Genomic DNA, 144,179 nt, shown 5'->3' with positions numbered 1-144,179 from the left:
CTCTTGGTTTCCACTCAGGTCATGATCTCAGGGTCGTGAGATGCAGCTGGGTGGGGCTCTGTGCTCAGCACGGAGTCTGCTTGTCCCTCTCCCTCTGCACCCCTCTCTGTCTGTCGCTCTCTCTCTCAAATAAATAAATAAATAAATAAAATCTTTGAAATAAAAAATAAAAAAAATGACCAATTAGGTAAAGGCTAAATGAGTCATTCTCATGTACATTATTTTATACTGTTCTAAAAATGCTTTTAAGAAAAATTTTTAAAAGTTGGTCCAAATGTTTTGAGTTTTTTAAATGTAATTTAATTTAATTATTATTATTTTTGAAGCAGGCTCCACGCCCAACGTGGGGCTTGAACTCACGACCTTGAGATTAAGGGTAGCATGCTCTACTGACTGAGCCAGCCAGGCGCCCCTTGAATGTTTTTGCTAAGCATGTATTTACTTCCTATCTCTTGCTTTTCCCTTCTTCTGTGTTTGCTCTTTTTGAAAATGGAATGTTCAAAACAAAAGACATGTGCTGCCTTTAAAATCAGGAAAATGAAAGAATGTGGCCAAATCAGCCATAATCTCTTCAGTAATAACCATCATTTATCGTTGTGATGTCTTCCTTTTTAATGTATTTCTCCTAAGCATTCATATTATGTGTCTATATATCTTTCAAATACATTTTTAAAACAAGGCTAGGAATCTTAGGGGAATGAAAGCTGCAATATAAAATACTTGCATGGTAATTCACATAATGGGGATATTTTCCCAAGCTGCTAGTTATTCTTAGAAACCATTTCTTCTGCCTCCTTGATTAAAAGGAAGCACAGAAGCCATCTGTTGTTAGCCAAACAGCTGTAACTGGAAACTGATAGCCCTGTGGGTGGAGCGTGGGAGGTTAGAAGCCCTGATTCCTGATTTCCTAACTGGTATCCGCAGTGTCTTAAATATATGCGGGACGGTGGCTCAGAACACGGGGCCCTCTACTGGGCTATGCGCAAAATCCCGTCCAGGGAATTTTCTGGAAGGAAACAGGCCATGGCCAGTGTAAGGGAAAAATTCTGAGACCCAAAGAAAACAATTAGTTATTCGTTTGATTCTGTACACATTTTGAAAACTGCTTCGCGGATACAATATTTAGATCATAAAGTTAGCTCATTTCCCCTCTCTCCTTTTTGTGAGCAACACCTGACATGTATTGATGTGTTGTTTATTTTTTAAAGTTAATAACTAAAATGGTACACTTTTATCATCACCCTGGAAAGCAAAACTATGTGATTTTCCAATATTCATAATTTTATTGTCTTCAGAATCTTAATTACCATTTTTTTAATATTAAAATTCATATCCACCTGGGGGTGGTGGAAAAAAATACATGTTTTGTGACTCAGCACTTTTTTCCCCCCCGGAATCCCTTATCTCCAGCCACACACTGGAGCAGAGGATGTCACAAAACCAGTGGCTTAGGTGCTTTGAAACCCTTTGATAAGACTCTCTAGGCATTATAAATATTGCTATAGGCTTATCCGTTGCTTCTCCTGTAACCTAGTTAGTTAAGATATTAACAAAAGAGAAGAATATGAAAGAGAATACATTCTCGATCTCAATGTAATGAGATTACTTCCACATCCATTAAAACAAAGGCACTAACTTGGAAAGGTGCCATTATTCTATTGCCAAGTGAATAAAAGTAAGTCGCAAAGCAATAAGCATTCACTGATCTCATTTTTCTTTTTTCTTTTTTTGCTTTTATTTATTTATTTATTTTTAAAGATTTTATTTATTTATTTGACAGAGAGAGAGACAGCGAGAGAGGGAACACAAGCAGAGGGAGTGGGAGAGGGAGAAGCAGGCTTCCCGCGGAGCAGGGAGCCCGATGCGGGGCTCAATCCCAGGACCCTGGGATCATGACCTGAGCTGAAGGCAGACGCCTAACGACTGAGCAACCCAGGCGCCCCGATCTCATTTTTCTTAAAAAAATTATGTTGGTATAAGAATAGCAAAATGCTCAGAAGCATACACAATTATATTTTTAGGAGGCCTAATTTAGCGATTTTTCTTTCTTTCATGACATCCGATTTGTCAGTTATAAAAATATTCACCTTTGTTTTAATTTAATACTTCCAATGTGTGTTTTTTTTCTTTAGGTTTGTCTGGGTTGTTTTGTTTTGTTTTGTTTTGTTTTGTTTTTAGCCTTTAAAGCTTCTATCCCAGCGGAATTTATCTTGGTATGAGGTGTAAGATCTCGAGTTTTCATTTTTTCCCCCCAACTAACTACTAGATACCCTAGAAGTGTTTGAGATTCACTGGAACTTGTCAGAAAAATAGCATAGAGGGAAAATAGTGAAAACTTTTAAGCGAAGAAAAATTTCAGAACCCTTTGAATATCTGCTGTTTTACAAGCAGTGAGATGTAGAAGAAGAAATGCCACAGAACAGGCAATTAAACTAATCACCACCCAAAATAGAACCACATCAGGACGTTACTTGAATAGGGAAATGCCACAGCACCTGGAGATACATGCTATTTAGGCATCAGAATCTCCAAGTTGGTAAGGCAGAAAAAGGCTTTCATTGCCTTCGTCTCGAGTCTGTTAAGAGTCATTTAAAATAATTAATAGTCCAAGTAAGTTTTGCTCTCTCTCTGGCTTTGAGCCAACAGAATGTAAGGCAGCTAACTGTGATATGTGTTTCCTTTACCCATTTGTGAGGTAAAACTGTTGGGTAAAAAAAATTATTGCTGGACATACACCACTCGCAAAAATGAACTCAAAATGGATTAAAGACTTATATTTAAGACCCGAAACCATAAAACTCTCATAAGAAAACACCAGGAAAAACTCCTTGACATTAGTCAGCAGTGATTTCCTGGATATGACACTAAAAACACAAACAACACAAGGAGAAATAAGCAAGTGGAACTACATCAAATTAAAAAGCTTTTGCACAGCAACGGAGACCACCACCAACATGAAAAGGCAACCTATGGAATGAGAGAACATATTTGCAAATCGTGTATTTGATGAGGGGTTAACATTTAAAACATATAACTCAAAAGGGAAAAATGAACAATCCAATTTAAATGTGGGCAGAGGATCTGAATAGACATTTTTCCAGAGAAGACATACAATGGCCAACAGGTACGTGAAAAGATGCTCAACATCACTCATCATCTGGGACGTGCAGATCAAAACCACAATGAGCTATCACCTCCCACCTGTTAGAGTGGCTATTAGCAAAAAAAGATGAGAAAGAACAAGTGTTGGCAAGACTGTGGAGACAAGGGAACCCTCGTGCACTGTGGGTGGGAATGCAAGCTGGTGCAGCCACTGTGGAAAACAGAATGGAGGCTCCTCAAAAAGTTAAAAATAGAACTAGCATATGATCCAGCAATTGCACTACTGGGTATTTATCTTAAGGAAATGAAAGCACTAACTAAAAAAGATTTATGCATCCCATGCTTATTGCAGCATTATTTATAATACATAGAAGCAACCTAAGTATCCATCAATGGATGAATAAAGAAAAAAAAATACACACACACACACACAATGGAGTATTACTCAGCCATAAAAAAGAAGGAAATCCTGCCATTTGCAACAACATGGATGGATCTTGAGGGCATTATGCTAAGTGAAATAAGTCAGACAAAGAAAGACAAATACTGTTGTGATATCACTTAATGTGGAATCTAAAAAAGAAAGAGAAACGGAGTAGAGTGTTGATTACCAGGGGTAGAGAGGCAGGGGAAATGGGGAGACATTGGTCAAAGGGTACAAACTTCCAGTCATAAGATTAACAGTTGGAGGAGCTAAGGTACAGTGTAGTGATTCAAGCTAATGATACTGTATCACATATTTGAATGGAGCCTAGAGAGTAGATCGTAAACGTTTTCACCACAAAAAAAGAAATGGTAACTCTGATGGGATGGAGGTGGTAGTTAATACTATGGTGATAATCATTTTGCAATTTATAAATGTATTAAATCAACACATCCTACACCTTAAATTTACACAATGTCATGTGTCGATTATATCTCAATATAGCTGGAGAAAATAAATTAAAAGATAAAAAAATATTGCTGAACAGGTTTGACTCACTATGAAAATTAAACTATTATCAGACACTAGCTACATCTACTCATGTATGGCATTAATATACTAATTAGGAATCATTTTCATATGTACGATAATGAAAACAATCCTTTCTTATTAAGTCGGTTTCATGGTTTTGGGAAATCTTCAGTATTGGACTAATAGGATAATGACTACCAACCTTGGTTCTTAATGAGGTTTTATTCTATGAGGCTGATCAACTTTTATATGATTAGTTGCCTCTCTTGTCAATTGCCTGTTTCAATTTCTTGTTCATTTTTCTATATAGTTGTCCAACTATTTTCTTTTTTTAAGGATTTTATTTATTTATTTTAGAGAGAGAGAGACAGAGAGAGGGTGCCAGCATGAGCAAGGGAAGGAACAGAGGGGGAGGGGGAAGGAGAAGCTCAAGCAGACTGTGTGCTGAGCACGGAGCCCGACGTGGGGCTAGATCTCACAACCCTGAGATCATGACCGGAGTAGAAACCAAGTGTTGGCTGCTTGACTGACTGAGCCACCCAGGCGCCCCTGTCCATCTATTTTCTTTTTTTAAAAATATTAAAAAAAATTTTTTTAAAGATTTTATTTATTTATTTATTTGACAGAGAGAGATCATGAGCAGGGGGAGTGACAGGCAGAGGGAGAGGGAGAAGCAGGTTCCCCATTGAGCAGGGAGCCCGATACGGGGCTCGATCCCAGGACCCTGGGACCATGACCTGAGCCGAAGGCAGACGCTTAACAACTGAGCCACCCAGGCGCCCATTAAATATTTTTTAAGAAAGATTTTATTTATTTATTTACTTCAGAGAGAGAGAGAGAGAGAGCTGAAAGGAAAAGTGAGAGGGTGAAGAAAATAGCACCCTATTTTCTTAGTGACATTTTATATTCTGGATATTTTCTAATCCTTTGTTCATTATAGGTATAGAAAATACCTCTTCCCAGTCTGTGGCTTTTCACTATTTGATGATGTTTGGATGAATAGATTTTATTTTGTTTGGTTTTAATAGTTTTGATTTGAGACTATCTGATGCTTATAGAAAGGTTGCAAGTTCAATAAAAATGACTTTTCTCTGAACCCCTTGAAAGTATGCTGCCAATGTGATGCCCCATCATCCTTGACTACTTCAGTATTTTCTACAAACGAGGACCTTCTCCTACATAACCATAGGACAGCCAGCAAAATTAGGAAATTAACAGTCCTACTATCTAATCCTCAGACCCCATCAGGTTTCACCTATTGTTCCAACAGTGCCCATTATAGCAAACAAATCCAGTTTAGGATCATGTTTAGCATCGAGTTTTCATGTCTCTTTAGTGTTGTTCAATCAAGACTAGTTCTCTAGTCTGTCTTTGTCCTTCATAACCTTTTGAAGATCATAGGGCAGTTATTTTGTAGAATGTCCCTCAATCTGGATTTGTCTGATGTTTCCTCAAGGTTAGGTTCAGGTTATGTATCTTTGTCAGGGATAGCACAGAAATGATGCTGTGTTCTGAATGCATCTAATCAGGTGGCACATAAGGTCAATTTGTCCTGTTACCAATAATATTCATTGTAATTGCTTGATTAAAGTGGATCTGGCAGGCTTCTCCACTGTAAAGCTACTCATTTCCCTGTTGTAATTAATACATAATTTATAGAGAGTCACTTTGAGATCATGCAGATATCCTCTTCCTCATCAAATATTTAATTTATTCATGTATTTATATCAGTATGGACTCATGATGCCCTATTTTATTCTATGGGTTTATAAGTTACTATTATTATTTATTTTTATTTTTAAAAATTTCAATATTGTTTTTATTATACAAATTAGGATAAAGATGGGGAAGAATGAAGTAATACAAAAAGAAGACAGCAAATCTGAATAATCATACAAATGGTTACATATAATATGTTAGTTACCCCCAGAACATGAATAATGAAATTCTCATAAGTTAAATATTCATGTGATGTGATTTTACGGTACTTTTTTAAGATGTTGACCTAGCATTTTTTTAGTGCACTGGGGGATCAATGTCAGAAGTTGAGCATTATCCTTCCTAGGTGAAATAATAGAAATAATAAGAAATCCTTGAATGCTAACTATGTATCAGGTGCTGTTCTAAGTGATTTACACATATTAACTCATCTACATTTTATAGATGGGGAAACTGAGGCACGGAGGAAGGGAATAACTTAGCCAGGGCTGTGGAACTAGTATGTGGCAGACTCAAGATTCTAGCCCAGGCAATATGGCTTCTGCCACCATGTGCTTGCTTGTTTTTCTCCGTTGCTTCCAAAAGATTCCTACCTCCCCCACTTTATTCTCACCACCCTCTGGTTACTACTTTGTAGCCATGATCTAAACCAGAGATAGACGTACATCAAATGTGAGCTGTGAATTTTTTAAAATTAAACTTATTATGAGATCATTATAGAGTCACCTGCAATTGCAAAAAATAATACAGAGAGATTCTTTATCCAGTTTCCTCCAATAGTACACCTTCCAAAACTTTGGTACGATATCACAACCAGGGAATTGACATTGATATAATTCACAGGATCTCTCCTGCTGCCCTTTTATAACCACATCTGCTACCTTTTCACCCTCCATCCCCTCCTCCCTGTCCCTAACCCCTGACATTAATCTGTTCTCTATATCTATCATTTTGTCATTTTCGAAACTGTTATACAAATGGAATCCTACAGTATATGACCATTTGGGTTTGGCTCTTTTCATCCAGCATAATTCCCTGGAGATTTATTCAAGTTGTGTGTTCCTTTTGGAACATTTTGTTCCTTTTTATTGCTCTGTAGTATTCCATAATATGGATGTACCACAGTTTGTTTAGCCATTCACTTGTCAAAGGACATCTAAATTGTTTCACGTTTTCACTGTTACTAATAAAGCTTCTATGAACATTTGTGTGCAATTTTTTCGTGTGAACATAAGTTTTAGTTTCTCTGGAATAAATGCCGAAGAGTATAATTGTTGGGTCATGTAGTAATTACACGTTTAGTTTATAAGAAACTGCCCTAATGTTTTTCAGAGCGTTTGTACCATTTTACATTCCCACCTGCAATGTATGAGTTATCCAGTTTCTCTGCATACTTGCTAGCATTTGGTATTACTATTTTTTATTTTAGCCATTCTGTTAGGAGTGTGTGGTGATAGCTCATTCTGCTTTTAATATTCATTTCCCTAATGGATAATGGCGTTGAACAACTTCTCAGGTATTTATTTGCCACTTCATACCCCATTCAGTGAACTGTCTTTTCATACCTTTTGCCCAATTTCTAATGGGATTGTTTTTTTACTGTTGAGTTGTTTTTTGTTTTTTGTTTTTTGTAGGCTCCATGCCCAGTGTGGAGCCCAACACAGGGCTCGAACTCATGACCCTGAGACTAAGACCTGAGCTGAGATTAAGAGTCAGACACTTGGGGCACCTGGGTGGCTCAGTTGGTGAGGCATCTGACTCTTGATTTTGGCTCAGGTCATGATCTCAGGTTGGTAAGATCGAGCCCTGCAATGGGCTCATGCTCAGTGTGGAGTCAGCTTGTCCCTCTCCCTCTCCCTCTGCTCTTTCTCTCGCTTGCTTGCAGTCTCACACACACTCTCTTTCTCTCTCTCTTTAAAATAAATTTTAAAAATCTTAAAAAAAAAAAAGAGTTGGACACTTAACTGAGCCACCCAGGTGCCCATTTATTGTTGAGTTTTGAGAGTTCTTTATATATTCTAGCATGTTATTTGATCGTGTTTTTAATCCACTCTGCCAATCTCTCTTAATTGATGAATTTAGATCATTTATATGTAAGGTCATTATAGATATATTACAGTTTAAGTCTGCCATCTTAATACGTTTTTTGCATATTCTCTGTTTCTTATTTCTTTCTCTTACTTTCCTGTGGGTGATTTGAACATGTTTTAGAATTCCAACTTGATTTATTTATAGTGGGTTTTTTTTAAAGATTTTTATTTATTTATTTGACAGAGAGAGACACAGCGAGAGAGGGAACACAAGCAGGGGGAGAGGGAGAGGGAGAAGCAGACTCCCCGTTGAGCAGGGAGCCCAATGCAGGGCTCGATCCCAGGACCCTGGGATCATGACCTGAGCCGAAAGCAGAAGCTTAATGACTGAGCCACCCAGGCGCCCCTTATTTATAGTGTTTTGAGTATATCTCTTTGTATAGATTTCTTACTGGTTGCTCTAGGTAACCAGTAGATATGTAACTTATCTATCGGTATCAGCATTTACTACTTTGAATGAAGTATAGAAACCTTATTTCTTTTACCCTTCCCACTTTTTATTTTTTATTATTTATTTTATTTTATTTATTTATTTGAGAGAGAGTGAGCACAGAGGGAGAGAGAGAAGCAGACTTGCCACTGAGCAGAGAGCCTGATGCGGGGCTTGATCCCAGGACCCTGAGATCATGACTTGAGCAGAAGGCAGATGCTTAACCAACTGAGCTACCCAGGTGCCCTCCCTATAAATTATATTTATATAAAAATAAAAAAATTATATTTTTAAATATAATTGTCTTTTTTATAAGATTTTATTTACTTATTTGACAGAGAGGCACAGCAAGAGAGGGAACACAAGCATGGGGAGTGAGAGAGGGAGAAGCAGGCTTCCCGCGGAGCAAGGAGCTCAATGTGGGGCTCGATCCCAGGACCCTGGGATCATGACCTGAGCCGAAGGCAGACGCTTAATGACTGAGCCACCCAGGTGCCCCTAAATATAATTGTCTTAAATATTTTCTCTACATACATTGAGCTCCACATCAGATATTATCTACAAGAAATTCACCATAAGCACAATAACATAGGTAGTTGAAAGTAAAAAGATAGAAAAAGATATGCCATGAAAACATTAATTTTTTTAAAAGGAGTGGCTATATTAATATCAGATTTAAAAAAAACCTTAGTAAAAGTGAAGAGGGATATTGCATAATGATAAAAGGAAGACATAACCATCCTAAATATGCAAGTACCAAACAAAAGAGCCTCAAAGTACATAGAACAAAAACTGATGCCCACCAGTCAGAATGGCTAGTTTCAAAACCACAAGAAATAACTAGTGCTGTACATTGTTGGTGGGAATGTGAATTAATGCAGCCACTATGGAGAGCAGTATGGAGGTTTCTTTAAAAATTAAAAATAGAAATACCATATGAGCCAGTAATCCCACTACTGGGTATTTACCCAAAGAAAACAAAAACAGTAATTCAAAAAGATACATGTACCCCTATGTTCATTGCAGCATTATTTACAATAGCCAAGATATGGAAGCAACCCAAGTGTTGGTCCATAGATGAATGGATAAAGCAGATGTGATATATATACACACAATGGAATATTACTCAACCATAAAAAAGAATGATATCTTGCCATTCACAACAAGATGGATGGGCCCAAAGGGTATTATGTTAGGTGAAATATGTCAGAGAAAACCAAATACCATATGATTTCATTTATATGTGGAACCCAAAAAACAAAACAAAAGGAACAAACGACAGCAACAAATAGAAACAGACTCATAAATACAAAGAACAAATTGGTGATTCCCAGAGGGGAGGAGGACTGGGGTGATGACTGAAAGGTGAAGGGGATTAAGAGGTACAAACTTCCAGTTATAAAATAATAAGTCATAGGGTCGAAAAGTATAGCATAGAGAATATAGTCAGTAATATTGTAATAACACTGTATGCTGACAGATGGTAGCTACACTTTTTGTGCTGAGCACTGCATAATGTATAGAATTGTCAAATCACTATATTGTACACCTGAAACTAATGTAACATTGTATGTCAACTATACTTCAATAATAATTAAAAAAAAAAAACAATGGAGCTGAAAGGAGAAATAAACAAATACATTGTTATAGTTGAGGACGTCAACACCCACTCTTACCAATTGATAAAACTACTAGACAAAAACTTAGCAAGTATATGGAAGATGTGACCCACCCAACAGCTGCAGAATGCACATTCTTTTCAAGTGCCCAGCGAAGGTGGGGCACTTACACTGCCTCCAAGTAGGTGGGTGCAGGTGCAGTGGAAACTCATCTTCTCCCCAGCAGGAAATTTGTCCCCAGCAAAATTAGGGCACAGACACACACCACCTCCTTATCTCTGTGTGGGATTGTGAGCTCACCTGCCTGCTGGGTCCTGTTGACACCAGAGGTGAAGGAAATGTGGAATCCTGATTAGACCCCTCTCTCATCTGTTCAGATGGGTGGGGACTGAGACTCAGTTCACTTCCTCCTGCTTCAGGGTGGGGTGGAGCATTAGCTCCACGTTCCCCTGATGAAATGATGAAATCTGGCTTTTGCGGGGGGGGGGGGGGGGGCGGTGATGGGTGATGTGGATTTTCCATTGTGTTTGGCTGGTGCAGGGCTGGTATTGTCCAAAAAGTTTTCTGTTGTTGGTCCACCTGTTTTCCAGGACCTCTGGCTAAGGGGAACAGGCTTTCCTTGTAGCTTTTCATTTGTTATTTCTCCTCGGTGCCTGTTGGGAGTTGGGAATTGGAGGCTTCTGGAGACCCTGTCCAGGATCCACAGGTGGCAATCAGAAGCTGAGGAAATGCACTGCTGTGTTATTTCTCAAGTCCTGGAGCCCCCTAGGAAGTCTGTCTTCTTTCCACCTTTCAGAGTCATCTTATGTTTGTTACAGGGGTTTTTAGTTGTAAGAGGGAGGGCGTGGAAGGAATGGGGCTACTTCAACTTGGTGGGAACTAGAGGTCATATTATTATTTATTTTGGTGCTTAAATGGTCCAAATGTGACCCCGTGAGGGCCCCTTGGAGCTGTCTCCCGTATTATTCTGATATGTCTCCATCATTCCTGAGCATTCCCTTACTTTCTGGCACAAGATGTTGCAAGCTCATCTTCTACTTTCCTTGCTCATCCCTAGAATAAGCAATTTCTCCAAAGAGCCCTGTATCCTTTTGTGGAGAGTGGCATTTAGAAGCCACTAACGAGGGGGGCCAGCAGATACCCCCTTCATCCCCCTGGGGCTCCAACACGGCTTTTCCAGATATAAGATGTGCAAAGGCCAAGGTTAGGGGCGCCTCCTATCACAGTAAATACTCCTCTTGCGGCACCTGAAGCCCCCACCGGCTCTCCATCTCCATTCGCCCTGGCATTGCTCGCTAAGGAGGTATGGCTTTGGCTCTGGGGGTGAGCTTGCGCTTGGCCAACCCCAGACTTAGCTGGAGGGTTCTGGAAAGATCTAAGGGCTGAAGGAATGAACGCCTTAGTTTGCTGAGGGGGGAGGGGGTACGGGGTTAGGTGACATGATGAGCAAGGAGGCTGCTTGGTCTAGAGACTGGGGCATTCCTGTTTCGCCCAGTGGGGAGCTGGCGTTCAAGTGACTGCGGATGTTGGGCCCCGAGGGTCTGACCTGGAACAGCCAGGCACACCCCCCCCCCCACCCCGCCGTGGGGTGCTCCGCCCTGGAGCTTTGTCGCCCCCTCCACCGCTCTGCCATCCCTCTCTCCCCGCCTCTAGGGTCTCCTTGGGCGCCTCGGGCGGCTGTTCACGTCCCACCCCAGTCCCTCCTTTCTAGGTGTTCCCCAGCCCTGCGCCCCCCGCCCCCCCCCCCCCGCTTCGTGTCAGCGTGTGCCTGGGAGGCACGTTTGAGGCACTTGTGCCCTTGGTGGCAGGGGCGGAGCTTGTCGGGGGCTGCAGGGAGCTGCGAGGACGGAGAGTTAACCCTCGTCCCCCAGTTAATACGCAAGACGCTATTGACTGCTTACTGAGCACCAGCGGCCACCCACGCAATACAAGTCCTGTCCTTTAAAACCTCATGAAGTCTCATATATTTGCCCTTCTTTTCTTTCTTTTCTTAAAAGACTTATTGAGGTATAATTGATACACAAAATATTGCACATATTCAACTTACACATCTTGATGAGTTGGGACATATGCATTGACTCGCGATGCCCTCCCTGCAAGCAAGATGTTAAACTTACCCATCGCCCCCCAAAATTTCCTTGTGTTCTTTTGCGTGTGTGTCTGTGTGTTTTTCTTTTGGTTGAAGAACATTCAACATGAGATCCCTCCTCTTAATGTATTTTAAAGTGTACAATTCCTTATTGTCGGCTACGTATGGCATATAGTTAGCTATGTAGAGACGCTATGTTGTAGGGCAGATCTCTAGAACTTATTCTTCTTTGCATAACTGAAATTTTATACCCATAAAGCAACACCTCCCCATTTCCTCCTCCTTACCAGCCGCAGCCCCTGGCCACTACCCTTCTACTCTCTGCTTCTATGAGCTGGACTATTTTAGGTACCTCATATAAGTGTAGTCATGCAGTCTTTGTCTCTCTGTGACTTGTTTCTTTCACTTAGCATAATGTCCTCTAGGTTCATCTGTGTGGTGGAAAATAGGGTTTTCTTCTTTCCAAAGGCTGTGTAATATTCCATTGTATGTATATACCACATTTTTAATTCTTTTTTTTAAAGATTTTATTTATTTATTTGACAGAGAGAGAGAGAGAGCACAAGCAGGGGGAGCAGCAGAGAGAGAGGGAGAAGCAGGCTCTCCGCTGAGCAGGGAGCCCGATGTGGGGCTCCATCCCAGGACCCCGGGATCATGACCAGAGCCAAAGGCAGACACTTAACTGACTGAGCCATGCAGGCGCCCCAAAACTACCCACTGATACCACATTTTCTTTATGCACTCATCTGTCCATGGACATTTAGGTTGTATCCATAACTTGGCTATTGTGACTAATGCTGCAATGAACATGGGAGTGCAGAAATGTCTTCAAGATCCTGATTTCCATTCTTTTGGATAAATACCCAGAAGTGGGATTGCTGGATCATATGGTAGTTCTATTTTTAATTTTTTGAAGAACCTCCATACTGGTTTCCAGAATGGCTACACCAATTTACATTCCTACCAACAGTGCACAAAGGTTCCAACTTCTCCACATCCTCACTAATACTTGTTATTTTTTTTATAACAGTCATCCTGACAAGTGTGAAGTGATATCTTTTTTTTTTTTTTTGAAAGCGCAAACGCAGTCCCCCACTACCACAAATTATGCAGTCGAGTTTCCCACATTTGGGGAAATCGCAGGGGTCAGCACATCCGGAGTGCAATGGATAAGCGTCGCCCTGGGAAAACCACCTTTGTGATCATAGTATCTCCCCTGCCAGGTAAGTATGTGTGTGAAGTGATATCTTATTGCAGTTTTGATTTGCATTTCCCTGATGATTAGTGATGTTGAGCATCTTTTCATGCACCCGTTGGCCATTTGTATGTCTTTAGACAAATGTCTGTTCAAGTCCTGCCCATTTTTACATTGGGTTATTTGGATTTTTTGCTATTGAATTGTAGGAAATTCTTTTATTTTTTTTGAAATTCTTTTATTTTTTAAGATTTTGTTCATTTATTTGAGAGGGAGCAAGAGCGAGTGAGCGAGAGACACACACACACGAGCACGAGCTGGGGGGGCGGCAAGGGGCAGAGAGGGAGAAGCAGACTCCCTGATGAGCCCAACATGGGACTCGATCCCAGGACCCTGAGATCATGACCTGAGACAAAAGCAGGCGCTTAACTGACTGAGTCACCCAGGTGCCCCCCTTTCTTTAAATTCTTATAGATTTTGGATATGAACCCCTTATCAAATAGATGGTTTGCAAATATTTTCGCCCATTCCATAGGCTGCCTTTTCACTCTGCTGATTGTTTCCTTTGCTGTGCAGAAGCCTTTTAGTCTTGCCTGTGCTTTTGGTATCAAATCTAGGAAATCGTTACCAACACCAATGTCAAGGAGCCTCTCCTCTACATCTTCTTTGAGGAATTCTACAGTTCCACGTCTTCCGTTTAAGTCTTTAATCCATTTTGAGTTGGTTTTCATGGATGGTGTAAGATAGGGGCCTAATTCCATTCTTTTGCATGTGGCATTTGTTTTGAAATGAAGAGACCAGCTCAAGGATTTGGCCAAAGTCCTGCAGCTCCTGGGGAATCCCGGATCAGGAGAGGGTGCCCCAAAGATGCAGCAAGTGGTTCTCCTGGGTTGGATGGGGAGAGAATGGGGGAGGACAGAAAGGAGCAAAGCATAGGCTGGGGTCACCCAGGCCCCTTTGCTCCCAGTGAGGTCAACGTGGCTCCACATTGTCCATCTCTGGGCCTTCCTGGGCAGCCCATGACAAAAACCCTAAGGAACCTGGGGCTGCCAGGGCTGGGGGTTCACAAGGGACTGACTCCATTGGAGATTGCCATACCCCTTCCTGGACATCTGCCTGGGGAGCACATTCCGAAGAACAGACTTAACTCACATAGTTACTGCTTTTCTGCATTCCTTTTTTTTTTTAAACATTTTTACAAAATATGTATGAATCCTTGAACTCGGGACGCCTGGGTGGCTCAGTCGTTAAGCGTCTGCCTTCCGCTAAGGTCATGATCCCAGGGTCCTGGGATCGAGCCCCGCATCGGGCTCCCTGCTCCACGGGAAGCCTGCTTCTCCCTCTCCCTCTGTCCCTTCCCCCCGTTCATGCTCTCTCTCTCTCTGGCTCACTCTCTCTCAAATAAATAAATAAATAAATAAATAAATAAATAAATAAATAATCTTTAAGAAAAATCTCTGAACTTAAAGTATTTCTGCAAGTATTTAAACTTCATGTAAATGATGTCAGTGCATGCGTTCTTACGCAGTGTGCCTTATTCTTCTCAACATATTTCCTGGAGATTACGCCTTTCTTGGTTTTAGTACAAATGACACCCCACAGGTTGTATTATTCATTTTTTTAAAGATTTTATTTATTTATTTGAGAGAGAGAGAGCATAAGTGTGGGGGGAGGGGCAGAGGGAGAAGCAGACTCCCCACTGAGCAGGGAACCCAACTCGGGGCTCAATCCCAGGACCCCAAGACCATGACCTGAGCCCAAGGCAGACGCTTAACTTACTGAGCCACCCGGGTGCCCCTGTATTATTCATTTTTTAATTGCAGTATTGATTTTTTTTAAGATTTTTAAAAAAGATTTTATTTATTTATTTGGCAGAGAGAGACACAGCAAGAGAGGGAACACAAGCAGGGGGAGTGGGAGAGGGAGAAGCAGGCTTCCCGCGGAGCAGGGAGCCTGATGTGGGGCTCGATTCCAGGACCCTGAGATCATGACCTGAGCCGAAGGCAGACACTTAACGACTGAGCCACTCAGGCGCTCCTAAATAAAGTCTTTTAAGAAAATAAATTCTTTTTTACCCTAAGTTTATAAAGGTATTCCCCTACAACTTCTACTTTAATTTTTAAAGTTTTGGGTTTCACATTTATGTTTCAATCCCTCTACAACTGATTTGCGTGTAAAGTGTGAAGTAAGGATCTATTCATATGTTGCCCCCTCATATGGATACCTGATTATCCCAGCTGTTAATTAAGATATCCATTCTTTCGCCACCAATCTGCTGTCTGGCTCTGTCCTAAGTCAAATGGCTCTCGACAGTTCTGTTTCTGGGCACGGTCCTTTATTTGGGATGTTTGTGCTTCCTTTCAACACTATCACACTGCCTTGGTTATTGCATGTTTATAATCTTGAAATCTGTTGGGCAATTTCCCCATCTCATTCTTTTTTTAAGAGTGTCTGAGGCCGGGCGCCTGGGTGGCTCAGTCATTAAGCATCTGCCTTCGGCTCAGGTCATGATCCCAGGGTCCTGGGATCGAGCCCCGCATCGGGCTCCCTGCTCCTTGGGAGCCTGCTTCTCCCTCTGCCTCTCTCTCTGTGTCTCTCATGAATAAATAAATAAAATCTTAAAAAAAAAAAAAAGAGTGTCTGAGGCCAGTACACTTCCATGTAAATTTTAAAATCTGCTTGTGACGTTTCTCGGGAAACTTTTTTTGTTTTTCATGTTGTTATTTAAATTCCAGTTAGTTAATGGATAGTGTAATATTAGTTTCAGGGGTGGAATTTAGTGATTCATCATTTACGTACAGTGTTCATTCCAACAAATGCCCTCCTTTTTTTTTTTTTTTAAAGATTTTATTTATTTATTTGACAGAGAGAGACACAGCGAGAGAGGGAACACAAGCAGGGGGAGTGGGGGAGGGAGAAGCAGGCTTCCCGCGGAGCAGGGAGCCCAATGCGGGGCTCGATCCCAGGACCCTGGGATCATGACCTGAGCCGAAGGCAGATGCTTAACGACTGAGCCACCCAGGCGCCCCAACAAATGCCCTCCTTAATCCCCATCACCCATTTCCCCCATACCCTGCCCACCTCCCCTCCAGCAACCCTCAATGTGCTCTCTATCCTTACGAGTCTGTTTCCTGGTTTGCCTCTCTTTTTTTCCCCTCTATATTCATCTGTTTTGTTTCTTAAATTCCACATGTGAGTGAAATCATATGGTGTCTGTCTTTCTCTGACAGACTTCTTTCACTTAACATTCTACTCTAGCTCCATCCACGTCACTGCAAATGGCAAGATTTCATTCTTTTTGATGGCTGAATAATATTCCATTATATATACATATACATACCACTTCTTCGTTATCCATTCATCATTCTATTTACCCGAAGGATACAAAAACTATGGAAAGAGCCTGAAATGTCCTCAGGCAAACTTTTTAAGGTTTTGCCTGAAAGTGCATTGAATATAAGATTAATTTGGTGACTCAGCATCTTATTGATTGATGTTGAGTCTTCCTGTGGATGAATGTGGTGTTACTCTTCATTTATTTTGGTCTCCTTTTCTGTCTTTCCATAAAATGTCATAATTTGGCCATAAAAGTTGATTCTGGAGACAGCTGCATGAGTCAAGATCTTGACTCTGCTCAGGTGTTTGACTGTGGGAGAGTTACTTAAACTTTCAGTGCTATAGCACGCTCATCTGCAAATCAGGGATAACAACATTACTTATGTCATGGGACTGCATTAAGGATTAGATATGTAGGGGCGCCTGGGTGGCTCAGTTGGTTAAGCAACTGCCTTCGGCTCAGGTCATGATCCTGGAGTCCCGGGATGGAGTCCCGCGTCAGGCTCCCTGCTCAGCAGGGAGTCTGCTTCTCCCTCTGACCCTCCCCCCTCTCATGCTCGTTCTATCTCATTCTCTCTCTCAAATAAATAAATAAAATCTTAAACAAACAAACAAACAAAAAGGATTAAATATGTATATAATGGACTTGGTATCGTGCAGGGTACACAGTAACCGCTACAATTATTTTTATGATTCTTCCCAGATTTATTTATAGGTTCTTGTATTTTTGGCAGCTATTGAAGATGCTGTATATATTTTTATTTTATTTTTTAAAGAGTTTATTTATTTATTTGACAGAGAGAGAAAGAGAGAGCAAGCATAAGCAGCGGGAGCAGCAGAGGGAGAGAAGCAGGCTCCTCACCGAGCAGGGAGCCCGATATGGGGCTCGATCCCAGGACCCTGGGATCATGACCTGAGCCAAAGGCAGACGTTTAACCGACTGAGCCACCCAGGCACCCCGCTATATACATTTTTTAAAAATTTTTTAAGGATTTTTATTTATTAAGAGAGAGAGAGAATGATAGAGAGAGAGCATGAGAGGGAGGAGGGTCAGAGGGAGAAGCAGGCTCCCTGCTGAGCAGGGAGCCCGATGCGGGACTCGATCCCGGGACTCCAGGATCATGACCTGAGCCGAAGGCAGTCGCTCAACCAACTGAGCCACCCAGGCGCCCGCTATATACATTTTTAATAGACTTTATTTTTTTAACGAAGTTTTAGGTTCACAGTAAAACTGAGGAGAAAGCACAGAGAATTCCCATATACCCTCCTGTCCCTGCCCCCCCCCAACACACAGAGCCTCTCTCACTGTCAACATGCCCCCACTGGAGTGGTATATGTTCCAATCAATGAACCTACATGGACACATCATTATCACCCCAAGTCCATGGTTTATATTAGGGCTCACTATTGACGTTGTACATTCTATGGGTTTAGAGAAATGTATAATGACATATATCCACCACTGAATTGAATAACTGTCTTTCAGAACGGCTGTCCCATTTTGCATTCCCACCAGCAAAGAATGAAAGTTCCCATTGTTCCACATCCTCGCCAGCATTTGGTGTTGTCAGTGTTCTGGATTTTCAGCATTCTAATAGGTGTGCAGTGGGATCTCGTTGTATTCATTTGCAATTCTCTCATGACGCGTGATGTGGAGCATCGTTTCATACACTGATTGGCTATGCATGTCTTCACTGGTGAGCTGTCTGTTCAGATCTTTTGCCCATGTTTTAATCAGGATGTTCCTTTTCTTACTGTTGAGATTGTATTCTTTGGATAGCAGTCCTTTATCAGATATGTTTTTTGCAAATATTTTCTCCCAGTCTGTTGGGGAAAGTCATGGAAGAGACACGACTGCCAGTCGACCCGTCTGCAGGGCCTGGGCAGTTGGAGGCTCCTTACCCCCTCCCCCTGTCCTTGGAATGTGGGCTCTGCTTACCTTTCCTTCTCCCAGAGCCTGCTCCAAGGACACAGCCTTGAGATAATGATTGAGATTGTTGAGACTACCTGCAATGGCATATATGACTGAACCTGCTTAAGGCCTCTTTATAAACTTTTAAGATTTAGTGGGTGGGGGTACCTGAGTGGTTCAGTCGGTTAAGCGTCTGTCTACAGCCCCGGGTCCTGGGATCGAGCCCTGTGTAGGGCTCTCTGCTCAGCGGGGAGTCTGCTTCACCCTCTCTGCCCCTCCCCACCACTTCTGTTCTCTCTCTCTCTCAAATAAATAAATAAAATCTTACAAAAAAAGATTTGGTGAGTGGGTGCAGGGATCTACTCATCTGCTGCCGCCCAAGACAAGCCTGATATGTAAGCTCCCTTTGCTTATTAAACCTGCCACTTACCAGTCTGGAGTGGCCTACCTCTTTCTTCCGTCTCTCCCTGCCCTACCCCTTTGGGGGCCAGTTTCAGATTACACCTGGAAACCCCCCAAGGAGCTTATAAACCAACAGCTGGTGAGCCATCCAGGAAACCAAAGAAATGGGCCTTGGGAATGGGACATCCATGGGGGAAATCCTGAGTTGGCCATTGACCTCTAAGTGAGGAGGGGCGGCCCATATGTCAGATGCTGTAGACCACTGCGTGAATACAGGGTCACCCCGAAAATGCTGACTGCTTTAAGGGATTTGTCTGAGGAACTGTGCAGAGCACACAGCAGCAAAGAAGGGAAATGCATGGTTGCCACAGTGGGCTGGCCTCTCCTGTGGGCAGTTCTGCTGGCCACCGATGCCCAGCTAAAGGCGGAAGCTCAGGTTAGAGAGTTAGAAGAGCTGAGGTTAGAGAAGGATGTATGGTTGTGTGCAACTCTACTACCTTCAGGGCTGGCAGACCAGGTGGGGGAACAGAATAATGAGTCCGAAGTCTTTTTTTTTTTTTTTTAAGTAATCTTTACACTCAACATGGGGCTCGAACTCACAACCCCAAGATCGAGAGTCGCATGCTCCACCGACTGAGCCAGCCAGGTGGCCCAAGTGAGAGGTCTTTTTTTTTTTTTTTAAAGATTTTATTTATTTATTTGACAGAGAGAGACAACGAGAGAGGGAACAGAAGCAGGGGGAGTGGGAGAGGGAGTAGCAGGCTTCCCGCAGAGCAGGGAGCCCTATGCGGGACTCGATCCCAGGACCCTGGGATCATGACCTGAGCTGAAGGCAGACGGTAATGACTGAGCCCCTCAGGCACCCCCCAAGTGAGAGGTCTTTTTGCGTGCTGTTTGGCAAAGGTAGGAGAGCCTAACATACCTCAGATAATGATCTGGGTACTTGCAACAAAGCCTGATGAGGATGCTGAGAAGTGGACTCTCTGAGGAAGTTAGGAAAGAGAAGAGGAGGATGTAGGGGTGATTGATGCAGAAAATGCATGAAATGCCAGGTGCCTTTTGACCCCTCATACTAAGGAAAATTTTAAATAGCAATTACCCCAACAGTCCTAGGAGAAAACTTGCATTCTTTCTCTGTCCCAGGAAGTTGTAAATCGTATCATGTCTTTGAAACATAAACACCCCAGGAGATAACAAAAACATTGACCATAGAGACCAAAGGAAAAAAAAGGCGGGGGGGGGGGGGGAGGCTTTTTAAAATACAGATTGCTGCAGGAGTTCCCTTGCCCCAAATCTAGTCCACAGCTTCCATAAGATCACAAATATCAATAAAAAGCTTTAGCTGTGTGAGCAGGTACCCGATTCATGGTTAGAGTTTTGGGGTGAAAGCTGAATAGGTAGAAAGTTGCAGAAGGTCTGCGGAAAAGGAATATAGAGAAAGGAATTTCATGTGTAGTCAAGCTAAGAGATTAGAATGGACTTATGTAAATTAAAAAGAAAAATAAGGAGAATTTTAATATCAAAATACACTGGTGCCAGATTAGAATTTGATTTTCTCTCTGTTAAGAGGACAGAGTTTAGATTATTGGCCTGTTCTTAATAATAAATTGTAGGGGCACCAGGTGGCTCAGCTGGTTAAGCATCTGACTCTTGGTTTCAGCTCAGGTCATGATCTCAGGGTCATGGGATCAAGCCCCACGTGGGGCTCTGTGCTCAGTGTCAAGTCTGCTTGAAATTCTTTCCCTCAGCAGCCCCCGCTTGCGTGCTCTCTCCAAAATAGTATAAATAAATAAAATCATTAAAAAAAAGAAACTGTAAACAACAGGTTTTTCTTTACCTTTAATGTAATCTGCCTAAACAACGAAGATTCTGTTTTGTCTTTATCAGTTCTTTGATTACTTAAAAAACTGAGTCATCTCTTTTCAAAGAGCTAAGTTTTTCACAGCTATGCAACTTTTTGTATATGTTACATTTCATGGGAAGCATGTCAAAAAAGAATGCTGAACCTTTTTTTAAGGATATATTTGTATGAAATTCCTAAAATTGGATATGTCCTAATATAATGTTATCAGTCATAATTTTAAATGTATGTCACAGAAATACCCAAATTCCTTTGTCAATTGTGTTGTCGTGAATTCTCATCAGATCTTTGACCTTGGCCATGTTAAGTCTTTTGTCACTTGCGATAGTTATTGTTTACTCTGATGTTTTGGCAGAAAGCATTTTTGCAAAAATGCTTCATCTTTAAGGAGTTCATGGAAAAGACTTTGACAAGTTTCTGATAACTGGACTCAATGTGCCTTCATGTGGGAAGGATAATAATGAAGCTTCCAAGTGCTTCCCCAAGGTTACCTGCACAGCCCACAATATGTCGTGAGATGGTCGCTCGAAACCTGTCCTTGTTCTTTTCCCCTACATCAGTAAAATGGGCCCATTACATTGATGATAATAATGTTAGCATGTGAAGATTTGCTTCTGCTGCAGGACACCCTGAAGGCTTTGCTGGAATATCTCTGAGGGAGAGGATGGGCAGTGAACCCACAGAAAATTCAAGGCGCAGACGCTGCTGTAAGATTTTGGGTGTCGTCTGGTCAAGTAAGACTCATGTTGTCCCCAAAGCTATGATTGATAAGGTGCAAGTCTTTGTAGGGATTTGGGGGTCTGGGAATATTTTCATTCCACACCTGGCATGGTGCCCCCGTCCTTTATGCCTGCTGGTGAAGAAAGGGCACACGTGGGACTGGGGATCAGAGCAGTAAGCCACCTTTGAGAAGGCAAAAATGCCAGTGAAAGAGATTAAAGTTCTGGGCATCTCGCAAGCAGGGCGACCATTTGAATTAGATGTGTCTGTGACTCCAGAAGGTTTGGGTCAAGCACTATGGCGTAGACAGAAGCAGGGGAGAGTACCCCTAGGATTTTGGCCCCAGCTCTGGAAGGGGGCAGAAATGCCATATAACCCACAGAGCAGCAGCTCCTAACGGGGTACACAGTGCTCCTGCAGGGAGAGCCCCTCACACAGCCACCAGGGCAGCAGCCAATGGGTTGGGCTTGGAGCGGTTTGGCTGGCGAGCACTCCTGAGTTCTGCCCATTAACTCTTTGCCCTGACAGTTGGGCTCTTCTAAAAGGATTAATTCTATGGCTTGGACAATAGAAAGCCAAGGGGTAAATAATCATAAATAAGCCCTTGTGGGGTCAGGATGTATGTGAAAAGACATCTGAGTTTGCTGACAAGAGCCTAAAACAGCCCTCCTTTTTTCATGGCTCAGCTCAGAAGGCACGGACACCCCACTGGCAGTGAGAAAGCTGGGGCCCTAAGTGTGGGTATGAACCCTGCCTACTGACCCTGCAGTGGATACGGCAGATCGGGAGCATAGAAAGAGTGGCCGCCACAGTGCCCGAGTAGGATGGCATATTGCCAAGGATGCTAGATTGCCCTTGAAGTACGGTGACTTGGTTAATGCAGCAATATGTCCCGTGTGCTCTAAACAGCATTCAAGGCAACTGCCAAAAGAATCTGAGGCCATCGACTGGAGTTCCCAACAAGTGAGGGATTGGCAAACTGATGATATTGGCCCCCCCACCTCTGAGTAAGGGCTCTAAATATGCCTTGGTTTGTGTGGACACTGCAACTGGCCCAACCCACGTTTTCCCCTGTTGCCAGGCAAACCAGACTACTGCCATTAGGGGATTAAAAAAACAAAAACAAAAAAACAACTATGTAAAGATACCATCATTTACTAAACAGTGATCGGGGGTCCTATTTCAAATGTCATGACATGCAAGACTGGGCATAGAACATGACATTGAGGACGCCTGGGTGGCTCAGTGGGTTCAACGTCCAACTCTTGATTTCAGCTCAGGGTCGTGAGATGGAGCCCCACATTGGGCTCTGCACTGGGCGTGGAGCCTGCTTAAGATTCTCTCTCTCCCTTTCCCTCTGCCCCTCCCCCTTCACATGCACCTGATTCTTCTCTAAAAAAACAAAAAGAACATGACATCTCTCCTGTAACCAACAAACAGCAGGGTCGGTAGAAAGGAAGAGTGAAATATTAAAACAATAGATTAAATTATTAACAGGTAAAACTACCTTGACCAGGTGGATTAAAGTACTGACACAAGCTTTAATACATTTAAATGACCAACCATTAGGACCTGTTGCCCCATATGCCAGACTGGGGACCCCTGACGAAGCACCCAACACCGTAAAGTCTCAGAGAACAGCCATTATCTCAACTCTCACCATGGATCAACGTGCTGTGCTATGGAGAACACTAAGTCCCATCAAACCTGGGAAAGGCATTATCTACTGGGATTTACAAAGGGACATCCCACCAGAATGGGTGAGTTACTCTGCAGCCCTGGATGAGGGGGAGCTACTCAATCTCCACTGGGATCCCATTGTCTTGCTGCAAGTCAGAACCATTGAAACAAACTATACCTGAAATGGAGCATGCGCCATTGGATGAGGAGAGAAGGTGGGGGTCCTGGTCTGACATATCCCGTCCCCAGTCTGTCTCCTCACACCTGACAGTGCTGCCTCCCCCAGCCAACATGTATGGTATGCACAACAAATTCCTAAAGTTGCCAGCCTCCCTCTCCTCAAGGCCAGATGGGCACATTCTGTTTTCCACGGGTCCTTTTGGCCACCTTCTTTGTCCTCGCCATTAGCATGGCGGATATTACAGCACACAGAAACCTTCACCCAGCCAGCCTTAAATCATAGCCAACAAAGCCTGTCCTTACTGAACACTTCAAATGTCTCTGATGAGCAAAATTGTCCTCCAAAACAGGATGGCCTTAGACATTATAACTGCCTTGCAAGGAGGCACCTGTCCATTATCCAAACAGAATGTTGTGTGTTCACACCTGATGAGTCTGCTAATGTATCGTCTTTATTAAATCGCACGAGGCCACAAGTGAAAGTCTTGAGTGATCCGATCCCCAGCCTAAGGGACTTAATAAATCAGTGGTTCAGATCATGGAGCTCTCATGGAAAAGACTGATTTTGGAATCAGTCCTTTTTTTTTTAAGATTTGGATTCATTTATCTGAGAAAGAGAGAGAGAGCATAAGCAGGGGGAGCGGTAGGCAGAGGGAGAAGCAGGCTCCCCGCGGAGCAGGGAGCCCGACGTGGGGCTCGATCCCAGGACCCTGGGATCATGACCTGAGCCGAAGGCAGACGCTTACCGACTGAGCCACCCAGGCGCCCCTGGAATCAATGTCTTAATTGGTGTTTTCTCTTACATTTACTTATATTGTTGCCATGGCATCCGCCTCTGATGCAGACAGAGAGTTGCCAAAGGAGCCGCCTCCATGCTAGTGAAACCCCTTGCTGGCCATGCAGGGCACGTTTCGGAAGAGGGAGGGTGTGTGAGATTGTAAGAGCCAATCGTGGGGCGCCTGGGTGGCTCAGTTGGTTAAGCGACTGCCTTCGGCTCAGGTCATGATCCTGGAGTCCCGGGATCGAGTCCCGCATCGGACTCCCTGCTCAGCAGGGAGTCTGCTTCTCCCTCTGATCCTCCCCCCTCTCATGTGCTCTCTCTCTCTCTCTCTCTCTCTCATTCTCTCTCTCAAATAAATAAATAAAATCTTTAAAAAAAATATTCTGTTGATGGGGTGCCTGGGTGGCTCAGTCTGCCAAGCATCTGCCTTTGGCTCAGGTCATGATTCCAGGGGCCTGGGATCGAGGTCCCGTGGTCCTGGGATTGAGCCCGGGTCTGGCTCCCTGATCAGTGGGGAGTGTGTTTCTCCCTCCCCCTCGGCCCGTCCTCCCTCCCTGTTTGGGGGCCAGTTTCAGGCTACACCTGGAAAGCTCCCTAGCAGCTTACCAACCAAAACAGTCTGTGGCTTATCCTCTCATTCTCTTGAGATGCTACCTATTTTTCTTTCTTTTTCTTTTTTTTTTTTTTTAAGATTTTATTTATTTATTTGACAGAGACAGACACAGTGAGAGAGGGAACACAAGCAGGGGGAGTGGGAGAGGGAGAAGCAGGCTTCCCACTGAGCAGGGAGCCCAATGCGGGGCCCGATCCCAGGACCCGGGGGTCATGACCTGAGCAGAAGGTAGACGGCTAACGATTGAGCCACCCAGGCACGCTGTCTTGGGTTTTTTGTATAAACAATCATATCTTCTGATAATGACAGTACTTTTTCTTTTTTCTTTGTTCTTACACACACATCTATTTTTTTAGTAATCTCTACACTCAACGCGGGTCTTGAACTCATGACCCCGAGATCAAGAGTTGCATGCTTTGCCAACTGAGCCAGCCAAGCACCCAGTTCTCACACATATTATATCCCCCTTTTTTCTCCCTGCCCTAGTTAAGACCTCCAGTAGAATATTGGATAGAAGCAGGTGGTAACGGTTACCCACGTTTGCCAATTTCTTGTTCTTCATTCTTCCTTTCATCTCCGACCTTTCTTGTGGTATTACTGTCACTCCTCTTCACCACTTAGAAAGTAGTTTAGTGATAGCCTGTTGGTAATAAACTTGCTCTGACTTTATTTTCTGAAGTGTCTTTCTTTTGCTTGCATTTTTAGTTAGGTAAGCACCTTTTAAAAATAACATCTTGGGGTGCCTGGGTGACTCAGTCATTAAGCGTCTGCCTTGGGCTCAGGTCATGATCCCAGGGTCCTGGGATCGAGCCCCGTGTCAGGCTCCAGGCTCAGCGGGAAGCCTGCTTCTCCCTCTCCTGCTGCTCCTCCCCCTGCTCGTGCATGCCCTCTCTCTCTCTCTCTCAAATAAATAAATAAAATCTTTTAAAAATTAAATAAAAATAACATCTTTATTGAGATAGACTCGGCACATAGTAAGTTGCACTATTTAGGGTATGTAATTTGATAAGTTTGATGTATACATTAGTGAAACCATCACCACAGTCAAGAGAGTGAACATATCATCACTCCCAAGAGTTTCCTCTTGCCCCTTATTTATTTGTTAATTTAAAGATTTTATTTTTAAGTAATCTCTACACCCAACATGGGGCTCAAACCCACAACCGCGAGATCAAGAGTTGTGTGCTCAGGGCGCCTGGGTGACTCAGTCCATTAAGCGTCTGCCTTCAGCTCAGGTCATGATCCCAGGGTCCTGGGATTGAGAGCCCGGAGTCAGCTCCCTGCTCAGCGGGGAGTTTGCTTCTCCCCCTGCCTCTCCCCCTGGCTCATGCTCTCTGTCTCTCTCAAATAAATAAATAAAATCTTAAAAAAAAAAAAAAAAGAGTTGCGGGCTCTCCTGACTGAACCAGCCAGGTGCCTCTTGCCCGTTTTTAATCACTCCCTTCTGCCCCTCCCTGTCCCCACAAACACCACCCCTAACTGGGCAACCACTAATCTGATTTCTGCCACCACCGATTAGCTTGCGTTTTCTAGAATTTTATATACATGGAATCATACAATTCATATCTTTCTTGTGTAACTTCTTTCATGCAGCAGTATTATTTTGAGATTCATCGATGTGATTGTGTGTACCAATATTCATTCTACGTACTGCTGAGTACTGTTCTGTTGTATGACTACTCCACAGTTTGTTTATTCATTCATCTGTTGATGGGCATTTGGGTCATTTCCAGTTTTTGTCTGTTACAAATAAAGCTGCTATGAACATTTGTATACCTAGGAGTATATAATCGTTTTATTGCTCTGGTCATTCAAGTAAGACTTTGCATTTGAAGGACGATATCTAGTTTATCAATACCATCTATGCCAACGCCATGCACAGATACTTTCTGTTGAAGTTTTTTATGATGTTACAGATCAAGTTTAGAAACCTTTTACAAATGGCTTGGGGTGCCTGGCTGGCTCAGTCCGAAGAGCATGTGACTCTTGATCTCTGGTCGTGAGTTCGAGACTCTCATGGCGTGTAGTGATTACTTAAACAAATAAAATTTAAAAAAGAAACCTTTTACAAATAGCTCATATTGGAAAGTCACTGAAGTAAAAAACATATAAGAGTATTTTTGGTTTTGGTTTTTTAAATTTTTTTAAGATTTTATTTATTTATTTGGGGGGGGGTGCATGAGCAGAGGGAGGGGCATAGGGAGAGGGAGAAGCAGGCTCCCCGCTGAGCCTGGAGCCTGACACGTGGCTCAATCCCAGGACCCTGAGATCATGACCTGAGCCTAAGGCAGACGCTTAACTCACTGAGCCACCCAGGTGCCCCATAAGAGTATTTTCGAAGTTAGGTCTGGTAGAGGTGATAGAATCACTCCCAAGGCTCTGGGGCACTGAACTCTTGATTTTTTCATACATCTCTTAGTACCTCATTCAAAACTTTATTCATCAAATAATTATTGGAAAGGGGCGCCTGGGTGGCTCAGTTGGTTAAGCGACTGCCTTCGACTCAGGTCATGATCCTGAAGTCCCGGGATCGAGTCCCGCATCGGGCTCCCTGCTCAGCACGGAGTCTGCTTCTCCCTCTGACCCTCCTCCCTCTCATGCTCTCTGTCTCTCATTCTCTCTCTCAAATAAATAAATAAAATCTTTAAAAAAAATAATTATTGGAAACCTACTCTGTATCAGGCACTGTTCTAGGTAGTTAAATACATAGCAGCAAGCAAGTCAGACAGAGTCCGTTTTCTCATGGATCCAACATTCCCATGGAAGGTAGCTTTCCTTGGAATTCTTGATAAATTTATATTAATCTTTATACCTGTGGGTTCCCGAGCCTTTTGCTCTTGACCCTTTTTCTTTTTCTCTACCTGCTTTCCTCGGGCAATCACATCCTTGCTCATTGTTTTGAACTTCAACCTACATGCATCTCACTACCAAATGTAGTCTCCAGCTCTGCTCTCCCTCCTGCTTGACCTATGGGAATGTCCCAGAGATCTTTCAAGCCCAATAGATCTAGAATGATCTTGTCACCTTACAGCCCAACCCCCTCTACTCCCTTCCCCATCCTCCTGCGATACTAACACCCAAATAACCCTGAAATGGAAGTATTTCAAATCTGGAAGCTGAATTCTCCTTCCTTCACATTTCAAAAATCAACAAGACTTGTGGATCTTACATCCCAAGTGAATTTTGTTCTAGTCCCTCTTTTTTGGTCTGTCTCTCCATGGCTCTAGTTCAAGTCCTAGGCTGCTAATCTAGCTCCCCCTTTGTTATGGGCTGAATTGTGTTCCTGGAAAATTCACATGTTGAAGCCCTAACCCCCAATACCTCAGAATGTGACAGTATTTGGAGATAGGGTCTTTAGAGAGATAATCAAGTTTATTTATTTATTTTTTTGAAGTTTATTTTTTTTAATAATCTCTACCCCCAACATAGGGCTTGAACTCGCGACCCCGAGATCAAGAGTCTCATGTTCTTCTGACTAAGCTAGCCAGGAGCCCCTGGAGGTAATCAAGTTTAAATGAGGTCATTAGGGGGTGCCTGGGTGGCTCAATGGGTTAAGCATCTGCCTTCAGCTCAGGTCATGATCTCAGAGGGTCCTGGGGTCAGTGGGGAGCCTGCTTCTCCCTCTCCCTCTCCCTCTGCCCCTCCCCCTGCTTGTGCTCTCTCTGTCTCTCTCTCTCTCAAATAAATAAAATCTAAAAAAAATAAATGAGGTCATTAAGGTGGACTCTAATCCAATATGATGTCCTTATAAAAAGGGGACATTTGGACACAGAGACACTCATACAGGGAGACTATCATGTGAAGATAAAGCCAGAGTTTGGAGTGATGCTTCCACAAACGAAGGAACACCAAAGATTGCCGGCAAGCCACCAGAAGTTGGGCAAGAGGCATGGAATAGATTCTTCCTCCCAACCTCAGAAGGCACCAACCCTGCTGACACCTTGATCTTGGGACTTCCAGTCTCCAGAAGTGAGACAATACATTTCTGTTGCTAGACCACCTAGTTCGTGGTACTTTGTTACAGCAGTCCAAGCAAACTAATATGCCCTTCTATTTGGGGTCCCTCTCCTATTTATGCTCAACACTGCAGCCAGGGGAATCGGATCTCAAGACAAATACTCCCATATCGTTCTCCTGCTAAAAGCCATCCAAAAGCTCTTCCTCCTCTCCAAAAAGTGGTCCAAGCTCCTTTAAGTAGAGCTCAAGGCCATTTATGTTCTGCCCCCTCCTAGCCCCAACTGCCTCATTTTTCAAGCCCTCCTGCCCTCCCACCTCAACTCTCAGCTGGTGGGCTCTTCTCTACCTAGTGTTGCTTTGTGCCCCTGGGCCTTTATTCCTGCTGTCCTTTCTGTCTGTGAATTCCTCCGTGTTTTCTTCTATTGGTTCATTCTTTTTTCTTTAAGATTTTATTTATCTATTTGACAGAGAGAGAGAGAGAGAGCACAAGCAGGGGGAGTGGCAGGCAGAGGGAAAGGCAGGCTCTTCAGCAGGAGCCTGACGTGGGGCTCCATCCCAGGACCCTGGGATCATGGCCTGAGCCAAAGACAGACGCTTAACCCACTGAGCCACCCAGGCACCCTGGTTCATTCTTATTTTGTCAATACCTGGCTCCAGTACATTCTTTCAGGGGAACGTGCTCCCCTTCCCTGTGCCTGATGCAAACCTTTGTCTTCTTACAGCATTAAAATGATCTCATTAGGAGCCCTGCTCTCCAATGAAGAATGTTATCTAAAGGGTTAGGCATGTGTTGGCTTCATCTGCATACCATACTGGCCCTGCCCCGTTCCTGGATGACACAAAGCAGGAACTCATTAAAAGTTAATTTAACAGAACTAAAAAAACAAAACAAACCAAAACAAAACACCAACCAGTAGATGCCCCAAATGTAAAGGGCCAAAGGGCCTGAGCGAAGAAAGAAGTATTGGGACATGAGAAAATATTCACCTTACGAGTGAAAAAAGAAATGCAAGTGAACACCACCAGAAAACAATGGCTTTCAAATGTCAAAGTAGCATTAATTAGAAATAATGATGTTCGGGGCTGAAGATGGAGTATGATGCAGATTGGGAGTATAAAGCAACTCCCCTAGAAAGAAATGAATATTCTCTTGGCAGGTAAATAAGAAACCTTCAAGGGAGGTTATGCCCTTGGGCCGGTAACCCTTCTGTGGCCATTGAGCTAAGGGAAAAGTGGAAACACAGGAAAATCTTTCCACGTGCAAGCAGTTCACTCTTACTCTTCACAGCAACATCAGAGCTCCTGTCCCCTGGCCTGGCCCTGGGCCACCCTGACCCGGGGGCCTCAGGCGTGGAGAAACTGAGCTCTTCCCTGTGATTCTGAGAGCTGGAGGGCGAAGCCCCAGAGGCAGGTATGGGACCGAGCTCAAGGAAGAGCCTGTCCCAGGGGGCAGAGGAGTGGAGTGACCCAGAGACGGACTGCCTTGTCTGTGGGCCATGAGGAGAGGACCTGGAATGGGAGTCACACCATAGGTTGTCTCAGCCTTCCCGGTTAGACAGTGGGCCAGGGGATATATGTGGGGTAGTGGGGTACCTTTCTGTTGGGTTGTGGGGGGCTGAGTAGGGAAGAACTGAGGAGAGAAGCCCAGGATGAAGCGGTTCATGTTGCCACACCAAGCCAACTGCTCCGGAGCTAGGGAAGGGCCCCAAGCACCAGCCTGTGGGGGCCCCAGCCACTCACAGGGTGGGCAGGAAGGCCCGGAGCTAGCTACAACGGACGGGTTTCTGGCAGACACGGGGTGTCAGACCCAAGTCTCCTCCAAGTTATGCTGAGCCATGAGCTCTGGGTAGAGCAGCGCCAGAAGCTTCCAGGTGGAAGGGACTTGCCGTCCTTCCAGCTGGGGCGATCTGCTCGACGATGGGAGAAGGAAGCCACTGATTTATGGGGACTCTCCTCCTCCTTGTAGAGACACCTGGCTTCTCTGGGGCCTTAGTCCCCCGGCTGCCCCAGACAAGACCAGACAGTTCCCAGGCAGTTCTCACCCATGTTCTCCTCACAGGCCGTGGCTGCCTGCAGCATGAGACGCTGACGCCATCCGACTGTCAGTAGGAGGACTGCCAGCCCCTTGAAGATCGGACTGCTCTTTTTGCTGGAGGAGGCTTCTGGAACAAGTCACAGTGACCTACACAAAGTAAACACTGAGTACATGATGCTAAAGAAATGTCTGCGGGGCGCCTGGGTGGCTCAGTTGGTTAAGCGACTGCCTTCGGCTCAGGTCATGACCCTGGAGTCCCTGGATCGAGTCCCGCATCGGGCTCCCTGCATCGGGCTCCCTGCTCGGCAGGGAGCCTGCTTCTGCCTCTGACCCTCCCCCCTCTCATGTGCTTGTTCTCTCTCTCAAATAAATAAATAAAATCTTAAAAAAAAAAAAAAAAGAAATGTCTGCGGTCCCAGAATGTTTTTAAATGTAATAACATCGGGGCGCCTGGGTGGCTCAGATGGTTAAGTGTCTGCCTTCGGCTCAGGTCATGATCCCAGCGTCCTGGGATCGAGCCCCGCATCGGGCTTCCTGCTCAGCGGGGAGCCTGCTTCTCCCTCTCCCTCTGCCTCTCTCCCTGCTCATGCTCTCTCCCTCTCTCTCTCTCTCTCTCTCTCTGTATCTCTGTGTCTCAAATGAATAAATAAAAAAAATCTTTAAAAAAAATTTTTAATGTAATAACATCACATTAAATAATATTTCAGTACCAAAAAAAAAAAATGTCTCTGGAATATGTGACCTCATTTTTCAGTGGAAGTTGCCCTAGACTGGAAAGTGCGTGTGGTGGGGGTTGGGGGGGCGGGTGGATTATGGCAGGTCTCAGATGATCTCTGTTACTCCCTGTACTTACACTTCACTGAAGAGATGCTGAGGTCACTGAGGTGTCATGGGTGAATCCAGAAGGAGCGCTGGGCTAGAGGCCCAAGAACCTCCCTCTGCCTCCCTCTTCTCTGAGGACCCCCTGAAAGATCTCCCCTCCCTTTGTCTTCCCTCCTCCTCCTCTGGTTCCTCCTCTCCCTGTTTTTCTCTTTCTTTTCCTCCCTCCCTCCTTCCCTCTCTTTCTCCTCTCTCGCTCTCCCCCACCTTTCTTCATTCCTTCCACGCTTGGTCTCTAGATCTCATTCCTTCTCCTCTATCCCTCCCTCCTATCTATCCATCCATCCATCCGTGCATCCTCCTTCCTTCCCTCCTTCTGTCCTTTCTAAATGGAAGGATACAGCACCCCTTATGCCCCACACATAGCTCTAGGTTGCATTGCTGTGTGAAAGGCCATGGTCGGGTCGAGATGACAACACTTGAGCTGTGGGATATTACAACCTTTGCCTCCTGTTTCTTGGCATCCACGTCACTCCCCGTCAGGCCCGAGTGAGACTTTTTCTGGGAAGAGTAGGTGGCTGGTTGGTTGAATTCGAGATGGGCAGGTGGTTGGTTAGGAGGCTGCGAAGGGACGGCGAGGGGCCACTGGGGCAGGATGATGGGAATCTGAGAAGGTTCCAGAGAGCAGGCAGAGGCCCCTATGGCAACACCCACCCTCGGAGAGAGCCCTGAATGGCAGAAGGCAAAGCACCTCACTAGCTTGGAAGGAAGGCTGCTTGGGAAGGGGGTGTGGGCCTGGCTAACTGGGTCATCTCCTGCACTACTTCACTTCCAGAAGTACTTCCCAGAGCTAAAAAGAACATGGCTTCCCTCTGGAGCCAGAACAAGACCTTCCTCCTGGCCTATACCCACAGAAAGCACCCACGGGGCCTGCTTTCTGACAGAACTCGTCCCACGGAGAGGGAGGGCGGCAACCCGGCCCTTATTTGATATATGTATTGTATGCCAGGCACCATGCTGGCTACTTTTCTCTTCACCCTACCTGATTTCAAGCTCACAGGAAGCTTGCAAGGGGAGTATGTGCATCTGTCTCCCCACACTTCCTGTCTTAATTCCTTCACCCCTCCTCACCTGGATTATGATTTGTATTTCCCAAACTCTTCTCTTTGCTTCCAGACTTTGGTTTTGTTCTGTGTATTTGTCTTTATAGACTGAGTTACATTTCAGACTATATTCAAACACACCAATGGTGGCCAAGAGTGCTGACAAATGACAGGCATGGTACCCAATGCCTGGATCCAAGACCATGAGGGAGCCCGTGAGTGCCTATCAGTCCCTGCCCCTTCTGTATTGCTACTCCTTCCTCTCTGACACCTGTCATCACCTTTGAGATTGATGGAACATGTACAGGAAACCAAGTCGCTTGGTTTCAAGGAGCTTGGGCTGCACCCCATTACCGAGAAGCACCTCAGGTTCTGAGAAAAAGCAGCAACTGGAGATGCCAACTTGCTTCCTTCCGGCATCTGGCCTGCTTCATCCCCAGCCCCACGGTTACTCAGGTCCTGGCTGGGGCTGGGAGTCGAAGAGAGGAAAAGACGGGAAGACACGCTCCACTCAGCGGCACTAGGAAGCTGGAGAAACTGTGTCACGGATTAAGATGATACTCCCAAACCTACAGGCAGAACTCTGGGTAGTTCCCAGCCTTTTCTGGGGGAGGAAATCCTTAATTTATATTTTTAAAAGTAAACTCTACGCCCAACCTAGGGCTCGAACTAATGACCCCGAAATCAAGAATCACATGCTCTACCAACTGAGTCAGCCAGACGCCTCTTTCTGGTGGGGGGCGGATGGGGTAGGAAGGGAGGAAATCTTTAAAGAGAGAATGCCAACTTTATTCACAAAATGACTTGGGTCAAATACTTTCACAGGAATCCTAGCAAATGACTCATCAGCAGATTCCCGGCGCATTGGAATATTTAAAGGTTGTCACTGGTGATTTTTTTTTTTCACCAAGTGTTAACGTTTGCTTTTTCCCTTCAAAGAGTATTAAAACCGTTGACTGTGTTATCAGAATGATAGCTGACTACCTGCAAAAAAGGATCCACATAAACCCACTTATACTCTGTAAGTCGCCTTCGGACAGAACCAATGAAGAGTTTGTAATACCCTGAAAAATAAAATAAAATAAAATAAAATAAAATAAAATAAAATAAAATAAAACAAAAGTTGTCATTGGGAGTGGCAGCAAGAGAGGAAACTTGGTGAAAACCAGTCCTCTAAAGGCAGAAAGATGATCTATGTCTGTTCGTCAGGATGTTGAGTTCAAGCCCAACACCAGTCCTAGCCCCCCCCCCCGCTTCCAAACTTGCTCCCCCAGACGCCGCCTCCACACCGCCAGTGGTCAACCTGCCCAGCCCAAGTCCAACACCCTTCCTCTACTCCTCGCGCTGTCCTCCGTGTTCGGGCTACTGCCCGCCTTGCCCACCTCCCCTGCTCTGGGGCAGCCTTGGTCATGTGAGCAGGAACCTGGGGCCACAGGATCCCTGCTTCCTAATGCCAAGAGACCCCAACCTTTCTTTGTCTACTTGGCAAATCTCTGCTCACTGCTCACAGCTTAGTTCTGAGGTGACTTCTTGGGAGCTGCATTTTCTGGCCCCCTCCTGACTTGGTCTGGACTGACCAGGTCTTCCCAACTTCCCCTGCACAAGCTCCGTGACTGCACTTGACTGTAATAGCATCTTTCCTCCTCCCCCCTCTGAGCTCCTTCTTACTCCGCTTTGCCTCTCAAGCAGCTGGGAGCTCTACAAATACTTGGTGAATGTGTGGATAGAAGAATATACGGGGCTGGGGGGAATATGTGGTGATCCTGAGTCTTTGTAAGTCTGGGTCATGTGTCTAAGCTCCGAGCCCTAAGCCGAGTGAGTGAATCGGTGTGCAGGCAGGAATCACTGGCCTCTAGTGTTTGCAACTCTGCCTCCACCAAGCAGCCCTCCTGGTGAACTGGCTCTGCTAGGGAGGTCTGTGGGGTCCCTGGGGTTGGCAGGTGGGTGGGTTCTGGAATCAAGCTTCATGTCTGACTGCTGGGAATCGTCCCCTGCCTGCAAACCATGCTTAGGTGGCTTGAGTCAGGCCATCCAATCCCTGGTCTGGGACAGCAGGAGGGATAACCCCGGTCCAAACACAGGAGCAGGGAGAGGCACGTAAATGGGGATTTCAGGTGAGATGGTATGCTAATTGAACCTCATTTGGGGAGACTTGACCCTGGGTTTGTGGAGGGTCACTAAGGTGCCTTCTGGCCCCACGTGGATTAACTCAGCCTGGAGGCTAGACCATGAGAAGTCCCTCAGGCCAGGAGCCCAGCTGGAATTGGCTTTTCTGAATCAAGGATAGAGAAGTATCAATCCCTGGCAGTCTGAGCTCTCCGAGAGCTACTAAAGGGGTGAAGAGGTGGCTGCCTCCTGTCCCCCAAAAGCCCCTCCACCCGTTCCTGAACAGTTGTCCTACTATCTGAAAGTGCCTGGAAATGGGGCATTTCCAGGGTCCCGGGCCAAGAAGTGGTGACAAAAATTCTCTCTTTGACCAAACTCTACTCAGCCTCCCCTGAACTTTTCAACTAGGTCTCAATCTTTTGACTTCTGTGTTCATCTGTCCGTTGTCCAGTTTTAGCAAGACTCCTGCTAAGTCAGTGTAGCCAGAATCCCCCACATCTGATCGCCCTCAATATATGATCAGGCTCCTTATCCCCCACCAGCCCTGCCCAGTGATGTGTGATCACCCCAGCCTGCCCTCAGCAAGAATCCTCATAGGTCAGTTCAGCCAGAATCCCCCTGACCCCTGACATTTCTTCTCAGTAACATTCTATCCACAGATGCACCCCCTCCCTGCTCCTTGGCTATACATTCCCACTTGCCCAAGCTGTATTCAGAACTGAGGCCGGTTCTACACTGGAGTTGCTTTTCCCCTATTGCAATAGTCCTGAATAAAATCTGTTTTCACCACTCTAACTACTGTCCGGCTCTGGTGTTTCTTTGACAAAGGCAGGTCCCTGCCCCTGAGACCCCAGGCCTCTGGCTTGCCCGTCCGATTTCCTCTGCCCGAAGGGGGGCCGGGGGGTGGGGGTGGGGGGTGAGCGAGGCTGGGCAGTCCCCACCGCAGCCGGGTTCGGTCCCTTCCAGCACCCCCACCCGGGACCACAGAGACCAGGATCTGCAAGGAGGGGCGCCTGGCAGCTAGGGGCGACAGCTCAAGAGCAGCCGCAACGCCGGGAGGGGACCTGGACCCGGCGCATCCGGGGCCCCCTCTCGGCCTGCTCCTTCCCCTGGGTCTAACGACAGCAGCCAGGTCCGCAAGGGGCTCCTCGGGCTGGGACCCCCACATTAACAAGCGGACGGCTGGAGAGAGACACGGGAGGGAGGGCTGCGGCAAAATGGAGGAGGCGGCGGGGAGAAGGAGAGGAGGAAGAGCCCCCGCCCTCTCCAGCTTTACGGCGAGAACGGCAGGGGGCGCCAGAGACCGCCGAGGCCAAGGCCAAGTGCCACTGCGGCAAAGGCGCCCGCCGCGCTCTCCGCAGTGTGGGGGGCTGGCCTCCGCCTTCGGACTCTGGCCGCTCCGCCCCGTTCCGCAGCCTCGGCCGGGCGACCGTCGTGCGCACTCCGGGCTCCTAACCCGGGACCAGGGTTCGTAACGTGAAGCAGAAGCCCTCCTCCCTTCGTCAGTCCTCTCCTCCCCCGCCTCCTCCATCTTCTCCATCTTCTCCTCCATCTTCTCCTCCATCTTCTCGTCCGTATTCACCTGCCTCCCATAGATAGATGGTAGATAAATAGGTGTGTGTGTGTGTGTGTGCAGGTATCTATCCAGGCTTTATTTGTAAAAAGGGAAACATTTGAAATCACCGTTGGAGAGTAACAAATTACTGTAGATGGTCTCTCTAAAGATACTGTGAAGCCATTTAAAATATTGTTTCTCAAGACTATGTAGCATCACCGGAAAGTGATTTTTCATGTAATATTAAAGCAAAAAATGCGAAAATAGACGTGGATCCCCATGTAAAAACAAAACAAAAACAAAACAAACGTTAACTATACGAAGAAAAAGAATGACAACAAATACTCCCCCCAAATATGAATAATGGTTTTCTGGAGGTAGAGTAATGCTCTTCCAGACCTTTCACGCTTATAGAGTGTGTTTGAATTTGCACTAAAATAAAAGGAAGCCTTCTCTCTCTGCAAATAGAAGAAGCAAGCTGCATCACGGCTGTGGCTGGGCAGGAGGGGGAGCCTGGGCAGGGCGTGAGTTCGACACCGGGTCTCCTGAGCAAAACCATGGCTGGGTGGTCCTCCAGACCCTCCAGACCACCCCTACACAGCTCTGAAACCCGCAGTTCTTTGCCCCCCTTCCTCTGTGCCCAGGTATCTCATCCTTAAGATTCCCCCCCACACACACACACACCCCCCAAACCCACCCCCACAAACACAGAATCTTACTCTCAAGGCTTCTGGAAGTAATCTCCCGCTAACATTTCTCTGCTCCAAATATTTTTAAAATCTTTTCATTGGTCAAATGAATTGAAGACATCTATCCACGTCTGGCATTAGAAGCACGCACCTTTTGGCCCTGATTTACAGTTTCCCAGTAACTGCGATTTTCCCCACAGGTATGTGTATCAGACAAAGGAGGCAGTTGGCCGTTCCCAAATCCTCCTCACCTTGCTGATGGTGCTCAGGACCATCCATGCCCCTGAGCCCTGGGCCCAGAGCCCTAATGGGGAGTTCCCTAAATGGCCCCAGGGAACTTTTAGTGTAACGGATGGGATTGAAGTAAAAAGACATACAGGTAATATGTGCTGGGTACACATCTGGTGCTCAACAACTCTTTGTGGAATAAAAAATGCATTCACTGTCCACCGGTATAAGTTAAAATATTGGCAAACAGAGAAGCAAGATTCTTAAAATACGCATTTAATTTCCAAGTGTATAATACACTTTATAGTCATTTTCAGGCCCTACCCAGGCCCCTAAAAGTAATTTTCACTCGAGTATATTGGGCCCGGGATGGCAGGTAAGGAATTTGAAAGCCTCCCTGACTACTGCTTCCCACGCAGGTGCAGGAGGACAAACTTGGCATCTTCTGTCTGGATATGAAGGGGCTCTGTGTCTTCCACCTTCCTAACTCACTGGGACAGGCAAAGAGTGGTTTCACGCTGTGCCGGGGATGGATTTACAGCCCTGGCTATGGTGGAGCTGAGATACAGCTCTTTTTTTTTTTTTTTTTTTTAATGATTTTGTGCCTGTTTGTAAACAAGCTTTTTTTTTTTTTTAAGATTTTATTTATTTATTTGCGAGAGAGAATGAGAGAGAGCATGAGAGGGGCGAGGGTCAGAGGGAGAAGCAGACTCCCCACCGAGCAGGGAGCCCGATGCGGGACTCGATTCAGGGACTCCAGGATCACGACCTGAGCCGAAGGCAGTCGCTTAGCCGACTGAGCCACCCAGGCGCCCCTGAGATAGAGCTCTTGACCGAGCTGCTGCGACGGCCGCCTTTTTGCCCAAAGCACACCTGCATGCTAGGCGGGGGCTCCCCAGGGGACGGGGCAGAAGGGGCTGCAAAAGAAACTGGGGAAAGTAGCTTGAGAAATGGGAGCCACCCCATTCAATCCCCCCCACTCCCCTTCTCCCTAGTCACACCCTCTCTTCCTGTGTTCTCTGCACCTGACGTGTCCCTTCCCTCTCAACTTGCCACCATGACTGGAATAAATGGAGGGATGAGTCAGGACCTGGCAGCGATGGAGGAGCTGGAGGGGAGGGGCTGGTCCTCTGGCTCTAACACTTCCCGTTACAAATCTGGCCCCTGCCTTCAGCCGCTAGACAGGTGGCTGGGAGGAGGGGACTGATGCGCCAAGAGTCGATGCTGGTCATTTTTTCTCCTCCTCCCAACTTTCTTTGGCTGTTATTTCTGCTTTATGTCCCAGATCGACCTGACATTCAGCCCCACTGCCCCAGCCACCCTTTCAGGACCTCTGTCCCCACCCCATTCACTGTACATCAAATTCTGATCCACAGTATTATTATGTATATCAGAATATACATATATATATATATATATATATATATATATATATATATATATATATATATCAGAAACAAGAACAAATGGTGTTTCTCTAATTGTCAAAATTAAGGTTGAAATGGCATTTTTGAGGGGTGCCTGGGTGGTTCAGTCGGTTAAGCATCCGACTCTTGATTTTGGCTCAGGTCATGATCTCAGGGTCCTGAGATGGAGCCCCGTGCTGGGCTCTGTGCTGGGTGTGGAGCCTGCTTAGGATTCTCTCTCTCTCTCTCCCTCTCCCTCTGCCCCTACCCCCTCTCCCTCTCTGAAAAAGAAAGAAAGAAAGAAAAAAGAAAGAAAGAAAGAAAGAAAGAAAGAAAGAAAGAAAGAAAGAAAAGAAAGAGAAAGAAAGAAATGGCATTTTTGAGTCCCATCTATTTAAAAGAAGGAATCTAACATGCATCTGATCGTTGTTATACCCCTCTCCATTCTTGTTTTTTATTGTTTTTAATTAATCTAGGGGTTATGGCTCACATAGTTATCATTGTGCTATTTTATATAATAATCTTTTAAAAATATTTTTTTATGGGTGCCTGGGTGGCTCAGTCATTAAGCATCTGCCCTCGGCTCAGGTCATAATCCCAGGGTCCTGGGATCGATCCCCGCATCGGGCTCCCTGCTCCGCGGGAGGCCTGCTTCTTCCTCTCCCACTCCCCCTGCTTGTGTTCCTTCTCTCTCTGTGTCTCTCTCTGTCAAATAAATAAAATCTTTTAAAAAAAACCCATTTTTTAAAGATTTTATTTATTTGGGAGAGAGTGAGTGAGAGAGAGAGATCACAAGCGGGGGGAAGGGGTGCAGAGGGGCAGAGGGAGAGGGAGAAGCAGACTCCCCTCTGAGCAGGGAGCCCGATGCAGGGCTCGATCCCAGGATCCCGGGATCCTGACCTGAGCCGAAGGCAGATGTTTAACCGACTGAGCCACCCAGGCACCCCTATATAATAATCTTTTGATCATATTTTGACATTTATTTTATAACTGGATTTAGAATTTTATAAACCATGATTATGTCTAACCAGCCTGAAGCTTCACTGGCCAAGCCCTGCCAGGACCAACACTTTGTCCAATAGGAATATAATGCAAGTCACGTAAGTAACTTTAAATTTTCTTGCAGCTACTTTATAAAATGTAAAAGGATATAAGTGAAATCAATTTAAAGAATATATCTCATTTAACCCATAATATCCTAAGTCATATCGTTTTGACATGCAGTTGGTATGAGAATATTAATGAGATGTTGTACATTCTTTTTTCATACTAAATCATTGAAATCCCACGTGTATTTTACGCATCTCAATCCTTGTGGCTAGCGGCTACCGTATTGGACAGTGTGAGTCTATGAATTCTCCATCCCTTTGCAGGCAGGATGAGGAATCAAATGAACTTAATTGGAAGATGAAATTCTAGCCTGTCATTTTCAGCCTATGTCATGTTAGGGAATAAGCACAACCAGTCACAGTCAAAATACTTGCAATTTTCTTTATTTCATAGATTCAACGTGTTGAAACAGAAAGAATTGTAGCAGAGATTTACGAACTATGTCAACTATACCTGATTGTTTTATTACTCATTTTAATAACGATGACCATTTATTAAGCACTCACCTCATGCCAACTCATGTGTGTTTTATGGGCCTTCTGGAAGCACCCTGTTAAGCACATGGGGCTCGGGAGGCAGACTGCCTATGGATTAATCTTGATTTGATCCTTTATTAGCTGTGTTCCTTTGAATAAGGACATTGAATAAGGGCACTCCTGTTTTCTCAGGATTTTCTCAGGATAATAATGCCTAATGCATGGTTGCCGTGAGGATTACATGAGGTAATTCTTGATAAGACCTTACTCCACTGGGGTGCCTGGGTGGCTCAGTCAGTTACGCATCTGCCTTCGGCTCAGGTCATGATCCCGGGGTCCTGGGATCGAGCCCCGTGTCGGGCTCCCTGCTCAGCACAGAGCCTGCTCCTTCTCCCTCTGCCCTCCCCCGCAGCTCATGCTCGCGCTCTCTCTCAAATAAATAAATGAATAGGATCTTAAAAAAAAAAAGAAGACTTTACCCCATTGCCTGGCTCATAGGAGCTCCTCAGTGAATGTCCCCCTCCTGCTTTTAGTGTCCTACCCAACCCTTATGACAATCATGTCTATTTGAGAAGTAAGGAAACTGGGGTTAAGTGGCCTTCCCGGGGTTATGGGAGCTGTTAGACAATGATGGAACCGGTCTTTAAGCCTTTGTTACCCCGCCCCAGAATGCAGGGTTTTAACTCCCACGATACTCCCTTCCCTGTCTCCACTCTCATCATCAGCTGCATAAGTAGAGGAATCGGTTGCATATGATTTGGAATCTATTCAACACAGAGGCTTCTTATGGGATTTTAAGGCAACAATAAAGACAAATAATTGCAGAACCTTTCGGGAGTAACTTACTTCAGAAATTAAATAGAACAATTACATACAAGTCATTTTTATTGGCGGGACTTTGGGGTACATTTTTTTTCTAAATGTGGACATTTTCTAAATGTTTTACTTACAAATTGTTCTATTCATAGATCATTGTCCGTTAATTACAAACATTCAGAGTAAACAGAACAACAGAAAGCATTTTTAAAAGGAATCTGTATTCCCATTACCACCATGAAGTTACCAAGCTTCTTTTTTCTATGTATTTTTTCTATGTATTTTCTATGTGTTTCTATGTATTTCTATGTATTTTCTATGTATTTCTATGTATTTCTATGTATTTCTATGTATTTCTATGTATTTCTATGTATTCTATGTATTCTATGTATTCTATGTAATATATTTTGTATGTATTAGGCCAACAACAGAGAAATAGACCAACGGTACAGGGTACTTATAGAGATGGACCTGGAGAGATGAAGCATGTGTGAAGGTCAGCACATGACACTGACCTCATCGGGTTTGGAATTATATTAAGCAGCAGGGGATGCTGAAAGCTAGAGGGCTAGCTTGGGATGGGCAGCTGATGGGAATGGGAGGGCAAGACCATTTGGATCTGGCTGGGGAGCAAGTGGTGCTTGAGATCCCCATGTGCGCTTTGCTATCTGGGGACATCAGGCCCCTGGGGAGTGACCCGTGCTTCATGTGTTCACATTCCCAGTTCCTGGCAGGCCGCCCTTGGCTCTGTCTCTCTCCCCTCCCCACCAATCCATCAGCCGGTCCTTCATGGTTCCGGGTTTTCAGATCCAGGGTACATACACACTCTTGTGGCTTCTTACCCCTGCCCGCACTTTTGCCATTTTCTTAGACCCTTTAAGTCACCCAGTTTGAGGGTGCTGTGTTTTCTGCCAGGACCCTGACTGGCAGGATAGAAATAGCCTAGAAGTATTTTTCTTACTTATATTCTCTTCCCATTTGCATTTCACATACCTATTTTGGTATATTGTGTTGTCATGATACAACTGTTCTTTTTTTTTTTTTTTTTTTCAGGTTCTACATGTTCTACTGTGTGGTCTAATGTACGTGTTCTGAAAGCGTGCCACGTGTCAATAACCTGCCCCATCCCCCACTGTCTGGAGTGGCCTTCATGGCCTTGGCCTTTGAGGAAGTATTTGAGTCCTGGCATGTGAGAACAACTGGCCTGGGTCCAGGGCCTTTTGCTGGGACATCTCGTAGGAGAACCACCCGATTATGGCCTCTTGGGGCGCCTGGGTGGCTCAGTTGACTAAGCGGCTGCCTTTGGCTCAAGTCCTGATCCCAGGGTCCTGGGATCTGCTTCTCCCTCCTCCCTCTGCTGCTCCCCCTGCTTGTGCGCTGGCACTCTACCTCTCTCTGTCAAATAAATAAGTAAAATCTTAAAAAAAAAAAAAAAAAGATCATGGCCTCTTTTGTTCAGACCAGCTTTGGGCCGATAGTTGAGAATTTTGCAAGAAAATGACGTGACGTCATTTCCTTCCATATTTTAATTGGCATCTCTATACCAGCCATCACAAGATTTATGGTTGCAGCCCAGACCTTTCCTCTCAGCTTCAGTCTCCTTGGCATTGTTATTTGAATATTTTGCTGTTTTTACAGATACCTAAAAACTCAATATTAACCTCATTTAGCTCTTAGGATGTAAGCCTCAGAAGGCAGGGACTTTGTTTTTGTTTATTTGTTGTTTTACTCCTGTATAGTCAATACCATAGGTTGGTTGCTCAATAAAAACTTGTTGAGTTCTGGAAAAATAAATGTATTGTTCCTTTTATTTATTTAAAGATTTTATTTATTTATTTTGAGAAAGAGAACATGAGCGGGGGTGGTGAGGGAAGAAGCAGAGGCAGAAGGAGAGGGAGAAGCAGGGTCCCTGTTAAGCAGGGAGCCTGACAGGGAGCCTGGCGTAGGGCTTGATCTCAGGACCCTGGGATCATGACCTGAGCCGAAGGCAGACACTTAACCAACTGAGCCACCCAGGCGCCCCTGTATTGTTCCTTTCAGCCAAACTGTATCAGAGCATATTGCCATAACACAATTTACTTACAAAGATATATAGAGGGTTTTCCATATTTCAGGGTCTCTTGTGAATAATATTTCCCTAAGTATTTTTAAGATTTTATTTATTTGAGAGAGAGGGAACGAGAGAGAGAGAGCATGAGAGGGTGGAGGGTCAGAGGGAGAAGCAGGCTCCCCATTGAGCAGGGAGCCTGATGCGGAACTTGAACTTGGGACTCCAGGATCATGACCTGAGAAAAAGGCAGTCGCTTAACCAATTGAGCCACCCAGGTGCCCCTCCCTAAGTTTTATACCTGTAATTTTTAGTGGTGTTGAGTCATTTCTAAAAGAAAAATTCTGAAACAGGGAGCTAACATGCTAAATCCTGTGAACATTTGTATGGTAAATCATATGTATAGTCAAATTGTTTCCCAATGAGGATTAGGAAAAAAAAACCAACAACAAAGCAATGCTAGGCTAAAACACAGGGTTGTTTTTTTTAAAGATTTTATTCATTTATTTGACAGAGAGAGAGAGAGACAGTGAGAGATGGAACACAAGCAGGGGGAGTGGGAGAGAGAGAAGCAGGCTCTCTGCCAAGCAGGGAGCCTGATGCAGGGCTCGATCCCAGGACCCTGGGATCATGACCTGAGCCGAAGGCAGACACTTAACAACTGAGCCACCCAGTCACCCCAACACAGGTGATTTTTAAAATATGTTTTAAAAATATCCCCGTTAATAGAATCAGCATACCATCTTCTTTGCTTCCTTTTTTCTTCTTTCTCTCTTTCTTTCTTTCTCTTTCTTTCTTTCTTTTTCCTTTCTTTTTTCTTTCTTTCTTTCTTCTTTCTTTCTTTTTTTTTAGAAGAAGGCTGACTGCTCAGGTATCTGAGATGTCAGAGTAAATGTCCAACTACTCTGGAACCGCAACGATAGACTACACACAAAACACTATGGTTGAATACTTATGCTTAGATGTCTAAAATGCCTAAGATCTTTCCAAAGTGAATTTCAGACAGGTCTTCCTTGAACATGTAAATAGCCTGTGTCTCAGAGATTTGAGAAAACAAATTCATGTAACTGTGAAATTTATGGGTAGCAAGGAACAGTCACAGAAATGTGCAAGCTCTTGTTACAAACAGCAACTATACCAGCAGTTTGTACTAGATAAGGATCCAGAGGAGAACTCCAGTATGTCTCCTTTACAGACTGGATTGGCTGGTAGATTCTAACATTGAAAGGTATCTACATTATATTGACAAGCAAAACAAAACAAAAAAAGTTTCAATACCCAAAGCCACTGGTCAATATTGGTATTACGAAAAGAAAACCAATGCCATATCATGTGTGTATAAATAAGTGCAATAAAAAATGCACACCATCTCCTATGAAGTATTCTTATCAAAATACAACACGTGAATCTGAGCAGGCTTCTACCATCTGTTCACAGGAACTTCAGGGATAGAGGTACAAATTAACACCACAATGAAGATGCAGTGAGCTAAATCCAGAATGTGAAAAATTCTAGGCCAAGTGACCAGGATGGGTTTTTTTTTGTTTTGTTTTGTTTTGTTTTTTTCTATTCTCTTTCTTTTTTAAATTTTATTATGTTATGTTAGTCACCATACAATACATCATTGGTTTTTGATGTGGTGATCCATGATCCATTGTTTTCGTATAACACCCAGCGCTCTATGCAGTACGTGCGCTCCTTAATACCCATCACTGGGCTAACCCATCCCCCATCCCCCCTCCCCTCTAAAACCCTGTTTGTTTCTCAGAGTCCATAGCCTCTCATGGTTCATCTCTCCCTCCAATTTCCCCCCCATTTTCCCCTTCCTTCTCCTAATGTTCTCCATGCTATTCCTTATGTTCCACAAATAAGTGAAACCATATGATAATTGACTTTCTCTGCTTGACTTATACATCAACATGGATGGAACTGGAGGAGATTATGCTAAGTGAAATAAGTCAACCAAGTGGCCAGGATGTTTTGACAATTAAAAGACAAGAATAAAAGAGAAGGAGGGAATGTGTTATTGATTAAAAGACACTTAAGAGGTGTATTAACTGCATGCAATGTGGACATTCATCCTTATTTGAACAACCCAGTTGTAAATAAGAGACATATGAGACAATCAGGGAAATTTGAACACTGATAATATTAAGAGATTTTTGGTAAATTTTTGAACATGTTAATGGTATTGTGGTGATGTTATTAAAACAAAGGGTCCTTATGTTTTAGAGACACATAATACAGTATTTATTTATTTATTTATTTATTATTTTTCATAATATAGTATTTATAGACAAAATGTTATAGTGTCTGGGACTTACTCTTCAATAGTCAATTGTGGAGTTGAAGTACAGATAAAATAAGTTACATGTCGATAGTTGTTGAAGCTGGGTGACAGATAAATGAGAGATTATTTTACTAGCATTTTCTCTTTTTTGAATTAAAAAAATATTTTTTAAAATAGACTCCACGCCCAATGTGGGGTTTCAACTTACGACCCTGAGATTAAGAATCACATGTTCTACAAACTGAGCTAGCCAGGTGCCCCTAGCATTTTCTCTTGTATATAAGTTTGAAGGTATCTATAATAAAAAATAATAAACACTTTTGGGGTGCCTGGGTGGCTCAGTCAGTTGAATGTCTGACTCTTGATTTTGAACCCCAAGTCCGAGTCTGGCTCCATGCTCAGTGGGGAGTCTGCTTGAGATTCTTTCCCTCTGCCCCCCTCTCTCAAATAAATAAATAAGTAAATAAATCTCTATAAAAATAAACTTAAAAAATTTTTTTTAAAGATTTTATTTATTTGACAGAGATACAGCAAGAGAGAGAACACAAGCAGGGAGAGTGGGAGGGGGAGAAGCGGGCTTCCTGCAGAGCAGGGAGCCCCAATGTGGGGCTCGATCCCAGGACCCTGAGATCATGACCTGAGCCCAAGGCAGATGCTTAACGACTGAGCCACCCAGGCACCCCAAATAAACACTTTTAAAAGTAGGTTTCAAAATAATGCATAATATTAGAGATTTTTGGAATAATTTTGGGCTATTTAGGCAAAAGACAGGCTGGGAAGATACACACAAAAACAATAACAGGGGGCGCCTGAGTGGCTCAGTCAGTTAACCATCTGACTCTTGATCTCAGCTCAGGTCATAATCTCAGGGTTGTGAGATCGAGCCCTGCCTTGGGCTCCACCCTGGGCGTGGAGCCTGCTTAAGATTCTCTCTCTCCCCCTCTTCCTTTGCCCCTTTTCCCCTCTAAAATTTTTTTTAAAAATAAAAAATACACAAGCCAGGAAAAAAAGAAGAAAAAGAAATAAAAGGCATCCAAATAGGAAGAAGTAAAATTGTCTTTGTTTGCAGATGATATGATCTTATATAGAGAAAATCCTAAAGACTTCACACACACACACACACAAACCTGCTCGAACTGATCAATGAATTCAGTAAAATTGCAGGATACAAAATCAGCATACAGAAAACAGTCGTGTTTCTATACGCTAATAACAAAACACCTGAAAAAGAAAAGAAGAAAACAATTTTATTCACAATAGCATCAAAAACAACAAAATACTTAGGAATAAATCTAACCAAGGAAGTGCAAGATCTGTACACTGAAAACTATCAGACTTTGATGAAAGAAATGGAAGAAGACACAAATAGGAAGATATATTCGTGGATCAGAAGAATTAATATTGTTAAAATGTCCATATTACCCAAAGCATTCTACAAATTCAATGTAATCCCTATCCAAATTCCAATGGCATTTTTCACAGAATTAGAACAAATAATCCTAAAACTTGTATGGAGTCATAAGAGACTCCGAATAGCCAAAGCAACCTTAAGAAAGAAGAACAAAGCTGGAGGCATCACACTTCCTGATTTCAAACTATACTACAAGGCTGTAGTAATCAAAACAGTATGGTAGTGGCATTAAAAATAGACACATAGACCAATGGAACAGAATAGAGAGCCCGGAAATAAACCTGTGCATAAACAATCAACTAGTATTCATCAAGGGAACTGAGAATACTCAAGGGGGAAGGAGTGTCTCTTTAATAAATGGTGCCACAAAAACTTGATACCCACATGCAGAAGGATGAAAGTGGACCCCTGTCTTCCACCATCACAATAATTAACTTGAAATGGATTGAAGACTTAAATTTAAGACCTGAAACAGTAAAACTCCTAGAAGAAAACAAAGGGAAAAAAGCACCTTAACATTGGTCTCAGCAAAGATTTTTTGGATATAACAGCAAAAGCATGAGCAACAAAAGCAAAAATGAAGAAATGGCACTATTTCACACTAAAAATCTTCTGCACAGCAAAGTAAGCAATCAAACAACATGGAAAGGCAACCTCAAAAATGGAAGAAAATGTTTGTAAATGATATATCTGATAAGGGGTTGTATCTAAACTTTATACAGATCTCATACAACTTAATAGCAAAAAAAAAAAAGAAAGAAAGAAAAACCAACATCCCAATTACAAAGTGGACAGAAGAACTGAGTAGACAGTTTTCCACAGAAGATACACAGATGGCCAGCAGGTACGTGAAAAGGTGCTTGATATCACTCATCATCAGAGAAATGCAAATCAAAACCACAATGAGCTATCACCTCCCAGTAGTTAGAATGGCTGTCATCAAGAAAACAAGGGATGACGGGGCGCCTGGGTGGCTCAGTTGGTTAAGCGACTGCCTTCGGCTCAGGTTATGATCCTGGAGTCCCGGGATCGAGTCCCGCATCGGGCTCCCTGCTCAGCAGGGAGCTTGCTTCTCCCTCTGACCCTCCCCCCTCTCATGCTCTCTCTATCTCATTCTCTCTCTCAAATAAATAAATAAAATCTTTAAAAAAGAAAAGAAAACAAGGGATGAGAGTGGGTGAAGACGTGCCAAAAAGAGAACCCTCGTGCACTGTCAGTGGGAATGTAAACTGGTACAGCCTATAGCAAACAGCATAGAGGTTCCTCAAAAAATAAAAAATAGAAATACCATATGAGCTAGCAATCCCACTTCTGGGTATATAGCCAGAAGAACTGAAATCAGAATCTTGTAGAGAGACATCTGCTCCCCCACGTGCACTGCAACATTATTCACAACAGCCAAGATACGGAAACAGCCTAAGTGTCCATCAGTGGATGAATGCTTAGAGAAAGTGTGATATATATATATATATATATATGATATATAATGGAATATTATTCAGCCGTGAGAAAGAAGGACATCTTGCCACCTGCAACAACATGGATGAAATTTAAGGGCATTATGCTAAGACAGAAGAAGACAGCTAGTGTATGATCTTACTTGTATGAGGACTCTAAAAAAGCCAAACTCATAGAACCAAAGAGTAGAATGGTGGTTACCAGAGGCTGGAGGGGTGAGGGAAATGGGGTGATATTGGTCAAAAGGTACAAACTCCCAGTTAGAAGATGAACAATTTCTGGGGATCCAATGTACGGCATGGTGATTCTAGCTAATGATACTGTATCATATACTGTAATGTGGCTAAGAGCACAGACCTTAAGTGTTCTCACTACAAAAAAAGAAATGGTAACCATGTGACGGGATGGAGGTAGTAATAGCTACTGCTATGGTGGTAACCATTTTGCAACATATAAATGTATCAAGTCAACATGTCCTACACTCCCCCTAAAGGTACACAGTGTTACGTGTCAATTATATCAAAGCTGGGGGTAACAACCTGCTTAGGATGGGTATAGTATTTCTTAAAGAAAAATCACACAAGTACAGTCTATAAGACAAAAACTTGGTAAATATCATCTATTTCAGAAGAATTTCTGCTCAATTAAGGGGCCCATAGACAAAGTTAATAGACATACGAAAAATCAGGAGTAGATATTTTAAATGTCTAACACCAACCAAGGACAATATCTAGTATATACAAGGAACTTCTGCAAATCAGTAGCCACAACGAAAAGGTAGGAACTCCAATCGAAAAATAGGCAAAGCATATGACAGGCAGTTCATAAGAGAGATGCCAAGAAACATATGAAGAGATATTTGAGCTTTTTAATAGAGAAGTGTAAGTTAAAACAACTGTGATATAGGGATGCCTGGGTCGCTCAGTTGGTTAAGTGTCTGCCTCCGGCTCGGGTCACGATCTCAGGGTCCTGGGATCAAGCCCCACGTCGGGCTCCCCGCTCAGCGAGGAGTCTGCTTCTCCCTCTCCCTCTTCCCCTCCCCCTGCTTGTTCCCGCTCTCAAATAAATAAAATCTTTAAAAAAAAAAACTATGATAGGAGAGCTGGATCATGCCACATTTTGTCAGGGATGAGGGGACAGACTCACTCCACGCCCAGGGGGTGACAGCAGCCCTTTGAGAGCGCCATCTGGCACTGCTTATTTACGTATAGCTAAGTCCTGTGACTTAGAAATCTGAGACCTAGGCAGATATCCCCGGGCAAATCTTGTCCTCACAGTGGACCCAGATGAGGACATAGATTGTTGGCTCAGAGACAGTGCGGGTGTCTGAAACTGGTGGATAAACACCACGAGGGACTAAGTAACATCAGTGAATCTTGGCAACGCATGCTTCACAAAACAGAAATAATCCAACTAACTGCACGACCGATACCAACGGCATTCATTTTTTAACTGAATAAACTTTATTTTTTTAGAGCAGTTTTGGGTTTGCATAAAATTGGTCAGATAGGGCAGAGTTCCCATATACCCCCTCTCTCCATGGCTCACAGGTTCTCTTGTTAGTAAGACCTTGCATTTGTGCTATGTGTTTGTTACTAAGTTAATGTTGATATGTGTTTATTGACTGAAGTCCATGGTTTACATTATGGCTGACTCTTGGTTTTGTACAGTTCTAGGAGTTTTGACAAATGTGTAATGACATGTATCCAGAATTACAGTATCGTACAGAATAATTTCATAGCCCTAAAGCTCCCCTTGTTCCATCTGTTCACCCTTACCCCTCTCCCCATGAAACTGGCAACCACTGATCTTTTTACTGTTTCTATCATTTTTTAAAATGTTTTTTTAGGGCGCCTGGGTGGCTCAGTTGGTTAGGCGACTGCCTTCGGCTCAGGTCATGATCCTGGAGTCCTAGGATCGAGTCCCACATCGGGCTCCCGGCTCGGTGGGGAGCCTGCTTCTCCCTCTGACCCTTTCCCCTCTCATGCTGTTCTCTCTCTCTCTCTCTCTCTCTCTCTCTCTCTCATAAATAAATAAAAATAAAATCTTTTAAAAAAAATGTTTTTTTTATTGTGGGGCGCCTGGGTGGCTCAGTCGGTTAGGCGTCTGCCTTCGGCTCAGGTCATGGTCACGGGGTCCTGGGATCGAGCCCTGCTTTTCCCTCTTCCTCTGCCCCTCCCCCTGCTTGTGCTCTCTCACTCTCTCTCAAATAAATAAATAAAATCTTAAAGAAAATAAAATAAAGTGTTTCTTATTGTGGTAAAAAAAAACACATCACAGGGGCGCCTGGGTGGCTCAGATGGCTAAGCATCTGCCTTCGGCTCGGGTCACAATCCCAGGGTCCTGGGATCGAGCCCCACGTCTGGCTCCTGGCTCAGCGGGGAGCCTGCTTCTCCCTCTGCCACTCCCCCTGCTTGTGTTCACTCTCCCTCTGCCTCTCCCCCTGCTCATGCTCTCTCTCTCTCTCTCTGTATCTTTGTATCTCGAATGAATAAATAAAATATTTGGAGGGAAAAAAAACCACATCACATAAAATTTACCGTTGTAACCATTTCAGGTGCACAGTTCAGTGGTGCTAAGTACATACACACTGAAGGGCAACAGAGTTCAAGAACTTTTTCATCTGGCAAAACTGAGACTCAGCCCTCATTAGACAACAGCTCCCCATTGCCTCCTCCCCCAGCTTCTGGTAACCACCCTTCTACTTTCTGTTTCTATGAATTTGACTACTTTAGATCCCTCATGAAAGTGGAATCATCCAGTATTTGCATTTTTGTGACTGATTTATTTCACTTAGCATAATGTCCTCAAGGTTCACCCACGTTATAGCCTGTGCCACAATTTGCTTCCTTTTTAAAGCTGAATAATAAATATCCCATTATATGTATATACCACATTTTGTTTCTCCACTCATCCATCCGTGGGCATCTGGGTTGCTTCTACCTCATAGTGATTGTGAATAGTGCTGCTACGAACGAACATGGGTATACATGTCTCTATTGTTCTGTCTTTTCCAGAATGTCATATAGTTGGAACCATACAGTATGTAGCCTTTGCAGATTGGTTTCTTTCACTAAGAAATATGTATTTAAAGCTCCCCCGTGTAGGGGCGCCTGGGTGGCTCAGTGGGTGGCTCAGTTGGTTAAGCATCTGACTTTTTTTTTTTTAAGATTTTATTTATTTATTTGTCAGAGAGAAAGAGAGAGAGAGAGCACAAGCAGGAGAAGCGGCAGGCAGAGCAGGCAGAGGGAGAAGCAGGCTCCCCGCTGAGCAAGGACCCCGGGATCATGACCTGAGCTGAAGGCAGCCGCTTAACCGACTGAGCCACCCAGGCATCCCTAAGTGTCTGACTCTTGATTTCAGCTCAGGTCATGATCTCAGGGTCTTGAGATCAAGCCCCACATTAAGCCCCACATCAGGCTCCGCACTGGGCTGAAGCCTACTTGGGATTCTCTCTCTCTCAGTCTCCCTCTGCCCCTTCCCCCACCTCTAAAAAAATAAAATAAAATAAAAAATAAAAATAAATTTTTAAATTTTTAAAAAAGAAAAGAAAGTTCCTCCGTGTCTTTTCATGGCTTGATAGCTCATTTTTTTATGAGACTGACGCGTTGCCCACTGCGCTAAGAAGGCACCTTAGCTCATTTTTTAAAAATAATTGAATAATATTCCATTGTGTGGATGTGCCATGGTTTGTTTTTTTCATTCACCCTTTGAAGGACATTTTGGTTGCTTCCAGTTCTCAGCAATTGTGATTAAAGCTACTATAAACATTCCTGTCTAGGTTTTAGTATGGACATAAGTTTTCAACTTATTTGGGTTAATACCTGGGAGCACAATGCCTAGGTCGTATGATAAGGTTATATTTAGCTTTGTAAGAAAGTGCCAAATTCTTCCAATAAGGCTATACCATTTTGCATTCCCATCAGCAATGAATGAGAGCTTCCATTCTGGTGAAGCTTCCATATCTTTGCCAGAATTTGGTGTTGTCAGTTTTTGGATTTTAGCCATTCTAATAGGTATGTAATGGAATTTCACTGTGGTTTTAATTTGCAATTCCCTGAGGACATATGACATTGAACATCTTTTCATGTGCTTTTTTGCCAACTGTATATCTTCCTTCGTGGTTAATTTTCTGTGGGGCATTAGTGATGGGAATCTGTGGCTGTCAGTGATCAGTGGACTTCAGCTATTCTTACTGTGTAAGAATCTATGCAGCAATTTGCTGTCTCTTGAGTCCGAGGAAGAAGTCCCTGGATGTCAGTTTAGTTGTCTCTTGGATCAGTGATTTGGGATCTGTTGATGTCAAGTGATGAAGATCTGTGAGGGTCAAGAAAATGGAGCTCTGTTGCTTAAAGCAACTGAGGGCCTGCAAGAGAGTTATTGATTGGGGGGTGGGGAATGTGTAGGTGAATAAGTGGGAGGCCTATGGGTTAGTGATTGTGGTTGTCTGCAAGGTAGTGTGATTAGGGGGCATCTGGGGTGTGAGTGCTCTCGAGGTCGATTATTAGGGGCTATATCACCAGTCACTATGGGTTGCTTATGTTCTATGAGGTCTGTGTGGGCCTTAGTCTCATGAAATCTATGTCTCTTAGTGATTAAGAGTCAGTAATTAAGAGGTTTGGGGGTCAAGCAAGTGGATTTCCTAGGGTACCTAGATGGAGGCAACTCTAGATCAGTAGTTTTCAACCAACACCAGATTCTGGGGTCAGCAATGCTGAGCATATGATGCAGTGATTGGGAGGCTTTGGATATCAGCAGATGGAGCATTCTTGGAGGTCATTTCCTGGATGTGTAACGGATCGCTGAGTGACTCACAGCCCAGCAATGGCAATGACTGCATCCCTACGATATAGTTACTGAGAAATCAAATATATAATCCCCCAAGCATTCGGAACAACTTCTTTGTTGTGGGGGACCCTACGGTGTGCATTGTAGGCTCTTTAGCACCATCACTACCTCATTGTGAAAACTCAAGTGTCTCCAGACATTGCCAGATGTCCTTGGTGGGGTGTGTATGCAAAAGTGCCCCCCGCTGAGAATTACGGGTCTAGAAATAAGGCCAAAGAATCACACTGAATATAAATGATTATCCTCACCCCTAATAATGATAGAGAATCTCAGAATGGGTATACGAATGAAATACAGCTACATTGAGAGTGGAAACACTTAATGTGAAAGGATAAAATGGATGAAGTGTTTTGTAAGCATGTTGGGTCTGGTTACATAGCTCCGTGTTGGCCTGCCCTTTCCAATTTGGGGAAATGACTGGCTTTCTAGAGGTTAAAGGTCATGGAAATTCCGTTCTGAAATTCCGAGGAAGGTGATGGGGGTGCGTAGTTGTATGCAGAAGAAGCGTGTGGTTGATGGGAAAGTGTGGGGTCCTGATCTTGCTGTCAGCAAGTACTAGACGTTCTGTTGTGAGGATGTCCGCGAAAAGACAAGCTTCCTGCCCCCTGTGGACTGTCTTGATTCTAATTTGAGGTTTTGACGTGGGTGGCAGGCATGCTGCTTTCTTCTATTATTTTTGCTTGTATAAAACTTAAGGGAGATGTCTGCTTCCGGCAGGATCAAGCTGGTGCATTCTCTCCCCAGAAAGCAACTCTAAAAGCTGGAGGGAAAAAAACGGTCAAAAAAACCACCACTTGGGTCCCCCCAGAATTAGACTAAATGCATACTACAAATTTAGAAGTGTTTTACTCATCAAAACGGTTCAGCTGTGGCTCAGAGCAGCGTCGTTCGTGGTGTTTTGTTTTTTGTTTTTTATCCAGTGGGGGTCCCGTCCCTCCTCCAGCCCTGTTGATACAGTCGTTCAAACAGGGCCAAGCAGAGAAGGAAAACAAGTTTTACTGCAGCTGCTAGGGATGGCCAGTGTGATTTGGAGCATGGCCAGCTTCAGTGACTCTCTCAGCAGCAAGCAAAGGGAGGGCGCGCAGCAGTGCCGTTAGCCAGACCTGACAGCCTGTTGGGGGCAAGCAATGCACCGATCTCCTGGGAATTGAACTTGGACGTCTCGGAGGTGAGACATCCATAGGAGACCTGATAAACTCACTCCCTATGTCTTGGGCAGACTGGGGCCCGTACCCATGTGTAGCAGAGCTCAGAGCAGACCCAAATCACCCACGTAGCTCTGGCTTACTGAGCCTGTGTGTGCCCAGAAGACACGAGCCCAGAAGACACGAGCAAGCCCCTATTTTTTATGAAAAAAATAAAAGCCAGGGCCGACTTGTCAAGGGCCTGAGGTTTGCATGTACTCTCCAGCCATAAAGCGAAGTCAAACACGGCTTGACCCGTTTTCACACAGACAGGGGGTGACCCCTCGAAAGCCACCTTAAGGAAAAACAAACAAACAACAGCCCAGCAGAATCATCAGTGGCTGCACATTGCAGGGGAGACAGACGTCAGAGATTTAGCTTGGCTATAAAGCCTGAGCGAAATGCATGGACCAGCTATTTGAGAGCTCTGAAAAGTAACCCGAGGACGAACCCCGAGTTCGAGGTACTGTTGAGATGGTGGTGAGTTTACCACCTTTTTTCTCCTCCAGGATGCTCCAGCTTGAAGTAAATGCAGTCGAAATGGGAAGTGAAGACTGTGGCATAGAAAGGGATCCGGGGGAAGCCCTTTAGTTGTGGCGTGAGCAATAGAAAAGAGAATGCCTAAGGCTCAGAGAGAGTGTGGAAATCCCCCACCATTTTATTTTTACTTTCTCTGGTCTTCCATGCCCAGGGCTCTAAGCAATGTTGTGGTGTGACCAGCGGTGGCCAAAGGAGACAGACCCAGAACCCGGAGGGAGGGAAACCGGCCTTTCCAGAAGGTGGGGCTGTGGGCCCAGGAGGGAGAGACCTCCCTCCCTCCCTAGAGTGAAGAACTTGGTAAAGCAACCCCATAAAACGATTTATGAATTCCAGAGGTCAGTAAACTTGTTCCGTAAAGGGCCAAGCAGTAAATATTTTAGCTTTTGTGTACCATACACGCTACCCAACTCGGCCATTATTCCAGAAAAGCTACCAATACATGAACAAATGAGTGTGTCTCGTTCCAATAAAACTTTATTTACAAAAACAGGCAGCAACCTGGTTTTGGCTCACAGGCTATAGTTTGCTGGCCTCTGCCATAGAGGAATGAAAACTTACGTGCACAGCGAACATGAATGTTGATCACAGCCTTATCCATAATAGCCCCAAACTGGAAACAACCCAAATGTTCCTCAATGAGTAAATGTATAAACAAACTGTGATACATTCATACAATAGAACATACAACCATGCTGAGTATACTCAACAATAAAAAGAAATGAACCGGGGCACTTGGGTGGCTCGGTTGGCTAAGCGTCTGCCTTCGGCTCAGGTCATGATCCTGGGGTCCTGGGATTGAGCCCCGCATCAGGCTCCCTGCTCAGCAGGAAGCCTGCTTCTCCCTCTCCCCCTCCCCCTGCTTGTGTTCCTGCTCTCGCGCTCTCTCTCTCTCTGTCAAATAAATAAAATCTAAAAAAAAAAAAAAAATGAACCATTGATACATGCATCAACATGGATGAATTTTAAAGTATTATGCTGAGTGAAAGAAACCAGGCTTAAAACGTTAAGTACTAGAACCTGAATGAATGTTCCTGATTATCTCATTTATATGGCATTCTAGTAAAAACAAAACTAGAGGGATGGAAACAGATCAGTGGTTGCCAAGGGTTGGGATGAGGGAGAGGTTTGATTACAAAGGAGAAGCATGAGGGAATTTTTTAAGACAGGAAACTCGTGTATACCGATTTCGGTGGTGGTTACGTGAATCAAACTCATTGAACTGTACACTAAAACAAGTAATTTTACTGTATGCAAATTTTAAAATAATAATATCCTTGCATAAGAAAAACTAAAATACACTCCAGGTGGACAAAAATGCTGGCTATAAAAATGTTAGATGAACATTACTAAATAATCTCAGCTTGTAGAAGGCTTTTTACAGTAAGATATAAAATACAAAAGCCAGAAGGAAAAATATTGACAAATGTTACCACATCTAAGCTCAAAATTCTTTTTTTCTTTATCTTTTTATTGTGTAAGTTCAAAATTCTTGCACAATAGATCATGAATAACATTGAGAGATAAGTCACAAAAGTATAATGAAGTTTAATATCCAAAATCAAGAATTCCAACCAACCAACGGGAAAAAGATTTTTTTAAACCCAGTAGAAAAACCAGTAAGTTATATGAATAGGTGATTTATGAAAAAGAAATACAATTGTCCAATCAACTTAGGAAATTCTGCTCAACACAAGAGAAGTACAAAGGTATTTAGCGGCATGCAAATTAAAACAAATATAAGATTTAGTTTTGTTTGACTTAAAGAGTGATACTATCCAACATTGGAGAGAGAGTGTATAATAGGCAGAATCATCCACTCATAAACATGCTCTGGTTCTGCCTTTTGGAGGATAATTTGGCAGTTTTTTTAAAATAAAGATTTATTTATTTTAGAGGTGGGGAGGGGCAGAGGGAGAGAAGACTCTCCAGCAGACTCCCCACTGAGCACGGAGCTCCACGCGTGGGGCTCGATCTCATGACCCTAAGATCATGACCTGAGCCGAAATCGAGAGTCAGACGCTCAACCGACTGAGCCACCCAGGGGTCCCTAATTTGGCAGTTTTATTAAAATTAGTAGTGCCCATCTTTGTCCTAGGGATTCTATTTCTAGATATCCATTCTTCTAATAAAAGATTCACATGGATACCCACAGAATCATGTACCAGGGAATCTGCTGAGCATTCCAATGAAAACTTAAAAGTGACCTAAAATTTCACTGATTGGGAAATGGCTGAACAATGGCATTCCCCTACTATGGAGTACTGACAATGTAGCAGTTAAAAATGATGAGGTAGTGAGTATATTCACTTCCTTTTGCTGCTGTAACAAATTACCACAAAGTTTGTGGTTTACAACAACAAAAAGTTACTATCTTACAGTTTTGGAGGTTGAAGGTTCTAAATGGATCTCACTGGGCTAAAATCAAAGTGTTCGCCAGCCTGCATTCCTTCTACGGGTTCTAGGGAAAATTCATTTTCTTGCCCTTTCTATCTTCTAGAGGTCACCTACATTCCTTGGCTTACGATCCCATTTTTCATCTTCAAAAAGATCAGCATAGAAATCTCCCCCCCCACCCTTCTACTTCTCTCTCTTTAAACAACAAAAAACAATTTTTTTATTTCTCTGTTGAGAATGCCTGTTGGGGGGGGGGGGTTCTTAAGTTTACTTATTTTTTTCAGTAATCTCTATGCCCAAGGTGGGGCTTGAACTCACGACCCCGAGATCAAGAGCTGCATGCTCTACCAACTGAGCCAGCCTGGTGCCCCTGCTTCTCTCTTATAAGGACCCTTGTGATTATATTGGGACCACCCACATAAGCCAGAATAATCTCCTTGTTATAAGATAATTAATCTAATCATATCTGCAAATCCCTTTTGCCATGTATGGTCACATATTCCTAGATTCCAGGGATTTTGATGTGGATATCTTTGAAGGAGTCATTATTCTGAATACCACAGGTAGCTTTATATGTATCAATATGGAAATCTCCCAGATCCATATTCAACCTATGTTTTTAATTGGAAAAGCAATTGGCAGAAAAATAAGAATATTCCCATAAAAGGAAAAAACACAAACTACGCATTTTTCTATGTACAATATATATGTAAATGCACAGAAAATGGTCTGGAAGGGCGCCTGGGTGGCTCAGTTGGTTAAGCGACTGCCTTCGGCTCAGGACATGATCCTGGAGTCCCGGGATGGAGTCCCGCGTCGGGCTCCCTGCTCGGCAGGGAGTCTGCTTCTCCCTCTGACCCTCCCCACTCTCATGTGCTCTCTCTCATTCTCTCTCTCTCAAATAAATAAATAAAAATCTTAAAAAAAAAAAAAAAGAAAATGGTCTGGAAGGCTATCCAGTAAGCTGACCCACAGCAGTGACCTCACTGGATTCTAGGATTGGAGTGGGTGGTCTAGTGTAGGACGATGAGTTCAGATTGGGGCAGGTCAGAAAGCCTCAGAAGAGATTTTTGTCAAGATTTCTTCAAGAGCTTTCATCAAGCAGATGGAATGAATAACCTATGTTTATTATTTGCAAGCATGGACTCGAGGCCAGATTACCTGGATTTGAATCCCAGCACTGGCTCTTTCTAGCCTGTGATTTGGGGTGATATGAGATAATAGAAAAAATACAGTTTGGTTTCTGCTCCCAGTTCCTGGCACAGACCTCCAAAACCCCTTGTCATTTCCTCGGTGATAAGAGCACTAGAAGCACCTTTTGTTCTATTTGTTCTTTGACCCTGCTTCCTGACACAGGGCTCCTGAAACTTGTAATTTCCTGGGTGATGGGAGTGTCTTTTGTTCTAATGAGGCAACTGTAGGTGGTCTCCCAGATGAGGGCTGGTCACTGGAAAGACCAAGCCGTGATGAGACGCTTGGGATTTTTTCACCCCACCCCCCATTCTCTCCAAAAGGGAGAAGGGCTGGAAATGGAGTTAATGAGCAGCCATGCCTAAATGATGAAGCCTCCATAAAATCCCAAGAGGATGGGGTTCAGAGAGCTTCTGGGTTGGTGAACACGTGGAGGTGCTGGGAGAGTGGCCCCTGGAAGACAGCACGGAAGCTCCGCCCCCTTTCCCCAAACCTAACCCTACCAGTCTCTTCCATATGGCTGTTCATCTGTATCTTTTATCATATTCTTTTATAATAAACCAGTAAATGTAAATAAACTGTTTTCCTGGGGCGCCTGGTGGCTCAGTTGGTTAGGCAACTGACTCTTGATTTTGGCTCAGCTCATGATCTCAGGGTCATGAGATGGAGCCCTGCATGGGGCTCCGAGCTCAGCAGGAAGTCTGCTTGGGATTCTCTCCCTCTCCCTCTGCCCCTCCCCCTGCTCACTCTCTCTCTGTCCCTCAAACAAACAAATAAATAAATAAAATCTTAAAAAAAATTAACCATTTTCCTGAGTTCTGTAAGCCACTCTAGCAAATTAATCAAACCCAAAGAGGGGCTCATAGGAACCTCTGATTTATAGCCCATCAGTCAGAAGCACAGGTGACAACCCGGGACTTGGGATTAGCATCTGACGAAAGGGAAGGGGGCAGTCTCGTGGGACTGAGCCCTTAACCTGTGGGACCTGACATTCTCTCCAGGTAGATCGTGTCGGAATGAGTTAAATTGTAGGAGGCCCCCTCTGGTGTCACAGACAATCACTTGGTGTGGGGAAAACCCTCCATGCATTTGGTGACCAGAAGTGTCAGAGGTGAAGTGTTCTGCAGAGTGCCTTCGTGGCTCCGTCGGTTAAGCGTCTGCCTTCAGCTCAGGTCATGATCCCACAGTCCTGGGATCGAGCCCCGTGTCAGGCTCCAGGCTCAGCAGGGAGCCTGCTTCTCCCTCTCCCTCTGCCTCTGCCCCTGCTCATGCTCTCTCTCTCTCTCTCTCTCTCTCTGCCAAATGAATAAATTTTAAAAAATCTAAAAAAAATAGTATGGGGGTTCCCCAAAAGATTGAAAATAGAACTACCATAAGATTCAGTAATTCCACTACTGGGTATTTACCCAAAGAATATGAAAACAGTAATTCAAAAAGATATATACACCACTGTGTTTATTGCAGTATTATTTACAATAGCCAATATATGGAAGGGACCCAAGTGTCCATCGATTGATGAACGGATAAAGAAGGGGTAGATATATACATTGGGACAATACTCAGCCATGAAAAAGGATGAGATCTTGCCATTTGCAACAACATGAGTGGACCTAGAGGGTATAATGTTAAGTGAAATAAGTCCGTGAGAGGGGTAACCTTGATATAACCTGATTTCTGTAATTAGTAACCTTAATCTGTAATTTCTGTAATTTCTGTAACCTAATCTGTTTCTAATTTTCTGATATCATTTTGTTTCTTGCTATGCCTTCTGTTTACAGTTCAAACTGTCCTGGTATTAATATTCTCTCTCTCTCTCTCTCTCTTTTCCCTGATGCTAAATTTTACCAGTTTATTTGGCCATTTTGTTACAGGGCATCTTAGAAAAATCCTAAAATTCAATGGAAAACAAAGGAGGCAATAATAAACTGATGATGAAGTGACAAACCACCAGGAACTTGTTCATTTCTGTCCATGTCACAGGACACCCGCCACGTGGTGCTCACTCTCAGCAGAAAGATAGTGATCTGTCTCAGGGGCATTGAGTCTGCCCTCCGTGCTCCTGTGACCCACCTGCCCCTCCCCTGAGGCCCTGGTGACAGGTCAGGGCTGTCTCCTCACTGAGCGAATTCCTGCCCTTGGAGTCCTTTCCCTCCTCACCTCACACAAGCCGCCACGTCCCTCTGCAGCCAGGACCGAGGACCACTGGGGAGAACTCCCGTTAGCTGGCATGTTTCCGCTGGGCCTCAGCTCCGGGCTCTCTTGCTGATGACTCTGCTCTTCCCAGGAGCTCGAAGCCAGCTGGGCAGCCGGGGACTCAATCAGGGCTGCTGGGGCCGGGAGGTAGGTCCTGCAGCCTCCGCTTCGGGGTCTGGCCCAGGGGCTCCACAGAGACTCCAAGAAACCCTGGAGAGCCAGTGTGCACGTGGTCAGTCACCATTCACCCCACAAAATTTTAACACGTACTGGATAGGAGGTGGTATCAAGGGATTGTTACCTTTGTGAGGTGTATAAGGGTCTTGTGGTTATGTACAGACAAGCAGTATTTGTTTATTAAAGATATACACTGAAGTATTTATAGGGGAAATAACATCTGGGATTTTCCTTGAAAATGCTCCAGCAAGGGCGAGATACACCGATGTCTGCAACTTATTTCGCAATGCATCAGTAAATGAGGTAGATTGAGCCACGCAACAGCAAAAGGCAGCAAGATGGTGATGAGCAGGGGCTTCTGCTCATTCTCAGCTTCAGGGAGGAGCAGAGGGAGTACCCTACAGGTATCCACAAGCGGAAGTTGCAGCAGAAGGAGGCTGTTATCCTTAATGCAGTAGCAGTTCAAGGTGCCGAAGCTCTGGGAGGAGCACCCCTGGGAATTCCTGCAGATGCTGGCAACGAGAGGAAGCTCTGGGAGAGGCAGATGAGCCGCAGGGGCTGGTGATCACAAACACAGAGTTGGTGCAGTCTGACCACCCCAACCACACAACCACTGTGAGCATCATCAGCGGCCGGGACCTCTCCGGGACCTGCCTGAGCAAGGGGCCAGGCTGGGGTCCATGGAGGCAGCATCATCCATGGAGAAGCCAACCAGAGCCATACTCAGGAAGTCCAGAGCGCTCCCCCCCCAGCTAGCTACCCCACTGGGTCTCCTCTTTCCCAGTATCGCTGCGTGTACAGTCACAAGAACGTCAAGAGCAAACACCCCGGACTGATGGAGGACTCCACCAAGAAGCATCTCAGTACCAACCAGTAAGACCCAACCCCACCGGCTGATAAGCGAAGCCCGGCAGAGCCGGGAGGGAGCCCCTGGAACCAGGCCATGCTCCCAGCCTAGGCTGCAAGGACCTGTCCTGTTCAGGCGTGTGGCCGTTTCTGTGACCCAACCCACACTGCGGTGATCACTCCACAGCCCCAAGTTGGAACGCCAGCACCTCTCCAGCCTGGGGCTTGGAGCCCAGAAGCAGCAGGTAGCTGAGAGCTGGTCTCCCCAGGCAAAAGCCTTCGGAGCCAAGTTTGAGGCACTCGGCCTTCATCGGATTTGTGAAACTAAGTGCACTGATGGTTGGTTTGCCCTTGGCCCGATGCTGCGCCAAGGGCAGGTTTCTGGGGTATGGAAACAGGTGGGGGGAGTGGGTCCGTCCTTACTCTCCAGTAGCTTTCCCTGTGGGTATGAAGAGATAGTGTTAGATCTGGGCCCCTAACCAGGAGAGAAAGCAGCTGAATTCCCCACCCCCAAACTTGGGCAGCGCCTCCAGGCTTCCAGCAGCTTTCAGATGGAGCCCAACAAAGAAAGAGTGATTAAGGCCTTTTGAGGAAAGTGCATCTTGACTCGCCTGAAAGCCTGGCCTTCTGCAAGGGCTGCCATTTCTTCACACTCCTTCCAGATGGAGCGATGAAAACCAGCCTTGTCCCTTCTTGTCCCAGCTTCGGAGTGGCGTGCCTCACTTACACACAGCACTGTTTTCCAGACCGAGCAGGGCCATTGGCAGAATCCAGGTCCACCTGCGCCAGGGAGATGTGGTGCCAGTGAGGATTACCTGAGCCCTTGTTGGACCCCACCTGCCACTTGCCGGTTCCTCTGATTCTGGGGTCAGAGCACAGGAATCTCGGGTTATAAACCCCAGTCGGGGGAGCTATGTTGGGTCCTAACACTAGGATTGCAAAAGGGAGTAAGATGTGCCCTCAGCTGCCTGCAAAGTTCATGGAGCAGTGAGAGAGATGGTCAAGATGACAGGATGGTGCTGTCATGGGGGCACAGTTGTAGGGTCTCCCCAGACCCGGGATGTGGCAGGCTTGGGAATGGTGGCTCAGTCACGCTGTACCTGGGGGCGGACAGGTGCTCTCCCATGTCGCTATCAAAACCCACCATCTGGTGATGCCTGATGATGGCAGGTGAGGGGCCACACTTGGGCACGGGAATGCAAAGCTCAGCTTTGGGTGGCTTAGTGGGTTAAGCATCTGCCCTCAGCTCAGGTCATGATCCCAGGGTCCTGGGATCGAGTCCCACATCAGGCTCCCTGCAAAGCAGGGAGTCTGCTTCTCCCTCTACCCCTCCCCCCGCTCGTGATCTCTCCTTCTCTCTCAAATAAATACATAAAGTCTTTAAAAAATAAAATAAATAAAAATTTTAAAAAGACAAATACTACACGATTCCACATATAGGTCCCTAGGGTAGTCGAGATCATAGAGACAGAAAGTAGAATGGTGGGTGCCAGAGGCTGGTGTGGGGAGGAGAAGGTGGGGAGTTAGCATTTCATGGGTCCAGAGTTTCAGTTTTGCAAGATGAAAAGTTCTGGAGGTTGACTGCACAGCAGTGTGAAAATACTTCACACTACCGAACTGTACACTTAAAAACAGTTAAGACGGTACATTTTATGTTATGCGTATTTTACCACAATTCTGTTGTTGTAACTTTTTTTAAAAAGATTTTATTTATTTATTTGACAGAGAGAGACACAGCGAGAGAGGGAACACAAGCAGGGGGAGTGAGAGAGGGAGAAGCAGGGGGAGTGGGAGGGGGGAGAAGCAGGGGGAGTGGGAGAGGGAGAAGCAGGCTCCTCGCTGAGCAGGGAGCCCAATGCGGAGCTCGATCCCAGGACCCTGGGATCATGACCTGAGCCGAAGGCAGACACTTAACGACTGAGCCACCCAGGCGTCCCTGTTGTTGTAACTTTTAAGTTTACTGGGCAAATGCATCGTGGAGACACTTGAGAGCGGCCACAGCGCTGGATAACAGTATACGAAGTGCAGTAAAAATCGACTCTAGATTTTAGTCGTGCTGCAACACTGGAACTAGCACAAAACTCTGAGCAAAATTAATGAGTTTCTATTTCAGTTCTTCCTCTTTTTAGATGTGAAAATAGAAAGAAGGTGATTTTCACTTGCTTTGTCCTAAAGATGTGTATGAAAATTGCTCTCGGTCAATGCAAAGGTATTTTCAGACCAAGAGTACAGAGAATTTGCCATCAATGTTCTGGGCTTGAGAAAAATATTTGACAAAATTCTCTAACCTTAGAACAGAAATCTCGAAATGAGGAAAACAGGAGCAAGAAATGACTCTGATAGCACATGCTTAAAATGAAATCTAAATGGATGATGACTGGGCATTTAAGATAAATATTCTCTGCCGTAAGAGGGGGAAAAAAGCAATAATAGCCCAGGGCCTGAATATTTTTACTAAAAAAAATAAAATATTGGGGCGCCTGGGTGGCTCAGTCGTTAAGCGTCTGCCTTCGGCTCAGGTCAGGATCCCGGGGTCCTGGGATCGAGCCCCGCATCGGGCTCCCCACTCAGTGGGGAGTCTGCTTCTCCCTCTCCCACTCCCCCTGTTTATGTTCCCTCTCTCGCTGTGTCTCTCTCTGTCAAATAAATAAATAAAAATCATTTTTAAAAATTTAAAAATAAAATATTAATAAAATAAAATAAAATATAGATCGAGAAAGCCATGTATCACAAAAGTATAGCTTACGGGGTTTATGATAAGGCAAACTTCCCTGTCACCACTACCAAATTCAAGAAAGAGCTTTGCCACTCACCCCAGAAACCTCATCCAAATTCAACCCATCAACCATTACACTGACTCTATAGCGATTATTTCCTTGCATTTTTAAAATTGTTTTATTGCCCAAGTGTACATCCCAAACATTGTAGTTTAGTCTTCTCCATTAAAAAAAAAAAGTTGTTAGGTTTTTGGGGCTCCTGGCTGGCTCAGTCAGAAGAGCATTCGACTCTTGATCTTGGGGTTGTGAGTTCAAGCCCCATGTTGGGTGTAGAGATGATTTAAATAAATAAACTATAAAAAAATTGTTAGGTTTTTAAGTCTCTTAATTTTCCAAGTTCTCACTCAGGTCTGGATTTGAGCGATTGCGTACATGCGGTGCAGTGTCTAGAAAACTTACACTCCTCTTCCTATGTGTTTCTCCTCTCGTGTCACATGACTGCCATGCTTCCAACCCTTCTGACACCAGATGTGTGGGCGTCTTCCCCATGCCAAGCAATTCTGTGACACCAGCTGGGTGTCCTTCAATTTAACTCAATTCTGACACTACCTGAAGATAGGGGTCAGATCCCACAAGGTAAAGGCTCAGCCCCATAAGACTGCCCCCTCCTCTCCAATTCAGATGCCAATCCCAAGGCCAGGTCATCACCTGTGCCTCTGACTGGTGGGCTATAAATCAGAGGTTCCCATGATGGCGTCTTCGGTTTCCATTAATTTGCCAGAGCGGCTCACAGGAAGCTTACCAGTTTATTACAGAAGGATGATAAGGGATACAGATGAACAGCCAGATGGAAGAGTTGCATAGGACAAGGTATGCAAAGGGGTGGGGGAGCGTCCATATCCTCTCCGGTGCATCACATCCCCAGCAGCCCCACATGTTCACCAACCTGGAAGCGCTCCAAACCATGTACTTTTGGGTTGTTATGGAAGCTTCATCATGTAGGCATGATTGACGATTAACTGTTTCCAGTCCCGGGGTGGTGCTGAAAATCCCAATCTTCCAATCATGGTTTAGGCTTTCTGGTGACCAGCCTCCATCCAGGACTCACCTAGAGTCATCTCATTAGAACAAAAGACATTACTGTCACCCAGGAAATTCCAAAGGACTTGTGAACTCTGTGCCAGGAACCAGGCTCAAAAACCAAATATTAGAACAGAAGATGCTCCTCGTGCTCTTAATGCTTTGGAAATTAAGGATTTTAGGAGCTCCGTGCCAGGAACCAAGAGACAGAGACCAATATAGATTTTTTCTATTACGTCCCATGCCGTTCAACGTATTTCTCTGTACTCTTGTTTCCTGCAAATTGGCAGCTGGATGCAGAGGCCAGATCTGGTTCAGGTTTGATCTCTTTGGTAATACTACAGACAGGGACATGTTTTCTTATCAGGGGGCACATATTGTCTGATTGTCATTCTTTTTGTGATGTTAGCAGCTGAGATTCTCAATGCCTAGATCTGCTCATTAGTGATTGCAAAATAATGATATTCAAATTTTAACAATTTGTTTTCATTTGTTAATTGCAATACTTTTATAGAGATGCTTTCAGCCATCTGTTGTTTGGTTCCCAAAGCTATAGTTCATATAGGAAGGGCAGGATAAATGCTTTATTCTTTCCCCTTTGTTTGCCAGTTTTCAAGAGAATGGTTTGGTTCTCTATCATCTTCCAAAGTCATGACTTGATTAAACATCATTGTGAAGTCATTAATGTAAACATGTTAGATGGGTTTCAATCAAATTGCAGTTATTATCTTCTTGAAGCTCAAATGATCTCATCTGTGGCCAATGGGAGACTCCTGAAGCTGGGCCCCAGGTCCTTTGGCCATGACCCTAGAAGGTTTTGACAGCTTCCTCACAATCTGTTACGATGACAAGATTCTAGGGTCATCTTGAACATTTCCAGTCCCAGACCTGGAATCAGCCATTTGCCCAAGAAACACTGATTTCTTTTCATGGGAAATTGTATTTCAAGGCTACAATCTGGGTGCCAGGACTGCTAGCGACTGAGTTGGTCATTATTTCTAGGCCTCTTCAGCAGATAGAACTAGAAAATACACGCGCGCGCGCACACACACACTTCTTTTTTTAAATGCACTATCTTATGAGATCATACTGACATTTCTGATTCAAATTCAGGAATACAGATTTTTTGTTTTTTAACCTCTTGTGTATTGTGTCTGTATTTCCTTCTTCCACACCCCAAACACAGGTTCTCAAAGATAACAGGGGATGATAGAATATCTCATAATTATTCATTGACTCTATCCCACTGTGTTAGGGGTTCCCAAGATCACCTCACATTTGGTAACTAGCTAGAAAAACTCATAGGATATAGTCGTATTCACAGCTGAGGTTTATTACAGCAAAAGGATTTGTGACAGAAAAAGTAAGGGAAAAAGACATAGATAGGCAGAGTCTAAAGGATGCCATGCACAGGCTTTCTTATGCTGTCTCCCTCCCACGATGGGTCACGCAGAGCTCACTGTTCCCTAGCAACGAAAATGCAGTGACTCACGTGTGATGTTTCTACCCAGGGAAGCCATTATAGACTCAATGCCCTATTACTGGGGGCTGGTCACTAGGCGTTCTCTGCCTAGCACATACCAAAGTCCAGACCCTTTTTTTTTTCAGGATTTTATTTATTTATTTGAGAGAGAGAAACAGAGATAGTGACAGAGAGCACAAGCCAGGAGGAGAGGGAGAAGCAGGCTCCCCACTGAGCAGGGAGCCCGCCGCATGGGGCTCAATCCCAGGCAGACGCTTAACGACTGAGCCACCCAGACGCCCCCAAATTCCAGACTCTTAGGAGGAAAGCAGATGAGCAGCATAAACCACATTGTTTGCACAAGTAGTCTGGGTACAGTGAGCCGTTCTGACCAGTTAAGGAATAGCGGGACCACCCCCCAAATCCAAGTTCCCAGCCAAGTGTCAACCTTGCAAGCAGGCCTTTCAAAGGATAGCATTTCTGGCCTGCTTTATTAACCTCTTTCTGGATGGTCTACCCCTTGGCCCTTGGCCAAGTCAACTTTACAGCAAAATTATCAGTAGGACCACATGCAGCAGGGTGAGACCAACCTGCAGTCTTGACCTCATTCACACCCTCCAGGGATCCTAGATTTCACCAGTTAAAACAAATCCCATTAACCACAAAGATCTATCTTAGAAAGTCAGGTGGCTTCTTCCTTAAGTTTCTATAGTAACCCTTTTGGACCTGGCTCATGGCATCCATTCAGACATGGCGTACTCTGGTCAGGAAGCGGAAGCTGACCTGAAAGTCTTCCAGGCTGAGGCAATGTCGAGATAGTCCAGGCACACACACACACGAGGTGCAGTCCCAGAGGGCACATGTGGCACCCCAGGGAACAGTTTACAATTGTTAGGGCACCCCAAGCAGGACAGATGCTAGTCACGCAGTATGGGTTAACAGGGCCCCCCCCAGTGTGGCCTCCCGCCCAGTCCAATCCAAATAATTCCGTTTAGTCCTTGGTTTCAGAGGGATGGCCTGAAAGCAAGCCAGTTTCCATCGGTTCTGCTTGTCTGAGACATATGTCTTCCCTCTCATGAGTGTGGACGACATCTGGAGGTGTCAGAGCCCCCGGCAGGTGTGACGTGGGCTCGTCAGTCAGTTTGCATTCAAGGTGCTCACAGAAGCTTGGAAATCAAACACCGTGGGGGCATTTTTCTGCCAGAAGACAGAAAGCTTCCAGAACAGTTCAGAAAAGCAAAGATCATTAATGCCCCCTGTACTCCCTGGCTCCTCCCCAGATGTCTCCTAATTTCTCCATGGTTACACCATCAGTGTGTCTCCCTCAGTGACCTAACCTTACATTTCCCAAGCATTTTATTCTCCCACCAAACCTTTTGTCTGAAAGGGTTGCATGCAAGAAGGACAGAAACATTTTCCCCAGGAAAACATTGTTATACAATTTTAACCAGACGGATGCATCATGTCCCGGAATTGGTCGGGAAGAATTCTCAACTTTCGGTTTTTTTCAAAATGGGTTTACATAACCTCCCACTCCTTTCATCCTGATCATTTTCCCAGCGAACAGCCTAGAAAAACATCAAGCCTTGCTGGGGACAGCTGCATTTGGTAATCAAATGCCTGGCAAATGCATCTCAGTGTGTAGCAGAGAGAGAGAGATGAAGAGTCAGGCTATCAGTTCAGAGGTACAAACTGCAAGTAATCTGGAAATTCAAACACAGCAAGTCAACAGCAGCGAGACATCCCCAAGAGATGGTCAGGAGTCCCATCTGTAGGGAGTGGGTGAAGGGTCACATTCCCTGTAATGTCGCCCCCACAATTAGTCTCTGTATCAGTAACATAAAGCCAACCAGAGGGGCGCCTGGGTGGCTCAGTCGGTTAAGTGCCTGCCTTCTGCTCAGGTCATGATCCCAGGGTCCTGGGATGGAGCCCAGGACTGAGCCCCGCATGCAGCCCTGCATCCAGCGCTACATCCAGCCCTACAACGGGCTCCCTGCTCAGTGCGGAGTCTGCTTCTTCCTCTCTCTCTGCCCCTTCCCCCACTCATGCTCTCTCTCTCACTCATTCTCGTTCTCAAATGAATAAATGAAATCAATCAATCAATCAATCAATAAAAATAAAGCCAACCAGCAGCTCCATTTCAGACAACAGCCCTCTCCTGTGGGCATCTGTATGATATTCAAATAGACCTATGGGTCTGCTTCTGACTGTTTTGTTGGTTTGGTTGGTTTGTTTGTTTATTTGTTGAGAACAAATTGGTGGTTGTCAGAGGTGGGGGATGGGCAGAATAGGTGAAGGGAATTAAGATGTATACACTACCAGTTATAAAACAAATAAGTCACGGGGATGAAAAGTACAGGGTGGAGAATATAGTCAATAATATTGCAGTAACGTCGTATGGTGAGAGATGGTGACCGCACTTACCGTGGTGAGCCCTGCATAATGTATAGAATTGTCCAGTCATCACACTGTATACCTGAAGCTAATATAACATTGTCAATCGTACTTCAATAATAAAAGATAAAAATGAAAAAAGTTCAAATATCCTATTCAATCCGCACCCGCGGTATGTTCCTAGCTTATGCCCCTCCGCGCCCGGAGGCTGTGTTAAATAGGCAACCGTTCCAGAATCTGAGTTCTGTTTTCTGAGATGTGCTTTCAGTTCAGTACAACTCACTGTCCGGGCCAGAACAGCTGCCGAAGTCAGTGTCCGCTTTCAGCTTAGAGTCAGGCCCCGGCAATTAGGATCTGGGAATCCAGGATTTATTTTCAAAGCCAGCAGCTTTTCTTCCGTAGCAGCAAAAGCCAAGACAAGGAAGGGCCGGACAGCTGCGTTCCCAGTCCCACTGCCAAGCAAAGCTTCCTTAATAGCCCTTTTTATCTTGTCAGTTTTAGAGTGCAAGCAGAACCACTCAAACATACGGGCATGGGGCTGGAAAGCCAGCAGCAGCCTCCACGGGGGCCAGGCACCTCGTTTCCAGAAGAGCACCTTAGCAAACTAAAAGCTGAGTTTCCCAACTCCAGAAGTGCCCTTTCTATCTGGAGACTGCCTCTTTTCTTTTTCTTTCTTTTTTTTTTTTTTAAGATTTTATTTATTTATTTATTTATTTATTTATTTATTTATTTATTTGACAGGTAGCAGTACAAGCAGGGGGAGTGGGAGGCAGAGGCAGAGGGAGAGGGAGAAGTAGGCTTCCCGCAGGGCAAGGACCCTGGGATCATGACCTGAGCCGAAGGCAGACGCTTCACCAACTGAGCCACCCAGGCGCCCCAGACTGCCTCTTTTCGAGGTGTCTTTTTCCAGAGACTCCAATAGGGGGAAATCATTCTTTATAGAGTCTTGCTCTGTCTCCCATACTTAAAAGACTTTAAACTGCCATCTGTCCCCAGGCAAGACAAAGCGAGGGAGATAGGAGCCACCACCACTTTTTGCTTCATCTACAGCTTTCCTTGACCCGGATGACCTGCCAAGCGCCGATGAAACGTCTGTCACTTTACATCCATTTTTTTTTCATGCCCCCAGATGCAGTAGCCACAAGATTCAACGGCTTTTTAAAAATTCCCCTTTCTTTTATCCTCGAACCCCTAGCTGTAAAACGGCATTTACAGGGTTAACATTACAGCTGCCGGAGCCCGGAGCTCAGAGCAGCCAAGTAAGGAGGGGCCCCGCAGCGGAACGGGGCAGCTGCTAAGCTGGGGGAAAAAAAGGCTAGAGTGGTTTTTTGTTCGTTTCTTTTCTTTTCTTTTCTTTGCCATTTTTGTCCCTCTGGTTTATCTAAAGCCTTGCTCCAGCCCTCGGATCCAGTTTAGCTATTTTTCTTCCACTTGAAGGAGAGAGCAACACACTTAACATTTTTGGTCCACCCCAAAATCAGCCTTGGGGAATTTGGAGATCGTTTCCCCTCCTACCCGGAAGAGAGAGCAACTACAAACTAATTTTGATTTGTCTTTAACTCATACAAAGCTCATTTGGCCGGGGGGGGGGGGGGGGATATTTGGGCCCTTTCTCCTCGAACAGAAACCAAAGCCACCTTCTTTTTCCTCCCTTTAGCCTGAAGGACCAAGAGCAGCCCAGGGATCTTCTAGCAAGCCAACTGGCCTGTGGTTGGATTTATGGTCTTCAAATTCCAGGGGGAGCTTTCACCGAGAGAGAGAGAGAGAGAGAGAGAGAGAGAGAGAGAGAGAGAGAGAGAGAGAATGGCAGCTCAGTTACTGTTTAATACTGTAGGTCACTCCATTGTCACCCAGACACCGGGATCTTATCATATCCCCATCCCTTTTTCTTTTTCCTAAGCAACGCTGGAGCAATATTTCAGTGAGTCAGGTTGTTCAACTCAGTCCCACCACTGCCAGCACATCCAATGATTTGCTACGAGGACCCATGGGACTTGGGATATAGTGATATCCACACTAAGGTTTATAACAGCCCATAAATATGTGGTAAAATCCGCAAGGGAAAACAACACAGGAGGATGCCACACACAGACTTCCTTACTGTCTCCCTCCCACGAGGGGTCACATACAGCCTGCGGTTCCCCCGGCAACAAAAGTGCAGCAACACATGTTTCCACCAGGAGAAGCCCATTAGAGAGAGACTCAGTGTCCAAGGATTTTACTGGGACTTAGTCACTAGGCACCCTCTGCAGAACACATACCAATATTCCAGATCCCCAACACAAAAGCAGATGTTTGGCATAAACCACACCCTTGGCACAATCTAGGCATAATGAGCCACCCTTATGAGTCAGGGAACGGTGGGAACCCTCCCGAAATCCAAGTTCTGAGACTCCAGCAAAGGGCAAACCTTGTGAGCAGAACTTTTGAAGGATAGCAGTCTCAGGCTTGCTAGGTTAACCCCTTTCTGGGCACCCACGCTATTCAGTCTCAGGAAAACAATACTAATTCTACCACTACTGACTTGATTATCACAAAGAGCTTAAAAACATGAGCATATGCATCCCCATTCTCTCCCAATTTCTTTCCTGGTTGCATTATATCTACATTACCTGAGCCAGGACATACTAAACTCTCCCTTTGAACTGTTATTGAGTCTTAATTCTTAGTTCAGTGCTTACTACCAATCCTTAGGTCAAAGACTCCTGAGCCATTGTGGTTTTCTGAAGCTTGTTCTTTAATAGATTCCTTAGAAAGGACTTATGAGGACAATATTTCTTGAGTTTTTGCATGTTGATAACATTTTGTTGAAAGACAGCTTTTCTTGGTATAAAGTTCTTGGCTCACATTTTCTTTTCTTGTTATTTTAAATGTTACTCCACTTTATCCTAACATAAAAGGCTGCCATTGCAGTCTGATGATGATCTAGTTTTCTTACCCTTATCCATCACTTGCTCTTTTTTTCCCTAGAGGCTCAAAGATTTTTTTCTTTTTTCTTTATTTTAAAGTCCAATCATTTATGAGAGTATGACTGGGTGGAGGTCACTCTGGGGGGATATTCTCAAGTATGTGGTGTGCTCTTTCAAATATTTTTTTTTCTGTACTTCCCACCTGCCAGAGACACAAGCCACATGCACGTTAGACAGTTTGAATTTATCCCATGGCTGATACACTGCTCATTTTTTCCATCCTTTTTCCTTCTAAATTTCAGGTTGGACAGTTTCTATTCCTATGCCTTCAAATTCACTAATCTTTTCTTCTGCCATGTCTAATCGGCTGTTAATGTCGTCCGTGCATTTTTCATTTCAAACTTCATATTTTCACCTCTAGAAGTTCTATTTGGGCTTTTAAAATCTTCCATGTCTCTACTTAATATGCTTAATCTAGGCTTTTGAACATTTGGAATAGAGTTATAATGACTGTTTATTTTAAAGATTTTATTTATTTATTTGACAGAGAGAGAGAGACAGCAAGAGAGGGAACACAAGCAGGGGGAGTGGGAGAGGGAGAAGCAGGCTTCCCGCAGAGCAGGGAGCCTGATGTGGGGCTCAATCCCAGGACCCTGGGACCATGACCTGAGCCAAAGGCAGGTGCTTAACGACTGAGCCACCCATGTGCCCCTATAATGACTGTTTTAATGTACTTCACTATTGATTCAAAATCTTTATGATTTCTGGGTTGATTCAAATTGATTTATTTTTCTCCAAATTATGTATCATGTGTTCCTGGTTCACTGCATGCCTGGTTATTTTTTACTGGGTGGCAGCCATTGTGAATTTTACCTTGCTTAGGGCTGGATATTTTTGTATTCCTATGAATATTGTTAAGCTTTATTCTGGGACACAGTTAATGTATCTGGGAACAGGGACGCCTGGGTGGCTCAGCCGTTAAGCATCTGCCTTTGGCTCAGGTCATGATCCCAGGCTCCTGGGATCAAGCCCCGCATCGGGCTCCCTGCTCCGCGGGAAGCCTGCTTCTCCCTCTCCCACTCCCCCTGCTTGTGTTCCCTCTCTCGCTGCCTCTCTCTCTCTCTCTCTCTCGTCAAATAAATAAATAAAATCTTTTAAAAAATGTATCTGGGAAGAGTTTGATTCTTCTGGGTCTTGCTTTTAAGCTTTATTGAGCAGGGACAGAACAGCATTTTGTCTAGGGCTATTTTTGTCCCAACTGATAGCCTCGCAAGTCCTCTACTCACTCCTCTGTAAATTATGATGTTTTCCTCTCTAGCCGGTGAGATCAGGAATTCTTGCCAGCCCTCTGTGATTCTCTCTAATCCTTTCTGGTCGTTCTTTACCCAGCCTTGGGTAGTTTCCTCACAAGCAAGAGCTGAGGAGTACTTAGCCGAAGACTCGAGTGGGACCCTATAGAGCTCTTTTCAACTCTCTGCAGCTCTCTCCTTTCTAGTACCCTGCCCTTGACCTCCAGTTGCCTTGGTCTCCTTGGACTCTCAGGTCCATGTCCTTAGCTCACGGAGAGCACCGGGCTCTGCCTGGATTCCCCTCTCAGTGCTATGACAGGGAAACTCTCCAGGTTGAGGCATTTGCCGGGCTCACTATTCTTTGTTGGCTGATGTCCATCATCTTGAGGACCGTTGTTTCACATATTTTATCATTTTAGTTGTTTCAGGTGGGAGGGTAAATCTGGTCCCTGTTACTCCATCTTGGTCAGAAGCAGAAGAAAGTCTGGTATGCCCTCTCAGTATGTAGGGTTGTTTTATTTTTATTTTTATTTTTATTTTTATTATTACTCCAGGAAGCTTTATGGAATTATAGTTTTTAGTATTTGTTTTGTTCCCTTGATCTGGTTTTCTTTTTCAGGGACTCTGATGGTGTATAAATTGGATCTTCTCTTTCTAACTTTGATATTTGTCATTGGTTCTCCAATCTTCTTCTTTCTTTTTTTTTTTTTTTAAAGTTCCTCCTTGGGCGCCTGGGTGGCTCAGTTCGTTAAGCGACTGCCTTCGGCTCAGGTCGTGATCCTGGAGTCCCGGGATCGAGTCCCGCATTGGGCTCCCTGCTCAGCGGGGAGCCTGCTTCTCCCTCTGACCCTCCCCCCTCTCATGTGCTCTTTCTCTCTCATTCTCTCTGTCTCAAATAAATAAATAAAATCTTAAAAAAAAATTTTTTTAAATAAATAAATAAAAAAGTTCCTCCTTGTCACCTTCTTTTTAGTTCTTTTAAGCCATCATGTGTTGTGTTTATTTGGTTTGTGTTCCTTGTACTTTAATCTTCTATTCTGAAATGATTTTTTTTCTTTTATTTCCAAATATTTCCTGAGAACTATCAAGTCATTTCTGAATTTTTCCAGTACTTATTTTATGTTCTCTTTCATTGTCTTACATTATTTTCTCTCTTTTTTTTAAAGATTTTATTTTCTACACCCAACACGGGGCTCGAACCCACAGCCCTGAGATGAAGAGTCACATGATCCACTGACTGAGCCAGCCAGGTGCTCCCTTACATTATTTTCTTAATGTCTTTTGGCTTGTTCAAAGTAGTTGGCTATAGCTTTGATCTGTCCTGTAAGCATGTGTTTCTAGCATGCCTTCATTGTCTCTAAGGATGGTATTCTACCCCTTATTCTTTTATTCTTATAGCGACATTGTATGGGATTTTCCTTCTACATTTTTGTTGCTCTTCTTTATACAAAATTAGTTTTCTTTAACTTTTGGAGGGAGGTGGGGTTCAGGGTAGCTTCTTAAATGTCAGAGCTCCCTCTTCTGTTGTTTTTGCATAGTGCTAAAAATTATGGCAACTTGTTTCTGAGACTTCTCTCTCTTCACCTACTTTTATCTGGACATTCTCTTTCCTTACTGAGGTAGGTTGAATTGTGTCTTCTTAAAAGAAACCCATGTCCTAATCCCTGAAACCTGTGAATGTTACCATAAAAGGACTTTGCAGATGTGATTAAGGATTCGAGGTGAAGAGATTATCCTGAATTATCCAGGTGGCCCCTAACTGCAATGGGAAGCGTCTTTGCACGAGGGAGGCATAGGGAGATCACACAAATAGAAGAGGAGAAAGAAATGTGACTATGTAGGCAGATAATGGAGTGATGGGGCTACAAGCCAAGGAATGCCAGCAGCCACCAGAAGCTGGAAAAAGCAAGGAATGAATTCTCCCTTAGAGCTCCCAGAGGGAGCATGATCCTGCCAGCACCTTGATCTTGGCCCAGAAATACCGATTTGGGACTTCTGGCCTCCAGAACTGTGAGAGAATAAGTATCTGTTGTTTAAAGCCACACAGTTTGTGGTAATTTGTCCCAGCTGCCATAGGAAACAGCGTTTGGTACTGGAAGAATGGTGTTACTGTAAGAAATATCTAAAAATGCGAAAGCGACTTCAGATTAGGGTAACTGGGTAATAGGTGGAGGCTGGAAGAATGTTAAGGAACAGGACAGAAAAAAAGCCTAGATTGCCTAGAAATAGAAATACAGATGCTGAAGATGCTGCTGGTGAGGGCTCAGAAGAAGTGAGGAACATGGTAGAAAAGTCTATATTGTCTTAGAGAAGATAGATGATAGATCAGATAGATGATAGATAGATGATAGAGATAGAAAGATAGAGATTCAACAAAATGTTGGCATAAATATGAGCATTAAAGTGCTGCTCATGAAGGTTCAGAAGGAAATGTGGAACATGTTGTTGGAAACTGGAGGAAAAGTGATCCTCATTATATCGTAACAGGGAACGTAGTTTAATTGTGTCCTACAGTTATATGGAAAGCAGAGCCTATAAGCAATGAGCTTGGATATTTAGCTGAGATTTTTTTTCCAAGTTTTTATTTAAACTCCAGCTAGTTAACATACAGTGAAATATTAGTTTCAGGTGTAGAATTCAGTGATTCATCACTTACATACAACAGTGTTGTGCTCATCCCAACACTTAATCCTTAATCCCCATCACCTATTTCACCCATCCCTTCACCCACCTCCCCTCTGGTAACCATCAGCTTGTCCTCTATAGTTAAGAGTCTGTTTCTTGGTTTGCCTTTTTTCCCCCATGTTCATTTTTTTGTTTCTTAAATTCCACATGTGCATGAAATCATATGGTATTTGTCTTTCTCTGACTTATTTTGCTTAGCATGATAGTCTCTAGCTCCAGCCACATCACTGCAAATGGCATATTTCATTCTTTTTATGGCTGAGTAATATTCCATGATTATATATATATATATATATATATATCTTCTTCATTCATTCACCAATGGACATTTGGACATTTGACAGGTGTGAGGTGATATATCATTGTAGTTTTGATTTGTATTTCCCTAATGCTGAGTGATGTCAAGCATCTTTTCATGTGTCTAATAGCCATCTGTATATTTTCTTTGGAAAAATATTTATTCATGTCTTCTGCCCATTTTTAAGTGGATTATTTGTCTTTTGGGTGTTGAGTTTTATTAGCTGAGGAAATTTTTAAGCAAAGTGTTGAAGGTGCAGCCTGGTTTCTCCTTGCTGTTTATAGTAAAAAGGGAGAGGAAAGAGGAAAACTGAAGGAAGAACTGCGAAGCAAATAGGAACCAGCGCTTGATGATTTGGGAAATTCTCAGCCTATCCAGATTGCAGAAGGTGCTAAAATTAGGAGATTCACTGTCAGGAAAGCATGTTCTGGAGATGGCACCAAGTGTTGTGGCCAGACAACCTTTTGCTGGTACCGAAGAGATTAAGCATGTGACTCAGGGATCCCCTCAACCTTCACAGCAGAAGCCAGGAGTAGAGATGGGACTAATGAGGAAACACCTGTGGAGGCTCCGCCTCTCCGATGGTGTGAATCCCTGTGGCATAGAGAGGAGAGCTGCAAGGTTGTTGAGAATGTTATATCATCAGAAATACTGCTAGTGTGGACTGAAAGGGACAAAGACAGGATGAAATGAATAAAGGCTGTCAGACTCCTGAAACAAGAAACAGGGTTCTAAAACGACTCAGCTTTTTTTTTTTTTTTTTTTTTCTTAAAGATTTTATTTATTCATTTGAGACACAGAGATACAGAGAGAGAGAGAAAAAAAGCATGAGCAGGGAGAGAGGCAGAGGGAGAGGGAGAAGCAGGCTCCTCGCTGAGCCAGGAGCCCCATGTGGGGCTCGATCCCAGGACCCTGGGATCATGACCTGAGCCGAAGGCAGACGCTTAACCGACTGAGCCACCCAGGCGCCCCACGACTCAGCTTTGAACACGCGTTACTCTTCAAGAAAAAGCATGAATGAGTGGAGTTTTGTGCCAATAGGGTAGGTCCTCAAGCTATGAAGGGTTATTCTCAGGCCTTAAAGTCTAATGACATGTGCCCTCCTGGATGGCAAAATGGCTGTGACAAAGGCTTTCTATTTTTCTTCTATTTTTCTCTCTTTGGAAATGGGAATGTCAGTAACGGTTATCTTATGCCTGTCCCACCATTGTATTTTGGGAGCTGGTTTTAACTTGTTTTCTTGTTTCACAAGTCCACAGAGTGAGAGGAATTTTGCCCCAGGATGACATACTGAGAGTCTCACTCATACCTGATTCAGATGATGAGATTTAACACTTCTGAGCTGATGATATTTAGATAAAATTTTGGACTTGAGTTGATGTTGTAATGTGTTGGCGCTTTTGAGGGTGTTGGGATAGCGTAAATGTATTTTGTATGCGGGATGGACATCGATATTTGGGGACCAGAGGGTGCACTGCGGTAGGTTGTATAACAACTCCCCAAAGATATCCATGTGTTAACTCCTGGAACTATGAATGCTAGATTGTTTGGCCAAAAAAAAAAAAAAGACTTTGCAGACGTGAGGGTCTTAAGATAAGGCGTTAAGTTAAGACCTGTTAAGTTATGGGTCTTGAGATAGGGCGAGTACCTTAGATTATCCAGATGGGCCTTAAATGCCATCACAAGTGCTCTTATAAGAGAGAGGCAGAGAGAGACGACATGAACAGAAGAAGAGAAGACAATGTGACCACAGAGGCAGAGATTGAAGTAATGCAGCCACAAGCCAAATGCCCGAAGCCTTGGGAGGGAGCCGAGCTCTGCTGACACCTTGATTTTAGCCTAGTGATGCAGATTCAGAGTTCTTGCCTCCAGAACTGTGAGGGAATAAATTCGTTGTTTTAAGCCACCAAGTTTGAGATAATTTGTTACAGCAGCCATAGAGAATGAATGCACTCACTTTCTATTGTCCTAACCTGCTCAATTTTTATTTCACCCCAGCAGTTTCTCCACCATATAGATCCCTGTCCTAGAAGAGAGCCCCCGGTGGATCAGTATAGTAAAGGATTAATTCAGCAAGTCTGGAGTATCCAAACCTCGCACATTCCTAAGAAAGCTTTGGCCCTTGCTCAGCTCCTAGGAGACAACTTCTAAGACCTTGAACTATCCTGCCTGTTAAGAATATCTTTGTTTGGGGGCGCCTGGGTGGCTCAGATGGTTAAGCGTCTGCCTTTGGCTCAGGTCATGATCTCAGGGTCCTGGGATTGAGCCCCGCATCGGGCTCCCTGCTCCTTGGGAGCCTGCTTCTCCCTCTGCCTCTCTCTCTCTCTGTCTCTCATGAATAAATAAATAAAATCTTAAAAAAAAAAAAGAATATCTTTGTTTGGGGCACCTGGGTAGCTCAGTCGGTTCAGCATCTGCCTTTGGCTCAGGTCATGATCCCAGGGTTCTGAGATCGAGCCCTACATTGGGCTCCCTGCTCAGTGGGGAGCCTGCTTTCTCCCTCTGCCCGTCGCTCCCCCTGCCTGGGCGCTCTCTCTCTCTCTGACAGGTAAATGGATAAAAATCTTTTAAAAACAACAAAACAAAATAAGAGTTCTGTGTTGTTTACTAAAAGAGGCAAAATTAAACAATAGCAAAGGATACATGTCAGGTAAATGCAAGCAGAAGAAAAGCAGGTCTGATGATATAATTATCAAGTTAAATTCCATGGCTAAAAGCATTCAACAGATAAAAAGAGACGTTATATGATAATAAATTCTACATTTGGTGAAGATATAATATGTATAAACCTTTACAAAAACACAAATAACACCCACAAAAATAATAGAGATGAAACAAAACCTTAAAATCATAATTTAGTGAGAGATTATACTTCTTCCAGAATATGATGAATCAAGTTAACAAAAACAAAGGCAAAAAAGATATGAAAATTATAATCAATCAGCCGTATTTAATAGACATAAAGAGAACTTTATATCTTTTTAAAAATACATATTATTTATTTATTTATTTATTTGAGAGAGAGCACGTGCAAGCAGGAGAGAGAGGGAGAGAGAATCTCAAGCAGACTCCGTGCTGAGAGTGGAGTCTGACACAGGCTTGTTTCCCAAGACCCTGAGATCATGACCTGAGCTGAAACCAAGGGTCAGACCATCAACCGACTCTGCCAGCCAGGTAGGCTAAGAACTTTATATCTTACAAGGAAAATATATAATCTTTACTCCTATGTCCTTGCAACATTAAAAAACATTCAGTTGTCTAACCTGGCCTCAGAGAAATGATTGATACATTTTAAAAAGTAAGGCTTTGACAGATCACTTCCTCTGATAAGATCCAGTAAAAACAGAAATAAATCAAAATGTTACCAAAACACCTTAACTAGTTGGAAATTAAGAAGCACTTTCCTAAATAAATGGTGATGAAAGGGGTCTATGTTTCATAAACTTTACCAGCCCATAGAGAAAGATGGAAATTTTCCAATTTATTTTGTGAAAGAATAACCTTAATGCCCAAACTGAAATATATTGCTCAAAAAAGAAGATAACTTAGAGACAATCTTTCATAAATGTGGATGAAAATTTCTAAATAAAGAATCCACATATCAAATCCAGATGTGTCTCAAGAAAAAAGGGGTGCCTGGGTGGATCAGTCGGTTAAGCATTCAACTGTTGATTTCAGCTCAGGTCATCTCAGGGTTGTGAGATGGAACCCCACCCCTGGGGCTCTCTCTCCCTCTCCCTCTGTCCCCCCACCCCCCTCAGCATGTGCTCTTTCTCTCTCTCTAAAAAAAGAAAAAGAAAAAAAATACACCATAACCATTAAGATGATTCTAGAAATGCCAGTGTGGTTTAATATTTATAAGTCAATCAACAGAATTCATTACACCAATACTTTAGAAAAGCTACATAATGCTATTGATATTTCAAAAGTATATGATACAATTCAGTAGCCATTATATTAATAATAAAAACTCAAAATAACAAAAGAAGGGAACTACTTAAAATTGACAAAACCATTTTCCAAAAATTGCCAGAAAACTGTATACTAAATGGTAAAATGTTTAAATCATTTCCATTAAAATTGGTAACAAGATAGGGATGCCCTCTATCACATGTATTACTCAACATTATTTTGGAGACAGTATTTCAGCACTGTCCAATACACATTTCCAGAAATGTTTCATATTTAATGCTATCTAGTAGAGTAACCACTAGCTATATGCAGCTATTGAACATTTTAAATGTGGCTAGGTAACTAAGAACCAAATTTTAATTTATTTGGCTTAAATAAATTTAAATTTATTTGTTTAGGCTTTTTAAGTTTTTTTTCAGTTTCAGTGAGTTAACATACAGTGTTGTATTAGTTTCAGGTGTACAATATGGTGATTCAACAATTCCATACATCACGCAGTGCTCATCACAAGTGCCCTCCTTAATCCCCATCCCCTATTTCACCCATCCCCTCACCCCCCTCCCCTCTGATAACCATCGTTTGTTCTCTGTAATTAAGAGTCTGTTTCTTGGGGCACCTGGTGGCTCAGGGTCCTGGGATCAAGTCCTGCATTGGGCTCCTTGCTCAGCGGGGAGCCTGCGTCTCCCTCTGCCTGCCGCTCCCCCTGCTTGTGCTCTCTCTCTCTCTCTCTGTCAAATAAATAATAAAATCTTTAAAAAAAAAAAAAAAGGGTCGGGGCGCCTGGGTGGCTCAGTCGTGAAGCGTCTGCCTTCGGCTCAGGTCATGATCCCAGGTCCTGGGATCGAGCCCCGTGTCCGGCTCCCCACTTGGCAGGGAGTCTGCTTCTCCCTCTCCCACTCCCCCTGCTTGTGTTCCCTCTCTCGCTGTCTCTCTCTCTGTGTCAAATAAATAAATAAAATCTTTAAAAAAATAAATTAAATTTTAAAAAGAGTCTGTTTCTGAATAAATTTAAATTTAAATAGCCACATGAGCTTAGTGGCTACTGTACTGAACAGCTAACACAATAAAAAGAATTGCACCAAATATTGGATAAATGAGAAAATATTATCTATATCTGATAGGCTGTACGATTAGAAAACTTGAGAGACTATACTAAGAAGCTTCCAGAATTGGTAGGTCATGATAAGGGGCTGGATACAAGATAAAATTATAAAAATAGGTTATTTTCTTCCTATACTAACAGTAAGCAGATAGGATTAGCAAACAAGCCTTACTTAACAATGACAACAAAAATGTTGTGAATATCTGAGAACAAATTTAACCAAAAAAGATGATGGACTTCTAGGAGATGACAAAATGTCATTGCAGTATATGAGACATAATCAAATAGAGACTCATGAAAAAAAAAAATAGAGACTCATGAAATCCTAGATACAAAGGCTTATTGTAACAAAAAGCATTGAATCTTCCCAAACTATTATATTAGGGTAATACAGTTCCAATTAGAATCCCAATAGTTTTGTTTTGTTGGGGTTTGGGGGAGGGGGCTGGCATTCATTTTGAAACTTCATTTTAAACTTCAGGGAGTTCTAAGAAAAATAAATTCGCAAGAAGAGAACTCCTTTGAATTCAGATTACAGAGACACAATCAAGAGTTCAGGTCAAGCAAAAAGTTATGTGTGGCCTTGTATGACAAAAGTGATATTTAATTCAGTGGCTACAGGGCAGTGTGTTCCATAAACAGCCAGCTGACATTGTTGAATTTTACCTGAGCCCTGTGATCCTGGTAAACAGTGAAGGTTGAGAAACCCCCTTATTCTTTCATGTTCTGGAAAACCGCTTACTGCCAAGAACTCCCCTTCCCTACATGACTTAGACAGGACTCACGGATGCTCCTGTTGTTTACCTATGACAAGGACAGACACAGAACTTCCAAATTCCCAGTCCTTGCCTCATAAGCATTGATTTAATCAGAACAGAATGCTTGTTAGCCAAATGTCAGTCGAGCGTCCCTCTTTCCCACAGCCTCCTGAACTTGGCTTGTCCCCAAGCCCGAGAAAGCACAAAAAATTGTGGAATGTGCCCGCTCTTCACAGCCTCCCCTGGGAGGGAATCGACTGACCACAGTGGGCACTTTCCCATCAGGTCAGGTGCTACCGGCCATTCTCCTGCTAATGTAGCTCCCCTCCCACAGATTCTGCTTATCTTGGCTTGCCTCCTCCTTACCCTATCTATAAAAGAGAAGCCTTTTTCTGTTTGGTTATGAGATAATGGCAGATTTCTGAAATGGAAGCTTTCTCCCTATTTGACACAAGAACAAAACTTGACCTTGACCTCATACCCTCTGCCACAGTAAATTCTAACTAGATTAAAGGTTTAAGTAGAAAAAAATTGAAGCAATAAAAATGAAATAAATGTTAAGACTCTTTTTGGGCAGACGTGGAATGGGGGAGGAGGACCAAGCAAGACAGGAAATACAGAAGCCAGGAAAGAAAGTTTAGACATTTCTGATGAGAGACTACATCTTTCTAAACACATACTGAAGGACACCTATAAAAAGCAAAGGAGAAAAAGAGTTAGGGGGGAAATACTGCAATGCAACTCACAAAGGGTTGGTATCCCTAATGCACAAAGGGCTTCTACAAATCGATAAGAAAAAGACAAATTACTCCAAAGTAAATTGGACAAAGGATATGAAAATCAGCAGAAGAGAAAATCCAAGTGGTCAACAAACAGAAAAAGATGCTGTGTTGCGGAAGCAGTCAGGAAAATGCAAATTAAAGCAAGTATTTACTACTGGCCCTCACACTGGCAAACATGAAAGACAACATCAACATCCAGTGCTGAAAAGATTTGCCTCAACGAACTCCTATTTTGCTGGTGGGGGTAGGCATGTTACAATCTTCTGGGGAAGAGATTTGGCTGTATCTATTCGACAACAAAATACCCTTACCTGAACCTAATAATAAACTTCAAAATACAGGAAGCAAAAATTGACTAGCACAATGAAAACCTGACCTAACAATACAATGGGAGAATCTCTCACCTCTCTCAGGAACTCATGGGGCAAGCGGAAGAAAATCATCAGGAAGGAAGTACATTTTTTTAAAGGCCCACCTAACAAGCTGGAGCCAACAAACCCATATACTCAACCCAACAACTGGAAAATACAGTCTTTTTAAAAATCAGGAGATGAAACAGTTTTTGAAAACTGGGCCCGTGCTTGAGCCTCAAGGCAAGTTTCAACAGATTTCAAAGACTCAGCATCATTCAGACAATAGTCCCAGACCACAATGCAATTAGGTGAGAAAACACTAACATCAGACTAACTTTGTGTTTATTGGGGGAAAGGAACAGGGTGTCAGGAATTTTCTGCACTCGCTCTAAATTCCTTCTTGGTGTCGTTAATTCCGAGAGGATTATGTGACAGACTGAGATGAGTCCAATCGAAAACAGCTCCTTTCAATACCTGTGGCCCAAAGCCCACCAAACGTGCAGCCGGCGCTCAGCCGCTTTTGTTTCCTTCCCCTACAAAACTCCTCCGCCCTATAAAACTCCCCAAGCTCCAGGGAACGCCGGGCTGGGCTGTTGTCCCTGTCGCAGCAGCCTGAAAAAAGTACACATTCCCTCGCCCTGCGAGTCTCGGAGAAGTTCTGCAAGTTGGACAATGGACTTCTAAATAATTCGCGGGTTAAAAGGGGGGAAAAGTTACAAAGTAGCGCTTGAAACCAAACACTAATGGAAGTAAAGCAAAACTTGGATCTTTAGAACTTTAGCCTTAATGCTTTTAGAAGGCAACCAGGAAGGGTGAGCACTCGATTTTTAAAAAAGTGGACGAACTGCCCCGCCACCGATATCACGGGCCCCCCAGTGAGTCGCTCCACATGATACTTGGTCCCTGGCGCGAAATCACCTCAGCTCCCCACGCCCAGAGTGGTTAAACTCTCGCTGCGGGCGACTTCCGCTTCCTGGCCTAAATCTGACACGCACTACTCCCCCCCCCGTCCCCCCGTGGCAACCACCCAGGGTCGGTGACAGTCGAGGAGCCCGGAGGAGCCCGGCGATGCCCTCAGCCGACGCGGGGACCGAGGCGCCGGCAGGTGGGCACGTCGCGGCGCCCCGGGCCCCGCCGCCGCGCGCCACCCGCGCCCGTCAGGGGCCGTTGCGCTCGCTCTCGAAGGGGAGCCGGGGCGGAGGCCGGGGCGGGGGCGGGGGCGGGCCCGTTGGGGGGCCTGCTGCTCGGAGGAGTCTTCCCAGCGGGGACGGGGCGGCGGGGGCGGGGGGCCTGGCGGCGCGTGAAGACGCCGCGGCGCCCCGGGGGATGCGGCCCGAGGGCGGGGCCCCTGAGCGCGGGGAAAGGCGAGCGGCCGGCCTGCGCCTGGGCGGCCGCTGTGCACAAGGCGGCGCGGGCGGGAGAAGTGCCGGCGGCACAGCCCGCGCTCCCGCCGGGTCGGCTCCCGGGCGGTCCCGCAGGGCCGGATGGGGCCGGGGACTGGCGGCTCCGCGGCCGCAATGACCACCCTTCCAAGATGGCGACTCCCGTAGAGACACTCCCGAGGGGACAGCCATGTTAGTTGCCTGACCGAGTCACTAAAGAACATTTGAAAGCCCGCCTCTCCACCTCCACGCACACGCGCTAACACAGCGCGAGGGCACCCTGTGGGGTGGCGGGCGGCCGGCCGCTCCCGAGCCGACACTGAGCATGTGCGCGCTGAAGTCCAGACACGGAAGAGTCCCTCAGAGGTAGTTTCCACACTTAGGGTTCCGGGACTGGCTTTAACAGAGGCGGGCACAGTTGGGCCAGCAAAGCACTGACATGATGATGGGGGTGTGGTGGATTTCGCACTCAGTGATGCTACTCTGTAGGGTGAGTGATGAGGCTTCTCTGAGGTCACTAAGTAGGAGGGGCGTGGAGTGAGTGACAGGAGTTTGGGGTGAGGGATGGGTCAGTGGGGAAAATAAAATGGGTAGTCCGTGGGATGAGTGATGAGGGTGCTGGGGGGTCTTTCGGGTGAGCGATGAGGAGTCTGTGGGGGAGACGGGTGAGGATTCTCAGAGGTCACTGATGGGGTCTGCCGAGTAAGTGATTGGAGCTGTGGGATAAGTGATGGAGGTCTGTCGGGTGAATCGTAGGGGGTTGGTGAGGTTAGTGATAGGGGGCTGTAAGATGAATGATTGGAGTTCAGTGGGTCGGTGGTGAGGGTGTTTGGGGAGTAACGGGTGGTCTGTGGAGTGAATGGTGGAGAGTTTATGGGGTACTGAAGAATCAATGAATGAATGATTCATTGTAGCTCACTTCGGACCGTGGGGTGACTGTTGCATGGTCTGTGAGGTGCATGATGGGGTTTATTGAGTGGATGGTCAAGGTTTCTACGGTGTCAGTCATGCATTTATTTGGGACTGGTTGATGGAGGGGCCAGTGGAATCATACACTGCCTCACGGAGTCAGTGATGGGTGGTCTTAAACCGAGATGGGATTGTTTCAAAACCCTACCTTGACTTTGTTGGGCCTCCTGTATTTTTGTTTTCTGCGTCATTAATTTCTCCCCTTGATTTCATTATTTCTCTTCTTTGGGTTTTTTCTTTTATTCTTATTTTTAAATTCCTAAGTTGAACGCTTATCTCATTAATATTCAATCACTTTTCTTTTATAATATAAGCATTAAGTTCATGAATTTTCCTCTAAGAACACTTTAGCTCCATGTAACAGATTTTGATATGTAACATTTTCACTATAGTTTACTTCACATGTTTTCTAATTTCTGTTGTGGTTTTCTCTCTCACCCCATAGTTGTTTAGATATGAGATTCTAATTTTCCAAAAAGTTGAAGGGGCGCCTGGGTGGCTCAGTCGTTAAGTGTCTGCCTTCGGCTCAGGTCATGATCCCAGGGTCCTGGGATCGAGCCCCACGTTGGGCTCCCTGCTCAGCGGGAAGCCTGCTTCTCCCTTTCCCACTCCCCCTGCTTGTGTTCCCTCTCTTGCCATCTCTCTCTCTGTCAAATGAATAAATAAAAAATCTTTTTTAAAAAGTTGAAAAAAAATTTTTAAGATTTCATTCATTTATTTGAGAGAGAGAGGGAGAGAGCACAAGCAGAGGGAGGGGCAGGCAGAGGGAGAGGGAGAAGCAGGCTTCCCCGCTGAGCCGGAGCCCGATGCCGGGCTCGATCCCAGTACCCTGGGATCAAGACCTGAGCCGAAGGCAGACACTTAACCAACAGCCACCCAGGCGCCCCAAACGTTGAAATTTTTGTTATTGATTTCTAAACTACACTCAGAGACTGTCATCCTAGTGATTATTAGGTGCAGAAATGGATGTTCCTTAAAGTGGATGGAATATATTGAATTTTGGTTAAATTATTTTCCAAAACTTTTGTAAAATTGGTACTCCCACCTGGTGCCTGGGTGGCTCAGTTGGTTTAACATCGGACTTGGGCTGGGGTCTTGATCATGGGGTCACATCCCCCACTCGGGCTCCACACTGCGGGGGGGAATCTGCTTCTCCCTCTCCCTCTGTCTCTTCCCCCCACACCCCCACCCAGCTCGTTCTCGTGCTCTGTCGAATAAATAAAATATTTAAAAATAGAAAAAATAAAAAATAAAAATAAAAGGGCTCACTCTAACATCCTGTCCCACACTGAATATTGCTGCTTTTTTTTTAATTTTCCCCATTCCGGGGGCCAAACAGAATGGTATCTGTTTTTACTTTGGTAAAGTAAATGGTATCTAGTATCTTGTTTTACTCTGATATGCATTTTTCCGGCAACTAGTGGTTGAGTATCTTTGCATATGTTTTTTAAAGTTTTCATATCCTTTGCTCTTTTTTTCCTTTGGGTGGTTTGTCTTTCTAATTTGTGAATATTAACCTTCTGTCATTTATTGTGATTTTTTCCCCTTTTATCTTTTATATCTTGATTTTTGAAAGATGTTTTCACATATAATTAGAAAAAGTAATTATCTGATTAGAGATATCTGGTCTACGGCCATCCCACCCTGAGCGCACCCGATCTCATCTGATTAGAGATATGTCTTTGGTTCTGAGTCTTGTCTTGCTTAGTGAGTTCTCCCCACTTCATGCTTAAACAAATATATGCCTTAAGTTTAACATTTTTATTGTTTTAATTTTTATTTATTTATTTTTAAAGATTTTATTCATTTATTTGACAGAGAGAGACACAGTGGGAGAGGGAACACAAGCAGGGGGAGTAGTGGGAGAGGGAGAAGCAGGCTTCCTGTGGAGCAGGGAGCCCGATGCGGGGCTCGATCCCAGGACCCTGGGATCATGACCTGAACCGAAGGCAGACGCTTAATGACTGAGCCACCCAGGCGCCCCTGTTTTAATTTTTAAAATTAAATTTCAATCCAACTGGAATTTACTCTGATGTGTGGTGTGAGATGAGATCGAAGTTTGTATTTTCCGTTTGGATAGAAAATTTGCTGGTACCAATCATTAAATGAAAACACTTTTCTAACTCAACTACATGCCACTATTGTCGCATAAATTTCCAAATGTATTGCTCTATTTCTGAGCTCTATTTTTCCTTCTGATATATGTATCTACTCCCTTTCAAAAAAGTATGTTGACTTTTAGAAATACTTTTAATAACAAACAGTGCTAGCCCCTTCACTGTTCTTTTTCTTTCTTTTTTGGTTGTTTTCTTTAATATTCTTTAGCATTTATTCTTCCATGTGAATGTTAAAACCATCTTATTTTATTTCAAAACAACCATTAAAACTTATGTATTTTATAGTTTTCTTCTTTTTTAAAAGATTTATTTATTTGAGAGAGCGTGCATGAGAGCGGGGGAGGGGCTGAGGGAGAGAATCTCAAGCAGACTCCCCACTGAGCTCAGAGCCTGACTCAGGGCTTGATCTCACCACCCATGAGATCATGACCTGAGCCAAAACCAAGAGTCAGAGGCTCAACTGACTGAGCCACCCAGGCGCCCTTATAGTTTTCTTCCTATAGACCCAGCACCTTTTTATAAAAAAAAAAAAAAATTGCATTCTTAAATATTTTACATTTGTTTTTGTCACCATGGTGAAAGGCATACTTTTTCTATTTCCAAAGGAAAAAAAATCTGTCAACTTTTATTTTCTTTTTTGTATTGTATTTCTTATCCAATGCAATGATCAGATTCTCTTGTGAATTCTAGTTGCTTTTTAAAGTCTCTTAGTTTTCTTAGATAGAATGTCATATTGCATCCAGTTAACAGTGATACTCTCTCTTCCTTCCAAATATTTATTCTGATTACCTCGTCTTCTCTTGCATTAGCTAGCACTTTTGGAACAATGTTGAATGATACTTGATAGAGGGTATCCCTATTTTGTTGCTAATTTGAAAGTGAAATGTGTTCATTCATTCATTTATTCGACAAACATTTAGTGAGTACCTTCCCCTTGCCAAAAGACTGGGTTTGAAATCCTACATGACCACTTACTAGCTACATGATCTTTTTTATTTCTAACAGATTTATTGATATAATTCATCTACCATAAACTTATGGTAAACTACCGATTCAAAGCTTACAATTCAGTAGTTTTTAGTATATTCATGGAGTTGTGTAACCACCACCACAATCTAATTTTAGAACATTCTATAACCTCAGAAAGAAACATGGTACCCATGCCTCATTCCCATTCTGTATCCCCCTGCTGCAGGCAACCATTTACTGTCTCTGTAGATTTAACAATTCCAGGTTTTTCATATAAATGGAATCATACAATATGTGGTCTTTTGTGACTCTCTTCTCTCACTTACCGTAATGTTTTCAAGATTCATCCATGCATGCTATGGCATGTATCAGTACTTCATTCCTTTTTTATTACTGACTAATATTCTTCTGTAAGGATATACCACATTTTGTTTTTCCATTCATCAGTTGAGGGACATTTGGGTTTTTTCCACTTTTAACTACTATGAATAATGCTGCAATGAACATTTGTGTCCACGTTTTTGTGTGGACATCTATTTTCATTTCTCTTGGGAGTGGAATTGCTAGATCATATGGCACCTCTATGTTTAACACTTTGAAGAACTGCCAAACAGTTTTTCGAAATGGCTGTGCCATTTTACATCCCACCAGGAATGTATGTAGGTTCCAATTAGTCACATCCCCGCCAACACTTGTTACTGTCTTTTTTTAGCCTAGCCATCCCAGTGGGTGGGAAGTGGTATCTCATTGTGGTTTTGATTTCTATTTCTCTAATGACTAGTGATATTAAATATCTTTTCATGTATGCAGTGGACTGAATGTTTAGGTTTCCCCCAAATTCATATGTTGAAATCCTAATTCCCAATGTGATAGTATTAGGAGGTGAGGTCTCTGGGAGTTGATGAGGTCATGAAGGTGGAGCCCTCATGAATGGGATTAGTACCCTTATAAAAGAAACCCCAGAGAGTCCTTTTCCCCTTTTTGCCATGCAACAAGAAGATGGCCATCTATGAACCAAGAAGCAGGTTCTCCCCAGACCCCAAATCTGCTGGTGCTTTGATCTTGGACTTCTCAGCCGCCAGCACCGTGAGAAAGAAAGGTTTTTTGTTTAAGCCACCCAGTCTGTGGTAGTTCGTTATAGCAGCCCGAACTCACTGACGATGTGCTCATTGGCTGTTTGCCTATCTTCTTTGGGGGGATATCAGTTTAAGTCCTGTGCCTATTATTAATTGAGTGATTTGATTTTTTATTATTGAGTTGTAAGTATTCTTGATATGTTCTGGATACCAGTCCCTTGTCAGATATGTGATTTGCATTTATTTTCTCCCATTTTATGGGTATCTTTTCACTTTCTTGGTGGTTGACTTTGTAGCACAAAGGTTGTGATTTTGATAAAGTCCAATTTATCTATTTTTTTCTTTTGTTTCTTGTGCTTTTGATGTCTTAGGCTTTTCTTTCCCCACAGAATTATATTGACACGCTTATCTAAAATCAGTTGACTGTAGGAGCCCTAGCTGGCTCAGTCAGTTAAACGTCTGATTCTTGATTTCGGCTTAGGTCGTGATCTCAGGGTCGTGGGATCAAGCCCTGCATCAAGGCTCCTCGCTCAGCAGGGAGTCTGCTTGCCCCTTGCCCTCTGCCTGCCCCCCACCCCCCCACCCTCGCTCATGCTCTCTCTCTTGCTCTCGAATAAATAAATAAAAATCCTTAAAATGGTAAATTGTAATTATTTTCTTCTCTCTGATTAGTGGTCTTAACAGATTTCTACTTTCAGGGGGATTAATTTTGGTAGTTTATGTTTGCTGGGGATTTTCTCGTAGAGCTGCATGTAATGCTTAGTTAAATTATTTTGTTCACTCCCACTTTATTCTTCTTTGTTAAGACTGCTTTAGCTATTCTAAAAGCTGTGCCTTTCCATATAAATTCTAGAATATGCTTGTCTATGGATGTTGAATATATTCTCATGTACTTATTTGCCCTCCATATATCCTCTTTGGTGAAATGTCTCTTCATGTCTTCCGCCCATTTTCTAATTGGATTGTTTGTTTCTTCAATGTTGATTTTTGAGAGTTCTTTATATGTTACACTTATGAGTCTTTGTCAGATACTTTGTCACAGCCTGTAGCTTTTCATTTCATCCTCCTGACAGTGTCTTTTGCCGAGCTATAGTTTTTAATCTGTTGAAGTCAAATATATGTATTTTTCTTTTATTGATCATGTTTCTGGTGTCATATCTAAGAACTTTTACTAAGCCCTAAGTCCTGATGATTTTCTCTCACATAGTCTTCTAATGGTTTTATAGTTTTACATTTTACATTTGAATCTAAGATCCATTTTAGGTTAATTTTTTATGAAGTGTGACACTTAGATTGAGATTCATTTTGTTTTTTCCTTATGAATGATACAATTACTCCAGCACCATTTCTTGAAAAGACTTTCCTTCATCCATTGAATAGTTTTTGCACCTTTGTAAAAAAAAATTAGTTGGCTGTACTTGTGTGGGGCTATTTCTGGGCCCTGTCTTCTGTTTCATTGATCTATGTGTCCATCCCTTCATCAGTACCACATTGTCTTGATTCCTGTAGTTAAATAAAAAGCCTTGAAAACAGGTAGATTGATTTCTCCCATTTTATTCTTTGTCAGAATTGTTTTTAGCTATTGTAGATCCTTTGTCCTTCCACATAAATTTAAGAATAATTTTGCTTGTATCTACAAAAAATCTCTTGCTGAGATTTTAATAGGAATTATATTAAGTTCTGTATATCAACTTGTGAAGAATTGATATATATATTTTTAAAGATTTATTTATTTATTTGACGGAGAGAGACACAGCGAGAGAGGGAACACAAGCAGGGGGAGTGGGAGAGAGAGAAGCAGGCTTCCCGCTGGGTAGGGAGCCCGCTGGGTAGGGAGCCCGATGCGGGGCTCGATCCCAGGACCCTGGAATCATGACCTGAGCCGAAGGCAGACGCCCAACGACTGAGCCACCCAGGCGCCCCTAGAATTGATATTTTTACTATGTTGAGGCTACCCAACCATAAACACAGTCTCTATCTCCATTTATTTAGATCTTTTTGACTTCTTTCATCAACAGTCTCTAGTTTTCAGCATGCAAGCCTTGTACATGTTTTGTTACATTTACACCTAAATATTTCACTTCTGAGTGATGTAAAGTATTGTGTTTTTAATTTGTTTCGTCATGTTCATTTGTAGTATATAAAATGATTTTTGGTGTGTATTGTTCTTGTGTCCCGTAACCTTGCTGGAGTCACTTATTACTTCTAGAAGGTTTTTTTTTTAAAGATTTTATTTATTTGAGAGAGAGAGTGAGCAAGAGAGAGAGAGCACAAGCTGGGGGAGAGGTAGAGGGAGAGAGAGAAGCAGGCTTCCCACTGAGAGTCCGATGTGGGGCTCGATCCCAGAACCCTGGGATCATGACCTGAGCTGAAGGCAGACACTTAACCAACTGAGCCACCCAGGCACCTCTTCTTCTGGAAGTTTTTGTGTAGGGTCCTAGGGATTTTCTATCTGGACTATCATGTTATCTGCAAGTAGGGTCAGTTTTATTTCTTCCTTTTCAATCTCTATGCCTTTTGTTCTTTTTTATTGCCTCACTGCACTGGCTAGAATTTTCATTACTATAGTGAATAAGAGTGGTGATAGTCGACATCCTTGTGTTGTTCCTGATATTAGGGGGCAAACATTCAGTCTCTCACTATTAAGTATGATGTTAGTTATAGTTTTTGTGTCGATCTTATGTTTAGCAAGTTGACAAAGTAAACCTTTATTCCAGGTTTTCTAAGAGGTTTTTTTAAAATCATGAATGGGTGTTGGATTTTGTCAAAACCTTTTTCTGCATCAATTGATATGATCATGCGATTTTTTTCTTCTGTGGCCTGTTAATATGGTAGATTACATTGATTTATTTTCAAATATTGAACTAGTCTTGCATTCCTGGAATAAGCCCCACTTGGTCATGGTGTGTAATTCTCTTTGTATATTGTTGAATTATATTTGCTAATATTTTGTTAAGAATTTTTGCATCTATGCTCATGAAGGATATTGGTCTGTAGGTTCTTTTATACTTTTTTTTGGTTAGGTAATAGAATAATTCATCAAGAAACATACTGTTTTCAAATACAGGTGATGACAAAATATGCAAAATTTGCTATGCAAACCATGTATAAACATGTGGGAAAACATTAGCTCACATCAGTGATGTATTTTTTGTACTCTTTGTCTACTTTTGGTATCAGGCTTTAGGGAATGAGTTAACAAGAATTCCCTTTTCATTTTCTGGGAGAGATAGTGTGGGATTGGTGTTAATTCTTCTTGAGAAGTTGGTGGAAGTCTCCAGTGAAACCATTTGGCCTAGAGATTTGTATTTCAAGAGTTGTCTTTTAAATTGCAAATTGAATTTCCTTCATAGTTATGAGACTATTCAAATGAACTATTTCATATTGGAAGAGTTTTGGTCATTTGTACTTTTTGAGGAATTGGTCCATTTCATCTAAGTTGTCAAATTTATTATTGTATTCCTTTATTATTCTTTTGATGTCTGCAGGGTCTATAGTGATTCGTTCCCGATATTAATTATTTGTGTCTTTGATTTTTTCTTTGTCAATATTACTAGAGGTTTGTTTATTTTATTATTCTTTTTGGAATACCAACCCTTTGTTTCATTGGTTTTTTTCTGTTGTTTTTCTGTTTTCTATTTCATTGATTTCTTTTTTAAAAATATTTTATTTATTTATTTATTAGAGAGAGAGAGAGAGAGCACAAGCAGGGGGAGCAGCAGAGGGAGAGGGAGAAGCAGGCTCCCCGCTGAGCAGCGAGCCCGACGCAGGGCTCGATCCCAGGACCCCAGGATCATGACCTGAGCTGAAGGCAGACGCTTAGCCAACTGAGCCACTCAGGCGCCCCCAATTTCATTGATTTCTGCTCCTACTTTTATTATTTCCCTTTTCCTGCTGGCTTTGGGTTTATTTTGTTCTTCTTTTCTAATTTCTTTTTTTTTATATTTTATTTTTAAGTAATCTCTACACCCAACGTGGGGCTCAAATTTACAATCCTGAGATCAAGAGTGACATGCTCCACTGACTGAGCCAGCCAGGCGCCCCTTCTTTTCTAATTTCTTGAGACAAGAGTTTAGATTATTGATTTGAGGCTTCTTCTCTTTCACTTGTAAACATTTAGTGCCATAAATTTTCCTTATAGCACTGCTTTAGTTTATGGAGCAAAGTATTATGCACTGGTTATCAAATCCCAGGGGAGGAACTCCAAACACTTCTGCCCACTGCATCTTGGCGTCAGAGTCACCAACGAAAACACAACACAGTGAAACACTGAATGGAACAATGCTTTACTTGCATAGAGAAGAGACAGAGCAAGATCAGCATCAGTAGTATGTATCCTTTCCTCATAGCTAGCGGGTCCCCTGGCAGTCAAATGGCAAGTAAGCATAGGAAAAGATCCTTCACTCCATTAGTTAGCAAAGAAATATAAATTAAACTGAACTGAGATACTATTCACACCCCCTCATATTGCAGTGGAAGGACCCACCCACTCCCCCATGGAGTCTGAAATACTGAAAGCTAAGGGCATGTCTAAGAGCCATTGATGTACAAACTTCTGCAGAACAAAATAGCACACACTGAGTTCAACATAGGGAAAGATATTCCCACACAAGGCAATAGCCCAACACAGGCTGTGTGGGCTCTTTGTCTCTTGGTAAGGAAGTGTTCCAGGCCCAAGGTCCATTCTTATATGGTCAAGGGGGGGTTAAAGGATTATAAGCCTGAGACTGTATCCTACAAATTTTGATATGTTGTATTTTAATTTTTATTCAGTTCAGTGTATTTTTTTAATTTCCCTTGAGACTTCCTCTTTGAGCTATGGATTATTTAGAAGTATGTTGCTTAGGGGCGCCTGGGTGGCTCAGTCGTTAAGCGTCTGCCTTCAGCTCAGGTCATGATCCCAGGGTCCTGGGATGGAGCCCCGCATCAGGCTCCCTGCTCGGCAGGAAACCTGCTTCTCCCTCTCCCCCTGCTTGTGTTCCCTCTCTCGCTGTGTCTCTCTCTGTCAAATAAATAAATAAAATCTTTAAAAAAAAAAAAAAAGAAGTATGTTGCTTAGTTTCTAAGTGTTTGGGGATTTTCCTGTTACCTCTTTGTTTTGATTACTAGTTTCATTCCATTGTGGTCAGAGAACATACTACGTATGATTTTAATCCTTTTACATTTGCTGAGATTGGTTATATGGTCTAGGATATGGTCTATGTGACATATTTTCTGTGGGCACTTAAAAAGAATGTGTATTCTGTTACTGTTGCATGGAAAGTTCTATAAACGTTGCATAGATCCTGTTGGCTAATGATGTTCATGAATTCTTTTATAACCTTGTTGATTTTCTGTCTGATTGTTCTTTCAGTTGTTGAAGGAAAGGTATTGAAGTCTCCAACTATAATTGTGATTTTGCCTATTTCTCCTTTCAGTTTTATCAAGACTTTCTTCATATATTTTGCAATTCTATTGCATGGTGCATATACACATTTAAAATTGCTATGTCTTCTTGGTGGACTGACCCTTTTATCATTATGTAATGTCCCTGTCTGTCCCTGGTAATTTTCTTTACTCTGAAGTCTACTCTATCCAATATTAATAAATCCATTTCTGCTTCCTTTTAATCAATGTTTGCATGATATATCTTTTCCATCTGTTTACTTTCAACCTACATATATCATTATATTTGAAACACGTTTCTTGTAGATAGTATATAGCTGGGTCATGATTTTTGAAATAGAACCTGCTAATTTCTGCCTACAGCTGGTGCATTTATACCATTTACACTTTATGTAATTATTTAAATGCTAAGGTTTAAGTCTGTCATATTTTGTGTTTTCTGTTTGTTCTCTCTGTTTTTGTTTCTCTTGCTCTTTCTCTCCCTCCCTCTCTCTCTCTCTCTCTTTCTCTCTCCTTGCCATTCTTTGGGGTATTTGGACATTTTAAAGAATTCCGTTTGATAATCTAGTGTTTTCAGGGGCATCTCCTTATATAGCTTTTTTAAACCGGATATTCTATGTATCATGTAATATATACACAACTTATCAGAGTCCACTGGCATCATTTTACCACTTCCAGGGAAGTGTGGAAACCTTACTTACCTCATGTCCCTTTATCCTCCCCTATTTATAATATAATTGTCTTAAATATTTCCTTTACATGCATTGAGCACCACATTAGATGGTGTTATAATTTTCACTTCAACTGTCAAACGTAATTTAGAAAACTGAGGAGAAGGAAAGCATATTATATTTACCTATAGTTTTGCTTTTCCCATGTTCTTTCTTCCTTACTGATGTTCCAAGATTCCTTCTTTTATCATTGCCTTTCTGGTTAGAGAAATTCCTATAGCCATTCTTTTATGGTAGGTCTTCTGGTAACAAATTCTTAGTTTCCTTCATCTGAAAATGTCTTGACAGCTCTTTGATTCCTGAAGGATATTTTCTATGGGTATAGGATTCTAGGCTAACAGTTCTTTTCTTTCAGCACTTAAAAAATGTTGTGCTATTTCCTTCTAGTCATAGTGGCATTTTCTTCCAATAGAAGGCTGTTTTGTCTACATTGAAATTCTGATGGTTAGTGTAACCACCTTCATTAATTATCTTAGCTGAATCTTCTGGAAAATTTGCTGCAGCTTCCATACCAGCACTTGCAGCTTCACTTCACACTTTTATGTTATAAAGATGGCTTCTTTCCTTAAAATTCATGAACCAACAGGGCGCCTGGGTGGCTCAGTCGGTTAAGTGTCTGCCTTTGGCTCAGGTCATGATCCCAGGGTCCTGGGATCGGGCCCGCATCGGACTCCCTGCTCAGTGGGGAGTCTGCTTCTCCCTCTGTCTCCTCCCCCGCTCGTGCTCTCTCTCTCTCTCTCTCTGTCTCCCTCTCAAATGAATAAATAAAATCTTTTTTAAAAAATTTGTGAACCAACCTCTGCTAGCTTCAAACTTTTCTTCTGTAGCTTCCTCACCTCTCTCAGCCTTCAGAGAACTGAAGAGAATTAGGGCCTTGATCTGGATTAGGCTTTGGTTTAAGGGATTGTTGTGGCTGGTTATATGGATGTGGTTTGTGACATCCCAAAAGAATTACAATAGTAACATCAAAGATCACTGGCCACAGGTCACCATAATAAATATAATATTAATGAAAAAGCTTGAAATATTACAAGGATTACCAAAATGTGGCATAGAGACATGAAGTGAGCAGATGCTATTGGAAAAATGGCGCTGATAGACTTACTTGACAGAGTTGCCATGAACCTTTAATTTGTAAATTCAATTCACTATCTGGGAAACACAATAAAATGAGGTATGCCTATATTTCTTTGCTGAGATTTTCTGTTGTCTCATTTGTGTTAAGCATTTTTCATAATTGCCCAATGAAGCATGTTTATGATGGCTGCTCTAAAATCCTTGTCAGATGGGGCACCTGGGTGGCTCAGTCGGTTGGGCATCAGACTCTTGATTTTGGCTGGGGTCATGATTTCGGGCTCGTGTGATTGAGCTCCGCATTTGGTGGGGAGTCTGCTTGGGATTCTCTCTCCCTCTCCCTCTGCCCTTCCCCCCCTCAAATAAATAAATAAATCTTTAAAATAAAATAAAATAAAATTATATTTAAAAAAATAAAATCCTTGTCAGATAATTCCAACATCTGTGTTATTTCAGTGTTGGGATCTGCTCAGTGTCTTTTGTCATTTGAGTTGAGATTTTCCTGGTTCTTGGTATGACATCTAATTTTTCATTATGTTCAGGATATTTGGGTATTATATTAAGAGGGTCTGGACTTTATTTAACTCTAGTGTTTTAACAGGCCTCCCTTGACAGAGCTCCGTTTGGTAAAGGGAGATGTCACCTCATTCATGACTGCTAGGTAGGGATGGAAGTCCAGGTTCTCCACTTGGCCTCTTGGGGGGGGGAGGCGCTCCTTTTTTTTTAATGGCGGGGGGAGGAGCTGAGGGAGAGGGAGAGAGAGAATCTTAAGCAGGCTCCACACCCATCTTGGAGCCTGTCATGGGGTTCGATCCCACAACCCTGAGATCATGACCTGAGCTGAAATCAAGAGTCAGATACTTAACCGGCTGAGCTACCCAGGTGCCCCGGGGTGGGCTCCTTTTTATTGCCTAGTGGGGGTAGGAGTTCATGCTTCTCACTAGGCCTCTGCTGATACCACCCTGACTGGGAGGGACATAGGTGCCTTGTCACTGCTTCCCATTTGATGTCCATTGACACTGTTGGCAGAAGTGCCCTTGTTACTGCTGAGCCCTGGTAGGAGCGCCAGTAGCCCTCCTCTGACATCACTCAGTGGAGAGGAGGAAGGACACTTTGTTATCTCTGGGTGAGGATGGAAGCCCAGACTCCCCACATTGTCTCCACTGTCACCAAAGGGTGGGCGAGGAAGAGGCAGGTGTTACTGCCCAACAAGGAAGAAAGCTCCAGCACCCTAATGGACTTTCTCTGATACCACCTGCGCAGGGGGCAAGGGATGAGAGGCAGGGGGCAGGGTGAGGGGCTGAGGGTACCTTCTTATAGTTTGTCAAGGGTGGAAGTCTAGGCTCTCCCCCTGGCCTTTGCTGTTAGTAATGGTGGTGGGACCCCAGTGTTTTTGTGGTGTTTGGCCTGAGTAGAACCATCATTGAAAGTTTTCTGTCTTGGTAGACTGCCTCTTGCCTGGTCCTTTGACTAGAGAGAACAGGCTTTTATTGGGGGCAGTTTTTGTCTGCACCATTGGCCTTTCTAGGTTGCTGGCTTCTCCAGCACCAAGTCTAGGATATATGAGGCTAAAAGAAAACACAGAGAACTCACTGCCATGTCATTTTGGGGGTCTCAGGATCCCTAGCCAATCTGCCCTCCTCACGCCACCTTTCAGAATCTTCCTATGTTGTTTTTTTTTTTAAGATTTTATTTACCTATCTGAGAGAGAGAGAGAGTGAGCAAGAGAGAGAGCACAAGGCAGGGGGAGTGGCAGAGGGAGAAGCAGACTCCCCACTGAGCAGGGAGCCTGATGCAGGACTCGATCCCAGGATCCTGAGATCATGACCTGAGCCGAAGGCAGGTGCTTAACTGACTAATCCACCCAGGCGCCCCTCTTCCTATGTTTTATATATAATGTCCACACTTTTTAGTTGTTATTTAGCAGAAAGAATAGGTAAACTAATATCTACTCCATCTCCAGAAGAGGAAGTCTCCATAATTATGATTTTGAAGATTTCATGTGGTTTCATGCATTTGTGCTGGTTTTATTTGTATATATTGAATGGCCCTAAAGATTTATGCAAAGGTTTATGTACTTTTTATTGTATATTTTATTATTAAAAATGGACCCCTTTGTTAATCTATTGAGCACTTTGGACTTAATTTCCACTCAAAAATTTATTTCTAGATATGCCTTCATTTTCTTACATTTGCCTGGTATATTGTATATTTTTTAAATCTTTATTTAATTATGACATAATGTAAGAAACTGCACAGATTATGCATTTAGCTTGATGATTTTTTAACAGACTGAGTGAACATGCACAACCACCACCTAGATTTAGAAATAGAACATCACTAGCACCCAAGAAATACCCCCTTGTGTTCCTTTCCAATCACTAACCTCCTCCCAAGGGGTACCAACAGCCTGACTTCTAACAGCTTAGATTAGTTTTACATGTTTTTGAAATTTATATAAACATAATCATACAGTATTGATTCATTGCTCTTTTGGGTCTGGCTTCATTGGCCAATGTAATATTCATGAGATGAGATTCATGCCTGTTGTGCGTAGTAATTTGTTCATTCTTGTTACTGTATAGTACTTCCTTGTATGAATACAGGACAACTTGTTTATCCATTCTGAAGTTGATGGGCATCTGCATAATTTTCAGTTTTGAATAAAGCCACTCTGAACATCATCTTACTAGTTTTTCAGTCAATGTATGTTCACATTTCTCCTGAGTATATTCCTAGGAGTAGAAGAGTTGGGTCACAGGCTACTGCATGTGTTCAGCTTTCATAGATAACACCAAACAGTTTTACAAAGTGTCTGTACTATTGTATGCTCCTCAAAAACAATTTATGAGTTTCCATTGTTCATAGCCTCACCAACTCTCTTGGTTATTTTCCATCTTTTCCATTTTTAGCCATTTCTGGTGGGTAGGAAGGAGTATCTGATTGTAGTTTAATTTATATTTCCTTGCTGACTAATGAAGTTGAGCATCTTTTCCTATGCATATTTGCCACTTGGCATATCTTCTTTGGGAAGTGCCTGTTCCCTTCTCTCTTTTCCTATTGCTCCGATTGATTTCTAAGAATTCTTGATATATTTGAGATATGAGTTGTTTGTCAGATACCAGTATTACAGTTATCTTCTCCCACTGTGGGATTTGCCTTTTCACTCTTTTTTTTTTAAAGATTTTATTTATTTATCAGAGGGGGAGAGAGAGGGGGAAAGCACAAGCAGGGGGAGCAGCAGAGGGAGAAGCAAGCTCCCCGCTGAGCAGGGAGCCCGATGCGGGGCTCGATCCTGAGACTCCAGGATCATGACCTGAGCCGAAGGCAGACACTTCACCAACTGAGCCACCCAGGCGTCCCTTGCCTTTTCACCCTTAATTTTGTCTTCTGATGAGCCAAGGTCTTTAATTTTAGTGTGGTCCAATTTAATAACCTTTTATTCTACCAGATATCAAAACTTGATATGAAGCACATTAATTAAGACACTATAGTAGTGGTCCACAAATAGACAAATAGACCAATCAAAACCCAGAGTCCAGGAATGAACCTCCATATAGACGGGTGCAAAGCAACACTGCAAAGCAGTGGAGAAAGGATAGTCTTTTCAATAAGCCATGCTGGATCACCTTGATATCCATATGGAAGAAATGAAACTTTTTTTTTTAAAGATTTTATTTATTTATTTGAGACAGAGAGAATGAGATACAGAGAGCATGAGAGGGAAGAGGGTCAGAGGGAGAAGCAGACTCCCTGCCGAGCAGGGAGCCCGATGCGGGACTCGATCCAGGGACTCCAGGATCATGACCTGAGCCGAAGGCAGTCGCTCAACCAACTGAGCCACCCAGGCGCCCAGAAATGAAACTTTTTTTAAACAAAGATTTTATTTATTTATTTGACAGAGAGAGAGCATGCACAAGCAGGGGGAGGGGGAGGGGGAGAGGGAGAAGTAGACTCCCCACTGAGCAGGGAGCTCAACTTGGCCTGGGGCTTGATCCCAGGACCCCAGGATCATGACCTGAGCCAAAGGCAGATGCTTAACTGACTGAGTCACCCAGGCGCCCTGGAAGAAATGAATCTTGACCCTAACACATACCACACACGAAAATCCTTCCCAAGAAGGCTATAAATCTAAACATAAAAGATAGAACAATACAAATTTAGAAGAAAACATTAAACATCTTTATGACCCTGAGGTAGGCAAGGTTTTCCTAACTAAGACACAACGAGTGCCGACCATAACAGAAAGAATGATAAATAGCATGGCATGTTTCTGTCCAACGCTTCATTTCACATCTTTGTCTTTTTGTTTTAGATATGTGGCACCTGTGTATTGTTTTTGTGAACCAATCCCATCGTCTTTATCTTTTAGGGCAGGATTCAGCTCATTCAATTTAGTTGAATTATACTAAATTTTGTGCCTTCTATTATTTTATGTTTACTATTTATTTTACTTGGTTGATATTTCCACTCTTTCCCTTTTCCTATTTTTGCTCGTTTGGTCACATTTCTCATTCCCCTCTGGGTTCTTATTATCTTGGAATTCTGATAGTTTGGGATTTTGATTATATTTATCAATTTCTGCTAGTAGTTGCCTTCACCTTCCTTAGAAATATAATTGTCTATATTTTCTCTATTACTAGATCCAATAATGTTGTAATCGTATCTGGATCTAGGAATAGAGGTGCATAATTTGCCTTCTCCTCATTTCACTCAGTAGATTTTCCAGGGTATTTTAAATTTTCCACTTAGTAATAATCTTCTTTATTCCATATGCCTAGTTATGTTATTTTTCTTTATTCAGCTATAACTATATATTACAAGAATCATTTCTCAAGACCGCTTTCCTCTGATTTTTGAGGTTTCTGTTACTATGCAATTTATAATTGCTTAGACTATTCCCTTGAGTATTCTCCTGAGCTAGGAATGGTGGCATTTAATGTTATAAATGCTTTTATGGCTAAAATTGTCTTTTCCTCTGACAGAAGAATAGTATCAAGCTAGGATGGCTTTAAAATTCTCGGATATCAGCTCCTTTCTCTCAGTAATTTGTAGATATTTTCTTCTAATATGATTCCTATCGTTGCAAACAAAAAGTCTAGTGCCATTGTGAGCCCTTTCCATTTTAAATAACATGTTGTTTCTGCCTGGAAGTGTTGTAGGTTTCCTTTTTGTCCTCTAAATTCAATGCCACATCAGGTTTGGGGTTGATTTGGTTCCTCTGGGAGTCAAGGATTGGGGGGATTTCTGTGGGGAAGGATCAATGAGGTAGGGTCCAATAGGATTAGATCTAAAGCCTATAGCTATGATTCACACTGGGGCAGTGAGGTACAGTCTTGGGAAATTCTTGAGGTTTTATAAGAGTTGGAGATGTCAGTGTCTGAAGTCATTGACTAGCCCACGAGAGTTATTGATTGGAACACTGAGGTGGCAAATGATTGCTTGCAAGCCTGGGATTATAAGTTTTTGGGAGTCAATTTTGGTGGCCCTGTGCGAGTCATTGATTGAGACCTGTGGATATCGGTAAATGCAGGGCTGTGTGAGTTAGTATGTGATGGACTATTATTGAAGGTTTTATGGGAGTCACTAGTTCTATATGTGGGCTGTGAGTTATGGGCTCCTATAGGAGGTCAGGTTTGGCCCCCAAAGGGCATTGAGTGGATCAGTGGTTGGTTTTCTATTGAGGGTGTATTGAGGGTGTTGGTGATTATTTGGGGAGCCTGTGGAAGCCAGTTGATGGTACCATCTGGGACACGGTTTTGTCAAGCAGTGTGGGTTACTGATTTAGGAGCCTGTACAGACATGCTGGTTTTCAGTGCCCAGATGGGAGTTGGGGGAGGGAGGCAATGAGTTTATGTTTTCATCTATGGCAGAAGAAGGTGAGCTCTCTAAGTTGCCCAGAACATACACTGAATTATACAGAAGCTCAGTTTATGCACATGTGGCATGATCACCCCTAGCCAGAGCACTTTAAGGGCAGCAAGGAAATGGAAATAATGTTTTTTGTGACCTGCCATATACAGAATACCATATGGCATAGTAGTTAAGAAAATGTACCTTGGAGCCAGGCATACCTGGGTTTGAGTCCCTGTCCTTCCCCCTAATCTGAGTGATCTTGGGGCAAATTCCTTAATATCGCTGAACATCTCTATCTGATGATAAATGGGAATAATACTAATGGAATACCTAGTTCACAGGATGAGTTTGAAAATTAAATAAGGTACCTGCCTTGCACCTTGTAATAATAGCAATATTTAATATCAATGTTCCAGGTGCCAAGTAGGAATGAGTGCTTTGGAGGCACCATATATCATTTAATTCTAACAACCCTATGAGACAGGTGTTTTCTTTTCTTTTCTTTTCTTTCTTTCTTTTTTTTTGAGACAGGTGTTTTCATCCTCAGTTTTAAGATGAAGAAACTCAGACTAAAGTGACTTCCCCCAGACTCTAGCTAGAAAGTAGAAGATCTGGAATTCAAACCCTCATTCATTTTATACCAAGTCTTATGAGTATTTTTTTCACATTATACACTAACATTTGGTGTTGGTTTTACTGAACTTCTCTTTTTCACAGTATCCAGCACAGAGAGCTGCCCCCTTGGTGCCCCCAGGAAGCATTTTGTGGGGTGAATGGTGACTGACCACGTGCACACTGGCTCTCCAGGGTTTCTTGGAGTCTCTGTGGAGCCCCTGGGCCAGACCCCGAAGCGGAGGCTGCAGGACCTACCTCCCGGCCCCAGCAGCCCTGATTGAGTCCCCGGCTGCCCAGCTGGCTTCGAGCTCCTGGGAAGAGCAGAGTCATCAGCAAGAGAGCCCGGAGCTGAGGCCCAGCGGAAACATGCCAGCTAACGGGAGTTCTCCCCAGTGGTCCTCGGTCCTGGCTGCAGAGGGACGTGGCGGCTTGTGTGAGGTGAGGAGGGAAAGGACTCCAGGGGCAGGAATTCGCTCAGTGAGGAGATAGCCCTGACCTGTCACAGGGCCTCAGGGCAGGGGCAGGTGGGTCACAGAAGTGGCAGATTCCAGGCTCCCAGGTCACCATCCTCCTGCTATGTGAGTACCACGTGGCTGATGTCCCACATCCAGAGCCCTGTGTGTTTCAGTGGACGTGTGATGGAGGAAAGGTGGGATGGGAGGGTCACCCCACATCTGGGGTCCTAGCCAGGGAGACGCTACCCCCGACCCCCAGCATAGGCCCTGCACTCTCCATTGGCTCTTTGCAGATGCTCAGTGGATCACCCCCTGCCCCCAGCTTCCTTTTCCCCTTGTCTCTGGGGATTTGCTGCTTCCTCCTCTATCCTGATCTAGGGCAGAAAAATCCCTTTTCTCTGGAACTGAGAGCATGGCAGGGTAATAGGGCAACAACAGTCTCCAGGATCCTTCTAGTTCTTCCTCCTCCTTTCAAAGGTGATAAAATGGCCTGAGAAGGGACATGATTTGCCCAGGCCTCTTGGATTGTGAGTAATAGCATTGGACTGGAACCAGGTCTCCTGAATGTGTCCTCCACCCTCACCACACCACAGCCAAGACCAAGTTGCCCCCTAAAAGTTCCCTTTGAGCACCTGGGTGGCTCAGTCTATTGGGTGTCTGCCTTCAGCTCAAGTCATGATCTCCAGGTCCTTGGATAGAGCCCCGAGCCTGCTTCTCCCTCTCCCTCTGCCCCCCCCCCACTCGTGTTCTTTCTCTCTCTTTCTCAAATAAATAAATAAAATCCTTAAAAAATAAAAAGAAAAATAAATAAAAATTCCCCTTGAGAATCTGTAAATAGGGGAAGACGATGAGAGAGCCAGACCCTGCCTGACAGCTCCCTTCTTCAAACCTTCCTGTGAACGCTGTCACCTCTGGGGCAGGCTTCATTGTCACAGGGGCTCAGGGTCACATGGTCATTAGGATAATATTAACTTTAAAAAATTATTTTGATTTTTATTATTTCATAATTTCATTATTTCACAATAAAATGTTAGAGAATGCAGGTAAACAAACAGAAGAGAATAAAACAGTACCTGTAATTTCAGCATTACCCAAAGTTAACCATTGTTAACATTTAGGTATATTTCCTTTCAGTTGATTTTTTCTTTGTATGCACAAGTGTGCATGTATGTGGGTATATGTGTGGGGCTGTGGGTGTGCATACATACCATACACATATACATTCTATAGCTCAAGTTTAAAAATGGAATGACAGTATTTGGTTGCCTCCTTTTTAATTTGACAGCTTAACATGATTTTCTAGGCATTAAATATTTTTTCTTCATATACACATAACGCACAGCATTATGTCCTTTGGATAAACTTGAATTAATTTAACCAATCCACTGTATGTGCATTTAGGGTGTTTCAGGTTTTCTCTTGGGATTAACACTGCTGTGGTAAAATTCCTGCACTTAAGTTCTTTTTGCCCAAGTCACTGAAATTATGTTTGGGTCAAAGGTATAAAGGCACTGAATGGTAAACGAATTGCTGCCTAACCATAGTGCCCTTCCACCTATGGAAGTGTTTAGGCTCTGCTCCATCATATCAATCACAGACCCACAGTTTGAGGCCACAAAAACGTGGTCCTCCCCAGTCTTTCTGCAGGTGGCTTCTTGCCCAGCCAGTGTGTGGGAATTTCTAGATGAAAGATTCCGGGCTCTGAAGGGCACATTTCTCCACTCATCTCTTCCTTCCCAACCACAGACCTCTGACCCTTTGCAAGAAGAGATGAAAATGACCAAGACCCTGTTGAATGTTATTTATTCACTTATTTATTTTTCAGGTTTTTGGTTTTTTCATTAGATGTCAGGGAGCAGGGAATGGGCAGAGATACCGAAGAACCAAAAAAAAAAAGTGTCCCCAGTGGTAGGGAACAGCTGGCGGGACCAGGAAATAGTGGCTGAGGCTGAAAAATAGGCAGAATGGTCAGTAAGAGAAAGAGGGATGAGGAACAGCTGATGGAACCATGGTGCACTTACTGGAGATGGAGGATAGCCAAGGGGCCCAGGGGGCGGGATGAGAGTGCAATGGAACAGAGGAAATGGGAAACAGAAGCCCAGAAGCCAGGGGCAGCAGAGAGACCAAGAAGTAGTCATCAGGGACTGGAGAAGTGGAGAGAGGAAAAAGCCAGTGGGTCCAAGAACAATGAGAGGGATCCCAAAATAGGACAAGGGACCAGAAGGTAGAGGGACCGGATAGCAGCCAAAGGGAGCAGAGACCATCCAGAGGGATGAGAAAACAGAAGATTTGGCCAAAATGGAAAGAGCAGATAGGTTTGGTGTTCTGGGCAAAAGCCTGTGGGACAAGCAACTTCACAAGGCACCAGGGTTTAGGGGAGAGTCTGAGGGGATAGGGAAAGATAGAGGTACCAGGGAACAAAAAAAATAAGAAAGAATGGGAAGGGAGTGGATAGCAGCCAGAGAAAGCAGGGACCAGCTGCTGAGGCTATAAACAGGTGGAGGGGTGGGGAACGGACAGACCCATGGATAGGTGGAAAAACGGAGAAAGGCCTCCCAGGCTGAGGAGTAGCTGAGGACATCAGGACCCACACAGAACAAGGAATAGTCTCTGAGGTTGGGGAACAGCCAGAGGGAACAACAAAGCTGTACTGGGCACAGAGTGCCTACTGGAGGTCCCAGGGGCTAACCAGAGAACTAGGGAACCACAAAGTGGGCATTAAAAGTTTATCTGGTGGGGCGCCTGGGTGGCTCAGTCGTTACTGCCTTCGGCTCAGGTCATGGTCCCAGGGTCCTGGGATCGAGCCCCGCATTGGGCTCCCTGCTCCGCGGGTAGCCTGCTTCTCCCTCTCCTACTCCCCCTGCTTGTGTTCCCTCTCTCGCTGTGTCTCTCCCCGTCAAATAAATAAAAAATCTTTAAAAAATAAAAAAATAAATAAATAAATAAAAGTTTATCTGGTGTTGGAGAGCAGCCTGGCTGACCAGAGAACAGCTAGAGGGACTAGAGAACAGCTGGAAGGCATAGTATCCATTCCTGAAGCTAGTTAGCAGCCAGAGGGCCCCATGTAACAGGCACTGGGGTTAAGGGCCAGTTGCAGGGGTGCCTGGGTGGCTCAGTCGTTAAGCGTCTGCCTTCGGCTCAGGTCATGATCCCAGGGTCCTGGGATCCAGCCCGGCATCGGGCTCCCTGCTCAGCGGGAAGCCTGCTTCTCCCTCTCCCACTCGCCTTGCTTGTGTTCCTGCTCTTGCTAACTCTCTCTCTCTCTCTCTCTCTGTCAAATAAATAAATAAATAAAATCTTTTTTAAAAAGGGAGGGGCCAGTTGCAGAAGCCAGGGAGAGGCTGAGGAACAACCAGAGTTCCCTGGAACAGGGTGACAGGGGTTTCCTGGGATGTGGGACTTCAGTGCTAAAATAGGGAGTGTCCCAGCAAACGAGACAGTTGGTCACCCTACGCAGGAAACAACCAGAGGAACCAGCAGATAGTCAGACATGATGTAAGTGATAGAGAAGGGGAAAGTACAAAATCAAGCATCATGGTGGAGTGCCCAGAACTAGTAGACTTTGGTGGTCAAGAGCCGAGGCTAGGAGCTGGGTCGACCAGCTCTCCGCAAAGTGTGCTGCTCCCCACCCCCCTAGAAACCGGGCGTGTCAAGTGAGGGTGGACTAGAAATGCATTCCAGGTTTGCCCAAGGCACAGGGAAGAATTGGGACTGGACAGCAGTCAGGGGACTCAAAGGGCAGTCAGTCTGTGTCAACTAGAAAGAATAAGAAAAGCTCATCAGGACCAGGGAACAGCCAGATGGACTAGTGCACAATCAGAAGAATGGTGCCGCCGACTAAGGATCAGCTAGAGGGGAAACTGTCAAAGGAAACACAGGACAGTCAGAGGCACCAGGGCTCCGTCCAAGCAGTCAAAGGGAAGAAGGAACAGGAGGCTTGGAACAGTTAGAGGAAGCCAGGGACAATCCGGAAAGAGACCGGGGGCACTCAAAAGGAGCAAGCAACATTTAGAGGGAACAGTAAACAGAGGGACCAGGGAAGAGTCCGATGGGGACTACGCAGAGGGAATAAGGACCAGCAGAGGGAGCAGCAGAGAGAAGTATGAGCCGGGAGTGGGCAGGGGAAGCAGGGAAAAGCCAGAGGGAGCTGCGGAGGGGTACAGAACAGAGAACAGTGAGAGGGAACCGGGAACAGCCAGAGGGAGCAGGAAAGACCAGAGCAGCCCCAGCCAAGGGCAAGCATACAGAAAGGCTGGGTATTTGGCCTCTGGTGAGGGCACAGGGAGCCAAGAACTCGCTGCACACTTGCAGACAGCCTCGTAAGCACCACTGAAGCCCTTCTGCTAGTCTGGGACAGGGTGTAGAAGGGCAAGGTCGTATCACAGTGAGGCAAGCACAGAAGTGGGGGGACTGAGCCCAGAGCCAGCTGCAGGATGGGCCAGAGCAGAGGGCCAGTGAGTGGTCAATCCTGGCAGCCCAGCACGGTCCCGGGGATGAGAGCACGTAGTGTGCTGGCTCAGATGATCCTGAAGGGAGGGAGACAGGAGAGCCATGTGGGTCGCTGGAGAACCATGAGGAGTTCAGAGGAAAGTGCTATAAAGGACCTCGTTAAGCGTCTGCCTTCGGCTCAGGTCCTGGGATCGAGATGGGGATCTCACCTAGGATGAGGAAGTCCTTGTAGGGGTCCTGGTGGTGGTAGGCACACATGCCATCCTCCGTGGTAGAAAAGGGATAGGAAATCAAACCTTTTCCTATGTGGCAGGTGAGGCTGGAATCTGGGTGAGTCTATGTTAGCAACTTTTTACCCAGATTTCTAGCACCAAAATCCTCCTCCCAAAGCTTCTATTTTTGCGGGGAATGGGATCAAAGAGGGGCATCTGTGGGCAGTGTACTTTGTATATATTCATCTTGTGTGTCTGTTCATGCTGAGAATGCCTGTCATGGGCTTTGTACACTTTCCCTGAAAATGGGGCCTTAGTGACTCCCAGGGAGGGAGAGACTGATTGAGGGTGGTCTTTTGTCCACCAGCTTGAGCCACTGGAGTTGTTAAAATGTTTAACAATGTCAAATGATAGAATATTTTCATTCTTTCGTACTGGTTGAAATAGCCACTCCTGTCCTGCCCCCTGAGGCTCCTCCCCACTGTGTTACCCACACACCTGCCGGTCTACCCTGGGGTAGCTGGCAAGCTGCTCGGGAGGATGGGCAGGCAGAATGAGAGCTTCCCTCCAGCCTGACCCCAGGCCTCCCCCTGGATGACTGCCCTTGGGTGATGAAGGGGGCACAGGTCAGGTGTGTTGCTAGGGGCTCAAGTGGAGGTCCTCCTCTCAGCAACCCTTGGGGCTGTGTTCAGGAGAGCTGGTGGGTGGCGAAGTGCTGGGCATGGCCCAGTGCTTGTGGAGCTGCCTCCAGGAGCTGCTGGTGGTGGAGAAGGTACTATGAGTTCCCTGCACGCTTGGTGGCCCTGAACATTCACTAACAAGGGGAGGGAGACCAGGGCTCCCAGAGGCCAAAGGGGCTTTGGGTGAATAAAGCTTCCTCATTTCCTCATAGTCAAATCATTACGTCTTTTCTTTGATACGCAGCGCATTTTCTCTCTGGTTTAGGAAATCCTCAACCACCCCAAGGCCTAAACAAATATTCACCTAAATTTTCTAGGCGTTTCAAACTTTGGTTTTTTGGGTTTTTTTTTAACTTTTGATTCTTTTGAAATAATTTTAAAATTAAAGAGAAGTTACAGAAACAGCACAAAGAACTATGTACCCCCTTCATCCAAAATAAACCGTTAACATTTTGCCACATTTGCTTTCATTCTGTTCTCGATGTTTGCGTGTGTGTTTGTAAGGGCATGTATATGGGCATACACACAGCTATATTTAAAACCTTGTTTTCTGAACCATTTGAGAGTAATTTGCGGACACTATTTTTAGTATTTACCCCTAAATACTTCAATGCATATCTCTTAAGAACAAGAACATTCTCTTCTGTAACCACAGTAGAGTCTTCAGAATGAGGAAATTTCACATTGATAAGGTACTAACATACCATGTATTATCTAATTATCTAATATATACCGTATAATATACAGTTTCCCCAGTTGTCACAAGAAGGTCCTTTATAGCACTTTCCCCTGATCCAGGATCCAATCCAGGTTCATGTATTGCGTTGACTTGTCATGTCCCTTTAGCCTTTAATCTGGAACAGTGCCTCAGCCTTTCCTTGACTTTCATGACACGGACCATTTGGAAGAATGTCCCTCAACTTGGTTTGCTTCTTGCTTCCTCATAATTAGATCTAGGTTATTCCTTTTTTTCTCAGGAGTATCACAGAAACAATGCTGTGTTCTTCTCAGTGCTTCATGTCAGTAGGCATTCAATATCAATTTAGCCTTTATTGATAATATTAACTTTGATCACCATGACTAAGATGGTTATCTGTCAAGTTCTGTAATGTGACTATCTTTCCCTGTGTAATTAATGACTATTTTGGGGGGAGATACTTTGAGGCTATGTAAATATCCCATTTCTCATGCTCCTGGTCACCGATTTTAGCATCCAGTGATGATTCTTGCCTGTAAGAATTAATTACTGTGCTGTTTTTTCCTAATGACGTTTTCTAATCCCATAATTTCTTCCACATTGATTAGTTGGCATTCTCCGGTAAAGAAAAACACCCCTCGCTCTGACTGCTGAAAGTACAATTACACTCCAGGCACAATAAGCACACCTTGATTTGCCATTAGTCACTAATAGGAACCAGAGCTTCTTGGAGAAATGACTGATTCCAGGGTTAGAGCAGAGAGAGTACAAAATGATCCTGGAAGAACTCATTGTACTGAAAAGTAATAAAGTGCTCAAAAGATAGGGACATGTTGAAAGGACACAGGAGCCACCTGGAAGGAACTCCCTCTGGCCAAACTTGGGACAATTTGAGTAGCAAAATAAATAATGATAGCAATAGATGATAACCCACTGAATAAAGTAGGAAGTCACCAGTCCATATAATAGGTGGAGAGGTTTGTAGGTAGGCAGATAGAGAGGGAAGAAAGGAATGCTTCTTTTTGATAGCATTCTGATCTTTTCTGGTGTGCCCACTACTCCAGTCCTTCTGAGGATAATATTGGTAGCTTGTTAAAACTTTTTATTTTTGAAATAATTATAGATTTACTGGAAGTTGCAAAGATGGTACAGAGAGGTCTCATGTAACCCTTTATGCAGTTTCTGCCAGTGGTTACATCCTGCATCACTTAGAGTACGATATCACAAACAGGAAACTGACATCGCTATAGTGTGTGTGTAGTTCTCTGCCATTCATGTATCGATTCTTGTGCAATAATACAGATACAGAACTATTCCATCACCAAATAAGTCTACTGGTGTTGACATTTTACCAGTTAGAGTGAAGTATAGAAAACTTAGCTGCCTTTAAATCCCTTTACCCTCACCAGGTTATATTATAATACAGTTGTCTTAAATATTTCCCCTACATACATGGAGATCCACAACAGACAATGTAATACTTTTTGCTTTGACCTTCAAACGTAATTTAGAAAACCCAAGAGGAGAAGGAATTTGTGTTTACTCATATTTTTGCTTTTTCCATTTTTTCTTCCTTCCTGATGTTCCAAGATTCCTTCTCTTATTATCTCCTTTCTGTTTACAGAACTTCCATTAGCCATTCACTTAGGGTACGTCTGCTGGCCACAAATTTTCTTAGTTTTCCTTCATCTGAGGATATCTTGATTTCCTTTTCATTTCTTCTTTCTTAGTAACAGCTTTACTGACATATAACTTACATACCATACAATTTACCCATTTAAAGTGTTCAGTTCACTGGTTTTTATATTTATGGATATGAGCAACCATCACCACAATCAATTTGACAACATTTTCATCACCCCAAAAAGAAGCCCCATTTCCTTTAGCCATCACTCCTTCCCACCGCACCTCTGTTTCCTGCCTCCCCCAAACCTAAGCAACCACTAATATACTTTCTGTCTCTATAGACTTCACTATTCTGGAGAGTTCACATGAATGGACTTATATAATCTGTGATCTTTGTGTCTGGCTTCTTTCACTCAGCATAATGTTTCAAGGAACTCCCTCTGGGAAAATCTGGGACAATCTGAGAAGCAAAATAAATAATGATAGTAATAGATTATGTATAACCTGATGAATAAAGTAGGAAGTCGCCAGTCCATATAGGTGGGTAAAATCGTACATAGATACAGATAGGGAAAAAGTGTAGCACGTTGTACATGTACATGTTGTAACGTGTCAGTCATTTTATTCCTTTTTATGGCTGAATAATATTCCATTGTATAGATGTGTCACATTTTGTTTATCCATTTATCAGCTGATGTACACTGGGGTGGTTCCACCTTTTAGCTAGTATGAGAATGCTGCTCTCAACATATGTGTACATGTTTTTATGTGGCCATATATTTTCATTTCTCTTGCGGATGCATGTACCTAGGAATGGAATTGCTGGGTCAAATGATAACTATGTTTAATCATTTGAGGAACCGCCAGATTGTTTCCCAAAGCAGCTGCACCATTTTACACTCCCCTGGCAACATATGAAAGTTCCAATTTCTCCACATCCTCACCAACACTTGCTGTTTCTGACTTTTTGATTCTAGCCATCCTAGTGGGTATGAGGTAGTATCTCATTGTAATTTTGACTTGTATTTCCCTGATTATTAATGATGCCAAGCACCTTTTCATGTATTTATTGGCCATTACCACTTCGTTTCTTTTTGGGGGGATGGGGGGTGGAGCAGAGGAAGAGAGAGAATTTTAAGCAGGCTCTATGCCCAGCATGGAGCCCAACGCAGGACTTGATCTCATGACCTGAGCCGAAATCAGGAGTCAGACACTTAACCAACTGAGCCACCCAGGTGCCTGTTACCACTTCATTTCTTAAAGATAGTTTTGCCAGATATGGAATTCAGGGTTGACAGTTCTTTTCTTCAAGCATTTAAAAATGTTGTGCCGGGGCACCTCATTGGCTCAGTTGGTTAAGCAGCCGACTCTTGATTTTGGCTCAGGTCATGATCTCAGAGTCCTGGGATCAAGCCCTGCATCAGGCTCTGCATTCAATGGGGAGTCTGCTTGAGGATTCTCTCTCCCTCTCCCTCTCCCTCTGCCCGTCCCCCCTCTAAAATAAATAAATAAATCTTTGGAAAAAAAAAAAGAAAAATGTTGTGCCACTTTCATCTCTTCTCCATGGTTTCTGATAAGAAATCTCCTGTCACTTTAATTGTTTTCCCCCCATAGGTAAGTTGTGGTCTCTCTCTTGCTGATTTTAAGATTTTTTTTCTTTGTCTTTAGTTTTCTGAAGTTTGATTATGTGTCTTGGTGTAGATTTTTTTGATTTTTCCTTTTGGGGTTTGCTCAGCTTCTTGAAACTCTAAGTTGATATTTTTGCCAGATGAGAGAAAATTTCAGCCAATTTCTTCAAATACTTTTTCAGCCCCACACGTTTTCTCCTCTCCTTCTGGGACTCTGATGACACAAATGCCAGATCTTCTATTATAGTCTCACAGGTCCCTGAGGCTCTGCTCATTTTTTTTTCCAGCCAATTTTCCTTTCTGTTCATATTAGATCATTTCCATGGTTCCATTGTCAAGGTCTCTGATTCTTTCCTCTGTCCTCTCTATTCTGCTGTTGAGCCCACAGTGGAGTTTTAAATTTTCAGTCATTGTATTTGTCAGTTCTAAAATTTCCATTCAGTTTGTCTTCATATCTTTTCTTTCTTTGCTAAGGCTTTCTATTTTCAAATTTCTTTTAAGTATACTGAAACATTTTTATGATAGCTGCTTTAAAATTCTTGTCACATAATTCTAACATCTGTGTTATCTCAATGTTGGTGTCTCTTGATTGTCTTTTCTCGCACCAGTTGAGATTTTTTTTGCTTCTTCTCATGAAGCCTGATTTTCAAGTATGTCCTGGATATTTTGGGAACTATGAGATTCTAGATATTATTTAAATCTTGTGTTTAACAGGCCTCCTCTGACACTGTTCTGCTAGAAAATGAGAATCTTCTTTTTCTGAAGAGGATTCTGAAAAATGCTCCTTATTGCCAGGGGGAGGTAAAGTTCAGGTTCCCCAGTTGACCTCCTTTGACACCCAGAAGGGGACAAGCACCTTGTTGCTACTGGGCAGGGGTAGAATTTCAGGCTTTCCACCACACCACCTCTGACACCACCCTGGTGGGAAGGCAGAGGACACCTTTTTATCGAGTGGGGGTGGAAGTCCAAGATCCCCACACAGCCTAAATTGACACTGTGGGCAAGGGGTCTCATTACCATCATCCCAGGCTGGGATGAAATTCTAGGCTCCCCATTCATCCTTTGCTGATGGGAATGGGAGTAGGAGCACAGTTTGGTTTTTTTATTATTTATTTATTTTTTTCTGTGATGCTTGCCTGGAACAGGGCAGTATTATTTAAGTTTTTTTCTCTCTCTCTTTTTAAGATTTTATTTATTTATTTATTTGAGAGAGAGAAGGAAAGACAGTGAGAGAGTACAAGCCGGGAGGAGAGAGAGAGAGAGAGGCAGGCTCCCTGCAGAGCAAGGAGCCGGATGCGGGACTCAATCCCAGGACCGTGGGATCATGACCTGAGCCGAAGGCAGACGCTTAACCGACTGAGCCACCCAGGTGCCCTTAAGTTTTTCTCTCTTGCTACGTTGCCTTTTTTCCTGGTACTTTAACTAGTGAAAGCAGGCTTTCCTGGGGCTGTTTCTGGCTGTGCCAGCTGGCATTCTAGGTTGCCAGTTTCTCTAGCACCTAGTCCAAGAAATGTGGGGCAAAAAGAAAACGCGGGGAAATCACCACTGTGACATTCCTCAGGTTCTGAGGATCATGGCAAGTTTGCCTTCCTCTCTCCAACTGGCATAGTGTTCTTATCTTTGTTTTATATATAATGTCTAGGGGTTTTAGCTAAACTTAGCAGGAGAAATAGAGAGAATTATGCCTATTCCATTTTGGTCCCATTGGTAATTTTTAGCTTAATTTCTGAATACGTAATACATTCACATGGTTCTCTCCCTCAACTCCCCAGATCTCGCTAACTAGAAAACCAGTCATGGTTAGTTCGTGGGTGGGTAGGTGGGTTATAGGCTTAGGGATTATGCAAATAAAAGCAACTAAGAAAATATTCTTTTTTAAAAAAGATTTTATTTATTTATTTATTTATTTATTTATTTATTTATTTATTTATTTAGAGCATGAGTTGGGGGGAGGGCAGAGAGAGAGGGAGAGAATCTCAAGCAGACTGCACTGAGTGCAGAGCCTGACACAGGGCTCGACCTCACCACCCCAAGATCATGACCTGAGCCAAAATCAAGAGTCGGTCATTAAACCAACTGAGCCACCCAGGCACCCCAGAGAATATTCTTAATATTTTTGGCAAAGAGAGCAGATACTGTTACTATTACGTTGAACACTGATTTTTTTTAATTACTATTAATTTTTAACTTTTTATCATGAAATATTACACACATTTTGAATAATGCTGCTATAAATATTCTTGGCCATGCCTCCTCTTGCAGATGTACACATATTCTAATTGGGCATATTTCCATGAATGGAATCACGGTGTCCTAGTGTATGCATGCTTTAACATTACCCAGTAAAGACAAAATGCTTTCCAACATAGTTGCACCAGTTTAGATCACCATCAGCAATATGAGAGTTCTCATTGCACCATATTCTCCTCAACACATTGTACCATCAGTCTTTTTCATTGAGGACATTCTGGGGGTTGTATAGTGGTATCTCACTGTGGCTTATTGATTTTATTTTATTTATTTATTTGACACAGAGAGAGAGAGAGTATGTGTGTACAAGCAGGGGGAGTGGGAGAGCGGGAAGCAGGCTCCCCGCCAAGCAGGGAGCCTGATGCGGGGCTTGATCCTAGGACCCTAGGATCATGACCTGAGCCAAAGGCAGACGCCCAAGCAACTGAGCCTTGTGGTTTAAATTTGCATTCCCTGGTTACTAAGGTTAAGCCCTTTTTGTGTTTATTGAAACCTTGGATTTCCCCTTTTGTAAAATGCCCGTTCAAATGCTTTGCCCACTTTTCTACTCGGTGGTCTCCTTTCTTCTTATTGGTTTGTAAGAGTTTTTTACATCCTCTTGATATGAACCCTTTGACAGTACCATGTGTTGCAGGTATCTCTTCCTATTCTGTGTCTTTCCTTTTCTTCTCTTATAATGCTGTCTTTTAAATGAATAGAAGTTTAAAAATTTATTGTAGCCAGACATCAACCTTTTTCTTTATGGTTAATGTTTTTTTGCATCTTGTTTGAGAATTATTTTCCTAATCTGAGAGCATGAAGGTATTTATCTATATTATCTTTTTTTTTTTTAAAGATTTTATTTATTTGACAGAGAGAGACACAGTGAGAAGGAACACAAGCAGGGGGAGAGGGAGAGGGAGAAGCAGGCTTCCCGCAGAGCAGGGAGCCCAATGCGGGGCTCGATCCCAGGACCCTGGGATCATGACCTGAGCCGAAGGCAGACGCTTAACAACTGAGCCACCCAGGCGCCCCTATATTATCTTTTTTCTTTTTTCTTTTTTTTTTTTTTTTTGGTGCCAAAACCCAGGACTGAATTTTCTGTATTGTTTTTAAAGGCTCTATTACTTTGCCTTTTCCTCTATGTGTTTCTTTTTATTCAATTTCTATTTTATTCAATTCTATATTGCCATGGCCTGGCACATAATCAATCAGTAAATATATGTAGTTACATGAACTAAAGGACTTAAAGAAAGCCTATTTTAATCCTCATTTTTGCAGAAGAATGACTGAATAAATAAACAAATGAACGTACTACATACACAATGAATGTCAAGATACTTCAGTAATTTTTTTTCTCTCACAAAATGAAATACAAAACCAGGTATTGAGTGAAAACCCTATGTGATATGTTATGGTAAAACATCATTAAAGACAACTTCCTATTTGTCTTCCTTCCAACCCCCAGTGCTGACCATGTCGCCTTGAACGGGACTGTGTTGTTACAGGTCTCCATGTCATTCGAGGATGTGACTGTGGACTTCAGCAGGGAGGAGTGGCAGCACTTGGACCCTGCTCAGAGACGCCTTTACCGGGATGTGACGCTGGAGAATTACAGCCACTTGCGCTCAGTGGGTAAGCCAGCTGCCTGTGTGTCTGCCAGGCGCCTGAGTGTGGCTATTTCCATTCTCAGCTGCTGGATGTTCTGGAACATCTTAAGTGTGTGATGGTGTCATCCTTGATTTGTCCAAGATTCTTCAGTCCCTTTTCGGCACTATCATTATTACTCTGTTCCCAGTGAAATGTGATTACTTTTCAGAAGAGCAAATGGAAACGTCATTGAAAGTCCCCTGAAATCTAGTCAGCTGGACCCAATCCTGTACCATCTCCTGTTAACAGGGTACCAGGTTCCCAAACCAGAGGTCATCTTCAAGTTGGAGCAAGGAGAGGGGCCATGGACATTGGAGGGGGAAACCCCACATCAGGGCTGTTCAGGTGAGTGAGTTTGACTCAGGCAGATGGCGGACATGGAAGTAAATCTCACTTTTTCTAGAAGAAGCTGATACCTTTGAAAGGCTGTGAAGATAACCTGCCTTGAAAGTTCTAAACTTCTTTTTTTTTTTTAAGATTTATCTATTTGACTGAGAGAGAGCGCGCGCGCGAGAGAGAGAGCACACAAGCGGGGGGAGTGGCGGGCAGAGGGAGATGGAGAAGCAGGCTCCCCGCTGAGCAAGGAGCTCAGTGCGGGCCTCGATCCCAGGACCCCAGGATCATGTCCTGAGCCAAAAGCAGGCGCTTAACCGACTGAGCCACCCAGGCACCCTGAAAGTTCTAAACTTCTGTAGTTTATTGGAGATAGTTCACAGAAGCTCCTTTGATACCTAAGCAGTTTCTCCAAGTTCGACCCTTGCAAATAGCCATTGTCTTCATTGCTTGGCTTTTTGACAAGAGAGCTGTCTCTAGTCTCTGTACCCTGGATCACATGCATACTACCCTATCTTATCTAAGATCTTTTCATTCTTCCTACTCCACTCCCACCCGCTTTATCTTAGATTCTTTTTGTACATTCAGGTATTTTAACATTTCTTCCCTTTTATTCCAATTCCACATGTTCATTCCTTATACCTCCTCCCAGGGGCAACTGAGCTACTGTGTTTTATCTGTGAATTTGTGTGGTATTCTTTAAAAGCCTGAAATACTGGTTTCTGAGTATGTGTTTTTAGTATATGTAAATTATATCGCACCACATGTCTTAATTCTGTTCCTTTTTTTTCACTCATCCATGAGACCGTCCATTTTGCAGTGTGTTCATCTGGCTTCATTCTTTCAAATGGCTGCATAGTATTCCACAGTGTGCTGGTACCACATCTTACTTAACCATTCACTCAGTGGTGGAACCTAGGGTTGTTGCTAATACAAACTCCCAGCTAATACAAACAACTTGACGATAAATTTCTACAAAAATATTCCCTTTTGGAAGGTGAGAATTTCTTGGGAATGTTTATAGAAGAGGGGATCTGCCTAATCATTGCAAAGTTTTATCCTGAATTTGACCGAGCACCACCATATTGTTCTCAGATTGGCTGCACGAATCTATACTAACCATGGTGCGCAAAGCTTCTTGCTTTCCTAGAGTTTCTGCCCACCAATGAATAGAGCCAGAGTTTCTCATTTTTTGGCCAACAATGGGTATAAAATGGTATCTCATTTTTTATTTTGCATTTCTCCAGTACCTAGTTTCAGCCTTTCATTATTGACCTGTTGTGGTCTCCTTGAGTTTTCCTTTTATGAGTGACCTTGTCTTGTTTCACTTGAGTTTCCTGTCTCTTATTGATTCGCACCCAGTTTATTACTCACCCTTTTTTCCAGCCTTCTCCTCTTCCTTACCCCCATACATGAGGTTGCCCCTAGGGACCCTGCTGTTCACCAATCTTTTCTTCATATACATGCAGAGATTCATCCATACTGAATTCTGATGACTCTGCTTTTGACAACTCCAGTCTGGTTTTCACTGGTACTTTAGTACTAGATTTAGCTACCCAGAAAGTTCCCATGAGACGTTTCTCTTGACCCTCAGTACGTTAGAAATTAGAATCATCATCTCACACATCACCTTCCCACCTTCCAAATTCTGTCACATTCTGTCAGTGCTTCTTAAATCTTTCAGCCGTTTTTTTTTAATTAGTCACCCTACAGTTCCTAGTGCTTTTCCATTTTTGCAATTATCATTTTCAGTTCTCAGTTCATCTCTCCAGTTCCCAGTAATATCACCTAAAACCAGCTCCATATTTTCTTATGCCTGGATTACGATGATTTTATTCCTGATTGAATTTGCTGATTCCATTCTTTTTATTAGTTCACTTTCAGTGACCATTTGGACATCTTCTTTGGAAAACTGTCTATTCAGTTCCTCTACCCAATTTTAATTGGTTTGCTTATTTTGTGCCAATGAGTTGTATGAGTTCTTTATGTAATTTAGATATTAACTCCTTCAGATGCATGACTTGCAAATATCTTCTCCCCTTACGTAGGTTGCTTTTTCATTTTTTTGATTGTTTCTTTTGCTGTGCATCTTTAACATTTTCTTGATGTCTACCACATTTGTTAGTGTTCTGTGAATCTGACTCTTTATTCTGTGCTCTATTTAGATGATACATTTTCACCTGGTGATCAGATTTTGGTGTTCCATGAAATGGCTCATTTACTCCAGCACATATGGCTCTTTCCTTTTCCTCACCTTTCTTCCCACAGGAACTCAGGAAAAAAAGCACAGATTTTAGACTGTGTGGTAACTGAGGCCTTTACCTCTATGTTTTTAGAAAGTTCCCAGAACTAAAAGCCTGTTTCTTATTGTATAATTCAGGGGCTGATCAGGGAGAGAAACTACATACAAATTTGAACAGGGAAAGCATAACATAAAGAATTATTAGCTCTGGCAAGATGGAAGTGACAAGAGATTAGCTAGCAGAAGTAAAGGGAAAGCTAAAGAATAAAGGAATAGCGGAATAGCAGATAAAAGGAACAGCCGGTGCGTCTCAGGCTGTGATGGAGCACCCAAGGAAGAGCCTCCCCTGCTTCCCAGCGATGAATCCAGACCTTGTTGAGGGACCCAGCCAGGGCCCAGAGCATGGAAGAAGAGTTACTGTGGTGCCACGCTGGTGGAACTTGCTGGCAAGCTGCCCTCGGGGGTTCCAGAGAAAGCTGATCATGGGGAAGCTTCTCATTGGAGGTAGCCCCCTACACATCGTCTGCGAGGGGTGCCAGGGTCAACTGCTCGGTGCCGTGTGCTGCCAACTGCAACACACTGCAGGAGCCTGGAGCTGAAGAAGCTACTAGTGCTGCAGGAGCTGGGTGCTAGAAAAGTCATCCGCACTGCAGAAGCTGAGGCCCAGAGAAGCCACCCACACCGCAAGACCTGGGTGCGTGGGAAGCTGCGTGTGCCTCAGGAGCCCAGTGTTGGCAAAGCCACCTGCACCGCGGGAGCCTGGTGCCAGATAAGCAGCCCTTGTTGGAGGAGCCCGCTGAGTGAGCCCACCAGAGCCAGGAAGCAAAACCCCCTCCTCCTGCAGTGTTTCGCCATCACCCTGTGCTGAAAAGGCTCAACAGTGGGACAGATATTTAAAGAGACTCAGATCCATTTTTTTGTAGAGCAGGCAAAGAGGCATGAATTCAGAGTTGAGAGGCAATAAGTTGATACCCAGCACATTTATTCTTCCATTTTCTGAAGCAAAGCATGGAAAATGTTTGGTAAACTTAAATTTATTGAATTTGGGGAGATAGGCAGAGGAGGAAATTTTCTCTCTTTTGGAAGGATTTTTCAAGTGTCTGCTCAGAGGAATTCAAAGGACCATAGATTATATTTGGAAAGAGGAGACAGCTGCATGAAATGTTCACAGTTGCAGGCTTTGTGTTTCCAAAGAAAACTGGGCCAAATTAAGTATCGATATGAGTGGTACCATGTCCGACTTGTAAATTCATAGTGGATATAACCTCCCTAGAAGTGTACTGAAATTAGAGCTAATACCAAGGACAATACATTTTGAATATGCAGAGGAGCGAAACAACAAGCTTAGTATCAATGTATATCCTCTTTTATATAAGAATTCTGAGATGAATGGATTCATTCAACAAGTCAACTCTGATCCCAATGGGTCATTCAGGGACCATGTTCCAAGTCATTGCTCTGCCGTCTCCTAGGGCATCGTTGTCAGCTGCGTGGTTAATGTTGGGTCATCGTTGAGTCCAGTGGGAAGGAGAGAGGGGGAGAGTTTTGCCCACTGTCTTAAGGCCCAGCCTGGCAGCCGCACATACCACTTGTACTCATACTCCACTGGTGAGGACAAAGTGAGGCTGGTAAATGTAATGCCCAGCTACATCCTAGTAGTATAAAAGAAGAGACAAATGCAAATCGTTTTTGGTGGATGGCTTGCAGTTCTGCCATAGGTGGCTTTCCCTTGCCTACTTGACACTTGTTGAAAGCACGTGGTCCCCAGGTCCTTGGTCCCTGGGACCAAGGAAAACTTGCAGCTGGCTATAGAGTGGGAGCACAGATATCTACTGACTATTTGGATGGCTGATGTTGCCACAGTGTTTCCTATAGATGTAGAGGAATGGGTCTTTGAGGCACATAAATTTTATGTTGGTGCTCATATGGTTCAGAGGGAAAAGTGAGAGAAAGCAAAGAGATTAGGAAGGTTTAGAGCTAATAAGTAATAAAGACATACAATCTGAACTATTTCTGCCATGCTAGGACTTCCCTTTAACAGACTTCGGTTTCTTCTTCTGGTTAGACTCACTCTCCAGACCTCCTACATAGTGGATATGAATCCCCAGGATTCAAATCCCATCTCTTTCACTTATTTAGCAATTTGATCTTCAGCACGTTACATAACCTCTGTGCTTCTGTTTTCTCATCTGTGAAACATGATTGGTAATGATGGCTGCTGCTTAGGGTTTGGTGAGGATCCAGTGAGCTATTATGTGTAGAGCACTTGGAACGGTGCCTGGCACATCGTAAATGGTATATAATTATTTTGCAACAGTAAGTGCTTTAGAAGAATTTTGTATTACTACATTATTACTATTTTCATTATTATCATATGGACTCTTCCATTTCTGCACTCATCTTGTCTGAACTACAGGTACCCCCTACCCTCTGCTAATTGTCCTTTGAGTCATTTTTACTTTTTTCTTCTTTTTAGACGAGGCTATTGGGGAAATGCAGCAACAGAGAATTTCTGGAAAAGTTTCATTCCACTGTGAGAAATTTGGTCAGCCCATAGGAAAAGATCCATTGTGTTCCATTTTAGAAGAATTGTGGCAAAATAATAGCCAGCTAGAGAGATACCAAGAAAGCCAAAATAACCCTTTAAGTCATGTGAAAGTACTGATTAAGGAGAGGGCCTATGAATGTAAAAATACTGAAAAAATAATTCACGTGAGTACCAAGCTTGTTCCTTCAATTAAAAGACTCCATAACTATGACACATTTGGAAAGAGTTTGAAGCATACTTTAAACTTACACAATCATAATAAAAGCAATGCAACAAAGAAGCTTGATAAGATTTTTGGAAATGATAATAATTTTGCCCATAGCTCTTCCTCTACTGAGAATGCAAATACAGGAGCAAATTCCTGTGAAATTAATCGATGTGAAAAACATCTTGGCAACAAACAAGTTCTCATCCACCATGAGAACATTCAGACTGGGGAGCAACTTTATGTATGTACTGAGTGTGTAAAGAGCTTCCCCCAGAAGTCACATCTCTTTGAGCATCAGAGAATTCATGCTGAGGAAAAATCCCATGAATGCCATAAAAGTGACAAAGCCCTCATTCCGAAGCCACAGATTAATGTACCTCAAAGTGTTTATGCAGGAGATAAACCCTATATATGTACTCAGTGTGGGAAGGCCTTTACTCTCAAGTCAAACCTCATTACACATCAGAAAATTCATACCGGGCAGAAACCCTATAAATGCACTGAATGTGGAAAAGCCTTTTTCCACAGATCGTATCTCTTTAGACATATGAGAATTCATACAGGAGAAAAACCATATGAATGCAGTGAATGTGGAAGAGGCTTCTCCCAGAATTCAGACCTTACTATACATCAGAAAACTCATACTGGAGAGAAACACTATGCATGCAGCGAATGTGGGAAAGCCTTCACAAGAAAATCAGCACTCAGAATGCATCAGAGAATCCACACAGGAGAGAAACCCTATGTATGCACTGAATGCGGGAAGGCCTTCATCCAGAAATCACATTTCAATACACATCAGAGAATCCATACTGGCGAAAAGCCTTATGAATGCAGTGAGTGTGGAAAATCATTCACTAAGAAGTCACAACTCCATGTACATCAAAGAATTCACACTGGAGAAAAACCCTATATATGTACAGAATGTGGAAAGGTCTTTACTCATAGGACAAACCTCACTACACATCAGAAAACTCATACTGGAGAGAAACCCTATATGTGTGCTGAATGTGGCAAGGCTTTCAGTGACCAGTCAAATCTCATTAAACACCAGAAAACTCACACTGGAGAGAAGCCTTATAAGTGCAATGGCTGTGGAAAAGCCTTCATATGGAAGTCACGCCTCAAAATACATCAGAAATCTCATATTGGAGAGAGACACTATGAATGCAATGAATGTGGGAAAGCCTTTATCCAGAAATCGACATTAAGTGTGCATCAGAGGATCCACACAGGAGAGAAACCCTACGTTTGTCCTGAATGTGGGAAGGCCTTCATCCAGAAGTCACATTTCATTGCACATCATAGAATTCATACTGGAGAGAAGCCTTATGAATGCAGTGACTGTGGGAAATGCTTTACTAAGAAGTCGCAACTCCGTGTGCATCAGAAGATTCACACAGGAGAGAAACCCAATATATGTGCTGAATGTGGAAAGGCCTTCACTGACAGGTCAAATCTTATAACACACCAAAAAATCCATACTAGAGAGAAACCCTATAAATGCAGTGACTGTGGAAAAACCTTCACCTGGAAGTCCCGCCTCACTATCCATCAGAAATCTCATACTGGAGAAAGACACTACGAATGCAGTAAATGCGGGAAAGCCTTCATCCAGAAAGCAACATTAAGTATGCATCAGATTATTCATACCGGAAAGAAACCCTATGCTTGTACAGAATGTCAGAAGGCCTTCACGGACAGATCGAATCTCATTAAACACCAGAAAACACATAGTGGAGAAAAAGTATAAAGCCATTGACTGAAAAAGCCTTCAGCGGGAACTCACAACTGGGGATGCATCAGACGTCTCATAGTGGGGAAGAGGAGTGCCGGATGCTGCGATTGGGGTACAGGGGGAGATGGGCATGACAGACCACAGCTTAAGTAAGCAGAAGGCAAACAGAGCCAAGTATCCTTCAGTCAATTGGAAATACAAGTATCTGCACCACCACAGTTGACATGCAGTTATATGCATAGGGAGACACTTTGATAAGGCATTTGAGCGATAGTCCTGTTTGGTTGCATGATTCACACAGAGACCCTCAAGCTCATACAAATGGTAGAAAGCAGACCCCAGGAGATGGTAGAAAGACAGACCCCAGGAGATGACTTGTAATCTCTTATGTTTCACTTTTTGGATGAAGGACTTTATAAATTCAGCACTGATTAGTTCTTCATACCCTGGGATTTAAAGTACTTAATATTGGCCACCTTTTTTTTTTTTTTTCCCGAATTCCTAGGGTGGGGAGAAGCGTTTTCATTGTCCAAACACCTACAGAGCACCAAAGTCAAGGCAAAAACTTATTTGGGAAGGCAGATCTGTGAGTAGAAGCCAGAAGTTTTTGTGATCGTGGACATTTAAGGCACAGAAAAAATTGCCATGGGGAACTGTTCTTTCTCTTCCCTTCACCAGAGTATGTTTTTAAAAAACGAAATAGAATTTTTAAACCCAAAGTCTCACTTTAAGTTTAAAATGACTTTATGCATTGGCAAATTAGGCATAGCTCTAGCCGATGTTAACAGGAATATAGTTATTAAACCTTACAGACATCTAAAGTTGGCAACTGTTGTCTCATTACTTCCGTGCTGTGACAGCAGGTGATTCACATCCCAAAAAGGTATGCATACTTTCTAACCTGTACCCCAAAAGCTATCATTTATGTAAGCTGCAGACCATAGACTTCTCATCCCCCTAAAACAATGGAACTGAGCCACAGGACACTGGACTTCCGGTCTCATCTGCTGAAGCTTCTGCTTTCTTTGGGATTCCTGTTTGAAAAGGAGTGGTTGATAAATTGGGTTTCAATACATAACATTTTTATTTTGTTTTTCTTTCAATTTGGTAAGATACATTCATTTTCTACACGCACACTAAGAGTACTTTTGTCTCAACTGCTATGGGATAAAATCTTGTTGCACTGTATTTGGTTAGTCTAAGATATGATTATAGTTGAATAACTGGAAGTTATAGTTGAATATACTGATTATAGTTGAATAACTTCTCTAGAAAGAGCACTGCCTTTTTTTTAAAAAAAGCATTGATATATAGACACTTTCTCATTTTCCCTTCAATGTTTTTTTTTTTTAAGATTTTATTTATTCATTTGAGACACAGAGATAGAGAGAGAGAGCATGAGCAGGGACAGAGGCAGAGGGGGAGGGAGAAGCAGGCTCCCCACTGAGCCAGGAGCCCGATATGGGACTCGATCCCAGGATGCTGGGATCATGACCTGAGCTGAAGGCAGATGCTTAACCATCTGAGCCACCCAGGCGCCCCTCCCTTCAATGTTTTTTATGATACTCATAAGAAAAGGGGCTTTCTAGCATGCAATTTTACCTTATTTTTAAACCTTTTTATTAATGTATAATGCATACAGAAAATGCAGATATCATAAGCAAACAGCTCAATGAACTCTTTCAAACTGAACATACTCAGATCAAGAAACACAACATACCAAACACTCCAGAAGCGTTCCCTGTGCTCCCTTCCAGGCCTTGTCCCCTCAACCCCCAAGATAAACACTATCCTGACTTCTAACAGCATAGATTAGTTTTGTCTGTTTGGTATTTTATATAAATTGAGCCAAACAGTTATATTTCATATTTTAGAATATACTCTTTAGTGTCTATCTTTCATTCACATTGTAAATGTGAGGTTCATCCATTTTGTTGAATACAGTTGTAGATAATTCATTCTCATGGTCGTGTTATATTCCACTGTGTGAATATACTACAATATGTTTATTCCACTGTTGATGGACATTTGGGTTGTCTGTGGATTCAGGCTATTAGGAATAGCTATAAATATTTTAGAACCTATTTATTTTTTTTTAAAGATTTTATTTATTTATCTGAGAGAATGGGAGACAGAGAGCATGAGAGGGGAAGGGTCAGAGGGAGAAGCAGACCCCCCGCTGAGCAGGGAGCCCGATGTGGGACTCGATCCCGGGACTCCAGAATCATGACCTGAGCTGAAGGCAGTTGCTTAACCAACTGAGCCACCCAGGTGCCCTAGAACCTATTTATTAATGAACACATTTATGAATTTCTGTCAGGCATATTTCTAGGATTTGAACTGCCAAGTCATACAGTATCGATATGCTCAGCTTTAGCTTATAAAACTAGTTTTCCGAAGTGGCTCTACCAATATACACTCCCACCAGCACAGTGTATGGGTTCTAGTTGCTCCAGATTCTTGCCAGTACTTGGTATTTTCCATCTTTTGTTACTTTAGCTCATATATATATACCTACATAGGTATATATATAGATATATCCATAATGGTTAGTATATAGTGATATCTCGGTGTGATTTTAATTTTTATTTCTTGTCTTCCAATTCTACCATAGTAGCTCCCCAAGACAGTTAACTGATATCTGAGATCTGAGACCCAGGGCATGGTCCTCACATGCCTGCACCATTTATATTTCACCAACAATAGTAAGCAAAGAGTAACTTTAAATCTTCCCACACAAAAAAGCCTAAAGCCAGATGGTTTAACTGGTTAGTTGCATTAAACATTTATAGGGGAAATAATATCGAAATTCCATACAATCTTTCAAAAAATAGAGGAAGAAGGAACACTCTCCAAGTCTGTGAAGCCGGTATTACCCTGATACTTAAGCCATACCAACACATAACAACAACAAAAAAACTACAGACCAGTATTCCTCATGAATATAGAGGTAAAAATCCTCAACAAAATATCAGCAAATTGAACCTAACACCATATAAAAGAATTATACATCATGACCAAGTGAGATTTATTCCATGATGCAAGGCTGTTTCAACATTCAAAAATCAGTCAATGTAATCATATTAATAAGCAGAAGAAGAAAAGTCACGTGATCTACGGATTCAATACAATTTTATCAAACTTCCAGCAGGCTTTCTTCCCCCAAAACTGATAAACTAATCTTCAAAATATAGAGAGAGTTAGAAAGGATCAAGAATAGCATAAAGGGGGCTCCTGGGTGGCTCAGTCGGTTGAGCATCTGCCTTCGGCTCAGGTCACGACCCCAGCGTCTTGGGATCGAGCCCCACGTCGGGCTCCGTGCTCAGCTGGGAACCTGCTTCTCCCTCTCCCTCTGCCTGCCGCTCCCCCTGCTTGTGTTCGCTCTCTGTCAAATAAATAAATAAAATCTTTAAAAAAAAAAAAAAAAGAATAGCAAAAAGGAACCTGCCAAAGAACAAAGAGGAAGGACATTTGCCTACCAATTTCAGAATTATTATAAAGCTACAGTAATTGAGATAGTATGGTACTGGCGTGGGGATAGATACATAGATCAACAGAACAGAACAGAGTCCAGTAATAAACCCTCATACTTCTGGTAAACATTTTTTTTTTTTTTTTTTTCACAAAAGTGTGAAGGCAATTCAATGGGGAAAGAAAAAGCCTTTCAACATTTGGTGGAGGGATAATTGGATATTCACATGCAAAAAGATAAATTTAAATCTTGCTTCACACCATTCTAACAACTCAAAATGGATCATAGACATAAATATAAAAGCTAAAACCATAAAAGTTTTAGCAGAAAACAGGAGAAACTCTGTGACCTTGTTTTAGGCAAGAAATTCTTAGAAAGGACACCAAGAGCATGATCCATAAGGAAAAAAAATAATAAACTGGACTTCAGCAAACCAAAAAGGTTTGTGCTTCCAAAGACACCACTGAGAAAATGAAAAGACAAAACAGACTGGGAGAGGGTGCACCTGGGTGGCTCAGTCGTTATGCGTCTGCCTTCAGCTCAGGTCATGATCCCAGGGTCCTGGGATCGAGCCCCGCATTGGGCTCTCTACTCAGCAGGAAGCCTGCTTCTCCCTCTCCCACTCCCCCTGCTTGTGTTCCCTCTCTCGCTGTCTCTCTGTCCAAATAAATAAATAAAATCTTAAAAAAAAAAAAAAAAACAGCCTGGGAGAAAACATTTGTAAATCCTATGTCTGATAAAGGACCTGTATGCAGGATATATAAACAACACTTACAACTCAATAAAAAGAAGACAAACAACCCATTTTAAAAATGGACAAAAGACTTGAAGAGACATTTCACCAAAGAAGAGAATAGTGCAAGTAAGCACATAAAGAGATGCCAACATTATTAGTCATTAGGGAAATTCTAATGAAAACCACAATGAAATACCACTTTACATGCCACTAAAATGGCTATAACAAAAAAAGACAATTGTAACAAATATTGGCAAATACATGGAGAATTAGGAACTTTCATACATTTCTGGTGTAAATGCATTAAAGTGGTATAGCCACTTTGGAAAAGTGGCAGTTTCCTTAAAAGTTCATCATAAATTTATCCTAAGACCCAGCGACGTCACTCCTGGTATCCACCCAAAAGATAGGTAATGTGTTCACACAAACACTTGCACTTATTTATAGCAGCATTATTTATACAAGGCAAAAAGTAGAGACGATCCAAATGTCCATCAACTGGTAAATGGATACACAAAAACGTGGTGCATTCAACAATACAAACGAACAAACACTAATAAATACTACAACATGAAGGAACCTCAAAAATACTACACTAAGGGACACCTGGGTGGCTCAGTCTTTGGGCGCCTGCCTTCGGCTCAGGTCATGATCCCAGAGTCCTGGGATCGAGCCCCGCGTCGGGCTCCCTGCTCAGCGGGAGGCCTGCTTCTCCCTCTCCCACTCCCCCTGCTTGTGTTCCCTCTCTGGCTGTGTCTCTCTCTGTCAAATAAATAAAATCTAAAAAAAAAAAAAAAAAAACTACACTAAGTGAAAGAAGCAAGACACAAAAGATCAAGGATTGCATTTGTATATTTTATTTATATGAAATTTCCAGAAAAATCTATAAAGATCTGTAGATTAGTGGTTGCCTGGGGGTGAAAATGGGAATGGTCATTAACTGTAAATTAGTACAGGAATCTTATTGGGGTGATACAAATGTTCTAGAACTTGATTGTGGTGATGGTTTCACAACTAGGTAAATTTAATAAAGGTCACTGAGGTGATCCTTAATTCCATTCCTTTTTAAACATCTGGATTCCCTGCCATAACACCTGTTGCCACCTATAGCTAGAATGAACTGTTGTCTTGGAGCCTGTTGAACATTTAAGAATAAACTTTTGTATAAAAAAAGTCCTTGAACTGTACAATTTAAATATGGAATGTAAATTATACTTCAATAAAGGTTTCTTTTTCAGAGTTTGTTTTGCCTATTCTAAGTCCTTTACATTTCCATATGAATTGTAGAATAAGTTTGTCCATTTCAACAACAAAAAAGCTGCTGTGTTTTTTATTTGGATTAATTTGAATCTATAGATCAATTTGGGGATAGTTGAAATCTTAACAATATTGTTTTCTGACTCATAAATAGGTATATCTCTCAATTTCTTTAAGTATTCTTTAATGTTGTTACATTTTATTACATTTGTAGTTTTTGGTTTTTTATTTTGTTTTGATTTTAAAGATTTTATTCATTTATTTGTCAGAGAGAGAGAGAGCACAACAAGCAGGGAGAGCGGCAGGTAGAAGCAGGCTCCCCGCTGAGCAAGAACTCGATCCCAGGACCCTGGGATGATGACATGAGCCGAAGGTATACAGGTCTTTCACATCTTCTGACAAATTATTCCCTAAGTTTTTCATATTTTTCATGCTTTTTTACTTGGTGTCGTCTTGTTTATACTTTATTGTGTGATATTGGTTTTTTATTTAAGTTTCATTTTCTAAAGTAATCTCTACACCTAACATGGGGCTTGAACTCACGTCCCTGAGATCAAGAGCCACATGCTCCACTGACTGAGCCAGCCAGGTGCCCCTTTAATTTAAATTTCTTATTGTTAATTACTAGTATATAGAATGTCAATTGATGTTTATATGTTTATCTTGTGCAGAAGATAGAGGAAACAGTCCCCACACAAGATTGCCCTCACTTATGACAGCAACAGCAAGTTCAAGGGTCTCCAAGACCACTCTCAGTTTCAGTAATTCACTAGTTGGACTCTCAGAACTCATTGAAAGCTGTTAATACTCACAGTTACATTTTATTACAGCTAGAGGATAGACATTAAGATCAGTCAAGGGAAGAAGGGAATGGAACAGAGTCCTGGAAGGTAAGCTTCCAGTTGGAAGGAAGAGCTTCCAGTTGTCCTCCCCCATGGAATCAAGACATTATTCTCCTGCAATGGATATGTGACAATGGCATGGAGTACTGCCAACCAGGGAAACTCACTCAAGCATTGGTGTCCAGAGCCTTCAATGGGCTCCATCATGTAGGTATGGTTGACTGCTCACACGATTTCCGTTTCCAACCCTCAGGAGGCCAAGCTTCATGAACCAAAGCTCCCACACTTCATTTTGTTGTTCATATGGCTCTCACCCTAACCCTAAATCACATAGTTACTATCTGGAAGGCATAAGACCCCCAGGTAAACAAAGACATTCCTATCAGGCATGACATTCCAAGGGCCTAGAGATTATTTTCCAGAAGCTGAGGGCAAAAGCAAGGTTAAATTATTTACTATACAGGCCACCCCCTGACCTTTGGCCAATGCTCTTTCACAGCAAAATATATTTACCTGGGCATTTCCTTTTAGTATAGCATTTATATGACATCAGCAATAGTAAAAAACAAATCCATCCTATAAGGCCATTATACACATTTTCATGTTTTTATGCTTATTTGATTACTCTTCCCCTTTCTATTTGTACCTTATTATGAACTTGTGATGAACTATTTATCATAGAAATTAGCTAATGGTTACTTAAATCCAGTTCTTCAAGCCATTTTCCATCAGTATTATATCCTGAAAAGCCTTTAGCTCAATTACTCAATATATTTGACCATCAATATAAATATAATCTTAGCAACAATGCCAGTGTAACCTGCATACAACACTATACCTATAGTCAACAAGAAGGTATTGTACATTTAAATTTTTGCGTATCTCCTGTCTTCTTTCCAAAATAAAATAAAATACTCAAAAGATACTGGCACATTACTAGAGTCCCACTCAGTCATCAACAATTGGTCCAGCTCATCTCCCCAAGCAACGCCACTCAGTTTGCAGGCTCCCATTCCACCTTGTCAGGTTCCAAAAGTAGTAGCACTCTTGGCAACATATGGCTTCATTCTTGCAGGCATCTGATATAACTGAGTAAAGAGACAATATTATCTCTTGCTCTGAACCTTTCAGGGTACCAATTTAATGGATTTCCCTTGTTGCATAACCTATTTATTCATTCTTTTACTCTCAGCTACTATTCCTCCTCTCCATTTATCATTGAATTTAATCCAAAATTTTTCACCTTTAGAAGAAACAGTAGGTTTGGCCACTGTCCTAGTCCAGATTGTCAACAGCAATGCCAGTCTAGCAAATGCTTTCCCTTCAGTCTACTCCCATTCATATAGAGTATCATCATTACATAGGTTCGGAACTACTGGAGTATCTCAACCACTAAGTAATACAGCTACATTTTGTCAACCCCAATTTTGCCAGATGAGGCGAAGGCAGAATCTATCACATTAGGCCCTTAGGAATTCTGACATAAACATTTAAAGGTACATGGGGTGGCTGGGTGGCTCAGTCGTTAAGCGTCTGCCTTGGGCTCAGGTCATGATCCCAGGGCGCCGAGATCAAGCCCCACATCAGGCTCCCTGCTCAGCAAGAAGCCTGCTTCTCCCTCTCCCACTGCCTGCCGCTCCCCCTGCTTGTGTTCCCTCTCTTGCTGTGTCTCTCTGTCAAATAAATAAATAAAATCTTAAAAAAATAATAAACATTTAAAAGTACAGTTAAAATTTCTTGCTCAGGGATCATTACTCTTCTGGCACCTGCAGTTGCAGCCCTGGTCCTGGGACCACTGAATCAGGTAGGGGGAAAAAAAAAGTTGAGGTGATGTCAAAGGAAACTATAATCATATCAACATTCTGTCCCACCCCTTTTAGCCCAGATCCTTCTGAGAAGTGAAGGAATCTATCTCTTGGAGACCCTCCTTTGCCCCCACCCCATATTGAGTGTGAGCACACTAGCAAAGGTGTGTAAGCCAGGCTCTCCTGCCTTTATCTCCCCTAGTTTTAGACAACAAATGTTTCAGTTGCCTGTTTCATTGCTCAAACCACTACTCTGATACAGACGTAGTGAAAAGAAGGGCCATATGCACCCCAATGTTCATAGCAGCAATGTCCACAACAGCCAAACTGTGGAAGGAGCCAAGATGCCCTTCAACACATGAATGGATAAAGAAGATGTGGTCCATATATACAACGGAATATTACTCAGCCATCAGAAAGGATGAGTGCCCATCATTTGCATCGACATGGATGGAACTGGAGGGGATTATGCTAAGTAAAATAAGTCAAGCAGAGAAAGACAGTTATCATATGTTTTCACTCATGTGGAACATAAGGAATAACACGGAGGACCATAGGGGAAGGGAGGGAAAACTGAATGGGAAGAAATCAGAAAGGGAGACAAACCATAAGAGACTCTGGACTCCGGGAAACAAACTGAGGGTTACAGAAAGGAGGTAGGTGGGGGCATGGGGTGATGGGGATTAAGGAGGGCACGTGTGGTGATGAGCACTGGCTGTTATACACAACTAATGAATCATTGAACACTACATCAAAAACTAATGACGTACTATATGTTGGCTAACTAAACATAATAAAAATAAATAAATAAAACCACTACTCTGAGGGTATCTCTTTGCCCATTGTTGGACATTATGGGTTGTTCTTATGGACTGAAGTGTATACCCCCCAAAATCTATATGTTATAACTCTCAATGTGATTGTATTTAAAGATAGGTCCTTTGTGGAGATAAAGTTAAATGAGTTCATAAAGGTAGAGCCTAATCCAATAGGACTGGTGGCCTTAGAGAAAGAGGAAGAGAGGGGCACCTGACTGGCTCAGTCATTACAGCATGTGACTCTTAATCTCAGGATCATGAGTTCAAGCCCCACATTAGGCAAAGAGTCTACTTAATAAATAAATAAATAAATAAATAAATAAATAAATAAATAAATAAATATTTCAAATGAAAAGGAAATGTTAAAAAAAAAAAAAGGAAGAAGAGACACCAGTGCTGTGTGTACACAGAGAAAATGCCATGTGAGGACACAATGAGAAAGTGGTCACCTATAAGCTGGGAAGAGAATTCTCACCAGAAACCAACCCTGCTGTCAGCTTGGTCTTGGACTTCCACCCTCCAGAACTGTGAGGATATAATTTTCTGTTGTTTAAGTCACCCAGTCTGTGGTATTTGGTTATGGCAGTTCCAAGCAAACTAATACAGTTGTAAAGTGTATTCCATTGTCTGAAGAAATGTAATTTGATGGTCCAAAATGGTACAATATCTTCCATTCTGGTCCTTTTATAGTACTCTGAACATTTGCATCTATCATCAGGTATGCAAGACTCAGTTCAGAGTGTCTATTCCTGTCAGGACCCATTTGTAGCCTCTCCAAATTTGCTGAAAAACATTAATCTACACATCCAAGAAGCTCAACAAACTTAAAGTAGGATAAATTCAAAGAGATCCACACTCAGACACATCATAGTAAAATGCTGAAGGGCAAATACAAAAAGAAAATCCTGAAGCAAAGGGAAAATGGTTCAGCATATAGAAGAGAACCCCAATAACATTCACAACTGACATCTCTTCAGAAACAATAGAAGCCAGAAGGCAATGGGACGATATCCAAATTACCGAAAGAAAAAAACCCATTAACAAAGAATTTTATATCCAGCAAAACTATCTTTTAAAAATGAAGGCGGGGCGGGGGGCAACTGGGTGGCTCAGTCGGTTAAGCATCCAACTCTTGATTTCAGCTCAGGTCATGATCTCAGGGTTGTGAGATCCAGCCCCATGTTGGGCTCCCTGCCCAGCATGGAGCCTGCTTAAGATTCTCTCTCTCCCTCTCCCTCTGGCCCTCCCCCCACTCTGTCTAAAAATATTAAAAAATAAAAATAAATTTTTAAAAAATGAAGGAAGAGAGGTGCCTGGCTGGCTTAGTCAGTAGAGCATGTGACTCTTGGTCTTGGGGTTGTGAGTTTGAGCCCCATGTTGGGTGTAGAGATTACTTAAAAATAAAAAAAATCTTAAAAAATAAATAAATAAAAATAAAAAATAAAAATGAAGGAAGAATAAACACATTCTCACATTAACACTCAGATTTGTGAATCTGTAAATTTGCCTTTTACCAAATTTAGGAATTTTTTGGCAATTATTTATTTGAGTAGTTCTTTAGTCATGCCCTAGTTCTCCTCTCCTCCAGGACTCTGATGACATGATTATTAAATACTGTGTTATAGTCTCTTTAGTCCCTGATGATCTGTTCATTTTTTAAATTCTATTTCCTCTCTGTTGCTCAGATGGGGTAATTTCTGTTCTCCTATCTTCCAACTCGCTGATTCCTTCATTTGTTCCTCCACTGAGCTCATCTTTTGAGGTTTTTATCCTGGTTATTGTATTTTTCAGCTCTAAATTTCCATGTGGTTTTTATATATACTTCTGTATCTTTGATGAGACTTTTATTTTTTTGCTGAGAGTCTATTTTGTCATTTGTTTCAAATCTTCTTAATTGCTCACTGAAGCATTTTTTTTTTAGTTTTATGGTTTTATTAACATAAATACGACATGCACATAAGCTGTCTGCTTATTTATTTTCTTCACTGCAGAGCCTGCCATTGGGATTGGTGACATTGATGGCCAGCTGGGCTGCTCTTTCCACCATGGCTTTGTAGTTCTCGGAGGAGACATTATGAGCAGTCTCTGCACAGTAAGATTTGTTGCACATCAGCAGCACTTGAGACAGACTAGGAACTTACAGAAGCCACTGGGCAGCATTTGCTTTGTCTTCTTGTTGCTTCCATAACCCGTGTTGGGCATCAAAATCTGGCCCTTGATTCTTCTGCACACCCTATTGTCGATGCCTCTGGGTTTCCACTAGTTGTGCTTAATTTTGACCTATCAGTCTGACTGGTGCCGGATGAACTTCTTGGTCTTCTTTTTAATGATCTTGGGCTTCACCAGAGGTCTGAGGGCAACCATGATACTAAGTAGGAGATGGCTGCCATCTCTGCAGGCAGCGCCAAGGAAGAGGAAGCATTTTTATTACAGCTGCTTTAAAATCTTTGAAAGAGGGCGCCTGGGTGGCTCAGTTGGTTGAGCGACTGCCTTCGGCTCAGATCATGATCCCGGAGTCCTGGGATCGAGTCCCACATCGGGCTCCCGGCTCGTCGGGGAGCCTACTTCTCCCTCTGACCCTCTCCTCTTTCATGCTGTTTCTCTCTCTCTCAAATAAATAAATAAATAAAATCTTAAAATAAAATAAAATAAAATAAAATAAAATAAAATCTTTGAAAGATAAAGTCAGATAATTTGTCATCTTGGTGTTCACATGTATTGATTGTCTTTTTTCATTCAGTTTGATATATTCCTGGTTCTTGGTAGGACAAGTGATTTCCAATTGAAAGCTGAACATTTTAGGTATGTTATGAAACTCTGGTTCTTATTTAAGCCTTTTTTTTTTTTTAACTGGCTTTTTATGATACCATTCCAGCAGGGAAATGAGTGGAGGGTGCCAGTTTGCTAATGCCAGGTATGGGGAGAAATCTAGTTTCCCCACTTGGCCTCTTGATAACAGAGAGGGAAGGCTCCTTGCTACTGTTGGGTAAGGCTTGGAGTCCTGCTCACAAGTAGGGCTCCACTTATATTTCACTGGATGGAGTCCTGCTCACAAGTAGGGCTCCACTTATATTTCTCCTTTCTGCTCTCTATATGGCCTCCAATGATACCACCTTCGGGGTAAAGGGAGGGGTGCCTTGATACTGCCAAGTAAGAGAGCAAGTCCAGGGGAAAGATGGCAGAGGAGTAGGGGACCCTATTTCAACTGGTCCCCGAAATTGAGCTGGATATCGACCAGACCACTCTGAGCACCCACGAAACCAGCCTGAGATGTAAGAAGATCTGGATCTCTACAAACAGAATATCGCTGGCAGTTGGTTTTGAGGTATGAAGCGGAGAGCCGTGATTCTGCAGGCAGATATCCGAGGATAAACGGCGGCGGGAGGGAGCCTGGACGTGGGGATCCTACACCGCTGGTGAGTGACAGCCTCACGCGCTGGGGATGGGCACAGACTCGCAGACCGGTAGTGGGGGGAAAGGACTTTAGGGCCGCCCCGGGGTGGAAAACCAGAATGGTGAGGTCGCGCGCGAACTGGGAGCGGCTGGCGGTTTTAGAAGCACAAAGGGCAGAGACGTGCCCCGACCTGGAGGCAGGACTGGGAGCGCTGCGGAGGGGCGCACAACCCGGGACGCTGCAGTTTATAGCAGCAGGGACAGAAACGGAGACGGTGTGGCCTGGAGAGCTCACTGAAGAACAGACTGCGGTCTCTCCGCTCTGAGGCAGAGGGTTGGAAATGGTCTCTTCTGCTTGACTCGCGGGAGAGACGCGGAAAGCCGCCAGGGAAAGGCGCCAGAGAACAAAAGCCCCCAAAACTGATTCCCGCTGAGCCCATCCCCCGCCACAGGGGCGCAGGGCAACTCCGCCCAAACAGGGTTGCCTGAGTAACAGCGCGGCAGGCCCCTCCCGCAGAAGACAGGCTGGGAAAACAAGAGGCCAGCAACCCTAAGGTCCCAAGAAAACAGGTGCATCTTGCTTGGGTTCTGGTCAATAATTTGGACTCTATACATTCCCTCAAACGCCCATCCACAGAATGACTAGGAGGAGCCCCCAAAACAGAAAAGACTCAGAGATTATGACTTATGCTACAGATTTACAAATGGATGCAGACATAACCAAGATGTCAGAGATGGAATTCAGGCTAGCAATTGTGAAGACAATGGCTAGAATGGAGAAATCAATTAATGGCAACATAGAGTCTCTAAGGGCAGAAATAAAAGGGGAATTGGCAGAACTTAAAAATGCTATCAATGAGGGGGGGGCAGAGCAAGATGGCGGAGGAGTAGGAGACCTGGATTTCGTCTCCTCTCAGGAATTCAGCTGGATAGGGATCAAACCATTCTGAACACCTACAAACTCAACAGGAGATCGAAGTAAAGAAGAGCAGCAACTCTCTGAACAGAAAAGCGACCACTTTCTGGAAGGAAGGACGTGCGGAGAAGGGAATCCGAGGCAATATTCGGGAGGATAGACGGCGGGGGAGGGGCCTCCGTCGGCCGCTTCTGGCAAGTGATAGAGCCGCGGAGCACAAAATCGGAACTTTTAAAAGTCTGCTCCGCCGAGGGACGTCACTCTGGTGGCTAAGCGGGGGGTGGAACCCTCCGGGACAGTGTGGTCTCAGGACCCTCGGGGTCACAGAAAGACCGGGGGTGCCTGAGTGCGGCAGAGCTCCCAGGTAACGGAGCAGGGAAGCCGGCTGCAGAGGCGGAGCCCAGGCGCGGGCTCTCAGCTCGGGGTGGCCCTAAACCGTGATCCGCGGCACCGTCGGGCCCCTGCTCCTCCAGCAGGGACCCAACAAGCGGCAGATCCGGGGAGACTCACCTTCCTCCCCCGGGAGGAGCCGGGCGGGAGGGCACCACAGGGATCTGCTGGGTTTGGAGACTCCACCCGGGGTCGGGCGCCAGAGAGAGAAACGCGCGGTCACAGGCCGGTTGAGCACGGAGTGCAGCTGCAGACCGGGGAGACGGGAGTGACTGACGGCCTTTCTCTGGGGGCTCACTGAGGAGCGGGGCCCCGAGTTCTCGGCTCCTCCAGGGCAGGGATTGGGAGGCCGCCATTTTCACTCTCCGCCTCCAAAGCTGTACGGAAAGCTCGCAGGGAACAAAAGCCCCGGAGAGCAAACCCGAGCAGATGACTTAGCCGGGAGGGGGCAAGGGCGGGACACTTCCGCCTCCGGCAGAGACATTTGGAAACCACGGCAACAGGCCCCTCCCCAGAAGATCAGCGAGAACAGCCGGCCAAGACCAAGTTCACCGATCAATGAGAACGGCAGAACTCCAGCGCTAGGGGAATACTGCACATAGAATTCACGGCTTTTTTACCATGATTCTTTAGTCTTTTAAAGTTAATTTTTTAACTTTTTGTCTTTTTTCTTTTTGAATTTTTCTTTTTCACTTTTTCAACCAACATCTTATCAATCCCTTTTTTAAAAAAAAAAATTTTTTTATTTTTCATTTTTAGAGTCATATTCTATCCCTTCATAGTAGTTACCCATATTTTTGGCTTCTATATATAAGTTGTTCTCTCTTTAAAATTTTGAGATAGTTTCTTCTAACAGATTAAAATATACCCTAAATCTCTAGTATATGGTGTTTTCTATTCCCCTGCCTGATCACATCCTCTCCCTTTTTTTTTCTTTTTCCTTTTTTTAAATCCTCTTCTTTCTTTTTTCAAACAACTTCTTATCAATTCCTTTTATAAAATTTTTTATAATTTCCATTTTTACAGTCATATTCCATCCCTTCATCATATCAACCCTTATTTTTGTACATATATAAGTTTTTCTTTCTTTAAAATTTTGGGAGGCACTTTCTTCTAAAAGACCAAAATACACCCCAAATCTAGTGTGTGGCACTGATCTATATACCAGCCTGATCATATTTGATCACATTCTGGGTTTTCTTTTGTTGTTGTTGTTTTGTTTTGTTTGTTTTTGTTTTTATCTTTATCTTTTTCTTTTTTTTCTTTTTCTTTTTTCTCTCTTTCCCTTTCTTATCCCACTGCTTCAGGTCTTTACTGATTGGTATAGAGTATATTTTCTGGGGACGTGGTTACTCTGCTAGCATTTTGTTCTCTCATTAATCTATTCTCCTCTGCACAAAATGACGAGACGGAAAAAATCACCTCAACAAAAAGAACAAGAGGTAGTACCGACTGCCAGGGACCTACTCAATACGGACATTAGTACAATGTCAGATCTAGAGTTCAGAATCATCACTTTAAAGATACTAGCTGGGCTTGAAAAAAATATGGAAGTTATTAGAGAAACCCTTTCTGGAGAAGTAAAAGAGCTAAAATCCAACCAAGTAGAAATCAAAAAGGCTATTAATGAGGTGCAATAAAAAATGGGGGCGCTAAGTGCTAGAATAAATGAGGCAGAAGAGAGAATCAGTAATATAGAAGATGAAATGATGGAAAATAAAGAAGCTGAGAAAAAGAGAGATAAACAACTATTGGATCACGAGTGCAGAATTCGAGAGATAAGTGATACCATAAGACGAAACAACATTAGAATAATTGGGATCCCAGAAGAAGAAGAAAGAGAGAGAGGGGCAGAAGGTATAATGGAGGAAATTATAGCAGAGAACTTCCCTAATTTGGGGAAAGAAACAGGCATGAAAATCCAGGAAGCACAGAGAACCCCTCTCAAAATCAATAAAAATAGGTCAACTCCCCGACATCTAATAGTAAAACTTACGAGTCTCATAGACAAAGAGAAAATCCTGAAAGCAGCTCGGGAGAAGAGATATGTAACCTACAAGGGTAGAAACATTAGATTGGCAACAGACCTATCCACAGAGACCTGGCAGGCCAGAAAGGACTGGCAGGATATATTCAGACCACTAAATGAGAAAAATATGCAGCCAAGAATATTATATCCAGCTAGGCTGTCATTGAAAATTGAAGGAGAGATAAAAAGCTTCCAGGACAAACAAAAACTAAAGGAATTTGCAAACACAAAACCAGCCCTACAGGAAATCTTGAAAGGGGTCCTCTAAGCAAAGAGAGAGCCTAAAAGCAACATAGACCAGAAAGGAACACAGACAATGTACGGTAACAGTCACCTTACAGGCAATACAATGGCACTAAATTCCTATCTTTCAATAGTTACCCTGAATGTAAATGGGCTAAATGCCCCAATCAAAAGACACAGGCTAACAGACTGGATTAAAAAACAAGACCCATCGATATGCTGTCTGCAAGAGACTCATTTTAAAACCAAAGACACCCCCAGATTGAAAGTGAGGGGGTGGAAAACCATTTACCATGCTAATGGACACCAAAAGAAAGCTGGGGTGGTAATCCTTATATCAGACAAATTAGATTTTAAACCAAAGACTGTAATAAGAGATGAGGAAGGACACTATATCATACTTAAAGGATCTATCCAACAAGAAGATCTAACAATTGTAAATATCTATGCCCCTAACATTGGACCAGCCAATTATATAAGGCAATTAATAACAAAAGCAAAGAAACACATCGACAACAATACAATAATAGTGGGGGACTTTAACATCCCCCTCACTGAAATGGACAGATCGTCTAAGCAAAAGATCAACAAGGAAATAAAGACTTTAAATGACACACTGGACCAAATGGACTTCACAGACATTCAGAACATTCCACCCCAAAGCAACAGAATACACATTCTTCTCTAGTGCCCATGGAACATTCTCCAGAATAGATCACATCCTAGGTCATAAATCAGGTCTCAACCGGTACCAAAAGATTGGGATCATTCCCTGCCTATTTTCAGACCACAATGCTTTGAAACTAGAACTCAATCACAAGAGGAAAGTCGGAAAGAACTCAAATACATGGAGGCTAAAGAGCATCCTACTGAAGAATGAATGGGTCAACCAGGAAATTAAAGAAGAATTAAAAAAATACATGGAAACCAATGAAAATGAAAACACAACTATTCAAAATCTTTGGGATGCAGCAAAGGCAGTCCTAAGAGGAAAGTATATAGCAATACAAGCCTTTCTCAAGAAACAAGAAAGGTCTCAAGTACACAACCTAACCCTACACCTAAAGGAGCTAGAGAAAGAACAGCAAATAAAGCCTAAACCCAGCAGGAGAAGAGAAATCATAAAGATCAGAGCAGAAATCAATGAAATAGAAACTAAAAGAACAGTAGAACAGATCAACGAAACTAGGAGCTGGTTCTTTGAAAGAATTAACAAGATTGATAAACCCCTGGCCAGACTTACCAAAAAGAGAAGAGAAATGACCCAAATCAACAAAATCATGAATGAAAGAGGAGAGATCACAACCAACACCAAAGAAATACAAACAATTATAAGAACATATTATGAGCAACTCTATGCCAGCAAATTAGATAACCTGGAAGAGATGGATGCATTCCTAGAGATGTATCAACTACCAAAACTGAACCAGGATGAAATAGAAAACCTGAACAGACCTATAACCACTAAGGAAATTGAAGCAGTCATCAAAAATCTCCCAAAAAACAAAAGCCCGTGGCCAGATGGCTTCCCAGGGGAATTCTACCAAACATTTCAAGAAGAATTAATACCTATTCTTCTGAAACTGTTCCAAAAAATAGAAATGGAAGGAAAACTTCCAAACTCATTTTATGAGGCCAGCATCACCTTGATCCCAAAACCAGACAAAGACCCCATCAAAAAGGAGAATTACAGACCAATATCCCTGATGAACATGGATGCAAAAATTCTCACCAAAATACTAGCCAATAGGATCCAACAGTACATTAAAAGGATTATTCACCATGACCAAGTGGGATTTATCCCTGGGCTGCAAGGTTGGTTCAACATCCGCAAATCAATCAATGTGATACAATACATTAACAAAAGAAAGAACAAGAATCATATGATCCTCTCAATAGATGCAGAAAAAGCTTTTGACAAAGTACAGCATCCTTTCTTGATCAAAACTCTTCAGAGTATAGGGATAGAGGGAACATACCTCAATATCATAAAAGCCATCTATGAAAAACCTACAGCGAATATTATTCTCAATGGGGAAAAACTGAGAGCTTTCCCCCTAAGGTCAGGAACACGGCAGGGATGTCCACTATCACCACTGCTATTCAACATAGTATTGGAAGTCCTAGCCACAGCAATCAGACAACAAAAAGAAATCAAAGGCATCCAAATTGGCAAAGAAGAAGTCAAACTCTCACTCTTTGCAGATGATATGATACTTTATGTGGAAAACCCCAAAGACTCCACCCCAAAACTGCTAGAACTCATACAGGAATTCAGTAAAGTGGCAGGATATAAAATCAATGCACAGAAGTCAGTGGCATTCCTATACACCAACAACAAGACAGAAGAAAGAGAAATTAAGGAGTCGATCCCATTTACAATTGCACCCAAAACCATAAGATACCTAGGAATAAATCTAACGAGAGAGACAAAGGATCTGTACTCAGAAAACTATAAAATACTCATGAAAGAAATTGAGGAAGACACAAAGAAATGGAAAAATGTTCCATGCTCATGGATTGGAAGAACAAATATTGTGAAGATGTCAATGCTACCTAGAGCAATCTACACATTCAATGCAATCCCCATCAAAATACCATCCACTTTTTTCAAAGAAATGGAACAAATAATCCTAAAATTTGTATGGAACCAGAAAAGACCCCGCATAGCCAGAGGAATATTGAAAAAGAAAAGCAAAGCCGGCGGCATCACAATTCTGGACTTCAAGCTCTATTACAAAGCTGTCATCATCAAGACAGCATGGTACTGGCACAAAAACAGACACATAGATCAATGGAACAGAATAGGGAGCCCAGAAATGGACCCTCAACTCTATGGTCAACTAATCTTTGACAAAGCAGGAAAGAATGTCCAATGGAACAAAGACAGTCTCTTCAGCAAATGGTGTTGGGAAAATTGGATAGCCACAAGCAGAAGAATGAAACTGGACCATTTCCTTACACCACACACAAAAATAGACTCCAAATGGTTGAAAGACCTCAATGTGAGACAGGAGTCCATCAAAATCCTAAAGGAGAACACAGGCAGCAACCTCTTTGACCTCAGCCGAAGCAACTTCTTCCTAGAAACATCACCAAAGGCAAGGGAAGCAAGGGCAAAAATGAACTATTGGGACTTCATCAAGATAAAAAGCTTTTGCAAAGCAAAGGAAACAGTCAACAAAACCAAAAGACAACCGACAGAATGGGAGAAGATATTTGCAAATGACATATCAGATAAAGGGCTAGTATCCAAAATCTATAAAGAACTCATCAAACTCAACACCCAAAGAACAAAGAATCCAATCAAGAAATGGGCAGAAGACATGAACAGACATTTTTCCAAAGAAGACATCCAAATGGCCAACAGACACATGAAAAAGTGCTCAAGCATCGGGGAAATCCAAATCAAAACCTCAATGAGATACCACCTCACACCAGTCAGAATGGCTAAAATTAACAAGTCAGGAAATGACAGATGTTGGCGGGGATGCGGAGAAAGGGGAACCCTCCTACACTGTTGGGGGGATGCAAGCTGGTGCAGCCACTCTGGAAAACTGTATGGAGGTTCCTCAAAAAGTTGAAAATAGAGCTACCATATGATCCAGCAATTGCACTACTGGGTATTTACCCCAAAGATACAAAAGTAGGGATCCGAAGGGGTACGTGCACCCCGATGTTTATAGCAGCAATGTCCACAATAGCCAAACTGTGAAAAGAGCCAAGATGTCCATCGACAGATGAATGGATAAAGAAGATGTGGTATATATATACAATGGAATATTATGCAGCCATCAAAAGGAATGAGATCTTGCCATTTGCAACGACGTGGATGGAACTGGAGGGTATTATGTTGAGTGAAATTAGTCAAACAGAGAAAGACATGTATCATATGACCTCACTGATATGAGGAATTCTTAATCGCAGGAAACAAACTGAGTGTTGTTGGAGTGGGGGGTGGAGTGGGAGGGATGGGGTGACTGGGTGATAGACACTGGGGAGGGTATGTGCTCTGGTAAGCGCTGTGAATTGTGCAAGACTGTTGAATCTCAGATCTGTACCTCTGAAACAAATAATGCAATATATGTTAAGAAAAAAAAAAAGA

General features: G+C 43.2%; 1 protein-coding gene and 1 non-coding gene across 4 annotated transcripts; one reads left to right on the top strand and one right to left on the bottom strand.

The window, feature by feature from the left end:
• Positions 1-13,075: 13,075 nt before the first annotated feature.
• LOC123851788 (U1 spliceosomal RNA) lies at positions 13,076-13,235 on the bottom strand. Its single transcript, XR_006792712.1, has one exon. It is a non-coding gene; the product is annotated as a U1 spliceosomal RNA (small nuclear RNA).
• Positions 13,236-84,016: 70,781 nt separating this feature from the next.
• On the top strand, positions 84,017-129,182 carry ZNF41 (zinc finger protein 41). 3 transcript variants are annotated; one of them, XM_045876941.3, is made up of 5 exons: positions 84,017-84,409; positions 103,581-103,916; positions 116,963-117,089; positions 117,354-117,449; positions 122,156-129,182. In XM_045876941.3, the coding sequence occupies exons 2-5, from the start codon at positions 103,845-103,847 to the stop codon at positions 124,186-124,188; spliced, it is 2,328 nt and encodes a 775-aa protein (XP_045732897.1). In that variant the 5' UTR covers positions 84,017-84,409; positions 103,581-103,844; the 3' UTR covers positions 124,189-129,182. The 3 variants fall into 3 exon arrangements, with proteins under 3 accessions (XP_045732897.1, XP_054363758.1, XP_064430069.1); XM_054507783.2 differs by lacking the exon at positions 84,017-84,409 and adding an exon at positions 84,653-85,052; XM_064573999.1 differs by lacking the exon at positions 84,017-84,409 and adding an exon at positions 85,041-85,176.
• The last annotated feature ends 14,997 nt before the right edge of the window (positions 129,183-144,179 follow it).

This window comes from Mirounga angustirostris, unplaced genomic scaffold, assembly GCF_029215605.1.
Source record: "Mirounga angustirostris isolate CCGP_5_RB_7025 unplaced genomic scaffold, mMirAng1.0.hap1 SCAF_11, whole genome shotgun sequence".
Lineage (NCBI taxonomy): Eukaryota > Metazoa > Chordata > Mammalia > Carnivora > Phocidae > Mirounga > Mirounga angustirostris.
Note: the sequence above shows the minus strand (reverse complement) of the source record. Positions and strands in the feature narration are given on the sequence as shown.

Coding starts and splice junctions, on each gene's coding strand:
- ZNF41 (XM_045876941.3), top strand. CDS start 103,845: ATGCCAGCTAACGGGAGTTCTCCCCAGTGGTCCTCGGTCCTGGCTGCA. Junction 117,090..117,353: donor CAGCCACTTGCGCTCAGTGG/GTAAGCCAGCTG, acceptor TCCTGTTAACAG/GGTACCAGGTTCCCAAACCA. Junction 117,450..122,155: donor CCCACATCAGGGCTGTTCAG/GTGAGTGAGTTT, acceptor TCTTCTTTTTAG/ACGAGGCTATTGGGGAAATG.